The sequence below is a fragment of the Abrus precatorius genome, unplaced genomic scaffold, assembly GCF_003935025.1.
Source record: "Abrus precatorius isolate BTA unplaced genomic scaffold, Abrus_2018 Scaffold8, whole genome shotgun sequence".
Classification (NCBI taxonomy): domain Eukaryota; kingdom Viridiplantae; phylum Streptophyta; class Magnoliopsida; order Fabales; family Fabaceae; genus Abrus; species Abrus precatorius.
This window is the reverse complement of record NW_020874428.1, coordinates 25,968,289-26,081,448: the sequence shown is the minus strand read 5'-3', so window position 1 is coordinate 26,081,448 and position 113,160 is coordinate 25,968,289. Positions and strand designations below refer to the sequence as shown.

Below are 113,160 nucleotides of genomic sequence, written 5' to 3'. Positions count from 1 at the left end.
AACTATTAGACGTCGTTGATAGGCTATATATTAATACTCTGTGTCAAGGTTTTTTTTTCTTTTTTCAATACACATAATAAAAAGAGTTGAGATCATCACAAATTCATATTATTGGGTAATATATGACATATTTTGAGTAGTGTTTTATAATATTTAAAAAATACTCAAATAAATGTTTTACAATATTGACGAGCATTCGAAATTATTTAGTAGTATTTTAGATTTCCAACAGTAATATGATTGAATTAATTTTCTTGTTTGATAAAACTTGATTCACGGTGTGTATTAATATGACTATACGTCCTATAAATTTAGAAGAGACAAGCCACATATTTTGTTATTGAAACATTGATTTATATTGAAATAATGTAAAATAAAATTGGACTGGAATGTTAAATAGGTTTGGGAGGCCATATATAAAATGGGGTTAAAAGTTAATATAATAAAGAGTGTAGTTTAGGGAAGACAATTAAATAAGTAATTAAGATGTCTGTTGATAGCGGTGACATTTGCATAACACCTTTTTTTCATGTTTATTATTAAACAATTATTTGATGTTTTACTATAATTACTTTCATAATGAATTTGTTTGTATACTGTTTAATTCACTATGATAATCCAACTAGCATAACTATTCAAGTTAATAATTTTCTTAAAAATGTATTATAACGATAAGGTATGTTATAGGGATGTCCATAAATTTAAATAAAATCATGTGTAGTTGCTATAACTTATAAATGAATATGACTGTAATGTTCATATCTTATTATATTCATTTATTTTCCTCTTAAAATTTAAATATCCAATTTATCCTTTTCCCAATTATTCAAACATATGGGGACATTAAAGTCGTGTTATTCATATATATTAAATCATATTAAGAGATTGAGAACTTAAATTGCATAAAAATTTGTAGTTTTACCCAATTAATTTTTTTATTTAGATTTTGTCAATATATAAAAAGAGTTTACCCTGTCAATAAATTAAACTATATAAATTTTTTTAAAAAAATTAATGAATATAAAAATAATAACTTCAATAATATCTAATAACAGATCGAGTAAAAGTTCTTTTACATTACCAAATTGAATGTGATAAAAAAAAATTATAGTAGTAAATTGTTAAAAGAATGTGATTAGTTTGAAATTTGAAACAAGTATAACAAGGGTTGTGTTATCTTATCGCACAGAAAGTCAAACATGTGGAGTTGACTAGCTGAGGGCCTTTGTTCAAGTTGCTCAAGGCTCAAAACATTTTAATTAATATATAATCTTTAAAATTTTAAAATAAATTACTGATCTTAGCTGGAAAAAATATTTTGAACTTAATTTCATTTGTTAATTTTAAAAAATGAAGAAAAATATTTCATAAAGAAATTGTAAATTATCACAAGATAAAGAAAAAAGTGACAAAAGTGACAAAATTATTATTATTTTTCTTGCCACGTTAAACATATCACAAAACTTGTGTTGATCGTAGAAGTCCAAATCATGATGGCTATAAATTTGGATTACCATAATCAACGGAACTAATTACAAACTCTTTACCATCGAAACTGTGAATTAATTTCATGAATGAATCATTGAGTTCTTTATCGTTTGCTCTGCCGCCATACAACCTTTTCCATAAGCTTCACCTTTTTCACGACAAAATTTTAACCCTTAACAGTTTTTTTTTGTCTCGTGTGTTCTTAGTTTATTCTACATCTATCAAATTAAACTTAATCACCTAAAATTTATTGTATTAATTACTATGTTGCAAGTGTATAGCAAGCAATTAATTGTGTTAAACACTGATTAATATTTTAAATATGTGATTATTTTGGTGTCTCTATATTTGGTTGGGCATCAATACTAATGTAATTTGGATAAATTAATGTTCGCCATAAATTAATATTACTCGTGTAAGAAAGTATTAGAGAATTTTTTTCAGAAATTATTCTTATTTGACTTTGTCATTCACCCTATTCCTCTTCTCTTTTTCTGTCGCCATGTCAATAGGTGAATCCAAATCAAACTGAGAATCATTGCTTTTTTCATCATCGTTTGAATAATTATAAATCTATTTTCTGATAATTTGGGCTTTGATGTTTGTATTGCCAGTTAACAAAAGGAACATATAGTATTACGCGTAATGGGAAATTCTTGTACTTTTGCCGAGAAATATAACCCCCTATGGCTTCAATCTTTTAATCAATTAAATAAAACATTGATCAGGACACCAATTGAAATAATAAAGTTTAACCAATATGATAAATAATTTATTCATTAATTAAAACAGAAAGATATCTTTAAGGTAATGAATTTTTTCAATTAAAAATTATTTATTCTTAATAAAACTTAATTGCTTATTAATTAATAATATCTAGTTTCTACCTTTCTATTGTCCATAATTTTGAAAAATAAAGGCTTTATTTTTCCATGCAACCCATATAATGTAAGAGACTCCATTTTGCTCCATTGTGCATAAATAGGTTATGTTCGAAAAAATTACTTAACAAATTAGCTTAAAATTTACAAGTTAATTAGTTTAAAGCTTATATATGAATGTGTTTGGCATATATATGCAAACATTATTTTCTTACACTATTTTTTTTTTCATTTTCCCCCAATGGGACAAACAATTTCCTATTCAATTCATTCAAGTTGAAAAGATAGTGTATATATATATATATATATGCACCATTTGTATTAGTTGTCTACAATAGCGACTCTTCATTTGTCTACATACATAGATACAAACAAATAAAAAGTTGTAACCCAATACAAGTTTGAGTGAAGTGCAAGGCATATCTAAAGATACAATAAAGAGTACTTCAAATAATTTAATTGCTACATAGGTGAATTAAAATTGTGCAAGAAAATACATTATAATCAATAATTCATGAATGATTTCTTCTCAAATGCTTGACGAATACAAAAATACATTGAAATTTTTTTCAAGGAAAATTTATAATGCGGTGAAAGATTTAAAAAATTCTTCTAGATGATTGAGAAAAGTTGAAAACCAAATTATTATTAAAAGGAAGCATTTGTCAACGTTATAAGTTTGACGTAGAACTCACCATGAGTATTTATTTAACTAGTATTTATTAAAACAAGATAAAATTAACTTATTTAATAAATTATACTAAATATTAAAAATAATAAATTATTTTCATAAATTCTAACCATGTGTTGAAGAGAACTATTGAAGCAGCAACAACATCAACCTTGCAAAGTCCATCTACTTTGAAATTTGAATCGATTTCGTGGTTGAAAAAGTGACATACTTGTGTCTCTGTTGCTTGTAGAAATGGACTTGTTTTTCTTTCTTCCAAGTTCCAATCCCAAAAGCAACGCTTAAAAGGGTAATAGTTTTGACCAGAAGGAACAAAAAACGGTAATAGTTGGCACTATATCCAAATGCACAATTAATGTTACTTTAATTGCCAATTTGTTTATAAGAAGGGGAAAAAAAGGTGTAATTTACTTAATTAATAGAGAGAAGGCAAGAATTCAAGAGTAATGATTACAATACACTCAGAAGTTGAATATTACAAGATTGTGTGATCATGTTTAAGGGTCTAATTGTATACCTTTCATCACTGTGTTCCAAATAATAAATTAATTTTAACATGTAATCTTAAATACACAAAAAGGATTCATTTATAATAATTTGTTGTTAAAATTTATAATATTTAATATTATTAATATTAAATATAATATTTTCATAAAAAATATTAACCTCAATTTTAAATAATAATAATAATAATAAAATAACAAGATGGGCCAACTTGCCCCATTCCCCATGGAGTTTGTAAAGTGGCATCGGAGAAAGATTGTCTGCTATTGATGGAAGCAAGAAACCTAAAGGGTAGAGAAACAATCCGTGAAAATAGGTTTACTTTATCAGAATATTTAATTATTATGTATTCCACTTCCACCGTTTGAAACTTTGAATCATTTGTTTCACTCCCAATAAATGCTTCTTCAAGAAACACCCAACTATGCATGCATTCTTTTCCCACCCTATAAGAGAATCAGTAATGTTAATAATTTAATTTATTTGTAAAAGGATAAGATTCCTTCATGACACTTTGCATCAATGGAACAAAAATTCTATTGAAAAGAAAAGAATCAAAAGGTAATCATAACTTGGTGAACCATTTCTAATTTGAGTACATGACCCAACAATACTGTGAAGGAAAAGCAAACACTTTTGCATCTCATTATGTACTGTAGCGTTCGGTGCTGATTTTTGACATGAAAATATGATAAATTTTTTCAAGTACCCATTTCTTGTCCTATCATTTGTGCAAGTTGGAATTTGAATACTTTTCCTACACGTACGAGCACTGTTTTTTTTTACTATAAATTTGCGCTTAATTTAATACTATTAACTATAATTTCTGAATTAGATTCATATTTATAAGCTTTTCAACATATTTTCAAACACAGACAAAAATTAGATATATCTAACCTTAACACCCTTCAATTAAGTCCTGAATCAGGTTGATGAGAAAATAACGAAGTTAAGTCAAAATACTGCATAAATAAAAGATATTATCAATTGATTAAATGTTCTTCGATGTTTACAATAAATAAGATAAACTTCAAAGCAAAATGTTAAATTGAAGCCAAATATTAGTTTTCACTATCGCCACTCTCTAGCAGCATGCAAGGATATAGCCAAAAGTGTTATAAAAAATAAAATCAACAATCATGTAAGGAGAAAATAGGCCCCGCAGACATCTGTACAACATTAACACTCACACTCACACTCACACTGATTCTAACCTCTTTGCAAAGTTGGGGTATCATGTTATTAAATGGTTCCATTGAATATTTAAACCAAAAATAAAAAGAAAAAACTTCATTATCCAAATGGGCTCTCTCTGATCTGATTCTATTCTCAGATGCAGCAAAATTTTCTTAACGACACAAACTTGGAGATATATGGTATAAATAAGTTATTGGAAAGGGTACAACGGCAATTGTACATGCAGGTTAAGTGATGTGTTATCAAATCCTATCCTTGAGTTGTTTCCCCCATGTTGCTTTCAGAATGCCCAATCTTTTCAGCATCAGATGGACCAGAATTATCCTTCGCTGTTTCAATTTCCATGTTGACAGTGCCACTCTTTCTATTCCTTCTATCCTGAAAGTGATTAGATCAATCAGCTATCTAGGTAATTTTTAGTATATACAAGGCTTATAAGCACCAAAAAACATGCATGCAAACCAGAGTCTACATAACATAGTGCATCAGAAAGCAAAGTATGTAGAAACTGCATAATCCTAATGATAGATATATCATGATAAAAGCAAGAGATTAAGCTTTCTTTGCTAGAGCTATGCTGAGAACTGCAAACAGAGGAAACAGTAAATATGCAGTATGAAGAAAATCAAACATTCCCCCTCTGTGACGCGAGTTTTAAGCCATGTGTTACTGATTCTAGTTGGTGGTAGGTTAGCCAAAACATACATAACAGAAAACAATGATAAGAATGCACACAAGGTCCAAAGGTTGCAAAAATGTGATAAAAGACTCAAGACTTGAGTCATAACCTATATATCTGACTTGCATATGAGAATTGAGAAGACAATATAGTGAAAGAAGGAACCTCTCGAAATGGATATTCATCAGCTTCGAGCATCCTAACAACTTGACTCATTTTAGGCCTCTTGTCTGCATCCGGATCAATACACCTAAGTGCAACCAGAAGGGCACGCTTTAGAGCGCGTGCTGGTGGTTTAACTTCAAGCTTGGAGTCCACAACTTCCTCTGCCCTCCTTGACCCCACCATCATTTTGAGCCATTCAACTAGATTAACCTATCATGAGGATAAACAAAATCTCATTAGCTAATTGAAAGGTACTTAGAGATCACTTCCAGTGGAAAGCATGGTTAGAACTGGCAAGCTAGCAGAAGCAGAGTTCATAAGGATTAGGCACCTCATTAGCAGGACGTGCATAGTCTACTGGGTCCCTTCCAGTAACTGCTTCCAGCAAGAGGACACCAAAGCTGTAAATGTCACTCTTCTCATTTAACAAACCACTATTAGCATATTCTGGTGCCACATAACTGAAATCAACAACAGAAGTAAGTTTCCAAGTGTATAAGTCCTTCAAATAAAAATAAGAGATAATGAAATTTTCTGTATACCCAAATGTTCCCATTACTCTAGTGGTTATGTGACTTTCTCCTGAATCCAAAAGTTTGGCCAAACCAAAATCAGAAACTTTTGCATTGAATTCATCATCAATCAATATGTTGCTAGACTTTATATCCCGGTGAATAACTTTTGGTTCTATTGCTTCATGCAAATAAGCAAGCCTGCCATCAGTCACAGTAAAATAGCGAGTTTAATCACTGAGCTTAGGTCCCATGTTCAAATTTCCACACAAATAAATTTATAATAATCAAGAAGTAAATTATTAAAAGTTAAAACTAAAGAATGTCACATGCTCACTAGGCTATGTTTAGACAGATGGAAAGGAATGAAATAGAATAATTCCAGATTCACTGTTTGGATTATTTTAAAATAGGATGGAATGGAATAGAACATGATGGAATGCAATCCATTCCATCCAAAACTGCACCTTCTCCCCCATCTCACCACCCCCCAATTTGGGTTTGGGGGTATGGGATGAAACCAATTTTTATTTTATTCCACTATAAAATATCCAAACAATGATATGGTATTGGTAACTTTACTCTATTCAATTAATACCATCTCACCCCATTACATAATAGATATCAAAACCTAATCTAAGATTAGGGAGTTTAATCAGTGGTCCCAAGGGCAGAGCCAGAGAGAGCATATTGTTGTTTTGTCTATGAACCGAATGTGCTTAAATGTATTGCAAAATACATGCAATATAAAGTCTATAACATAATATTATCAAGAAACCTAAAAATAAATGGTTAATAACATTATAATATTTTTGCAGTGTACAAAATACTAATAGTAACAACATTAATTAAAGGAACATGAAATAGTTTTACAATCATAAAATTCAGAGATGGGGAATTTATGAGTGATTTGGCACCAGACTGTACAAATGATTACCATGGCCCATATTTTCAAGTTGCAAGCTGAACTTACGCTTTTGCAGTGCCAAGTATAACTTTCATGCGGGCCTCCCAGGTAAGTGTCCCATGTTGGTGCATGTCCCCATGTAACCACTGTTCTAAGTTACCATTGTTCACATATTCATACACAAGCAGCCTGAATATAAATTTGGAAGTTCGTTCATTATAAAAGATAAAGAGACATAACATATGAAAAAGCTTCTTTACAATTTTGGATTAGAGAGAACATGACTATCATGCTTGAATTATTATTGAGAATGGACTTCTTGTGAGAGCACAAATATAATATAAAGTGGATACTATTGTTGAAAAATAAATATTAAGAAATTACCTATGAACTCCTTCTACACAATACCCAAGCAAGCGCACCAGATGCTTATGTCTAACATGGCCTATAGCCTCCACTTCAACCCTGAATTCTTTCTCAGCTTGTCCCCTATAAACTCAATGTAGAACTCTCAATTACATAACAAGATTAAAAAGAAGTCATTGTTTACAAGTACTGCCAAAAAGTGCCAGAGAGAACAATTAAAGTGTACACCAATGATATGTAAATATCCTCACAAGTTGTTAAGAAGTTTCTTCACTGCAACCTCAGTTCCGTTGATCAGCCTGCCCCTGTAAACAATCCCATACCCACCCTCGCCAATAATGTTCTCAGTAGAGAAACGATGGGTTGCCAGTTCCAGATCTCTAAGAGTAAACCAGTGGCCCCACCCAAGATGAGAAAATTCGGGCAATCCAACTAAAGGAGATGCAGCCACCAGCCCTCCATGTGACAACGTAGATTGCTTCTTAACATTCCCAGAGCTTCCTTCTTCCGCTGACAATGAACTAAACCCTCTCTCATGATGATAAATTGAGCTACATTGACTGATACTATCAGGATCACCGGATTTGCTCTTTCCCAAATGAACTGATACATTCTCTGAACTCTTATCACTTGCCTTATCATGAACAACAGGAATAAACACATTTTCTGGTTCAACATGAGAACTCTGCACCCCAACCTTGTCAACATCGATATCTTTTGAGACATTTGGTATTTGGGATAGAGAGTACTTGTCCAGAGATCTTCTAGATTTTCTCCGAAACATCACCCATATTGATAATGCACAAAGAATCAACACTATAAATGCCCCAACACCTATCCCAATCAAAACCCATCGTTTCAAACCCAAAAATGACGTCTTCTTTGACAATTCCACATTCAAAGAACTGTTGGCTGACATAATCGGTTACACCAAGTTAATCAATTTCGTCTACCAAGTTCTTCAGCTGGTAGAACTAAGACATTCCCACCATAGTACAAGAATCAAGTTAAGTGCTTACTCCCCTTTACTCAAGGCTTTGAAACGCATATCTGAGCATTCAAATGCACAGCCAACATTTCAGTTCTCGCAACAATGCCATAAACAAAAAACAAAATCAGCAACTCAACCAATCACTAACTACAGCTCTATCTTAAGATAATTTCAGACTACAAAAATTTCCTCTAAGCTAGTGAAGATCATAGACTCTCAGGCTTAGTTGGCAATGACATACTATAAAGCACAATCCAATTATCACAAGAAGCAGCACATGGGATTTAGCTGATTCAAAACCAATACAATCAAAAAGGCATATTGAGAGAATTAATTAACAATTCATTGGGAAAGTAAAAAGGACACGTTGATCATCACAACAATTTATAATCAAAGGAAAAGGAAAGCATCACTTATGATCCAAGTAAACAAAAGAGAAAGTGAAATGTATATTATCCAAAAAGTGGTTGAGAAAGACAAAGCATTTACTTACCTTCGTGCTGATCCAAGGAAGCTAGAGTCCTGGATCTTCTACCTTGAGCACCCAAAGAAGCAAAATGTTTCACACTTCATTTTGAACCGACAAGAGACTCAAATGTGCATAGAGAGGCGCAAGAATAGCAGAGGCTGAGCAACACACATACCCTACAACAGAAATCCTGATGTTGCAAAAGATGTAGTGGCACACCAGTAGGTAACAAGTGGGCCACACTTAAAATAAATAAATAAAAACTCAAAGGGTAAAATATTAAAAAAAAAAAAAACAGAAATTGGAAGGGAATGCCAGACAAAAATGTTATTTTGATGGGAAAAATATAGAGGGAGAGAGAAAAACGGTAGATTTTTTAGAAGAGAAAAACTAAAGGTGGTGAAATGGTTGGGGCGGTATTGTGGCTGAGGTGCAGGGAAGGACCAGAATAAGCTAAAAAGAAGGGTTGGTTTGCAATGAAGGAAACCAGTTAGAGAGAGAGAGAGAGAGAAACAGTAAAGGGAAAGCAAATAAGAAATGAATAGGTATGGCGTTTATGGCTGGCCGGTGGCAAAAAAATAAACAAAAAAAAAAGTGTAATATGAATAAGGTAAAGTGAAGAGAGAGAAAGTGCATGTGTGTGGGTGTGTGTGTGTGTGGGAGAGAGAGAGAGTCAACCTCAATCCAACAAAGGGAGCTAAGCCCCAAATCTAGGCTTCCTCTGATGTCATGTCTGCTTACCAAACTGTCCTATTTGTGAGAAAAGGAAAAATCTTATGCAAATCTTCAAACTTGGCATCATCCTCTCTCCTTTCCTACCATGCTTCATGCTTCCCCTTCACATGCCATTTCAATCAATTCTCTCTAGGGTTTCGGACATCCCACAATTGAAGGGTTACACAAAATTTTATCAATATATTCATTTAATCTAGTAGTTGTTGTTAATATAGAAATTTATATTAACTAATAACTTTATAAAATGTATATTATCAATATATTAAATGTGAGTATGATATATTATTAATTAGTATATTTTTTAAAAGAAAAAGACTTTTTTTCATTTAAAACAACAGCATATATAGTTTATTATTACAAGTAATAGCTATATTTCCTTTTCAGATTAAATGTGTCCGAAAGTCAGAAGCTTTTAGTAGACATCATATTGGAAAATACATATATTAAGCGAATTAAATTTGCTGGATGGTATTTGTCCCTTCTTAACGGATAATGTGATGTCTAACTATGTCCCCAGGATACAAATTCCAGTGATTATGAGGGGTAGTTTTGTCAATATGTTTTGGCTAAGCCTGATCTACAGGCTTATTGCGATTCTTCTGAGTATCATTATGATTTTTATTTTATGTAAGTGTCATTATGGGTTTTGAGAGCCACAAAAAGCCTCCAATTGAGGAAGAAAAAAGATACTTCGATTTGAAGCATATATTTTTGTTAAATAATGATCTGGTCAAAACCTTCACAACTTTTCTTCACCTTTTTAAATAATTACTATTGGGTTTACTGTTTTTTATTATTTATTACTAGTCAATTTGAAAATTACTATTGGCTCAAACTGTTGTTCAGCAACTTTTCTAATCCATAATCGTGAGATCTTATATTAAAAAATATATGCAATATAATACTATCTGTCTGTCTGTCTGTCTATATGTATATGTGTGGCATGATATACTGTGTTGCATGATAATTAAAGAAAATAACAGAAAAACAAGGAAATACTAGTGTTAATAGAAATAAATTGATCTTATTTAATTTTTTTTATAATTTATTCATGTTGGTATGTTTATTTATATTGAGAATACATTTTTACAAATCAAAATTATTTATTAATTTTATATTTACTCCACATCCAAATTGATAGCCTTTGTTTTAATGTCAGCAGAGGTCGTAGAAGTTAAAACAACAGAGAATTATGGAATAAACGACATTTCAAAACCTGCAAAATGAGAAATCAAATACATATCAAGTCAAAATAAAACCACATCCTAAACATCACCTTTTATAATGATGTAAACTCCTTCTCCATAAATAAAAGAAAAAAAGAAGAAGAATTGCTTTTTTCATAACTTTTGTGATAACTTGTACTTTAGTCTCATTTCTTTTAGTTAATCTGTTACCATTTTTGGCAATTTTCATTTTAAAAATGCATATGAAAAGTCTCAGGATAGAAAATAGTGTATCCAGTGCACCTCAGAAAAAAATGGTTAAAATTTCATATTACTTTTTCAGTACTCTCCAAAATTCCCCGTGCCCCACCTTGAAGATACAAAAACTGGATAACTATAAAACAAGCCCATCACCGTCCCTTAACATCATTTTCATTCACATACTCTCTTTTGCTTTTCTTTTTTTTTCCTAATTTAGTAATATGAAATAGATCTTTGCAATTTAAAAATATAAATCTTAATAACCCACTATACTGCATTACGCCCTCAACCACATGTACTTATAAGAAACTGCTTAAATAGTAATATATAAATTTAAGTGACGGATAATGGTGTATATAATATAAATTGTTCATTTATGATCAAGTAGTCATGCTTTGGTTACCATGCCACACCATAGCTTCAAAATCCAAATAACAAAAATTAAAAAAAAAAATTGTTTAATCCCTTAGTAAAATTGCTAATTTTTCAAAATTTGTCAAATTATTGTTGGCTGGCGTGCTAGTTTAGCATCTAAAGGGCCATATTTAGCTCAGCACAATATATTATTTAATTCAAACACGCTTTGCTACTTTAATTTTAGTTCATAATTACTCTTTAAGCAATCAGTTACATGAAGTTTAATTCATGATTCATCACAAAATTCAATTTAAGAGAAAATTTACATGATGTATAATACTAACCAACTGCAGGCCTCTTGTATGTGCTCCCATGTTTTCACTATAAATTCACAACGCATTTACTTATCATAACATCCATATGTACAATGTAGGCATGCACAGAATCATTGGAGCTTTTACCAAGAAATGAGCAAAATGTGCACTTATATACATATATATACCCATGCATGCTGTAACATATCAATAGAGGTAAAAAGTTGAAATTTGCAATTGAATGAATGTAGGAAGCCAGCAAATAGATACTGCATCATGTGCCCTGTTATATTCACAAATCTTCACGTACTAAGGCCAAGCCATTAGAATTTGTTCAGCAATTGGAGCATGAGGAACTTAATCATTCAAAAAGTCCATTCATATTGGGCTTGCTCTTGATACCTACAACCAAAGATAGGGCATGTGATGTGATGCTTCAACATCAGTGCATGTAACTTCAGTTTACTACAACATATACTGAAATTTAAGACTTTGATTATTTTAAAAACAAAACGTTTTAGTACTAAGTTAAAAATAGTTGGACCTAGTTTAAGTTGATATAAGGAAAACGTGGTTTTATAACTTCTAACAAAGTTAATGGAAATACTGCTATGGACTCATCAATTTAAAAATGAAGTGATCAATGCAGCAAACTAGTCTTCATAATTCACAAAGATACATTACCTAGATGCAGACACTGGCAATAAAAGTTAGCATATGCCTCATTGTTTTTAGGCAGTAAGCTTGTCATATTCAGTTCTTCTCCAAATTCTTAAATAATTCAGTTTAGGCAGTGTATCATGTTGTAGAAAGTACATACAAAAATGCAGAATATATATAATTAATATTGTGAAGAAAGTGTTTGATACACTTTTGTATTTGTGGTGTAATAAATGCTTCCTTCCAATAAAAAATTATCACTTTAATATGTTTAAAATAGGACCTAATGTTAAAATTTTCCTAAAAAATTATTATATGATTAGATGAAGCTAGGCCTGCTGTATGAAATAGTTAACAAAGGCCTCCCAAATAACGGAAGGCAGATTGGAAAACAAGATGAAAATTGTTTTTCTTTCCAGGTTATAAGTATCTTATTAACTTTTCAATAGTTCTTAAAGGGATACAAATTGACAGCAGATACATACATAATTGAGATAAGTCTCTGTCTTATTGACTGGTGTTTCCATTTTGATAAAACTCCCATCTCAAGGTCTTATATGGGAATTCAAATCACAAAATTGTGTACACATCATGAATAATTTGAATTGGGGGGATCCCTCATAAGAAGGAAGGAATACACAGACAAAATTAAACTCTAGGTAGTTAGAGAATGTTTATCGTTTATTTTACTTAACCAGAGTCAGTGAGAATGAAATTATCTAATAAATTTGGTTATGCTAGATTCTAAACCTAAGCTTGGTGGCTTTGGCAAAATAAATAGCAGAATGCCTAAACATCAAGTATTAAAGAAACTTTCCAAAATGATATTTAACAATTTAAATACTTCAATTCAAATAGTACAATTATGAAGGTAGTACATAATAAAGGAACCTGATTCTTTGAACTTGTTGCACTAGTGACTAGCCCATGACCAGGGTTGATTGGACAAGATGCTTCATGGGCGTGGCTGATGAAAGTAATTGTTCTTGGTTGTTCTGGTATACTATCCATGACTGGAGGTGGCAATTCTCTAATTATCCACAAAAAATAAGCTGATGGAAAAGAAGAACCTATAAAATTTAACAAAAAAGGTCATTTCATTTCCAATTGCCATAATTAGTAATCAAAAGCTCAAATGAACAATTAGCACAACGAAGGAAGTCTATGAAACCTGAAGGAGTGCAGCTTATTATTCATTATTCTTAAGGTATATTAGTAAAGATGTAGTAAAATATCAAGAAGATAAAATAAGGAAACATAGCAATCACCTAAACTAGAATAGCGGGTTCAGTTTAGAGATTTTATGGGCTGGTAATCTACAGATAATTTATATGAATTTACAGCTATTTTCTTGTAGCTAGAAAACAAAATAAACTGAAGATTTGAAAAAAGGACACGAGAGAGTCCCTACTTTTCCTTTTTCTTGATAGTAGAATTTAGTAGAAGAGAAGGCTGTAAGAACAAGGGGAAAGACAATGAAAGGCAAAGTATGAAGCGGACTCAATAATGTTTCTATATAATTTAATAGAATGTTTCTATACTAATTCAGAAATGTTGTGAGATAGAATGATTACCAACAAAATAGTACAAGATCAAGAAAACAAAAGCTTTAACTCCGTATATGATCTTCAAATGCCATTGATAGAGAAGCTGTCAAAAGAGACAAGTTAAAACAGCACAGGTACAGAAACTTCTTATCAGTGAAACTAGAAAAAAAAAATAAAGATTAAGGCCAACTACTTACAGGAATCTCTGTGTCCAGCACTACAAATGCACTTGATGAAAAACATACAACAGAAATAATTGCTAAACTGACAACCTGCGCATATAACAAATTTATCATTACAACAGTCTATACAAAAAGAGCTACGCCTACATTTAACCTATGAATCATCGACAGCTCTTCTATTTGAAGTGTAGCAGGACACGTTTTCACATTGACCCTCACCAACACCTATTCAACGTGTTGGACACTCTTTATTAAGTGTATAATTAAAAAAATATTTTATTGTTGGCACGGACACTTGACTTGATACTTTCCTTATGAATGGATACACACTTATTTTAAAAAATATTTTTTTTCTCTTTTAGAAAAGTCAAATTGAAATACAATATAAAATATTAAAAAATAATGCCTCTCACTTTTTGGGTGAGGCTTATTATCATAGAAAAAATCTAAAACACAGTAAGTTGGTTTGAGAAGGTGAATATAACTTTCTTAAAGATATAATTTCATCTTCTTGTTTAGGGATATTTTGTAACGAGACCAAGTGCTTACATTGTAGAATAATGTCTCTTAATATTCTTTTCTAAGGCTCGCACTATCACAAGAAAAGCTTGAACATACAAGAACATACAAATGCTGATTAGCAAATTAGATCTTTTATTTGCTACTTATATTTCATTCATTTGAGTTTTTCTTATATATATATATATTGGACACTAACCATGTCAGAATCTATGCTTAATAGCATTTAAGCAATTATGATATTAATCGAAGGAGTGAAATATCAAATATAGATATAGAATAAGTGAAAATGAAATTAACAATCATGAGTTCTGCAGATAACCTTCCACATTTCTGATGAAGCTTTCTCAGATCTTATTTTCCTTAATCTGAAGAATAGAAGGAGACCTATGGAGGGAAAAGATTAATGGAGAAGAAGATTACTGACTCGGTGGATCATATGCTACAAGATAGTGGTAAGGGAGAGCAAGAACATTTGGTAGCTTACCATAGCAACCTAATGCTCCAGCCAATACAAGTACCATTACTGCAAGAAATGTTTCGTACACCTACAGAAGTAGCCATTACAGACAGGTAATGACTAGCAAACAAAGGCTTTGCAACACTACAGTTAATTTCACAGACAAAAGATGAACATATAATTCCTTTTCTTCATAAGCCCAGGGAATCAGCTTTGAAATTGATTTTTATGTATAAATTGAAAATAAAAAATAGAAGTAACAGGCAAAATACTGAAAATTAATCATATATTTGTCTTAAGTCATAATTAATAATATTAATACTATGTGTATGTGCAAAAAAAAGCTGTTGTATGCTTTTCTAGCAGATTGAGTTTTAGCACTACAGAAAATCAATAATGACCATCCAAATGGAATGAAATGAATGCTATGTATGAAGTTTTGAATATAAGTACTAACATTCATACCCTTGGTGATTTAACAAACACAAAATGTATTCATATCATCATATGTACATTGGAAGTGACAACCCAATACCAAGCTCTGAACTACCAAATAAAATATAACTGTTTTCCTATGTTTGCTTTTCTCTTCACCATAACTTATATGAGAATCAAGTGTCAATCATGCATGTAAAATCATAGCTGTCCTCAGAACTCAAGCCTATTCAACTGCTTCCATATATTGAAACAGTTCTGAAGTAAAGAATTTAAGCCCTAATACACCAATGCATTGTTGTGTAATGTCTAAACTCACTTTTTACTGATAAAAAGTAAAAATCAATGGAGACAAGCTCCTTAGAAGAATAGCAAAATGCAAAACATAAAGTTAGAGTTCTGCAGATGCAGAGAACCTCTAACCTAAACCAATTCCTTTCTTCTCAATGCCTGCATACCTACCTCTCTCTTTCTCCTTTTAATCATTTTCTTTAACAGAACACCTTCCCCACTCCTCTCTGCTATGGGGAGAATTCTGTTATTCCCATGGTGAATGTTCTTTCAACCACCATGCCATCCATGACATGTTAAGAATTCACAACATAGACAAACTCATGAAATAAAATTAGATATCTCCCACAAAAGAAACTAGATAATGCATGGAGAAGTTCCCATACCTTAGCAACAAGAGAAGGATTTATTGGATCTTCAATCCACATCAACATAGAGAATGACATCATGATAACAAAGATTAGAACCACAATCTGGAGGAAGAAAAGATTCAAAATCACATGACAGGAAGAATTTAATTTTTCATTTTTTTTTTGGGGGATGAAATGAATAAGTGAGTAGACATATTCATAACAAGGGAAATTCCTAGACGCATCCCCTCTACCACTATAACACATTTTTGTCGGCTACCATTGTGAAAGCCTGGGATTGAGCAGCATCTCTGGTAGTCTTTCATGGGAGTTGAACCATGTTCCCTTTTGATACCTTCCAACAAGGCCTGCTGGGACCTATTCTCAACAGTATCCTCCTCCTCCTCCTCATTTTCTTGATGGAAAAGGTCCACCCTACAAAATTATTTACCATAGAAGCATACACACTCTTTATGAATAATTACTGTTTCATTATTGAAGGAGTTTCATATGAGCATAAATTGTCTACAGCTTGAAAATCATCAATCAAATAATTTGTGCAGTACAATATTTTTGTTTAATTCATTGATATTTTGAAGAAAATCTTGGTGTTAAAAAGAATACATTAAAATGAATAAATATAACAACAACCAAACCTTATCCTATTAGGTGAGGTCAGCTACAATTAAAATGTATAAATCTAGAAGCAAAATTGTTATTGTCATCAACAATATAAAAGTTGGAATTATTGGTAAAACTATAGGAAAAATTGAAGCCTTAAGTAATCAAAACTTCTAAAATAAAGTTTACTGTGTCTGAATTAGGTTACTTATATCACAAATTTCAAATTAGTGGACCATATGGGAAAATACTAAAGAGTAGACACATCATAAAACTAATTCTAAAGCAAAGCAAAACTGATAACACATAGCTATAAATCTTTTCTTCTGATATCTTTTTGTTTTTTGAAGTTTCATGTGATTTAGCACATCCCACTAAATGCTCCAAAGTGACAATTCGTGACTGCCTAGGAATGAAGATACTGAATCTTCTTCTCCTTCCACATCATCCCTAACCCTGTCAAAAAGATCTTCTCCTTTCTGACATTTTCAAATTCTTAAAAATGAAAACAATCTAATCTCTAATCGTGAAGCATGTAAAGTTGGATTATAGTCTAGAATATAAATTTTTCCCAATAGTCTCAATCTTTTTCTTCCTTGCTTAAATTTCCAAGCCATCCCTAACCCATTTTTGACTGTACATATTTTCAAGCCATCTATCTATGAGAATACCTAAACAATACGGTGACATACCAGAATGATAGCAAGAGGAGAAATACTGCCAAAAACAGAACTTTGGAGGAGGCTGCAGCAATATTTCATCAGTAAGAATGAATGGTAGACAATCAAGTTTCAATAAAAACTTTGAAAACATAAATTTGGGCTGCACATAAATTCACCATTAAATAAAGCATACCCATAAGAATAAAACCGCAAGCACCAGACCAGCAAAGCCACCCATTACAAGTAGCTAAAACGGTAGTTGTAAAATAGATAAAGTACCCTGCAATTTGAGGTGGGGAAATAGTTATCTTTGGCTGTCAAACTTCTATACTTAATATCTCTTTTACAACACAAATATTGAATCCTGTGTCTCTAAGCTGTAGTAAGAGCTGTAGAATTGAAAATCGATAGGGGAGAAAAAATTATCTGTATATTTCTCACACTTTTTGTCAAATAATACAATGATCTATTTATAAAATAAAAAAACTTAAATTCTATTAATAGCCATAAACTACAATCAAAACCCATTATAACCATTTATCAAAAAACATAACTGCTAACTCTTGACTTTTTATTCTAACAAAAAACTGCTGAATTAAAACCAATTAAAAACCGACATTTAAGTTTATTCAACAAAACTCCCTCGTAAACTTAAATGCTTCTGCCATCCTTCATGCCAATCAATTTCTTGCAATTATCAAAAAGTACCGTCGATAGCGGTTTCATGAAAATATCTGCGACTTGATCTCGACTTGCCACGTGCACTAATTCCACATTTCCTTCCTTCACATGATCTCGAATGAAATGAAAGCGAATGTCAATGTGTTTGCTTCTCTCATGATTCACTGGATTCTTTGCCAACTCAATTGCTGATTTATTGTCAACTCGTATCACAGTCGCATCAATTTGTTGTTGCTCCAATTTGTCCAACAGATTTCTAAGCCATATTGCATGACATACACACCCAGATGCTGCCACATATTCAGCTTCACATGTTGAGAGCGTCACGATTGGTTGCTTCTTTGAAAGCCAAGTAAAAGCTGTGTTACTCATAAAGAACACATACCCTGATGTACTTTTCCGATCGTCTAAGTCTCCGCACCAATCACTATCAGAGTACCCAATTAACTTGTAATCTTCCGCTTTCGAATAGAATAACCCTAGTGATACCGTTCCTTGGATATACCTTAGAATTCGCTTCAACGCCTTCCAATGTGAATAAACTGGCTCCTCCATGAACCGACTTACAATGCCAACACTTAACGAAAGGTCTGGTCTGGTGCATGTGAGATAGCGAAGACTTCCCACCAAACTTCGATATTTGCTCGCATCAACTCTTTCTCCTCCATCGAATTTAGAGAGTTTTGCACCCGGTTCCATCGGTGTTGATACAGGATTGCAATGTGTCATCTTGTATTTTTTCAAAATCTCCTTTGCATATGTTTCCTGTGACACAAAAATTCCCGTCTCTTCTTGTCTTACCTCCAGACCAAGGAAAAACTTCATCAAGCCCAAATCTGTCATCTCGAATTCCCGTGCCATTGTGCTCTTAAACTCTTGTATCATTTTACCATTGTTCCCCATAAAAATGAGGTCATCAACATAAAGAGCAACAAATAACATATTACCTCCAATCTTCTTCACGTAAAGGGCATGTTCATAGGGACATTGTTCAAACCCGTTCTCTTTGAAGTATGTATCAATGCGAGAATTCCATGCCCGCGGTGCTTGCTTCAACCCGTAAAGTGCCTTCTTCAATTTCAGCACCTTCTTCTCTTCTCCTCTTTTCATGTACCCGGGTGGTTGTTCGATGTAGATTTCTTCTTCAAGCACTCCATTCAAGAATGCTGACTTGACATCCATTTGGAATATCGGCCAATTGAATTGAGCCGCTTGTGAAATGAGCAATCGGATTGTCTCCATTCTTGTAACAGGAGCAAATACTTCATCATAGTCAATTCCCTCCTTTTGCTTGTATCCCTTTGCAACAAGTCGCGCCTTGTACCGTTCTATCTCGCCTTGAGCATTCATTTTTCTCTTGAACACCCACTTCACACCAATGGGCTGACTTCCTTTCGGTAACTCCGTTAACTCCCATGTGTTGTTGCGGCCAATTGCTCTAATCTCCTCGTCCATGGCAGTTTGCCATTTCTTGTCTCGCACCGCCTCTTCAAAGCTTATATTCTCGGAATCTGCCAAAAGACATACAATGTGTACCTCATTTGTCGAATCATACAAATCTTGCAAACTTCGCATTCTGGGTTGTTGCGGTTCATCTTCATCACTGGTAGTTTCAGGATTTGTCAGTGTGATTGTTGGTATAGCGGTTGATGATTCTCCATCTTCATTGATAACCTCCATTGAGTTACTCCAATCCCACTCATTTGCTTCATTAACTTGTACATCACGACTCACCACAACCTGCTTGCTTATTGGGTCTAGTAGCTTGTATCCTTTTGTTTTGTTGTCATACCCAATAAAAACATACCTTTTGCTTTTATCTTCAAGCTTCGTTCTTTGCTGATTCGGCACGTGTGCATAGGCCACACTACCAAATACTTTGAGATGAGAAACCGTTGGTTTTTGTCCACTCCATGCCTCTTGTGGTGTTTGATCATCTAGCTTCGCATATGGACACCGATTTTGCACATAGATAGCGCATTGCACGGCTTCTGCCCAAAATTCTTTCGGCATCTTCTTGCTTTTAAGCATTGACCGAACCATATCAAGAACAGTCCGGTTCTTCCTCTCGGCCACACCGTTTTGTTGGGGAGAGTATGGTGCGGTTAGAAATCGCCTTATGCCTTGCACCTCACAATACTCCATGAAAGCTGTTGAAGTATACTCGCCACCTCTATCAGATCGTACCGATTTGATGTGTCTACCGATTGCTTTTTCCACCACCACTTTAAACTTTTTGAACACCTCGAATGCCTCGGATTTTTCTTTCAGAAAATAAACCCAAGTTTTTCGTGAGAAATCATCAATAAAAGAAATAAAATATCTCTTACCGCTAAAAGATTCAGGAGTGATTGGTCCACATATGTCGGTATGAATCAATTCGAGAGGTTCCTTAGCACGATATTCTGCCTTCTTTTGAAATAAAGTTCTCGCATGCTTGCTGAGCACACATTCTTCACAAAATTTGTTCTCATAGTCCATGTCCGGTAGCCCGTGCACCATGTTCTTCTTTGCCAACTTGTTTAGACCACCATGATGTAGGTGACCAAAACGGAGATGCCACAGCAAAGCCTTGTCTTCTACGTTGACTCGCAGACATTTTTCTCGAACGCTTGTCAAATTCAGCTTAAACATGCGATTTCTCCCCATTTCAACTCGAGCAACCAAATGCCCGTGTTTATCTTTCAAGTGTAATAGCCGGTATTTCATAAATACCGAATAACCTTTCTCCATGAGTTGTCCCATACTCAAAATGTTGCTCTTGAGATCTGGTACGTAATATACATCTTAGATTAACCCAACCAAGCCATCCTTTTGTAAATAACAAACCGTACCTTGGCCTTTGACTTCAACCTTCGACGCATCTCCAAATGACACATGTCCAGTTTCAACCTTTTGTATCTCTTTGAATAAGTGCTTGTGCCCGCACATATGATTGCTTGCGCCCGTGTCAAGGTACCACACCGTGTTGTTATTGGTGTTGACTTCGTTATGTGCCATCAAGAGAAAACCTTCTTTTGCTTCCACATCTTCCGTGACTAAATTCGTTGTCTCTTCCACCTTTTTCTCGACCCGACATTCTTTCGCAAAATGCCCCACCTTTCCACAATTATAACACTTATCGGAGTTGCAGTCCTTCGCATAGTGACCATATTTGCCACACTTGTAGCACTCGATGTTGGAATAATTGGATCGACCGCCTCTCCAACGACCACGTCCTCTTCCACGCCAATTTTGCTGGTTTGAATGTTCTTTCTCCTCATAATATTCTTCTTGACCGCGACCTCTACCACCGCGACCATTTCCTCGACTTCCACGACCACGTCCTCTACCTCGAATGTTTTGAGAATAGAGTGCCTTCTCGTCTTTGATTGACGCCTTGGTTTGAAGTGCTTGTTCAAGTATCTCCTCCTTCTTCTTCTTCTTACGTTGTTCGTGTGCCTCGAGAGAACCAGCGAGCTCGTCGATCGTGAGCATTGATAGGTCTTTTGACTCTTCTATAGCACATACGACATTCTCAAAATTGTCAGTTAACGACCTCAAAATCTTCTCCACAACTCGTGCATCAGTTAAAACTTCTCCGTTTCGGTTGAGTTGGTTCACCACAGTTTGAACACGCGTGATGTAGTCAGAGACCCCTTCTGACTCTTTCATCTTCATGCTTTCCAACTCACCACGAAGAGTTTGAAGGCGGACTTGTTTAACCCGGTCAGCTCCTTTGTACACATTCACCAAAATGTCCCACGCTTCTTTTGAAGTTGTTGCATTCGCAATCTTCTCAATGCCCGACTCGTCAACAGCTCGAAACAACAAGTACAAAGCTGCCTTATCTTTCGATCGCGTCTCTTTCAACGCCTTGTGTTGAGCTGCCGAATATCCCGTGGTAGTTTCCGGTTCTTTGAAACCTTCTTCTACCACCTCCCAACCATCTTGAGACCCAAGAAGAGCTTTCATTTGAATGCTCCAATTCTCATAGTTCACCTTCGTTAGTCGAGGCAGTGGCACATTATTGGTCACACTCGCCATAGGCTCTTGATACCAAATTGTAGAATTGAAAATCGATAGGGGAGAAAAAATTGTCTGTATATTTCTCACACTTTTTGTCAAATAATACAATGATCTATTTATAAAATAAAAAAACTTAAATTCTATTAATAGCCATAAACTACAATCAAAACCCATTATAACCATTTATCAAAAAACATAACTGCTAACTCTTGACTTTTTATTCTAACAAAAAACTGCTGAATTAAAACCAATTAAAAACCGACATTTAAGTTTATTCAACAAGAGCCACCCCGCTATTGGATATTACAGTTAGAGTCGATGGCTTCCAGTGGCTAAGTTGGTTTGAACAACTAAGTATCCAAATTGAAAGCAGAACAAGGAAATTATTACATATAACAACCTTTTTAATGAGATTATTTTTATTACCGGTAGAATGGATATCTTGACTTTTCATTCTAATAAATAAGAGGAAACTGTCGGCCTCAAACTTGGCCTCAGATGCAAATCATTCCCCTATAGTTGGTAACAAGATCAATGTCATTAAAAATGATATTGCATCTATGACAAGAGTTTGGTAGATGTAATACACATTTATAATTCTAACTTTAAAATGATCCAATTTTGTCAATAAAAATTGTCCAAATTAAGTTCAATGTTCAATTCTCAGCAAATTTGATACAGGGGAAATTGTTCATGGAATCAAGCAGTGAATCTCAACCATACCTAAGTTGGAAGTGCCAACCATGAGATGAAGTACCTGAAAAATAGCAGCCAATACTGTTAAAGGACCCATTTTACGGATGAAAGGAACTTTATTAGGAAACAAAAGATATATTATGAAAAAAGAGGAGATCAAGGCACAAAAAATAACAAATGAAATTCAAACAAAGACATGAAATTATAAACCTTTCCAATCCCTTTATATAAGAGTTGGGCTAACTCCCTTATAGCAGTCATAGTCCAAGCACAAGAAAGAAGCAACAAAAACCATGTAGTCCATAATCAAATGTAAGGCTAAGTCTAATTCTTGAAGCATTTTTCAAACATCAGGGACAATAAACAGAATTTGAAAAAATCTGATGAGATGCCACTAACTTTTTGGCGTGTCCAATCATTTTGCTGACTTCGCACATGAATCCTGAGGACCTGCCATGTGATTGTGCTAAAACATGTCAAACAGTTCATAAATTATTCTTGAATTCTATTTAACCTGGCTTGAGAGTGAAAGTACAACTGCATCAGTTAGGACATGAACCTTTATTCAAAATGAATACTTGAAGCAGAATTGAGCAAAGAATTTTACAATAAACTTATTTATACATATAAAGCCATAAACAAATACTTCAACAAGTGATAAAGGCAATGTCATAGAAAGGTGACACAAAAAGGAAGATCCAAACCTGAGCAAATGCAATGATTGCAAGAAGAGCATCGATGCAAGCCAGAGCCACATTGAGGATCATTAAGTCCACAGTGAAGCAATTCCGATGGTTGGTCATAGATCACAACGACCCTCTTCACCTCGCCTTGCCAAAAAGCAAAGGGTGAAGAAACTCAGAAAATTAGTATGAAAAATAACAACCGAGAGAGAAACAGAGAGAGAGACAGGTTTATTAGTTCGTAGAAGACTATGCAGTTCAGTTCAGTTGTGTGTCTCTCAACTGTTGGTCAGACAACACTTGGTTTTGTTATCTGAGAAACAGACTTGGACTGTTTGTTCGTGCCAACTTGCACTAACATAAATAACAATGTTAACAATTAACATTTTCGATTTTAAGTAATTACAAGTAATAAATATTTTTTAAATTGAGATTTATTGTTTTTAAATGCTTAAAATTAGTTTTAAGTATGGATGTTAATAAAATTGAATTATAATTAATATTAATATACATTTATAGTATAGGTTGTGTGATTGTTTATATAATTGGAGAAAAATTCTGCTCTGACAAATTAAACGTTATTATTATTATTATTATTTTCACAAAGCACTTTATAGATAAAACATTGAGATTAATCCTGTGTTAAGTTAAAATTGTAATTAAGTAAAACTCTTTTTAAATCAGCATATCAAATAATTTATTTCAATAAATGAGTTTCTTAATTTATAAAAAAAATAAATAAACAAATAGAATCAAAAGTCGCTAAACTGAGATCTTAAAAAGATTTTGTTTATTATTTTTTTCCTTAAAAAGATCAAAAGTTAACACATAAAATATATGTATTTAAAATAACTTATTAAAAAATTCATTTCTCTTTGAACTTTTTAAAAGAATTTTAAACAAATTATCATTTTTTCCTTTTTGATCTATTTCAGACAGGTGCTAAAGTTCTTATTTAAAATTTACTTGCAATAAGTTTGGGGTTTTAAATTGCATTTATTAGAGAAAGGGGCGTGTAATTAATCCTGGTAAACTTAAGAATGATCATCGTCTTGTTTTAAGTTTTAAAATAAAATTAATAGTTGGTGTATTCATAAATATGATTAGAATATAAAAATATAAATAATTAATTTAATAAATTAATTAATATTTTTATTAATAATAAAATATAAAAATACACACATTCAATTTTTTTTAAAAAAAGCAAGAATAAAAATTATTAATTAAAACATATACATAATAACTTTTTTAACATAAAGAATATTCTAACTTCTAATATTTTATGAGAATAATATATATATATATATATATATATATATATATGAATCTTCTTACATCATTGTAAGTCTAAGAACTCTTACGTCTAATCTGAATCTTTTATTTAATTTACATCTAATTACTAGTGAAGTAATAAATTATAATCCGTTAGATATAAATTAATGAAAGATTCAAATTTGGTTTGAAAATTTTTAGACTTACAAAAGATCATGTTCACACACATATATATTCTTATTTAAAATTAAAATGTAAATAAAATATAAAAATTAACTCGAGACCACAATTAAATTAACATTACTCTTGTCAGTTAATATTGATGATAATAAATCAATTATATTTTAAAAAAAATTAAATTTATAATAGATACAAAAAATTAATTTTTATTAGAAGTAAAATAATTAGATAAAATAAGAAAGTGAAGATTATTAATTATTAATTTAAAGTTAATTATTTTTATAAAATATTTACATTTAAATAAATAATAAATGAATTTTACATTTTTATTTTATATGGTTTTTTTTAAATGAGTTAAATTATTAAAAATTGTTTTTAAATTATTATTTTTAATTATAAAGATTAAAATTGGTATTAGAGTTAGATTGGATTAGAGTCGCGTCATTGAAAAAATATTTAGTATATGTTTGAACTCATAGTCATGAATTTACATTTATTTTAGTATTAGTAATTAAAATTTTTATGTCAATTTCACATTTACATTATTTTTAATATATTTTTAAACATGTATTGAAACATGATAATCTGTTAAATCACATCAATTTATCCTTTTTTTTCTTATTTTTGTTTTTGAAAAAGTAAATAAAATTATTTTGTGAAAATTTAACATGAATGTCCGAAGAGGTAAAAGATCCATATATTTTAAAATTAACAAATTTTTAGTAGACCAGTTACCAGAAAATTATTTTAGTATAACATATAATTTCAATTTTAAACCTTTAAAAATATAATTGTATTAGATGTTAATTGATTTTGAAATCATATCTAATTGTAACCTATCTCCATAGCCATGGTAATGTGATAATGGGGTGTTACACAAAAACAGACATAAAAACTAGGAATCTAAATGGAACTTTGATTAGAATATGAAAAGAAGCCATCAAAGTAGTGAGAGCCATAACTCCTCTGGACCCATTATCACTCAGAAGAGTGGACCACTTGGATCTTCCATTCCTTGTACTGTGTCATTTCATTAGTGCTGTGAATACAACAAAATCTACATGTAATCATTTTTTTATTAAAAAAAATTAGATGTTATAATTTTTAATAAAAATTATTTTTTTTAAAGTTTTTATCGTGTATTTTTAGATATACAATAAAAAAATCATTTCATTTTATACACACTTGTAAATGGAGTTTAAGAAGATATGCAAACCATCTAATTGTAAATTAGGAATGAGAAGGAAGTGTTTTTTATTTTATTTATTCTATAAAAATATTATATTTTTGGTATTTTTTGCATAAATATTTATAAATATAAAGTGTAGTTATATACCAACTAATAAACATGAATGATTTTAACTCTCTGTAACTTTTTGGTACCATTAATTCATAATGCTAAAGAGCATTGTTCTCTTTATATTTGTGATAACCTCATATCTATGGATTTGTATAATTGTATTCATAAATATAATTTATTAGGTTTTTTTTCTCTCGTCTAGATATAAATAATCTAGAAAGAGTGAGTGAGCCAAAAAAGTGCTAAGACCTGAATTTTTCTGTTAAAAAATAAAAATAGTTTCTAAATTTCATTAAATTTAAATTTATAAGATTTCTTTCTTATTTATTAATACGGCGTGTCAACATTTTTAAATCAAATCAAAATTAAAACTGATTGAAATTACACTAATTTTAAGTTAATATTAAAATTGATTATACTTATTTAAAAAATAAAGTCACGGAGTATAATAAAAATGAGATTAACTCTTATATACTCCTATTTAAAAATGAGAATTCAAATTTAGTATATAAAAGTATATTAAAATTTCATCTCTTAAGCTTCTTCTTTTCTAATGAAAGGGTCATGATTTATTTGTTTTCAAAATTAATTATATCAACTTTCTTTAAATTCTAACAAGAAAAGCATTTTGCAACAAAAGAAACCACAATCTGGCCACATTTTTACAAGGTAACAAATAATTACATCCAATTTTGATTTTGTACTTTGGAAAGGTAAATGTATTACTTTTTTTGTTACAAGCTAAATGTATTATTGTTTTAAAAAAGGAGAGAAAGCAAAAGAAAACTATACTTACACTATAACTATATTGTAGCACTTTAGATTCCTCCACATTTTGAGAGTTGCTTCATAGTATTAGCAATCTTTTCCTCTGTTATGTCACTAATGTATGCAACAAGAGGACTCTCATTTGGGACAATATCATCTCTTTGGTAGCTTCCTGGACCTCTAAATAATTCTTCTGAACCTTTAGACACCACTCCTTTCATGATTATGGTCTTGTGAGTTCCAGAAATCATTTCCTCATAATCAGTGTCCCCAGCTTCTCCAAGGATGACATACATGTTTGTAACATTCAATCTCCAACGTACAAAGAGATACCTAATACAACCAAATAATAAACATTCAATTACTTCATATTACAAAGTGATTGCAACTATGCAACATTGCATGCTCCAAGATGAGTATAATTAAGTATAACCCACTCATTGAAGGCACTATGAGCTTCCCAAGTGTGTATTCATATATACTACATATATGATATAACTTTTTACTTTATAGACTATTATAAAGTGTGAACTATTTTATTACCTGAGTGCCTGGGCTCTAGATGCAAGAAGTGGAATCACATGCATTCTAGATAACCTCCTGCAGTACATAGGATGACAACGTAATCCTCGCATCCTAAGCTTTTGCCTCAAGTCATCAACTTTCTTTGCCTGAAATAGATAAATAATGGGATTATTTCAGGGTGCATTTAGAAGAACTTATAGAGTTTATGCAAATATCTTATGAATCTTGTTAGCTATTTTCAGCTTATTTCAAAAGTTTTTTTTATGTAACTTATTAAAATAAATTGTTTCAATCAATAAGATTCATTGTCAAATTTATAGTATAAACTCCTTGTGAAATAATAATTTATTGAATAAAAATTTAATGAAGTTGTTATCCCACACCCTCAATCAATTTGTAACTGATTTACATACTGCCATTATGTAATTAGAATAATAAATTTCATGTACCTTACTAAGATCCTTTATTTTGTATGAAATGCAATGGGCATTGCTTGACTTCACATCTTCCTCAATGGGGCTAGAAACTTTTTTAGAAATTTCGTCACCCTCAGAACCATTCATAAGTTTCCAAATGGTTTTCTTCAAACCTTCACATCCCCAACGATAGTCAATATGCACCTCATAATCTGGATCAGGCAAAAGCTTTCCTTCTTCTGCATTAATACCAGGGTAGTAAACTTCACTCCCACTACTACAAATTAAAGCATCAAACTCATTTACTGGAACATTTCCTGAGGTAAGAAACTCTACTGTTTCTAGCATTGGCATAGCAGTTGATAGTGCAAATCCTGTAACTCTAGCAGTATGAGGCTCTAGTTGAACAGATTTAATTACCCTTTGCAGTATCTCTATCATTTTCTTCTCAGGAATTCCATTATTGTCATATAAATCAATTGCTATGACAATCAGCCTACGTCTTCTCCTCAATAAAGGATATTTGCTAGTTACATTGTCATGCAACACATTCTCACCGCCATCATTTGAACCAGAATCTTGCTTCCTAATCTTATTTACACCATCTTGATTTGGACTAGAATCTGACTTCTTTATCTTGCTTAGGACCCTTTTTACTTGGTCTTGTATCTCAAGACCACCACTTGCTGCAGCTAAATCACCATCAATTGAGAGTCTAAGGGACATGTCTTGCACATCCTTAAGTGAATCATTCAAAGACTCTTCAACAACATTATCATCCTCTGGAGTGTTAGTTTGCCATTGTGGATGCCTCATTCTACAAGCAGCCACTCTAGTCAAATAAGTACGACAGTGTTCAGGCCATGAAAAAAGGTGTATGTTCTTCCAACCATTTTTCCTACACTCATGCCATAGATTTTTCTCTGACAACAACTTCAGCAATGCATTGGCAATTGCTTGCTGATCATGAGGGTCCACAAGCAAACCATTGTTGAGGGCCTAACATGACAATGAGACATAGTAAGAGGCTACAAGGTAATGCATTGTTGATCTTGTTTGACTTCCAAAATAAATAAAATGTGGAAATACAATATTTAAATGGCCATATTCTATTGCATTTAAATGTAAATTTTATTTTAATTTCTAATGCCTTGATGCATTCTGACAAAATAATTCATGCCACAACATATAAGACATGAAGGAAATTTTCAATTACCCTATGAATGTCCACAGGCCCTCCATTTTTAGTAGCCACCATTGGAAGCCCATGTGCAGCTGCCTGCATGAGTTTAAACATATTTAATAAACATTAAGATGAAACTATTATCATCAAAGTGGGTAGTTATTTTTGACCTACCTCAATTAAAGTAAGACCAAATGGTTCCACTAAAGCTGGATTTATGAAAACTCCCTGAAAGAAATTTCAAAACTAGTTGGTTGGCAATCATCTTTAAAACATGAGAAGTTAGTTTGATGCATTAAAATTTTCAATATACCTTTGTTTTTGCAGCAAACCTATATATCTCTGGAACATCAGATTGCCTGTGATGTTTTGGGTATGCCACTTGCCCATATAGGTCATACTTATCGATCAATTTCAACACTGTTGTGAGCACACTAGCATTCCCAGTTGACATTTCATCTATGTCATCCCTGTTTCCCATTATAAGCGTCTGATTGACAACATATTATTAATCCTTTTACAAGTTCTCAATCATAGTGTCCATCAAGAGAACAATTGAATTATGTCAACTTACAAGATTAGCTAGTTTTCTTAAGGGAGGACATTCTCCAAAAGCTTTTAATAGAGTGGTTATGTTCTTTTTTGGATCTGGCCTTGACAAGGCCAAGATCATAGGCTTATGAGGATTTGTGAAGAAACGCATCACCTACACAAAGCCATTAGTTGCAGGTCAATAACAATGAATAAAATGTAACACCAAATATGCAGACATATTAGTTACTCACTTCTGACCATATTGGAGGTAAATCTTTTGGTGAAGACCCATCAGCACCATTAGTAATCTGTGAGAGCTCCCCATCAACTTCAGGGCCATCTTCTTGTACCACAACATTGCTAAAGTCCATACCAGGAGGGATAACCTACGTAAGTTTGAACAAATAGTACTTTATAAGACATTCAACAAAAATTGTGAATTAAGTGATGTTAAGGTACATAAGAAAACATCAAATATAGTAACTGATATACATATAACCATCCACTAAAAAAAATTGGTAATTAAAGTTGTTTTCTTTTCTTTAAGAAATAAAAATATTATGACATTCAACTTTGAGTGTAACACTAATTCTATTCTTACCGCCATTCTTGGCATGTATCTACCATGACAATTGACACCACGTCTTACACGAGCACGCAAAACTTTCTCAAGCTTGACATCAAACCCATCATAAAGTCCCCATTGCTCTTCAATTTCTTGTTTTGTACTAGTGATAACAAGTTCAGCAGCATCTAGGGAAAGTTCTTCTGCTTCAATTCTCCTCATGATCTTGTATGTTGAATTGATATCCTCTTTTGATTGACGCCCTTGCTTAAGAAGTTGTTCTAGCTTGTTTCTTCCAAGTGAATGACCTGTGAGTACCATCGGAACATTCAAAGCACCTGAAAGAAGTGCAGCACTATCTCCAGCATCAGCATAATGTCCGTGAATTACATAAGGCCAAACAGGTTGACCCCCACCAACTTGTTCTCCCAATACTTTTGACATATTGAGAATGTGAGCTAATGCTCCATCTACAAATTCTTGAACATATGGCCAAAGAAGTTCTTTTGGGAGATATTTATCACGTGGACCAAAGGGTATTCTTATGATGTATGCACCACTACTTTCTCCAATGTTATCATCATCATCTGGCTCTGCGGTTAGCATTTCTGTTGGCTCTCCATAGCTCCAATCAATTTCTTGAGATGAGATTTGGCGTGTGAAGAGATCTACTCTATACACTCCGGGCATATTTGCCAATGCACGAGCAAGTTCTACCACATATTTAATCTGAAAATAGTAAAATACATTGATTAAATCATTAAGCCCCAATCAAATGAGAAGGAAAGCAGCACAAATATAGCTTATTTATGTAAGAATGCCAAATACTTGTCCACCAGTATCAGAATCTCGACCAAGTTCCATGTTTTCTCCTCGAACCAAGCCATGCAAGCTGCAAAAGGGCAAATCCACATCAAACATTACATTGACATATGATTGTATAGTTTCACTACAGGAGTAATGACAAAATGAGACTATGGTTAAACAACAAAAATGGTTAAAATTTCTTAGAAAACTTGTGGGCTTTTATAGCACAAGCTTGACAATTTCTTTCATATTAATCCTCTCTCCTCAGTATACAATCGATATTCCACGAGACAAGGCTGCTTCTTAAAAAGATTGGCTAAACACATTTCTTAGCAGAGATGTCAATTCAAAATGATTTTCAGATGCTATGGTTATGATTGTGAACAATACAATATACCTCAAGAGGACAATGTAAAGCTTCTTCTCCTTTTTGTCATCAGACCATACTTCCAAGTTGGAAATCTGCCTAAGGAAATTTTTCTTTGCTGTCTCATCAATTTGTATCATCTCTCCAATACCATCCCCTTTTTCCCCTTCTGACAATTCCTCAGACATGTCCTCCGTTACATCTCTGCGTCCTTGTTCTCTCTCCCATCTTCTGTTTGCTAATCTCTGCAGTTCCTCCCCTTCCAACTACATAGAAACACAGTAGCATACTAGTGTTACATTCACCTTGGTACTAGAGATTCTATTCCGTTTGTAGGAAAAAAAAAAGATTAACGCTAATATTCAACAAAATCAAACAATTAAACAAACATTGCAAAGTATATAGAAACATATATATACCCTCAGACCTCAATCACAAAAGCAGAAATAATTTTCCTAGGCATGCATGCATGTAAGATGTATATGATCGATTTAAACATGTAAAAGAAAAACCTGCTTCTTCTTTCGGGCAAGATGCCAAATGCGCCAGCACATGTTCTCTAACCTTGAACTACGTTCCCTAGTGTTACGAGTGGCAACCACCTTGATCCATGTGCGGTGTAGATCAGATTCATCAACACTAGTCACCACCTCTTCCACAAAGTACTTGGTGGGATTAAAATGTCCACTTTCTCTCGGAGCCACCTTCTTTTGCTCATCAACAGTGGCAGCTCCAGTGGATAGTATAGCCTCAAGGTACCCATTAATCCATTCATTTCCAGCCATAAGGATACAAATAGGTTCTTTGGTTTGTATGTAACACTATCTTAGTTCATGAATTTTACGCGGGAAATCATGAACATTAATCTTGTCCACGTGCTTATGTAATATAGGGAAGTGAAAGAAAATTTAATGAAAAGATGTTTCTTTGCAGAAGTAGGTAACTGTATGAATTATGGTATTAAAGGTGCAAAGATCTAGGTTGTGTTGGAAGGAAGAGTTGAGTAATGAGACATGTTAAAAGGGTGGAAGATAGAAGGAGAAGAAGAGAGAGAGAGAGAGAACCACATGATAGGGAATGGTGAGCCGCATATTCTTCATTCTTTGTTCATATTTGTTTGTTGTGTACGTTGTCTCTTGTTGTTTAAATAATCAATCTACACTGTTTATTATAAATAAAGAAAAATTTACGTGGGTCTTATTGATTGAAAAATAACATTCACAAATTTTTTAAGTTGAATAAATTTTAAGGTTTAACTGTGAGGAAAGAATCAAGAACTGTTCACCATTTTCAATTTTTTTGCGCTTCCCAATGCAACCTTCTTGTTGCCATCCCTTGTGCTTCCCATAAACCTGCATCTTTCTTTGAATCTTTGCCTTCATTGTGCTTCTCAATTTTTAAAATGTTTCCTTTGAAATATAACTGATTTTATCTTCTTTTTTTTCAATTTTTGAAATTTTAAATCTTTGCCTTAAGTTACCATTGATCATGCAGGCTCATGTTAATTAATTAATTCACTTTGAAGAGCGATGACAGGTCACTTGCACCAATAGTTTTATCATCTATATATATGTTATCAAGTTATTTAGTAAAATTAACATCTTATGTGTTCACAAACTTACGTAACACATTAAAATACTTCACATTCAAAGTGGATTAAATTGAATTCATACTTCATTTAAAAACTTGTTACTGTTGTAAGGCATTCAATACCAAGTTTATGCCGAACCAAATGGTTAAAAAATAAGGGGTCGCCCACATGTGTTTGATGCGAAAGTTTGTGGCAAGTGAGCCATCATCTCACCAAGTGGTAGCCACCATCAACCAAACTTTATCTCTTATTACATATTTGGCTTCATTGTTTTTAAGCCCTTTAGACATAAGTGCCTTTCAGAAATAGAAATAGTCATTGGTTGCACCAAATTTTAGTTTCAAGTGATTTCATGGACACGTGCTCTCCTCAGCAATGAGATAAGGAACGTAGCCTTTTGAGTGAGAGTTGGCAAAAGCAGACAAACAATTGTTTGTGTCACTTTGTGACAATCATCTGTTTGTTTGGTATAGATTGATTATCTGAATCCGATCATATTAATAGAATTCAAAAGAGAAATGTTGCATTGTGTTATAATTTCTTCTTTGTTATATCTAATAAAATGTACGGTTTTGCTTAGGAGTTACTTCAAGCTAAGTAATTAATGAATAATTTTTTTTATTGAAAATAGTGACATAAATTCATTTATAATAGTTAAATGCTATAATTTTTATTTTTATTTTTTTAACCAGTATCTTGGACAAAATTTAACCACATGACATCTGTGAGATGTGAATTTTTTATTATTATTATTTAAACGCTCTATGGGCTAAATATTGAAAATATTAAAATAATTGATATTGCCCATTTTCTCTATTTTTTTATTTTTTTATTCATAGTGTCTGTATATATTTTCTTCTTTTCTTCCACAGTGTCTTTTGTCGTCTTCTTCTTCTTCTGTCTGATTTTTGTCAACTTTCAACGGTATTGGTATATTCTACAAAGTCAGCCCATATGGTACGCATAAAAACTATACAGCCCATAGCAGGGAGCCTTTATTCCCTAAGCCCATTACTCTGAATGAAGTCCACATTTATTGCTAAATGAAATACCCCTTGACAAAAAAAGAAAAAAGAAAAAAGAAATGCCCAAAGATGAAAATGCTTACTTTATTTGACCAAAATGAAAAGAAAAAGAAATTGCTTACATTACTAATTTTTAATGATTTTGAACAAAAAATAAATAAATCTCAAATTTAAGATTTTAATTTTGATATAATATGAGCATTTGAACTTGTTGGGTTAGAGTTCGAGGAACACATGTATGTTATTACTCGTAAGCACTACACTCTCACTCATAAGTTTCAAGTTTGAGGAATTATAGACCATATTAACAAAAGCTTTGCCAGACCCTTTTCCTACCACCATCCCTATTTGTTGAATAATCATGGAGATCACTTGACTCTTACACTATTCTTACATTTATTGAAAATTTGAAAAATAAGAAAAGAGAGGAGAAGGGAGAAAAATTGGCACAGTTAACTAAAAAAAGAACTTTTAATATAAAAATGTAAATTTATAAAAAAAAATTATAATAATAATGAAGTTGAAAATTGATTAGAATAAGATCTACAAAATTTACATCTCGATATATCGAGGAACTAATAAAAAAAAAGGTGGGTGATTTTGGTGAATTTGGAGAAGTAATTCATATTTGAAGCTGTTTTGTTGAGTTCATCCAATATTGTAAAGTAGCCTTAAATTATTTGGCTGCTTTATGAAACGGTCATTCCGTAAAAGGTTTCTATGATATTATTATATTTTATTTGCTAACAATGTTATATGTGACCGTTACGTAATTGAAATGAATAATAATATAAATATATATAAATGACATGTAAAAAATATGAATAATTGAAAATTGAGGTATGTAGTAGCAGAAAACGATGGTTTGCTAACGTTTAAGTGCAAGTGGATCATTTCATTGATCCCTTTGGGAGGGACCATAACAAAGTGAAATCAGGGAACCAATCAACTAATTAACGTCATTTTGTCTTTTCAACACACTACAATCACAAAAAATGCTCAAAATATGAGGAAATGGACATTTTTTTTATGCATGAGTAGCTTATAATTTTCATTTTTCCACCCAAGTGTGGTGAAATAAAGTAAGATAATGTATATAGATATTTCTAAAGAAAAAGACATCTTTAGATTACTTTTAGAGTTAGATATTTAATGGAAACGTTATTTCCTTTATTCTAATTCAGTCATTATCAAATAACAATAGTTATGTCAACTAGTGACTTAAAACTTAAAGGATAACTATTCAATAACAGTCTTAATGAAAAATGACATTTTTGTAATCTACTTTCCCTTTTTTCTATCTCATAAAATAGATTGAGGGATTCTTAATTAATTTCTCGCGTGAAATATTAAGTAGTGTTATATTAACACACATTCCAGGGTGTAATATTATAAATATTATTAACATTGCTTTTTAATAAAAAAAATTCAAATTTCATTTCAATTATATATTCGAAATTTTAATATTAATATACTAATATTTAATATTAATTGTTATTATATAAATTATCAAAACAAAATTTTAATTTTAATTAAATTACATCCTCAAAGAAATCTGCAATTGAATTTTGCTTTTTTATTTTTGTTATATTCAACTTTAAAGAGAAAATTTAATTAATTTTTATCAGAAAAAAAAAAAGAAATATTAAGTCCCTGTCATGATTCACGATGCACGCAACGATGCAGGAAATCAGCTGCTCCACTCAACTAAAAGTCTAATTAAACATTATCGGTGAAATTACTTACCCATTGATGTGAATCAATTGCAAATATCTTCGCATAAACGTTTTCTTATACAAATCTGTCTTATTTAACAATAATCATGAAAAACATGTATACCTATCATTTAACTCTAATAAATTATAATTTATATGTTAAGTTAAATAAAAGATACATAATAAATATAAAAATTATGAGTGTGAAAAGATTTGATGTGTGTATAATTTTTTACATAACTTAGACACACTTTTCTCTTTTAATCATAAACTTGAAAATTTGAGAATTACAAGGTTGGTGGAAATTGATTATGATTAAGAGAAATGAGAAATATTAGAAAAGTAGTATTTAGACAAGAAGCACATCCTTGTCTATGAAGCATTCCACCCAATCCCAATATATAAAGAATAACAACTCATCCATTCACTTTCACTCTACAGAGAGAGAGAGAGAGAGAGAGAGAGATCAGAGATGGAGAAGAAGAACAAGAAGAAGAGCAGCACCTGGTTGAAGAAGAAGTGGAGATTCTCTGCGTTTAGGTGGAAACGACTGGATTTTCAAACCACCATCGTCGATACTGTCGTTTTCAAGATACTCTGCGTCGCTGAGGCCGTGGTTCTTGTCTCCACCCTCTGCTTCTTTTACCTTTGCTGTGGCTGCAACTTCTGAATTCTTCTCCTCCTTCTTGTTTCATTTTGTTCATTCTTTTTTCATATTCATGGCCTGCTGCTTCTTATCAATTACAAATGGGCACACAAATTAGGCTTCTTAATTCTCTTCTGCTTCAATATATGTTATATATTTCATCTTTTGCTTGAGCACCAGCAATCATCTCCTTCTATGTTAAGCTCTGTTTTATATTTTCAATGATTTGGAATGAATAACTAGAAGAACATAAATGATTAATTCTAATGAACAAATATGTCGGTTTGATTAACGTGACAACTAAGCAGAGCTCTGTTGGTTCATTTCTTATTTTTTATTTTTTTAGGTCACATTTCTTATTACACAAATTTAAACAATGATATTTAAATTCAATATAATTATTTTTTGAGTTTTTTATATGCTCATTAACTATTATGAAGTGACATCAAACGGATGGAATCTCTTCGGGTCAAGTTCATACTTATAGTTTTAAAGAATAATACATGAAAATGATTAGATGAATATCTTATAAAATTAGTAATCTACTTTAAGCATACAGAAATCATGTAAGATGTCTTCGTCGAATAGTTTATTTTATTTAGCTAACATTAAATGTTTGGATGAAAGAGACCCAAAAAATATGGATAATAATATTTTGTTTTATTAGAGAAAAGATTTTCATTAATTTAAATTTTAAAATTTTCTTCTTTTCTGTCTTTTCAACCAAATAAGAGGAGTTGGAAGGTTAAATTATTATTTTTAAGAGAAGTTGGTGTAAGATCTAAAATTCATTATTTTTTAAAATATCAACAAATGATTTTTTTAATAAGTTAATATAAATTTACACCAACTTCTCTTAAAAATAAGTTAATATATACTTTTTTGACGAACCTATGCCAAATTTAAAAAGAGCATTTTAGAAAAATATGGTTGAAAGGTAGGTAATTTAAGAACAAAATTCAAGAAAAAGTTAACTTTTTGCAAAATAAATAAATAAATTTGCTATATCTAAAATATAAAAAGAGAGGAAAATAATGATTTTTTATTGTCTGATATAAGATATTTTCAACATATTTGAAAGGAGGGCAGTGTTGGATATTGATATTTGCAAGGGAGAATTCTATAAACATGAACGGTTAGATGTAATAATAATAAAAATAATGAAGGTGTTATTACAGAAAATGTAATTGTGTTGATAAAAAATCACAATGTTAAATTACAACCTGCTAGTATTTCTCTCAAGGTAGCTTTAATTAAGGGGTTATGCATAGCTATGCCATTATATATATATATATATATATATAATGCAATCATGTTAAGTTAAGAAAAAAATTAATAAACTGTTTTAAAAAGTGTGGAAAAACTTAATTATATCAATTATAAAACATTGATGTGATACTAAATTCCAATAAAAGCATAAAATAAAATAAAATTACATGTTAACGATGACTGAAGAATAAGAAAATATGATTAAAAAAGATAACAAGAAAGAAACTAAAATGTTAATGCATTCAAATAAACAAAAAGAAGTTATATTAACAGATAAAAAGAATAAGAAAGGAAACACACTAACTATCCAAGTGTCTATAGACTGGAGTAGAGGACCCTTCATTGCAAAACCAAAAACACCACAATGGCGTCACCAGCGGCGGCGAGGTCGCCGGTATCATCCGCCGCATCTCCAATGCAACGCCTCTCCACCTTCAAATCCCCTTCCTCGGCCACCGCCACCGCCACAACTTCTTCCGCCCTTGACTCCCTCGCCACCGATCCCATCTTCTCGGCCTTCCTCTCCCCATCCTTCTCCTCCACATCCTTCTCCTCCGCCGCTCTATCCTCCGGCTCCCCCGCCTCCACGGCGGAGAAACTTCACCACGCCATCCACCTCCTCGAAAACCAGCTCCGCTCGGAAGTTCTCTCCCGCCACCACGACCTCCTCTCCCAACTCTCTTCTCTCCACCACGCCGACCACGCCCTCTCCACCCTCCGATCCTCCCTCTCCTCCCTCCAATCCTCCCTCCGCCGCCTCCGATCCGAACTCTCCGATCCTCACCGCTCCATCGCCTCCAAAACCACCCAACTCTCCAATCTCCACCGGACCACCGAACTCCTCCAACACTCCATCCGCGCCCTCCGCATCTCCAAGAAGCTCCGCGACCTCATCGCCGCTTCCCCCGACTCCGACAAGCTCGATCTCGCCAAGGCCGCGCAGCTCCACTCCGAGATCCTCACTCTCTGCGAGGAATACGACCTTGCCGGCATCGATGCCGTCGACGAAGAGCTCAATTGGGTGAGGGAAACCGGAGATCGGTTGAGGAGCGAGGCGATGAAGGTTCTAGAACGAGGAATGGAAGGGTTGAATCAAGCTGAGGTTGGAACTGGGTTGCAGGTTTTCTACAACCTTGGGGAATTGAAGGTCACTGTGGAGCAAGTGGTGAACAAGTATAAGGGTTTGGGTGCTAAGAGTGTGAGTGTGGCTTTGGATATGAAGGCAATTTCTGGATCTGGTGGAAGTGGGTTCGGTCCTGGTGGAATTAGAGGTAGTGGAACGCCTCAGATTGGAGGAGGAGCTAAGGCTAGAGAAGCTTTGTGGCAGAGGTTGGGGAATTGCATGGATCAGTTGCATTCCATTGCTGTTGCTGTGTGGCATTTGCAGAGAGTTCTATCCAAGAAACGTGACCCCTTTACCCATGTTTTGTTGCTCGATGAGGTTATTCAGGTAACGGTGGTTTATCATTGTTTTGTGGTTGATTTGTAGTTAGTTTACACGAAAACAAAATTATGGCTGTTGCTTGGATTCCTACATTTAGTATATGCTCATTGCATCCTTCATATGAAAGTAGAAATTGTTTGTCAATACATGTGTTACGTTAGAAGTTTGAATTGAATCAATCATTGTTGATTTTGTTCTGAAGAAACTGGCTTGACAAGATCTATGAATATTTTTTGCACTGGTGTTAACAGATCTATAAAAGTTAGAGATCCCCAGAATTTAATTTTCATGTTTTATTCTCAGTAGAGAATTCACTGTGCAATTAAAATCATTTTCCAGCCTTCTTAAACTTTCCTTTTTTTAGTCTTTTTTAGCCCTGGGTGACTTGTGCATTAATGTGCTACTTATATATAACTGAAGCGAGAGTAAGGAGTTCAAGGTCAATTGTTTGTTGTTTCTCCTTGCTATTGAATTATTCAAATTGGTTTCCAGCTTTATGCAACATTATACTGTCAAAGACCTTCCTCAGAATATGCTGTATAGGATGCATGGTAGAGAAATTGTAAAAATCCATGACTGCCCGTTTTCTTTTGATGCATCAAATACCACCTAGATGCATTGCATTGAATTGGACTAGATCTGTTGAAAATCTACTCCTCTATATATATTCAAAGAGTAATAAAGTAATCAATATGTTAGACGTGCAAAGAAGTTGCATTGATCTTTTTTTATAAGGTTTTTTGTCCTAGGTTTTGATAATGATGTGATCTGATGCCATGTACAAAGAAACAGCTTCAATGGACTTCCTTGGGGGTTTAGTGTCTTCAGGATTTCTCATACTTAACAGTATTGAGTTCTTACTGAGGATCATAGTAGTATAGTACATATGCTGGCTGCTATTATTTGCACTTTCCTATTTTCTACTAGGATTTTTTTTCCTCTCATTTTTCTGATGTTGACTGCTGCTGCGTAGGAAGGTGATCCCATGCTAACAGATCGAGTGTGGGAGGCCATTACAAAGGCTTTTGCAAGCCAAATGAAGTCTGCTTTCACTGCATCAAGTTTTGTTAAAGAGATTTTTACAATGGGATATCCAAAGCTTTACACCATGATAGAGAATCTACTTGAAAGAATTTCACGTGACACAGATGTCAAAGGAGTGTTACCAGCTATTAATACATCTGGAAAAGAACAGATAATTTCAGCTGTCGAAATATTCCAGACTGCATTTTTGGCTCATTGCTTGAGTCGCCTTTCAGATCTAGTGAATTCTGTATTTTCAATGTCCAGTCGTGGAAGTGTTCCATCCAAGGAACAAATATCAAGAATTATATCACGCATTCAGGAAGAGATAGAAGCTGTTCAAATGGATGCACGCTTAACTCTTCTTGTTTTGCGTGAAATAGGCAAGGTTTTAATTCTTTTTGCAGAAAGGGCTGAATACCAGGTAAAAAGAAAGGATGTTGTTGTATTTAAGGTGTTGTATGCTGTTCATTAGATGTTTTAAGCCCTCCCTGCATTTATTAGCTTAGGAAGAAATTCAACACTATCTAGCTCATGGGTTTTCGTGAAGGCTATAAGTTAGCTGTTATAGAACTTTATATTTTTTTTATAGAAGAATATTTTATTACAAGGAAAGAATGGATTCATAGAAGAGAAAAATCTTCACTACAGTTAATCATGGCATTACAGATGCATTGTTCTGTCATTGACGGGCTCATATGGATATTGTGGTGTTGGTTTTCGCTGTATCACATTTTAGTGATCAGCGACCCTTCAATTATTTAACTTGCTTGCTCATTTTGCTCTTTTTTTCTTTCTCATTGTATTAAATTATTAATATTTTGGCTAGACTTATCAAATATTTTACTGATATACTACCTAAAGTGTTGTCACTTGTCATGATTTGGTGAGACATAATGATTGAAGACAGGTAAGGTAATAGGCCTGGTCATGTGTGTTGGCTGTAATGGTTTTCTATTGCTTCTTTGATGTGATATCTGAATTTAGTTGATCTAGTGAGTTTTCTGGGGCTGGGCCTAATTGCTTTTAGTCTTGTGATTAAATTTTTACATCTGAAGAAGTGTCAAGTTTCTACAGAAGATAGTGGTTGGTCTAGTGTTTTGTCCGCATTTTGGCTTTGAGGGACTATTTTTAAGAGATATGCTTCATGGTTCCAGACCATGCCTTGCTGCAATCCCTTTTATTCTTGGAAGGGAGAACCTTTATGTTTATTTTTTCAGTTGTGTGATATTAAAGTGCTTTTGCTGTATGTTTTCTCTCGAATCTGAAGTCTTATTTTTTTTTCTTCTTTGTGTATGAGTTTTGTAGTATTTACAAACCCAAAGCCCATTTTTTTTCCAAGACAACTTTTGTAGAAGCATAGTTTCTAATCTTTTAATTGGTCATTTTCATTGTAATGGCAGATATCTACTGGTCCTGAATCACGTCAAGTAAGTGGTCCTGCAACACCAGCACAACTCAAGAACTTTACATTGTGTCAGCATCTGCAAGATGTTCATACACGAGTATCCTCTATGCTTAAAGGAATGCCTAGTATTGCTGCAGAGGTGTTGTCTGCTTCATTAGGTGCAATATATGGTGTTGCTTGTGATTCAGTAACATCTTTATTCCAGGCAATGCTGGATCGTCTCGAGTCTTGCATTTTGCAAATACATGATCAGAACTTTGGTGTACTTGGCATGGATGCTGCTATGGACAACAATGCTTCACCTTACATGGAGGAACTCCAGAAGTGTATTCTTCACTTCCGCAGTGAGTTTCTATCTAGGTTATTGCCTTCCAGAAATACTACAGCTCCAGGGACAGAGAACATATGCACCAGGCTTGTCCAGAGTATGGCCTCACGTGTTCTAGTATTCTTCATCCGACACGCTTCTCTTGTCAGACCACTTTCAGAATCAGGCAAGTTGAGGATGGCCAGGGATATGGCTGAATTGGAGTTAGCTGTGGGCCAAAATTTGTTCCCTGTTGAGCAACTTGGTGCACCATATCGAGCACTCAGAGCATTTCGTCCACTTATTTTCTTGGAAACATCGCAGCTTGCATCATCTCCTCTTCTTCAAGATTTGCCACCAAATGTCATATTACATCATCTATATAGCCGTGGTCCTGAAGAATTGCAGTCACCCCTTCAAAGAAACAAACTAACACCGTTACAGTATTCATTGTGGTTAGATTCTCAAGGGGAGGATCAAATTTGGAAGGGCATCAAAGCAACACTTGATGATTATGCTGTAAATGTGAGGAGCAGAGGAGATAAGGAGTTTAGCCCTGTTTATCCTCTAATGCTTCAATTGGGTTCGTCATTGACTGAAAAGGTTCAGACCTCCTCAAGGTCTTGATCCAGTAAGTAATTTGTAGTCTAGCAAATAAACCACATCTGCGACTTCCCAGATTGCTTCTTGAAAGTTGTTGGAAAGGGTTTAGTTGCAAAAACATGAGGAAGAGGCCTGCTTGTTCTGCTAGCAAGCATGAGGTACAAAGGTTTTAAATGATTTAATAGTTTTTTTTCTCTCCCTTTTTCATTTCTATTCTTCCTCCTTCCTTCTTTCTTTCTTTACTGGAATTACTGTTGTTGGTTAATCTCGATTTTCCCGATTAATTGTTATATTCAATGTAGAGAAATATAGCTTTTTGATGGAAGATAGAAACAAGTGATGTTGTATACTCCGTACGATTAATGGACATCTAATCGATTATTTCACTGATCACGTCTTACCTACGCCTGCGAATATCTTTCATGTGTAGGGTAAACTATATTTTTCTCAGTAAGTTTGTCACAGCTTCATGCAATAGTTCACGTTATAATCTTTATTTTCTTTTGTTGAAATTATGTTATTGTCTTTAATCAAATTAGTTATCATCTTTTGTCTAAACTAGTAGATCCTATCAAAGTATTGATCGAAAATATAACCGCTATGCTGTCTAACAAAGACAAAGTGAAATTGATGTTAAGATTTTGTATTTGCAAAATTGCTGCCAATCATAAGGAATTTCTGTTATATCTCGTGTGTTTGTTGGACCTAAAAAATCGCGAAGCCTACCTGTGTCGGAATTTTGTACTATATTATTGTCTTCAATGTCTTGTATGAATATAAAGTAGTTCAATACTCTGCGACTACGAGGCATCAGCATTCCTTTTCTCATCCCCTTACTCCCACCTCCTCTCCCTTCTTTTTGATGGAAGTTGGAGACAAATTATGTAGCTTTCATTCTCCCTATGATTAATGGCCATTGAATTATCCATTACTTCATGTTTTATGTTTGCAAATATCATTCATGTAGTGTAAAAGATAATATCACGTGAGAACGCTTATCTTTTGTGATAAAGAAAAACATGGTATGACAGCAATTGGATCTAACTTAACAATTACGATCATATTTTGGATAAAGAAAAACAGGTGCATACGTGTAACAATACTCATAATTCCACGGAACTCGTGCTTCCTATAAACCAAATGGAATGAAGAGCAGGAAATTCGCCCCCTATGCTTTCAGTGTTCAAATCATCTGTGTAAGTTTGTTCATCTACTGTTAATATCAAGTGTAAACGAATTAAAGTCGAGCTGAATGTATACATGAATGAAAGGTATGCAAATATTAAGACACTCTATTCAAGAGTAAATCCATTCTTATTATAAAAGGAAACTAAAAAGTTACTTTGTTCACAGGGTTCATTAATAAGATTGAAAACGAGTCATTTTAAAAACTACAATAAATCCTTTGTCAACGGTCAACTTGGCTTTCCCTGTGCTACAAGCGAAGGACTTATATTCTCCTTGCCAAACATCTTCTCTGCTGTGTCATTACTCTTGTGAGCTTGCAGTCGAGGAACCCATTTTGCCCACCCCAAAACCACCATCCTTCAAGCAAGATAATTGAGGTGTCTAACTCTTCAATCCTGTACCCCTGAAGTCATATCATTGCTGACCTGAGCTTCGCTCCTAGAAGGACACATAGATTTAAGTCTATTCCATACAAATTCTGCATTTTCTCCTGTATTCCTCAGACTTGTGGTTGGTAAAACAGAAGGTAGATTGAATAGATGTGATACTTGAGGTGTAGCAGAATATAAAGATCCAAGTTGTCTGCTTATATAGTCACTGCTGTTACTATACATATGAGGAACCCATTTGCCCACAGCAAAGCTAGCATCCTTCAAGCCATATAATTGAGGTATCCAACTTTTCGATCCTACACATGAAGTCTTGTCCATGTCTTTGCTCACCTGAGCTTCACTACTAGAAAAAAGCATAGATTTAAGACTATTCCATTTCCAGACAAATTCTTCCTTTTGTCCAATGTTACTGAGACTCAAGCCAAATGAAACACAAGATGGATTTAACAAGTGTTTTGATTCCCATGGTGTACCGGTGTATAGATATCTAAGTTGCCTGCTTATGAGGTTGTTATCATGGATAGCCTGCTGAAGTTCTGCATCACTTGGCCACCATTGTTCCAGGCCATGGGCAGCAAGAAATTTCAGTTTTTCCTTGGTGACACCAGAAAACTTTGCAGTAATTTGCCCATTTGTAGGAACAACTTTCTCCTTGTCAACCATCTTTTCTCCTGTGCCATCGTTCTTGTAAGCATATAGATAAGGAACACATTTCACCACCCAATAACTAGCATCCTTCAAGCAAGATAATCCAGGTATCCAACCCTTCAAACCTACACCTGAATCACTGTTTCCAACATGATTGCTGATTTGAGCTTTGCCACTTGAAAGAGGCACAGATTTTAGTATATTCCAGACAAAATTTGTCGTTTCGCTAATGTTAATGTGACTCATGGCAACTGAAACAATATGTGGATAAAGTAAAAGTAGTACTTGGAAGGTGTGGCAGTGTTCAAAGATCTAAGTTGCCTGGTTATGAGTTTGCTAGCATGAATATCCTGCTGAAGTTCTGCATCACTTGACCACCATTGTTTCAGGCCATGTGCCTCAAGAAATCTCTGGTTTTCCTTGAAACCAACTAACAACTTTGCTGCATTCGACCCATTTATTGGACTCATATTCTCCTCGTCAGTAATCTTCTCTCCAGTTCCATCAGTATAACTATAAAAGCAACTGATATAGTCATTGCTGTTAACTGTTAGAGATCGTCCCTTGAAGGTGTATAGGAGAAGGAAGGGATCAGTTGTAGGGGAGCAGAACCCAAGAGCCCAAGAGACAGTTGGATAGTTTTCAACTAAAAACCGTTACAACTTAGGACATTATAAATAGAAGAAATAAAGATAATCAGGGATCTTCTTTTTTGGTAAAAAATAACCTTGGGAGTAGACTGAGAACTACTCGAATAATTCTCAGAACATTAGTGCATGTATTCTGTTGTTCCAGAAATTCAATAATATTGCATTCTTTCTGTACCTAGTTCTATCAATTGGTATCCAGAGCAACATCCAGGTGCCGTGGGAATTGAATAATGGCGAATACAAGAATGGATAGTAGGATCGACGCCTTGGAGAAAACAATAATATCGCAAAGAGAAGGGGATTTACAAATGCAAGCTCAGAAATTTGAGACATTGGAGAAACGTTTAGAAGCACAAGATTTGCGATTTCAAAGATTGGAAAAAATGTTGAATACGCTATTGCAGCGTTCAGAACCTAGACAAGAAGAGGAAGGAATGTCGCGCTGTTCAAGATCGGAAGGTGAGCAAGGAAATAGCGTTGGCAGGACAAGTGCAAATTGGCGCACAATTGACGTTCCTCTATTTGTGGGTGAGGACGTGTACGGGTGGATCCAAAAAATAGAAAGGTATTTTCGAATTCGAGAAGTGGGTGCAGCAGATCGCATGAATGTAGTGGTTTTGGCACTAGAAAATGACGCTCTTAGTTGGTTCCATTGGTGGGAAGGGTGTAACCCTAACCCCGGATGGGATCAATTTCGTAACGCAGTAATGGAGCGATTTCAACCTACCACAGCTCCGAATCCGTTCGCAGCCTTATTGCGACTGAAACAAGAGGGATCGATTGCAGAATTTGTAAGTCAATTTGAGAGATATGCAGGAGCAATGACGGGTATGGATGAAAATTATTTGATGGAAGTTTTCTTGAATGGCTTGCGTGGGGATATCAGTGCAGAGGTGAAGTTATATGAGCCGCAATCGTTATCAGCAATCATCAAGAAAGCCATGTTGGTGGAAGAGAAGAACTCAGCATTGGGAAGAACAGGGTTCTTAAGGGGGAGTAAGACTGCAAATTCCTATCGAAGCTTGGAATCAGGAGGGTCATTTGCAACAGCTCAAGGGTCCAGGATTCAGGGCAGAGGCAATGAAGGGGCTGTGAGCAGTAGTGGTAGTAATAAAGGGGGAGAAGGACGAGTTAGAACAGGGGGATTCAAACGATTAACTGATGCTGAAATGCAAGAAAAGTTGAAGAAAGGGGAATGTTTCAAATGTGATGAAAAATTCGGGCCTAATCACATTTGTAAAAATAAACAATTTCAAATGATGATATTGGAGGAGGATCGAGGACTCCAAGAAGATGCTCCCAATGAGGGTAACACTCTGGTTGATGAGCAAGATATTCAACTGTCCCTGCATAGCATAGTGGGGTTAACAACTAAGAGATCTCTGAAGATACGGGGCACAGTAAAAGAAAAACAGGTGGTAATTCTGATAGATTGTGGAGCTTCCCATAATTTTGTATCTACCCAATTAGTGCAGGAATTGAATTTAGTAGTCACTGAAACTTCTTCTTATTTCGTGGAAGTTGGAGATGGCCACAGAATTAAATGTCAAGGAGTATGTGAAGGATTGTTTCTCAAATTGGCGGATATGGAGATCAAACAGAAATTCTACGTGTTTGGTTTAGGAGGAGCGGATTTGGTGCTAGGGTTAGATTGGTTGGCCGGTTTAGGAGACATTAAAGCTAACTTTGAAGAACTTTCTATCAGGTTTAAGGTAGACGGTGAGGAAAAAATTTTGAAGGGAGATCCAACGTTATGCCGATCATCAGCATCTTCCAAGACTATGTTTCGATTATTGCAGCAAGAAGAAGGGTTTTTGGTGGATTGTTTTTCACTGGAACAAACAGTTCAGGATAGCAATGAGATTCCTATAGAAATGTTACAACTTTTACATCAATTTCCAACTATTTTTGAAACTCCAGTAGGTTTACCACCATCTAGAAGACAAGATCATGCTATTCATTTAAAGGAAGGATCTATGATTCCGAATATCAGACCTTATAAATATCCTCATTACCAAAAAACGGAGATTGAGAAGTTGGTAAATGAGATGTTGACAGCAGGGGTTATAAGGCCCAGTATTAGTCCTTATTCTAGTCCCATCATATTGGTACGGAAGAAGGATGGTAGTTGGAGATTTTGTGTGGATTATCGGGCCCTCAACAAGATAACTACTCCCAACAAATTTCCGATTCCTATTATTGAGGAATTATTAGATGAACTGGGCGGTGCTACTATTTTCACTAAGTTGGACTTAAAGTCGGGATATCATCAAATTCGAATGCGGGAAGAAGATATTGAAAAAACAGCTTTTAGGCCATTATGAATTCCTTGTGATGCCATTCGGATTAACTAATGCTCCTTCCACATTTCAAGCTTTGATGAATGAGGTATTGAAGCCTTTTTTACGCAGATTTGTGTTGGTATTTTTTGATGATATTCTCATCTACAGCCCAAGTTTGGAATGCCATATCGATCACACTAGGCAAGTGTTACGCATACTACAGGAGCATTCTTTGAAGGTTAATAAGGAGAAGTGTTCTTTTGGCCAAACCAGCTTAGAGTATTTAGGACATGTGATTTCTGGACAGGGAGTGGCAGCAGATCCTAAGAAAATTGCCGCTATGCAGGAATGGCCAGTTCCTAAAGATGTGAAGGGGTTACGTGGATTTTTGGGGCTTACGGGTTATTATAGACGATTTGTGCAGGGATATGGTAGACGTGTTAAACCCTTAACCCAGCTGCTTCAAAAGGGTGGTTTTTCTTGGAATGCAGAAGCTCAGACTGCCTTCGACGACCTGAAACAAGCTCTTACTTCTTTACCTATATTGGCTGTTCCAGATTTTACCAAAACTTTTGTGGTGGAGACTGATGCCTCTAGCTGTGGTTTAGGAGCTGTCTTACTTCAAGAGGGTCATCCTCTTGCTTATTGGAGCAAGGCTTTATCTGCACGAAGCAAACAAAAGTCAGTATATGAAAGAGAGTTAATGGCAGTAGTACAGGCTGTGCAGCGATGGAGACATTATTTGTTAGGAAGCCATTTCGTCATCCAATCGGATCAGCGGAGTTTAAAGTTTTTGACAGAGCAGCGACTTATGAGTGAAGAGCAATTTAAATGGGTTTCTAAGCTCATTGGTTATGATTTCGAAATCCAGTATAGGCCCGGCAAGGAAAACGCAGCAGCGGACGCCCTGTCTCGACAAACATATTTTGCTGCTGTGACTGTCTTACAATTTCAGGAGTTGGAGGATTGGGACGCAGAGATATTACAAGATGCAAAACTACAACAGCTTCAGCATGATTTGATAGTTGCTCCTAATTCGCACAAGGGGTATGAACTAAGAGGAGGAAGACTTTATTTCCAGGGCAGATTGGTGGTACCAAAAGGGTCAACAAAGATTCCACAACTTCTAGCTGATTTTCATGCGTCGGCAGTAAGTGGTCATTCGGGCTATTTTCGTACCTACAAAAGGTTGGCGGCAGTGGTTTATTGGGAAGGAATGCGCAAGGATATAAAGGATTTTGTGACAGCTTGTGATGTTTGTCAAAGGAATAAGTATGAGGCCTTATCTCCAGCAGGTTTACTTCAACCGTTACCTGTCCCTACACGGGTTTGGTCTGATATTTCAATGGATTTTATCGGCGGGTTACCAAAATCAAAAGGGAAAGACACTATTTTTGTGGTGGTTGATAGGCTTACTAAATTTTCTCATTTTTTTTCCCTTGGTCACCCTTATACAGCTCAGGATGTCGCTGTTGTCTTTATGACAGGAGTGGTGAAGCTGCATGGCTTTCCTAGCTCTATTGTGTCAGATAGGGACCAATTGTTCATGAGTAAGTTTTGGAAAGAGTTATTTAAAAGTGTTGGAACTCAGCTCCGATTTAGCACAGCTTACCATCCGCAATCGGATGGTCAAACGGAAGTGGTGAATAGGTGTATTGAAACTTACATGAGATGTATGACAGGCCATAAACCAAAACAATGGCCAGATTTTCTCAGTTGGGCAGAATATTGGTTTAACACAAATTACAATGCTTCCACTAGAATGACACCTTTTAAAGCTTTATATGGCCAAGATCCTCCTATCTTGTGGAAGGGTACCACTGTTCCTTCGAGAGTGGAAGAGGTTAATCAAATGACTCAAGACAGAGATGAATTATTGAGTGAGTTACGAGCTAATTTGTTGAAAGCCCAAGATTATATGCGTTCTCAAGCCAATAAGCACAGACGGTTCCTTGAATTTCAGATTGGTGATTTTGTTTATCTGAAAATTCAACCATATAAGATGAAATCTTTGGCTACCAAGGTGAATCAGAAATTGAGCCCTCGTTATTATGGCCCTTTTAAGGTTTTGGATCGAATTGGTGCTGTGGCGTATAGATTGGAATTACCGGATGGGAGTAAGGTTCATCCTGTGTTTCACATTTCTCTCCTTAAAAAAGCGGTCACACCTCCAGCACAAGCCCATCCTCTTCCTACTATGCTTCAAGCGGATTATGAATTGATAACTCAACCTGAAGATGTTTTGGATGTTCGTTGCTTGAAGTCAGACTTGTGGGAAGTTTTAATCAAATGGCAGGGGCTTCCTAAATTTGAAAATAGCTGGGAAAGTTGGCAAAGCATTAAGGAGAATTTTTCTGTTACCCACCTTGAGGACAAGGTGCAAGTCCTAGGGGGGAGTATTGTTAGAGATCGTCCCTTGAAGGTGTATAGGAGAAGGAAGGGATCAGTTGTAGGGGAGCAGAACCCAAGAGCCCAAGAGACAGTTGGATAGTTTTCAACTAAAAACCGTTACAACTTAGGACATTATAAATAGAAGAAATAAAGATAATCAGGGATCTTCTTTTTTGGTAAAAAATAACCTTGGGAGTAGACTGAGAACTACTCGAATAATTCTCAGAACATTAGTGCATGTATTCTGTTGTTCCAGAAATTCAATAATATTGCATTCTTTCTGTACCTAGTTCTATCATTAACATACAGATGAGGAACCCAATTTTCCACACCAAAGCCAGCATCCATCAAGCTTGATGTCCTTTCAAGGACATCCGATAAAAATGGATCCATCAAGCCTGAAAATCCATGTATAAATCTCATCAATTCTACACTGCAAGTCTTCTCTCCATCATTCTTAACTTGAGGTTCACTACCTGAAGAAAACATAAATTTAAGTCCATTCCAGACATATTCTGCCTTTGCTCCAATATTTCCAAGACTCATGGCTAACGAAACAGAAGGTGGATTAAATAAATGTGCCTCCACATTAATCCCTTCTTTTGCTAGTTCATTTCCCACTTGAAGACCAAATCCAGCTCCCAAGGAATGCCCTGCAAGACATATATTTCTGCTTCCATATATATCAGAAACTGATTTTAGTGTCTCCAGAATTACCTTAAACCTAACAGAGCCTTTCAAGCTTTCCCAAGCAGCAAAACGGAGGTCATCTACAATATCTCTTCGCCTTGTATGGCTTCTGAGTAATGTTCCTCTGAGTGCTAAAACAGCTTTAGGGGCACCACTTGGTCTAATTGGTAGAAAGTCAGCCAGTGCTGCAGATTGATCCCATTCAAATATTGCACCAAAAATGGACCCATCTCTTTCATCAATCAATACTTGTATGAGCTTGTACTTGAAGGGAATCCACCAACTTGGAGCAAGAGCATTTTCTTGTGTTCTGTTCTCCTGCCTATCAAGTTCAAGCAAGTAAACTGCCTGTACAAGACTTGCCATTGCAGTTCGTTTATAATTTGTATCCTTCCTGTACACAACAAAACAATTATTAGCAATGCGCATACATAGAAGAATGTAAAAGCCACCAAACTATTAATGTTTTTCCATTCGGCAAATGTAAACGGCTCTTTGCTAGAGTTAATACCAACATGGTACTCTCAAGTTCACATCACCTGTATTGTATACAATAAGAAATCCATGAATATAACCTCGGCATTATAAAGGTAAGGCAGTTTTTGATTGACAGAATAAGACAACCAAATGATCATTTATAAGGCTTCCTAAAACAAGATAAACATTATTGATCTTTGTTGTTCTGGAACCTGTCTCCAGCTTATTTCAATTGATAAAATCCAGTTCACAAATTTCGCTATCATTTTCCATTTCAAGTTGGTTCTTTCAGTCAGGAACAGTAAATTCAAAAGCCATGCAAACCCATTTGGTAAAGTTTGCAACTTTACACTCGTGTTCCAACCCTTTGTGCTAACATCCTCAAAATCGGTCAACAAAAAGAAAACTGAGACTTAAAAACAAGAAAATCACACATGCAACTAGTATTGCTGTGTCTCTCAACAGCAATAACAAACTTTTCACATCTATGGTCAAGCTCTAGCATCAGTAGAGTGTTGTCAAGGAACACCAAATCCAAGAGTAATAGACTGAATTCGTCTTAGAATTGGGATGAGTACTGACCAACTAGAACTGATAAGGTCCCTCCAATTAAGGGTAATCAAGTTGGGAGGGCCAGATGGTTGGCCATGAAGGTGAGTTTCACGTGGAACCACTTGGTTAGCCATCAGTCTAGGAATGAATCCAATGGGGTATGTGCAGGTTGAGTAAGAGATCAGCACTGAGCATACAATAAAAAAGAGAAGAGAACAAAAGAAGATCTGTTCTGCCAAGAGAACATTTAGTGTCTAATTCTGTTTAGGTAAAGCCCATGACCCACCTCCGTAATACGAATTTTTTATGACTCACATTTCTAATATATGCTTGTAGTCACTTTTCGTGTAGTGCTCGTTCGGAGGGTTTTCTTTTCGGTAAATCCTACTCTTTAAAAATAAGGATTAGTGATTTATTTGAAAAATATAAATATTTTTTAGTTTTAAAGATATTAAAAAAATTATACCACTTAATATAAAAAACAAGTATATAATATCTCTTAATTATAGGAGTATCATAACAAGCACTTTTCTTTTTATATAGGAAAAAAATTAAAAAATTACTAATATATATATATATATATATATATATATATATATATTTAAAATTATTAAAATATGATGTCTTGAAAGAATTATAAAAATATAATACATTTTTAAACTATTAATAGTAATTTTTAATAAAAAAATTTAAATTTTCTTCTTTTTTTTTATACTCTAAATGGTTTTTCCTTTCCAATTATACCAATTCGTTCATCAATCAGAAATTGTATTAATTTCTACGTACATTATTGGTAAAACAAGTTCTTTCCATTTTTTAATGATGAGTTGGAACTTGGAAGATTCCCTTGGAATACAAGTCATCTTATTAGTCTCCATTTTCCAATAAGTAAAGTAATTGCAGTATAGAACAAGAGTTGACATCATTTTATTTACCTTGGATGTGATTCGTTTGAACAAAAATTCCAATCACTGTGAATGGAAGCACACTGCTTTTTTTTCTTTTTTTTTAATGTTGTTTCAATGCTGGTATTGTTCGTAAACTATGGGAGCAAATCTTCTCAACCGTTGAAAAAACTAAACCCCATCCAGTGTTCATTCATTTTTTTATCTCACCTTTTAACACATTCATTAACATATTTTTTTATAATTAATTAACCATTTAAAAGGACAAATTGCTTATCTTATAAATTTTTTATTTTAAAAAGTATTTTACTTTCTAAAAATTAATTAACTATAAAAAGTATGTTGAAGAGTATATCATTAATATTTTTTTTATTTAATGAAATAGAGTGTTTGATACGTTGAAATGCAAAGTGAAAAAAAAAATTGCACATTATTTCCATTACATCAATTTTTATACTATTCTTTTAGTTAATACTAAATAAAAAAAAATTGACACTAACTCATTCTCTCTATTTTTATTTTTCTAAACTAAAAACTTGTAAAAAACATGAATTATGACTAAATTCCAATAAAGATTTAAAGGGAAACAAATTTGCATGTTTTTTTTTTTTTTTCCTTTAAGCACTAGTAGTTGGGAAGAAGAAAGTTTTGAATAAAAGCAGCCGCGGTAAAAGAAAAAGAATGTAAGAATGATAACATACGTAAGTTAGATTAGTTTAAAAAATTGTGTAAAACGATGTTATTCTGACATTCTAAATGTCATTTAATAATAAACATTAACAACAACATTATAACACAAACTATTAGTTATAGTAAAATGTTTCATGTTTGAAAAAGCATATGATTAACAAACTTATTTTAAAATTTCAAAGACTAAATTACTTAATACTAACAATCTTAAGAATTAATATGAAGCTTTACTGCTGTAGATAAGTTCAATTTTTAAACTCAAAATGGTACAATTTGTATAAAGAATTAAAAAATTGTATAGGGGTAGAAATAACGATTTTCTCACACAAACACACTGAGAGAGTTTGTTTTTTTTTAATAAAAATTTATTATTCATTAATGTTTTTGTTGTGCACATATTAGAAAAACCTTTGAAATAATACAGGGAAAAACAGGTTTGGCTTTATTAAGTTTGAAAGCGAGAGATTTTGCAATGTGAGAGTAAATCCATCCATTGTTACCGAGGCTTTCCTTGTGTTGCTTGTGAAGGAGTAGCAGTGTATAAAGATCTAAGCTGTCTGCTTATGAGTTTGCTATTATGTATAACCTGCTGAAGTTCTGCATCACTAGACCACCATTGTTCCAAGCCATGAGCCTCAAGAAATTTCTGTTTTTCCTTGGATACAACAAACAATTTTGCTGCAATTTGTCCATTTATAGGACCCTTATTCTCTTTCTCAACAACCATCTCTCTTGTGCCATCACCATCATTATAAGAGCAACATATATAGTCACCATTGTTAACATACAAATTAGGAACCCATTGTGTCACTCCAAAACTAGCACCCTTCAAACCAGAGCCAGATATCCAACTCTTCAATCCTACACCTGCAGTCTTGCCTCCATCATTGATGACTTGAGCTTCACTACTTGAAGGAAGCATAGATCTAAGTCTGTTCCAGACAAACTCAACCTTTTCTCCAATAACTTTGAGACTCATGGCTAGTGAAACAGAAGGTGGATTAAATAAATGTGCCTCCACAAAAATCCTTTCTTTTGCTAGTTCCTTTCCCACTTGAAGAGCAAAACCAGCCCCTAAGGAATGCCCTGCAAGACATACATTACTGCTTCCATATTTATCACAAATCAATTTTAGTACTTCCAAAGCTACCTTAAACCTCACAGAACCCTTCAAGCTTTCCCAAGCAACAAAACGGAGGTCATCTTCAATGTCTCTTCTCATTGTAAGGCTTTTGAGTAACGTTCCTCTTAGTGCTAAAACAGCTCTAGGAGCACCACTTGGTCTTATTGGTATTAAGTTAGCTAATGCTGCAGATCGATCCCATTCAAGAATTGCACCAAAAATGGATCCATCTCTTACATCAATCAATGTTTGTTTAAGCTTGTACTTGAAGGGAATCCACCAATTTGGAGCACGAGCATTTTCTTGTGTTCTCTTCTCCTGTCTGTCAAGTTCAAGCAAGTAAACTGCTTGTATAAAGCAGGCAATGACAGTGCGCTTGTAATTTGCATCCTTCCTGCATTAACAACATAATTATCAGCATGCACGTATGTTATGGAAGAATGTGAATGAAACTAAAACTGTGGATGCCTTCCATCATATTGGACTCATGAAGGATTAATTAAGAGGTCTTGCTAGTGGCAACAACAAAATTCAAAGTCTCATACAATAAAAGATCCATCTTGTTAAATCTTTATCCTAGCCGAATACCAATAGAAAATAATGTTAATGATAATGATGATACTAATTAATTTCCCAAAATTCTAAGAAATTGGGATCATGATGAAGATTACAACAGATAGATACACTGAATCAAGAATTACCAAAATTATAACTTGGAAATTAAAAAAGGCAATCCCTGATTGACTGCTCATTGTGGAGAACCATAAGGAAACTAAAATGATGACTTACATAGAAGGCAACTAAAACAGGATACATATCATTTAGAAAACCTGTTAATTCTATCATTTAGATCTCTGAATCCAAACAATCCATCTCTAACGTATTACATAGATGAAACCCAGTTCATAAATTTTGCTCTCATTTTCCATTTCATGATGGTTGCTTCAATCAGAAACCGTAAATTACACGAACTTTCCAAACAGATTCGGTAAAGTTTGCGACTTTACACTCCTGTGGTCCAACCCATTGTGTTAAGACCTTCAAAATCAATCAGCAAACAAATACTTCACGCAAGAAATAATCAGGCAGGTTCACACAACCAATGAAGAGTAGAAAACTTAAAACACTTTCAGATTTAAATTAAGGCATTAAGACAAAGGGTGATGAAATCCAAAATTGAACTGAGAATTGAAATGGGTACTTACCAACTGGAAATGATAAGGTCTCTCCAATTAAGGAGAGTGAAGTTGCGAGGGCCAGAGACATGAAAGGCATAAGGGTGAGCTTCACGAGGAACAACCTGGTTTGACATCAACGTTGTAAACAACACAAGCCTTTGCCTTGTCTTGTTGGTTTCTTAATATGATTGTTTGCACATGCATTGCATGGTGATTGGTGACAGTGCAGAAAAAAGAGAGCGTGTGGGGTGGCGTGTGTTGCTTAACGCCCACCTTTCATTTCAATGCATTTAACGCGTACCTTTGTTTCATTTCAATACAATATTTATAGCCTTCAAAAAATATATATAATATTTATGATTGGAACTAATTGAACGAATACGATGCTTCTGTTTCTTTATTTCAATGCATTTCATTGCAGTTGGAACTGATTCCTTTTGAAAGCAACCTTAGCATCGTATTCATACACGCACTATATATATATATATATATATTTGCTAACATGGACTCAGTTATTTAACTAAGTAACTTATAAGTTTTAATTTGTTTAAAATGTTTAAAAGTGTAATATGCTAACATATTTTTCATATAAACTAAATGAGTGTGCATTAGCATGCATGATTTTTTTGCTGAATTAGCATTCAAAATCATTAACATATATAATTTTATTTCTAAATATATGTTAACAAATTATAAATTTAATTTTCTTATAATATACCCAGATGGCTAGCATGTTAAAATATTCCTAAAAAATAAATGAGTATAAAATGTTTTCTCTATACCGTGGATCAAATATAAAATAAATCCTTTTGTTTTTTTCCCCCTTTTACATGTTTTTTTAAATAACTTTCTACGATTAATTGTGGCTCCGTTTGCCGCTTGGAATTAAGAAAAATCAATTTTTTAAGTAACAAATTATGCACTGTGTTTGAAAGTGCTCCATGAAATATTCATACCACATTTTGTTTTGAAAATCGATTCCTGACATATAAACGGTAATTCAATTAATATAAAAACTCTTCAAATTTAGAAGGAAGCTATCAACCCACTATTTAATATATTTTTACTAACATATTTTTTTATTATATAAAATTTATTAAAAACGATAAAAATATTAAAATATATATTAAATTAAAAAAAAACTTGCATAATTTTTAATTCATAATAAAAAAATTAGAATTCCCCTAAAATGTTTTGAGGAAAACCATGGTTTTATGACAGACGGTAAAGGTGGGTCCTACATAGTACATAGCACTAGAATCCTCCAAATATGTCCATAAATAATATTTGTGGCAGGAAGCTACCGCCTTTGGCCAATTAAATTATATCATATAAAATAGCGAAATGAAAATCCAAAGCTTAAACCAAAATCAATGGCTCCAAAACTCACTACTGCTATTGAGCTCTCATGAAGCATAAATCCATGGCCATCAATCTCACCACTGCTTCTCTTCACCCATCACCTTCTTTTCTCACCCTCAAACATAACAACCTCATCAAATTCTACCATCCTTCTTCTTTAAACAAAACATGTGCTCAATCACAAGGCACTGACACTGGAGTTACACAAGATGATGCTTCTACTGGTATGCCCACAATTCCTATCCACTCTCTCTCTCTCTCTCTCTCTCTCTCTCTTAATTGAATTCAAATATGGGCTTAGTGGGATAAGCATCAATTGCTGTATTAGTTGTTGAAAGTTAAATATATTTTTTATAACAAATATTTGTTGGAAAAAAACCATAAATTATAATCATCTGTGCTCGTGACTTTTTAGAGAAATTAGATGAAATATTAAAACATATTTAAGAAGTTAATATGCATGCATAAGTTAAAATATGAAAAAATTAATGAACTTTTTTTTATTATACAAACATCTGTCGAAAAGTTTATATAAAGTTATATCAGTTGTATTTTAATAATTCTTGCTTCTGTTGTTGCATGCACTAGGCTCATCTCTAACTAGAAGGACAAAAATGAATCAGTACTTTTATTAAATTCGAAATATTTGCAGGAAAGTTATGTGTATAATTTCAGTGAGAGAACAAAAGTAATATATAGTAGGAAGAAAAATAAAGGAGTTTGAGTATATCGAAGATAACTTCATTTCTTCACCATGTTCAAAGTTTGTTTTAATTCTTTTTTTATCATACCAGTGTAAATTTCTATGAAATACTTCTATATGTTACAATATGAGCTTCTTGTTCATCCCTGACTTGGCTTTTGAGGAATTGTATTGTTAGGATCTTTATCTTCTTCTCGTGCACAGCTGGATCTTTTGGAACAACTTACGTCTACAAGCTCACCTACTGGTATGTAAGTTAACATCTCTTAAATTCAATGATATGTGTTGCGGTGAAAATTTAATTGTCCTTGTTAAATACCCTTCTCTGGTTTGTTGTTAATTTGTTAGTTTAAATGGAAAATGCTGAAGATAAACACATGGCTGGAGAACGTATTCTGATATTATTGATAAAAAAATCTTAAAGGGAAAAGTTGAAAGCAAAATTAGTACCTTTGAAATCATAAGGTGCAAACTGCAAAGTGATTATGTTGCTGCCACATCATTAAAATATGAAGCAAGCTATAAAAGCGGCTTGACTTTGATGTTAACTAATCCTTGCCCGTTATTACCATGTAGTATATAATTTAGAACAGAAACAATAACGTTGCAATCACATAACAATGTTAATCATAGACCAAGGTAATGTGTTTAACAATAGTAGTAGAATGGTAGGAAAATTGTTAGCATGAATGTTCGAAAAGATGTAAAGTGAGATTGTGAGAATGTATTTGTCTCTAATTTAAATTAATGGTGAATACTCTTTTACTTTCTTCTTGTATGTACTCAGTTTAGGAGAGTAAAATCTATATTTTTGGTATCATAATATGCTTATTTCTCCCAATCATTCACTGTACAACTTTTGAAATTCTCCAATGCCTTTTATCTCTGTGTTAATGAATCAGTCTTTATATGCATGGTGTCTCAAATTATTTATGTGAAAGGAATAGAAATTTTATAGCCATCTCTTATTATAGCCACTTTCTTATATTTGGTTCTTCATCTTATTTCTTTAGTTTTTGGCAAAAGGATAACAAAGATGGGAACATTTCTTGTTTATAGGTTATGAAAGTGATGGAAGCTCTGGCAAACTCACAATCCGAGAGCAGCTTGCACAGTTAGTTGGAGAAAGGGATGATGATTTCAGCATACCATTAGGTAAAAACTTGAAGAAAGTGAGTGCAAAGTTCTTGACCATTTCACAAAAGAGAAATATCAAGAGACAAGCTTACCTAGAAGAAGTGTCTCAAAGGAATGATTCAGTATTCTTTGCAACCATAGGAGCATTTGTGATTCTTCCACCTGTTATAATACTAGGAATAGCTATATTAACCGGCTATGTACAGCTTTTTCCTTGAAAATTTGAAATATGATATATATATATATAACAATACTTAATAGAATTTCATGGCTTCTTGTTCTCCCTTTTGGTTATAAGTTCTTTTTATTTTGAAATGTTTATGAACACTGACAAACGATGTCCACAACTTAAGGTTTAAAATAAATTAGATTTGATAGTTAGGAGAACACAACAAAAAATTTCTCATGGAGGAAATTACAATCTTTCCAATGACTCTGCCTTCTCTGAAAAAAGAAACTAAGAAACATTTTATCTCATGGAAAGAAATTCACACTCATAGGTACTTTTAATACTTATATCCTTTTTAGAAGTGAGGGTCAAGAATGGCAAGGCATTGATTCATCTTTCTTGACAAAACTAGGCCTTCATGTCTGCATCCTTGTGTTGTGAATGAATTTCTGGACAAGTGGGAGTCAACACTTCGTTGGCCAAAATCACTCCTTGGCTTTGTATGTAGACCCATTTTTCTTGAAAAAGATAGAAGATCACAATCAAGGATATCTGAACAGTGAAAATTATGTTCCAAGTTCTTATGCTTTTTGATGTTTTTTCGTGATAGGCTTGTAAACCAATATATACATTCAGGACACCCAGTAATGACACTGCAGTTCCCATTATCCAGTGTGCAAAGAACCACAGACTTCTTGTTTTTGATCCTCTAAAGAACAAGAAAACAATTCCACACTAATCACATGCTTTGCAAACAGAAAATTGTTCTAGAAAATATGAACATAGAACATGAAAAACCTTTAAATAGATTTAAAAAACTAGAAAAGTGTGATTGAATTTTCTAAGCTTGGTATTTTAGCTAAGGCTAAATGGCCTAAGCCAATAAATAGCATAGTTACTCAATTTCTTAATAAAAGCCAATTCATTGGTTCACCTTTGTGGTCGAAAAATGCCGACTAGGACTTGCAGCCAGATAATACCATATAATGCTACCCCTAATCTTTGATGATTATTGTTGAAGGAGTTGTTGAAATTTTTTATGGACATGATTGCTCCTGCAGTGGCAACAAGTACTGCAAGCTTCTGTTGAACAGAAAGACAAAAGAATTGCATAAGCATAAAATTAAAAGGGAAAATGTTAACTTAAACTTTGAAGGTTGATTTTAAGTAGCTAATAGTAACAAAATTTTATTAAAAAAGTATTTATTATATTTATATTCAATGTAATAAATGTATTCTTTTTTAATAAAAAATAGTATTTTGGAATGCTTAAAATCCCTAAAAGCTCAACGGAAAAAAGCAAGGATCAATGCAAGAAAATTTTCGTAAGAACTAGTTATATTTTTAGTAGTGGAGCTATATTTGACTTCTACCAGTCTTGGTTAATGCCAACAGCATAATTGCGTAGTTCTTGTCACATGCTCTATTAAAAAATTAGATAAGGAGGAGAGCTTGGAAATAACAAAGAAGATTATTTCCTAAAGTCCTTTCTTGTCTTCAAAGCATTCATTATAGTCCTTTACAATAAACAAATAGGAAATAGCCCTCAGTTGTCCTTATTTAGTAACTAACAAGCTTTAGGACAGGGAAATTAACTGTAAAATTGGAATCTTGCTACTCGTATCTTCATTTCACAATCATTAAAGTTAATCAATGGGGCAAGTGACACTTTTAAACTAAATCGAAACCGTTAAAATAATGATTCTTTTTCCTATACAAATATTGGTTGTCAAGTAAAGAGAATAGAAACTAATAAAATATACCAAAAATTGTGATGTTTGATTAAAAATTATGATGTAACAGAGGTTCAGACACACTTTCCTGCAGAATTGCATGAACATAGAATATAATTCTGAGCCTTCTTCGATTCCCCTCTCTGTTGGAAAGTCTAATGACTAGTATACCAACAGGCATCAAGAACGCCATTGAACCCCACAAGAGAAACCCATGTAATGTGATTTCAAACTGAAGTCGTGGATTCATCTTCATACATAAAACAACCACGAAAAAAAGGTAGCTTCACAAACAACACTTAATATCTATGAAATAGAAGATCACAAGAATAACAATGTAGAGAAGGGATAGAATGAACAAAATGATGTTGCGAACTTGATTGATAAAAATTAAGAAGAAAACACTGCAGGAATGGAATACCTTGATGTTATTGCCTTTTTTGCTTGAATGACTGCTTTTAGCTTTCCTGTGCTCTTGGGATGCACTAACAAGGAGAAACATGATAAAAACAATACTTGCTTGAAAGAGGAAAGCAATGAGCTTTTGTTGAACTCCCATTTTTCCTTCTTTTGCTGAAAATATGATGTTGACCAACTCAATTTCCAATGCTAGTGAAGAAGACTTCAAGGCAGCAAAAGTAGGATATTCTGAAATTTTTACGAGTCTCTCTTCAAGCTGACCAAGGTAACTTACATGACTCTGTACTGTGTTTAAGGATTCAGAGAATTCTTACCTTTCTTCTCAGATAGCACAACTAAACAATTGAGAGCCCAATTCAGCAAAGAATGAGATCAACTTGAACCAAAAGAAACTCATCAATAAGCCGAAAATAGATAGAGGTTTAACCTTCAAAATTATATATTTTCGCCTAATGTAAGACTCTTTGAATATAATAAGCTAATAACAGTGGTTGTAGCATGAAAATGGATGGTTATGAAAGTGGGGTGTGGGGATATGTCATGGAAAATTTCAAACTTGTGGTCGTGGGGTTACCTTCACAGGCTTTTTGAGTTTATGGTGCAACATGTGGACTTCCAGAAAAAAAAAGAAGAAAAAAGCATGTCAGATTTCGAAGGAGGGTTAAGTGTATTCTGAACATACATTATTATAACAAGCTTGAACAGCACAGACTCCTTCACCAACCAAATACTAAAGGCCAAACAATTTTTTTTTAATCAAAAGTGAGTGAATAAAATCACATTCTACCAAGCTTTTCTCCTTTTTGTAGAAAACTTTATCATTTAGACATTACAATCTGGTTCATGTCAAATCACATTCCTTTCATGCAATTTCAAGGTTAATGTTTTTCCATAATCTTAAACGACCAACTCAAGAAAAACTACACGTTAACCCTTTTCTAGTTGAAGTTACCACTGATTACTCTTCTTCACATTATTTAAACTTCTTGGCCAAATCTTAATAGTGTCCTTCTAATTATTACCATACCTGCAAAAAGAAGTTTTTCACTATTATTTTCCCTATATTTTTATTTTATATTTGTATCTGCGTGACAATGGTAGGTCACAAAAATGATGATAGGGTATGGAAAATTCAGTAGGCAGTAATAACTCATAACCTATGGTATGTATGATTGAGATTTAAAATGATATCCCCACCTGCACTGAGAATAGAAAAAGTAGAGAATGAACAAGTGCCAATGCTGAACCATATATTATGCAACTTTTCTTTTATGAGTAGATTCAAGAGTGCCTTGCAGAAGCAGGTGGTCCTCCTTCATGAAATATCGAACTTCATCATAAATTGGAAACTACACGTGATGTTGTTCATTTGGTGAATGTTCTTAGAGCGAGAGGCAGCACATAGTTCATTGCTCTGTTTTCCATGTGACTCACAGTTGCTTATTTTTAGTTTATTAAATATTACTATCAAGATTTTCAAACTTCTTAAATAGCCGTTTGAGTAGAGAAAACCTCTTCTTTTCATTGTAGCGTCTAGTAACATGTAACAAATTAAAAACACTGTAATTCAATCAAACTTTAATTTCGGAAAAGATTAACATAATTGATTTTATATTCTTTATTTGTAACTCATTATGCGGTGTTGAAAACTTACCATGAATGATTTCAGAAATCATGTTCTCTAAATATATTAGTGGAAAAGATTCATTTCTGTTTAGGGTTTGAGTAGTAAAAGTTATACCGATTAATAAAAGTTACAAATTTATAAAAGGTATAGGCTTCTGTTTCAGTCTACAATTTTTATTACTTTTAAGATAAATTTTTCTTTGTCATACAATTTGACATAAATAATCAATACTGCTTTAAAAAAAATTAATTAAAATGTGATGATGCAAAAATAATAATAATAATAATTCACATTATCATCCGATCCAAACTTTTTTTACAAACAGTGCGAAGGTGAAACATAGTCCATAAAAATAACGATCAAATACTGAATGAGACTATCGCACAAGTGCCAACACTACCTTGCTTATCTTCCTTGCAAGGAATCAAGATTCTTAGCAGATAAAACTTTAATATTTTGTATGTTAATTCTCTAATTAAAATTAAAGTTTCACTCCAATATTCAGTAAAATAAAGATTAACATTAGAGATTAATGTCAGTCAGAGGTGAATCTTTAATTAAAGAATAACTCACCAAATCATACTTAGTACCAATGAACTGAACATATCAAATAAGGAATGACAAACCCTCAACCGAAACCAAAGTAATCGCTAAATTTAAAACCGACCTTGAACGAATACATCAGAATGATTAAAATCAAGAACTCCGCGAAAAGTTGAAGTAAAACACCAACTTTCAAAAACAAAAAATTCAGGGCTTGAAAGAATGCAAACTATGTCTATGGCTGCTGCAGGTAATGAAATCCGGTACTAAACTATGACTGAGATGAACTGAATCACATAAACAGGTTGGGCTTGGATGCCTTGTATGTTGTCTTCAGCTTCCTAGTTGGGGGCCTAACCTTCTTGAACATCAAGGGGAACTTGATTTTCGAGTCGTGAAACTGCTTGGTGCTCTCCCTTTTGCACAGCTTAGCGGGAACAGTTGCAGTCTTAATGATCTGAATGCATGGATGCCTCACCCTGTGACGAGAAGCCATTTCGTTGTACATTTGCTCAACAGCACCATTTAGAGTAGTATCTCGGTATTCCTTGTACATATTGTGGTAGCCAGTACGACTCTGATAACGCAGCCAAATTCCATAGTTCTTAATCTTGGTTGGGTTTTTCTCAAAAATCTTCAATCAGTACAAGAAAAAAAATTAAACATCCATGTACGTCGTCTGATAAGACTACAATTGGAACTTGGAATACAAATATTTGTTTATCACTTTCCCAAAGGGGCTTACATAAGACATTGATCCAGTGTCTTTCATCACCTCATTTAGCTTAATCAACATTTCCTACTGTCTAAATAAGTGGAACAATGTAATATGGATAAACATGTTAGCTATAATTCACAATAAATTGACTAACTGTTGGTAAAACTCAAGAAAATGGTTTATTACTGAGCACTAACAGCAGGTAAATTTCCATGTCCATTTAAGCGTAATTGAATGACTTTCCTTAGTCAAAACCACGCCTAATAGTTTCTCTGCATGACTGTATACCTTATATCTTCACTTCTTCCAATCTCTACATCACCTAATAAACCTACTTTCCCTCTCAGGATGATCCAAATGCAGAAGTTAAACCCAGTAATTCAATATTAACATACAAAACAAAAATCCTCTTTGCAAAAAATTCCATAATTTTTCAAAGTAGGAACCTAGCTTCATTGCAATACATGGATGAGGCTGAGATGAAGAGGAACAAACTAGGACAATTAAGAAGTGCAGACCTCATTGATGGCTAGCACTAGCCCATTGCTTTTCTTCACTTTCTTCAACTTTCTCAAGAAGTACCTAAAAAGTCAACATTGTCATGATATAACAATAATAAAGTGATGAATGGTCATTGATTACAAAAATAGAAAACATTACAATTTTTTTTTAATTGAACAAGTAGGCATAAGAATAAAAGTGTGGAGACATACCAGAACTTGGATTTAGCACGGACCTCATTGGTGGCCCAGAGTTTCATGCGGTACATCTTTGGGTGCTCATCGTTTTCCGTAGGAAGAGCCCTACCCACAACCTGGTACTGGTGAAACTGCTTCAACAACAATCACAACAACGTTAATATCCTCAAACTCACTTTCCAAACTAAATCAAACACAAAACTCGTTAACATTACCCTCAACGCAACCATTTCCACCGATTCCGATTCCTATTGCCACCGTCAATTACACTTTAAAATCTTAACTGACCCCTCCCATCCTCGGTTGGGCCCAATTCAAGCCTCAGGCCCAGATTCGCCAACAACTTTTTCATAAATCTGTTTGTGCTTAGAAATACTTATGTCCATCTAATCAATAAATAAATATTTAATTAAAATTAAAAATATATATAACTACAACTATATTTTTCATTAAAAAAATAAATTAATTACAAAAATATTCTGCTGTATATTTTTATGAGCTTTGATACCAGATACCTTTTTTTTAAGTAAACTCAAACTTAAAACTATATATTAAACTGAAATAAATATTTTCAATTAATTCACACGCTCGTTCGTATTTTATCGTGTGAAAATTGAAGTACTGTATCAGAATAATTTTTGAATTCTTCAACCTAAATGCTAAATCGCACAAGTTAATCACTCGGGTCGGATCCAACCGGGTAGCCCGAGATTGGTGGTCGGGTCAGCAGTCCAGAGTCAACGGCATCTTCGTTGCCGCAATCAACGCGCTTTGAAATTTGAATGGGCACCTGTGTTTGTATAAAACATATCCTAATAACTCAGATAAAACTTGCCAACGTTGCATGCAATATTTTGTAAACTGAAACTTCTTAACTTTCTAAATCATGCGGTAAAAGTATTTATATAATTATTTATAACTAAAAATAAGAGAAAGTTATGTCACTTAAGAAAAGATTAACATAAATATGTGAAATATGAAAGTAATTAAGCTAATCAACGTGTACTTAAACCAATACACACAGCAAATCGTGTTGTGATTGTTGGGCATTATATTTGGTTTTATTTTGGTTGTGTTTTAAGTTATTTTAGAATTATTATTATTATTTTCATTTAAATATGTATGCTTAGTTCTTCCTCTGCTTACCTGATGTATATTATTCCAATGTTCTCTTTATAAGTGTCATTGTTAAACTTTTTTATTGTTGACCCTTTGAGCTCAAAAAAAAAAAAAAAAATCAACCTTAGACCTCGGTCCTAGGTTTGAATATGGACCAAAAATCTGAATCAACTATGATATCTGTAGTTCGGAATTTAAAGAAGGAAAATGAATTTACAATTATATATAGGAAGATTATTTTCACAAAAAACCAAATATAAAATTTAAATATAGGATTTATAGTTTGTTTAAAGCATATTTAGTGGTGGAGTAGGTTCTTAAACTTATTTTATATAAGTCTTACAGTATTATATGTATTTGAAATTTTTTTTATTTTAGTAGTAAAATTAAAAAATGAGTTCTTGAATTACATTTGCGGGTTCTATTAAAATTATTATATTATTTGTTTAAATTTATTATATTATTGATTAGAAAGAAATATTTTAAAAAATTATTTTTACAAAAGGCCAAATATAAAACTTGAACATAGAGTTTATAGTTTGTTTAAAGCATCTTTAGTGGTGGAGTCCAAATAGATTCTTAAACTTACTTTATGTGAGTTCTATAATATCATATGTGTTTGAATTTATTTTTTTGTTTTAGTAGTAAAACTAAAGTTTGAATTCTTGAATTATAGTTTACAAGTTCCATTAAAATTATTATATTATCAGTTAGAAAAAATATTTTTTTTAAAAATAATATTATTCTTCTTAATTCCTCGTATAGCATTGTCACTCCACCATATAGTATTTTTGCTGGTAATCACTTGTGGTTCCTGTGGAGAACCAATTTTAGGTTCAATAACCACCAATAAATATGTTATTAAAATCATCATAATAATGATAATGAAAAATAATAAATAAATGTATTAGAGCATTTAAGAAGTAGGCAAACTTCATATTTTGACTCTGTTTGAACATAAAAATGAAATAAAGAAAAAATAAATAAAAAATATGTTATTTTGTGACTTTTTATATGAAAAAAATGATAATTTGACATGAGAATTTTTTAAAAATCACTAAAAAACTGTTAATGACAATTTTATACTTATTTTTTTTATAAATTGCTAATGAAGATTTTTTATTTTTAAACTTTTTTTATTATATTTTAAAAAATCATCTACGAGTTTTGACTTTTTACTATTCTATTTCTAACTTTTTGAATTCTCTATTTTTGTAAATTTTTAAAAAATCATATTTTAATATATACTATTTTTAAATATTATATAAAAAATAATATTATTTTATTAAGAAGAATATTAGTAATACTCTACCTGTGTGGGTTCTCAGTATTGGTTACTGTCAAATTACCCATGCCATCGGAAAAGGATAGCAAATGAATGTGATATGGGGGCACCTAACAGTACAGTTGACCTATTCTTTATTTCTTTGGCGGCAAACAGTTGTTTTGTTATTAAAATATTTTATTTTTTATCCAAATTTTCTTATAGTTTATTTAAATTTTTGGTCTTATTTTTCGTTTTTTTTCTTCTTTTATTGCATTATTTATTTTATCATCTCATTCATTTTTTTTTCTCTGCTCATTTAATCGGTGTCAATGATATTTTTATTTTTGTCAAAAAGTTTGTAGCGTACCTAACATAAAATGATATCCATTGAATAATACATGGATGCGACATCTGGGAAATAACCATGTGTCACTTTTTTTTTTCATTCCAAATAGGAGTATTTTAAAAGGAAAGAAAAGACACATTTCGAAGGAAAAAGAACAGTAAAAAATGTAGCAACAAACCAGAAACTGTTATTGCTCCCTTGATTTCTTGTGATATTGCATATATACGGAGCAATTTTTCTGTGAGAACATATGATCCAATAGAGGGCAGAGAGAATGCCGTATACAGTTGAAAGAACATATTATTATAATTAAATAAGATAATATACTCAAAAGTGAAGCGGTTAAATTGTGTACAAAACAAATGTTTGTGTTTGTCATGTCATGTCATGACCCAGTTTGTTGATTTCTTGAACTCTACTATAATCACCTATAAAAACATAACCTGATTTTTTTATTATTTCTTTATTTTGTGTGTGTATCACTTTCTCTCTATGGGAAAACCCAAAAATCTATACCTCCTTACTCGCTGTTTACAGTTATGAGACTATACAGTTTTGAGCTTTCAACCCAAGAAAATAATATTAAATATCAGCACATTTCATGGGTGCATACCCAAGTCTAGATTTCTTCGTATCATACAGTAAGTGAAAATTCTGCTGTTGATAGTTTCCAATTATTGAAAGGGCAGATCTAGGGGTCCCCAAAATAGCCAAACAAACAACATCAGGCTCAATTTGGATAAAGTAATTCTCCACTGGAAAATTCCACACTGCTCCATCAGCAAATAAGATCCCAAAATCAGGTAGCTCCATCTTTTCAATACCAGACACATTATAACATGGCTTTAGAGGAGGAAAGCCTTCAACGAGATCATAGCCTCTAATTTTCTTCACAAAAGCCTCCTTTATAATCTCATAAGCAGGGTCAGCAAAATATGTTAGAGTGGTACCAGAATCAATTATTGTACCACCACCACCTTCTGCTGTCAAATGCCAAGTATCCTCAGGAATCTTTAGCACCTCATCATCAACCATAACAGATTTTATCTGAACATAGTAAAATGTATCAACTGGATTCTCTTTCCCACCAACAAAAGAAGTGAAATTCAAGTTAGGGTGGCCAAGAAGCTCCTTGTCCTCACCAAAGATCAATTTGCTACTCACACTTGCGTTGCTATTTCTATCCACAAGACAATAGGAAAAGGAATGGCCATAAAGAGATTGCAATTGAGAAGCAAATGACAATGGACCTCTTCCCAATCCTAGCAAACCAGCAGCTCCATGAAAGAGACCTCTATTCCAATGACCACATCCAAACATTACATTCTCCACACGGTTGAGTTCTGACTTCCCAGAAGGTGTTGTAAGATTAACAGTGAAGGTTTCCAATGCAAAATCACCAGTAGTGTTGGAACTATCTCCATACCAATAAAAGTAGGGACAAGTTTGATTCGCATTCTTGCAAGGCTTAGGTGGATCCGGGGATGAAACCAATTGGCACCGAGGATCATGACAACTTATATTCTTAAAAGAACTAGAATCTTTAGGATCATAATAAGGCCCACTTTGCTCAAAACATGCCATACAAGGAACACATTGAATCCAATTAAGGTCACTACCAGTATCAAGTATCAGAGAAAAGTGCTTAGGAGGGGTTCCCACAAACACATCCATGAAGTACTCACCTGAGCCAAGACTCACCCCTGATTCCAAGGTTGCCACAAGCTGGCTGGAAACCCCACTTCCAAAATACTCCGGCGAAGCTGCCGGAGCAATCACCGGCTTAGATTTCTTCTCTTGTAGCCTTGAAACGGTGTTTTGATTCTTCTTTTCTATGACCCTTCTGTGAAGGGTCTGAATTCTGGTCAAATCCCTTACTGTGAAATCAATCACAGATTTTTTAGGTTCAGCATCTTTGCTCGCCGACCTGTGTTTCAAATGGAGTTTCACCGATTGCTTGTGTGGGTTTGCAGCTAGAAAAGCCTCACCCTCTTCACCTTCACCATCATCATCATCATCAATCTCTTCATTTGATGTCATGGTAGGTCCAGAATGCCCAAGTTGCTCAGAATTTGAGAGACTACAATCAGTGTCCCCAGAAGAAGAGACAGCATTGAAACTTGGATGATTAGGAAACTTTATTGCAGCCAGAGAAGATCCATTTTTGTTGAGATTGTGATTCCCAGATATGGCTTCCACAGCACAGGAACATATCACAAGGATAACCACAATGAGAGGAACTTTCAAAACCATAGTAATGATGATGCCTTTTTTTCTTCGACCCAATGAAAATCCTAAACCAAAACACCCCACAGAATTTTCAGGGAGAAAATCCGGTACACAAACTCAAAGAGTAATTCTTTATCAAAATTTCTGAGCTTAGCCAAGAGGGGGGGAAGAAAGAGTTCAGAAGTTCCTCTCTCAAGGCCAATCAGAAGCAAAATCTCAAGAACAAAGGGAAAAAAATGGATATGGAGATTGGCAAAGTAAATGGAAATTCTATTAAAAAATTTAAAATTTTGAGGCCAAAATCTATGTTTGGTTGAAGGAAAATTGTTTTTGAAGATGAGAGAAGGAAGAAAGAAAGCTTTAAGTCGTATGACTTTATTAGTAACAAGGAATGAAAGATAGACTTGGAAGCCTATGTCAAAGGATGAGCCCAAAAACGCGGTTTGATTCACAATGAAGTATTTCTCTTTATTAACCCTCTTTAAATGAATAATAAGAATAATAAAGTTTTGTAAAGAAAAATAATAATAATAAAGTCTTAATGAAGAGACTTAAAAAGTTGTTTTTAATTCCAAGCCTCAAACGTAAGATATAAAATAAATAAAATAACCTGGTCTTGTTCTCACAGGGGTTTTTCCTCTCTGCTTCCTGCTTCATTGCTGGCTTGTGATGATGCGAGTCTTACCTGGCTAGGCTGCAACTGTTAAAAAAAGTCAAAGAAAAGCATTAAGTTGGTCTGTTAGGACCAAAAAGACAAAATGTGGTGTGTAGTTTAGAGTGGTAAAAGTGTGTGGTCTCTGGTCAGAGTTTTTGAGCCAGTCTCTAATCAAAGGGAAGATAGAGAAAGACAAATCCACCTTTGTGACTTAAATAATGAAAAGCAATTGCTGTGTAAAATATTTTAAATGAGGGAAAGTGGAAGAGGATTATGCATATCAAAGTGATTCATCACACATGAGCATGATATCATTCATTTAAATTAGTATCTTAGGAATATTAGCTAATTATATTATTTAATGGTTAAATTTATCAAATAATTTATCATTGAGATTAATTAAAATTAACTATAAAAAAATTTAGAAAGTTATATAATTATTTATAAATATTATTTGAACTTTTAAAAATTCACATAATTTATGTGTTTTAATTTTAACTATTTGTGATAAAAGATATTTCATTGAATATGCTACTTATATACATAAACTCAAAATGCCCCTCAGGTTTGGTTTGAGGTTTAATTTGTCACATATTAGTTTGTATCTATGACAAATGTACTTCACCCTTTATGTTGATTGAGTCATTATAGATATACTATTTATTTTGTAATGATCCTACAAGTATAGAACATGCAGAATAAAATATTTTTATCTATTGGTGTTTGTATATAACATAAAGTGGTGGGAGCATGTGGGAAAAGGAACATGTGAATATGTGATATTTGGTATTGTGACATTCAACATGGGTTCCTTGAACAGTATGTGTGGGATTTTCAAACTAATACGGCAATACCCAGAAAATGTCAAGCACTAGGCAAATATTGTGGTGGAACATTGAGATCATGCAAAAATTAGCATATATAGTTGTTGAAATTATATATACATACACGCTTTGTGGTGAAAAATTATTATAAAATTATTACAATATGCACGAAGAATCATTGTTTTTTCTATTGTTCTTTTTATCAAATTTATTTTAAATTAAAAATAAAAAATAACATTAAAAGTATTGATTTTTCTTTCCAAAACCATGTTCCCTTCCACGCATCATATACTTAGACTAGGTGCTGCTGTAATAGTTCAGGCTATAATTACAATAATAACTTTGACTTATAAGCAAAAAGAAAACATTAATATTTATTATTTTTTATTAAGTTATATCATTTATTTTTGTTCTTAAGGTGCATATATCTTAACAAATATTTACTAACCATTTTCTTTATAATGATGAGAGCATGATGAGCGTGTGTGTGTATATATATATATATTTAAAATTTTATATATCATATTTAAACAGAAGAATCGAATCTATATTAAAAAATTAATGTTTTTATGTCGTACTTGTTTTCAAATTTTAAATATGATATTTGTAATTTTTACCAAATTTTAAAATACATGATTAAGTTAAAATTGAAACAAGAAATTTAAAAGGCATATTCAAATAATAGAATCGAATCTAGATTTAAAATGTAATGCTTTTATATCGTAATTGTTTCCAATTTTTAACTATAATATTTCTGATTTTTACCGAAATTTAAAATATATAATAGAGTTACAATTTAAATAAAAAATTTAAAAGGAATTTTATGTAATTTACAACATATAAAATAAATGTTCATTCTATTAGTGGTAAGGATAAAATTTGTTTACACCTTACACACAAATCCAGATCTCTAATACCTGGTGACATGTCTAACATGCAACCATGTTAGGTATGCTAGAAAGATAACGTTTTCACAGCATTAAATATGAGGGGTATTAGTAATATAAATTTTTAATATATTTTAATTATTAGTTAAAATTTATTATAAAAAAAAAATACAATGTTAACACTTTTTTCAAATATTTGTTAATTTTCATTGCAGTTTTATGGTAGGATTAAAACATATTCCGATTACAAAATCCAGCAACTATCTTCAAGCATCTGGATGAAAATTAGGACGAAAATATATTTAGATTTAGTTTAAATTTGTTAGATATTAGCTTCTGACTCATTATTTATAATATAAATTGAGAATTTATTAGAAATTTAAATTTATGCAAACTTTCAAGCAAACTAAGAAACTAAAATTTTTCTGTTTATATCAGAATAATTAACTTTGGTAAATTGACTACAATATGATATTAATGCTATATTTATGAATTTTAAGTTATAGAAAGATATTTATTTTAATACTATAAATAATGATTTTTACATTAAATTCACATTCACAGATTTTTTTACGGTGTTTCTAAATACGTAATTTGGGTTGTACTGTGTTCATGCAGAGTGCACATCTCTGTTTGTTTTTCTTGTACTCTTATCTTTTCGTATTTGAACGAGTCTACTATATATAGCTGGCATTTTGAAGTCCTTTTCTAGTTTTATCCTTACAGAGAAATTTTATCTGCATCAGCTTTCGTCTTTTTCCTGTAAGATGGGTAAATACGAAATTATGATCCTTATGAATACTAGTTTGATTCCATTGCTTTCAATAGTTTTCCAATTGATTTGTCCTACTTCAATCACAGTTTCAATTAACTCTCATGCACGGCACAAGAACACCTTGAACATCAACTTCAATTTTTCTTATTACTTAGACTATTGAGTCAAAGGTGCAGAGATAAATAACTATTTCAAGTAAAAAAACGCAAGATGAGGAGGATAAGAAGTAGTCAATAATTGATATGCACATGTATAGCTGTTTGTCTTAAATTTAAGGGATGGAGTTTTAATTTTTAATAATAATTTGTTTCTTTCAGTTAAATTTGTTGATTTACCATTTGACTATTTACATTTTACATAGAATGAAACCTATGAAGACCTAACCGGCCGTTACCTAGCCGTCGCATTTCATAGCGGCCGTCGATTTGAATGAAGAAAGGGAGGGAAGTGTTTGTTAGCAGTTACAGAAGACTTGAGCAAACACCAAACCTTGTTCAGAGAAGCATGCCACATTCTGATTCGTCAAACCGATACTCTTTCAACCCCACTCTGCACTGGAACCCTCAAGTTCATCAATACTTCCTCAATGCTTATGGCGCCGAACGCTTCTCTCGCATTTCCACCGCGTTAACGTTCTCACACCTCTCTAATCCAATCTCTTCTTTGCATTTTCGAACCCTATGTTTTGTGTAATTGTTTGAGTTTTGTGTCTCCGAATTCGCAGGCGACCTTCTCGTTACTCGTGCATTCGTGTGAACACGCTCAGGTCAACCAGCGATGCGGTTATCGAGAAGCTTCGATTGCTTGTGAAGGAGTCGTCGAACGGTGATAGCAATGAGGTGAATCCTTTGAAGGAACGTTTGGATGGTGATGCTGGTCCTTTGTCCAAGTGTCAGATTCCTGGACTTGATTATGTGTTGTTTGTTTGGGGTTCGGGACCGCACTGCATTGATTACGGTAATGCGATTCCGAAGGAGGTTATTGTTAGTAGGAAGTGTGCTGAGGCAGTTCTTCGGGGTGCTCAGGTAGTTGACAACGTCTTGGCAAAATTCTAGGTTATTTTAGGGAGGTTGAAGTTTATGGTGATGAATTCGTGGTGGTTGATTGGTTCCTAATGTTGGTTTTGAATTTAGGTGTATGTTCCTGGTGTAATGGCTTGCAGCGCTCATGTTGAGAAAGGAGATACAGTCGCTGTTTCGGTTGCTGTGGAGCAGCAGGGTGCTGATGGGGGATGGAGTATTGGCATGACACGTGGCACTGTTCTCCAAGGGTCGCAGTTAGGTAGCTAGTGTATTTGTGTCTGAATTCTTGCACTCTAGTACGAAATTGCTTAGCCTGAAAACTATAGGCGGATGTAAGTGTAACTGTGTAACCACTAAGGAGATGAAATTTTGTTTTCAAAGAGACATAGTAAACTTTATTTTAATTAACAATATAGAGTTTGAAATAGTAAGACATAAGTGGGTTCTTTTTAGAAATTATGTCATGGATGCGTTGTTTTTTGGGATGATTGTTTTCCACTGAAATAAACTTTTTGGAATATGGTTGATAGGATTTTGCATATTCTTTATTTTACAGATCCTTATTATGTTGAACGACATGGCCTTTATATTGGGCAAGGGACAGCAATGATGTCAAGGGCTGGAATGTTCCGAGTTTCTGAAGGAGTTGGTGTGGATATGAAGGATAGAGTATATGAACTTCATTCTTTTCACAGTAAATTTCATCTCTTATTCATATGCACTATTGTATTGTTGTTTCTGGCAATATTGATTGCTTTACTCTTCTTTTATCTCTTCAAGAATTGTAATTTGATTTGGTGTGGATATGAAGGACAGATTATATGAAATTCATTCTTTCCATAGTATATTTCATCTATGATTCATATGCAATATTGTGTTTGTTTTTGGAAATATTGATTATTGTAGTCTTTCCTTTATCACTTCACGATTCATAATTTATGTTTTTGTGTCTCATTTTTTAACGGTGCAGCAGTTTAATATACAATTAATGCCTCTTATCGTATATTCATTTTTGCTTTTATTTCTTATTAGTATATATATCATTATTTCAGTGAAATGTAGTAGTTTTATAAAATATGTGGCTTTGAATGCATGTGTGTAGGTGATGTATTATTTTTTTTTCTTTTTTGGTTTTCCAGATGTGCTTGAGGGGGAAATATTTCTTCAAAATCTGCCAAGCATCATTGCTGCTCATGCTCTAGGTACGTAAATTACCATCTCATTTCTGATTTTCTTCCCTTGGAGTGATTTGCATGCTCATGCTGTTCTCGGTTTTGTTTTTATTTTGAGAATTCTTTATCCTTTCACCTCTAGGCTTTTTTTTGTCTTAAATAAATTTTTTATATAGATTTATTTTTTATATTCAGATCCAAAAATGGGTGAGCGGATACTAGACATGTGTGCTGCACCTGGGGGGAAAACAACTGCAATTGCAATACTTATGAAGGATGAAGGAGAGATCATTGCAACAGATAGATCTCATAATAAGGTGGGAATTCTTAACTCTAGTAAAATGCTTGCTATTCCTATTTGCTTGTTTGAACTCAAGTATATTGCAGTGACTGGATGTTGTGGAATTATAGTTTTACTCGCATTAACTTGTTCTATTTTTTTGGACTTATTTTTCTAAAGTTTCATTGTTTGCCAGCTTTCTGTAACCTGTTTTTGAGATACAGAATATTGGTTTTGTTTCTTATGATTGTGATAAATTAATGGTATGAATCTTGTAGATTTGTAAGAAATTAATGGTTAACATATTAAATTTTGATGATTGTCTAGGTGCTGGATATTCAAAAATTGGCAGCTGAAATGGGCTTGAGTTGTATAAAGACATTTAAATTAGATGCTCTTAAATCTGTTTGTCGAAGAAATGATGTTGATGCATTTACTGACCCATGCCGTAGTAATGCCAAAAATGATGTGACAAATCAAGCTGTTGATTCACCAAATTTGCAAGTAGAAAGAATGTTACCCCTTGTGACAGAAGGATTAAAATCTGTGACTCTGGAGGAAAATGGTAGGTAAGTTCTTTGCCTTTATTTGCTACTTGCTGGGATGCTATTATTTTACACATGATTGAAAGCATAATCAGGTCCTCTATGCTTACATTATACTATCGAGTGCAGTAGTGACTGGAATTATACTTTGAATCACTTGCTTATGTTGAAATTATACACGCTCTTATTGTCTAACTTTCTGCTTTTCATTGATAGTCTTATTTGCTAAATGCAAACATTGGAGAAACTTATTGTTATATTTTTAAGATAAAAGAAAAAAGATTCAGCTGAAAAGAGAAAACTGTGATGCACATTTGTCTGAGTTGCAAGTTGTTTGTGTTTTACCCATGGTTAACTTACTTGCACTAATGTTATTGGTTTCTTGAAGGTTGACATATAGCCTCATTGTCATCAAAATATCATTTAGTGTTAGAAAATCATCTGAAAACTGAACAATGATGTTAGATATTGTGCTTGCTGAGACATAAGAAGTAGACTTAAAACATTTTGTGATTAGGTTTATTGTATTCTGTTGGCTGATTTCTTCTTTTCTATGGTTTGGCACTTCCTGTTTTATATTTGTCATAGACATGAGAAGTATTTCTCTGTCAACATTTTTACAAGTCATTTTTTAAATAATTTTAAGGTAACGGTGAAAAGACAAATGGAAAAGCTTATGTCAGCAAAGCTGACATCCGGAAGACCATGCGAAGAGCACGAAATGGACCTGGAAGAAATCAGCGTGTGGGTGGTAGGGTTGATAGTTCAAAAGGTTTTTCTCCTGACAGTTTTGATAGAGTTCTTCTTGATGCTCCCTGTTCTGCCCTTGGTTTAAGGCCTCGATTATTTGCTGGAGAGGTAGAAGTGGATCTGTTGATTGAAATTTATCCTGCATTTATTTGAATTTACACCTGCGCAACACACTCAAGACTAAATTTATATTTATTGGTGCAAATATAGAGAGGATATGGGGACTGGATTACCTTAAAGTGAAGCTGTGTCCTCATTTTCTATGCTGGACTTATATCACGATATCTACCACTAAATTCTGTTTTAATATGTGGATATCATAACGTTTACCTCAAATATAGGAATATGTAGAATTAATGGTTATTTCACTATGTAATTGGGAAAAAAAACTTCTATGGTAAAATTCACCCTAGTTGCCTGTAAAGTAGTATAATTTGTGAAGTTGGTCAATCAGCGTGAATTATAAGATTGGGCGGTATGGTGTAATCTTCATATGTGTCTGGGTTGCTAAGTTAGTTTTCATTGGTCTTTTTTAGCAAAAAATAAATCTAAACACAAATAAGAAATTTTATTTTAAAGGAAAGAGAAGTAAACATGCAATGCATTATTTTTTGGCAGGAAACAGTTGAATCTTTAAGAAACCATGCAAAATACCAGAGAAGGATGTTTGACCAGGCTGTTCAATTAGTTCGACCTGGAGGAGTAATTGTCTATTCCACGTAAGGATGCACATTTTGTGGATCACGTTTCTGTCTACATGCTTAACCTTATTGTCACAAGTTTATCATGAAGTTTGTTTTGTGCCCTTGCTGCTCTAACCATTATGTTATGTATGGATGCTCTTCTGAAGTTTTTTTTTTTTTTACCACATTTTATTTGTGACATGTTTCTGTAAAACTGATCTGTTGATGTTATTATCTTTCAATAGTTGTACGATTAATCCTGGTGAGAATGAAGCATTAGTTCGATATGCTTTGGATAAATACAAATATCTATCATTGGCCCCACAGGTTTGGTGCTGATTCTTTTGCCGTCTCAATTTTCTATTTTATTTTTCGCAATTGATAAGGCTTTTATAATTCTAAGGCCGGATTATTATCTTTTAAAAATGGATTTATATATGTAATTAACTAAAGGATGATTCTTCTTAAATGGTCTTATAAGATAGGAAAATATTTTAGTACAAACAAATTTTGATGAGTTTGTCTGTAATGAATTGCTATTTCACTTGTTGAGTCGTTCATATTTGCTAGTTGATTTATTTCAGCACCCCAGAGTTGGAGGACCGGGTCTAGTTGGTAGCTGCGAATTTCCTGATGGATATGTAGAGTAAGACCTTCATCCATTTGTCCGTGATTAAGCATCACTCTCTCTCTCTCTCTCTCACACACACACACACACACACACATCTGTCTCTGTTTAGTAGGGAAATACCTTGCATTTGTTTTTATCAGGAAAAAAAAAGTTTCTATGCCAAATTTTAATTTCACATCGTCATGTCTTATTTATTATACAGGGAGTGGTTACGACCTGGGGAAGAAGACCTTGTTCAGAGGTTTGATCCATCATCTCCCCTTGATACAATTGGATTTTTCATCGCCAAATTTCTTGTCGGGTCTAAAGATACCTGACAGCTATTCGAGAGATGGTTAGCTTGGATCTATGTTTACTTCATGATTGCCACTGAAGGAAGCCATTAGAGTTTTTTATGATTGGCTTCTAACGACAATCTGGGAGCTTCGCATATGTCCATTTGAAAAGTACATTAATGAATTACGAAAGCATGAGTATGTATGACTGTTTCATATTCATGTTATAATCTAGACGAACAGCGAATTTGTTTAATTTGAGGTAATTTACTTGTAACTTCGGGTTTTACCTTATGGAAGAGAGAAGTAGTTGTTTAAGATACTTTAGGTTAGGCTCGAGTCTGCTTCCAAAATATTATGGTTTTGGTGATCTTATGGAGCGGTGAAGTCACTGCAGTGAATGCGTCCCGTACGCATGTGATAGTTTAAACATTTTAGCGCACTTATTGTAGCCCCTAGTTGAAGCTCCTATTTGAAGCTCCTACATTATTAAGATATGAAGAATACAAATATAATTGCCCCATTCCCAAGCCTTATTATCATTGTTTTTGTGACAAATATATATATATATATCGCGAGTTTTTATAACTCACCTAAGTAGCCTGAAGCAACTTCCTGTCCTGTTTATACACAAAAAGAAAATAAACACGTGGCTTGATACCTGTCTCAATTTGTGAGTAGAGTTTGTACTTTGCGTGGAGAAATAGGTTAGGACCATCGACAATCAAAGTTGGCTAAGTTTTAAAAGACGTATTGATCATTAATTAATAAGGAATCTGATTTGCATTTCCAAGCATGATTGAACTATATACATATACCTAAATAGTAGTTGAAGCTTCTCTTTATTACGAAAAAATTAGAAGAAAAAATGCTGAACGAATTACGCAAGAATTAGAAAAAAAAAATGCTGACAATGGGGTCGTCTTCAAGACTCTAATAGGTTCACGGTTCGATTAACCAATCAAGATCGGCTTTTATAACAACAGTACATTATGGGAAATTTTTTTGTTACAAGTGAAAAAATGGAACAGGTAAATAAGAAAATAATAAAAGAAATAATAAAAATTCCTATATCTAACAAATCATTGTTTTAAATAAGAAAAGAATGTTGATAATGTAATCAATTTGTATTATTATTATTTTATTTACACTCATTGAACACATCTTTTTCTTTTTTTTTTCTTGGTCAATTTTCTTTTTTCTTTAACTTTGATTTATAAACTCTTAAGTAGTGTTAACACTCATTTAATACTCTTTATCTATCTCTACTTCTCCCTTATCAAATCACATCTTTCTTCATATCTATTGTTCTTTCTTTTTTATTCTTGTATTTCTCTAGAAATGACATTTCAAGAATGTCTACTAATTTTCTTTTTCTCTTCTCTCTTGGTCAGGTCAGATGACTTGACATTCATATGTTAAAAAAAATATATCTCATTATAAGCCTACATAGGAAAGGAGAAGATGGAATAAAAAGGAAATTGTAATGCATCGCAAAACAATCAATTTTACACATAATTTATGTTTTGCAACTAAATTAATTAAACTGATTTAAAAGAATAAATGATTTGTCACTTCAAATAAAATGTAAATGGGTGTAAAACATAAGTAATGTGAACTAAATATTAATCCTTTTAAATAGCAAGATAAACTTTAAAGATTTAAAACTTCAAAACAACTAATAAATTCACATAAAGGGCATGTATCCAACCATGTAATGATGTAATTGACTAATCATGTAATAATCAATATTATCAATTGCTCATAGCTGAACAGGATTGTAATGGATTTTATTGTCCGAAATGAGGCATCAAAGGCAAGGTCCATTGCATTAAGTTTTCTTGGTGGTGGATTTCCGGATTCACCGAAAAGCTGGCTATATATGTTACACTCTCATGCTGCTAAACACAATTGGTATGCTATGATTTCTTTTTTCCCATCCAATGAGTATGCTATGATTTCTTTCTAAGCACTAATCTTACTTCCTATTTATCATGAAAATAATAGAATGAAAGAGAGAACAATTAGGATATTTTAAATGCATAGTTAATTTCGACAAGCTGCAAATAATTTGGAAACCGACTCTTTAAACTAATTAATATGTCTTTTTCTTTCACTTATGTTTTAATATACAGAACTAAACAGCATTCAGAATAACAGTTACACAGCTAGTCCTGCTCATATGCCCTTTATTTTATTAACCATATTCATTCACGCTCAATTACTTTTGCAATTTGTTCCCCTCCCTTTTCATCATTCTAATAGCTAAGCTTTGATATATATGCATCTAAATATCATAATCTTCCCACAAATAACCGTAACTCGCCTCATTAGAGCCAATCCCATCACAAATTTGAGAGTAAAATTCTTCATTAGCATAACCAAAATCTACCATCCCAACAATGTCATCTGAAAAACAATTCATCCTCACATCATTTAGTGCATTAGTTGGTTCCATCATGTCCATTACACTCAGCCACTCAAAGTCATGGTGAGTGGAATGGCACTCATACTTCTCCAAACAATTTTGCTGCTGCTGCTGTTGCTCCCTATCCATCATGTCACGATTAGCGTTGTTTTCTTTTAAGGATTCTACTTTAGCATGATCATTGTCACCCTTACCCTCTTCTTCTTCTTCTAGCAATTCTCTTAGGAGAGCTCCATCAATTTCAAAGACCTCCAAATCCATTTCTACTAAGCTAATATCATTGTTGTCGTTAGAGGCCATAATAGAGCTAGATACGAAAACAAGTTTAAGGGAAATGGGAAATGAGGCAACCAAGTGGCAAACAAAATGAGAAGGGTTATCTTGCATATTTTGAAAGGATATATTATATGGTACACACACAGGCATAATATATATACAAACATAAGCGGTAAAAGGAGCCATGTCACGTCATGAAAATTACATTTACCTAATATTGCGGGATCAAATGCTAATACAATTTAAGAAGGGGATAATGAGAAAAGATAAGAAGGTTCTAAAAGGGTAAATGTGCTTATCTACTAGAATACGGCATTGATCAGTCACAGGAAGTGACAAGAGGCATATGTTGAAAGGTTTCGTGTTTCACGGCTTTCATTGCTATCGATGGAGAAGGCAAACCAAAGGATGCCTCTAATAATATTTGCCAAAATTTTCTAGAATGTAGGCACATAGAGAGTGTGTGGTTGTGGTCTTGCTAATTGTTATGCCATGGTGGGATTTTGATTGCACCATTTACTAAAACATTGTGTTACGTGTTGTTCTTTTGGCCACCTTAATTTGGTGCAACTTATGTTTGGTTGTCATTTTCGAGCAATCCCACTCGTGACCTATGCACGTTTTTTATATCTTTGCTCTTTCTATGGGTATTTGGTTTTGGAGAAATGCTTCCTCAAATGAAAACCAAACGCATATAAATTTTATTGAACTATATTCTGAGTTTCTTAATCAATATCTTATACATGGTATCAACAGAAGTATTACATCTTCAATAAATACCTGTGTTTCTTTAACATGCTAAGAGTGATTTAATTCCACATTTGAACGAATTCATCAAATAAGAAAGTTTTATTAAAAATCACATTAAGATACTTTAAAAAATATACTAAAAAAATATTAATGATAATTTTTAATTAAAATGATTAATTTTAATTCTTTAACTAATACTTTAAAGATGAATACTAATCTTTACCTTGTATAATAAAGAATGTTTACTTAAAACATGTGTTTTGAAAAATAAAACCCTCCTTCATATTTAGGTTTATTTTAATATAAATAAACTCCTTAAAAATAATAACGAACGGATTAAATGTATGTTCTTTCTTAATAATTTTATTTTCAATTTTTATATCTTTGAAAATAGTTATATTATCTATTTTAAAATTTTTTAAAATAAAAATAGTATTTGTCATAATTTTTAAAATTAGATCAAATTGATAGATTCGATTGTTTGAACTGAAAAAATTGAACATTTTTAAATGCTTTTTTTATTTTAAAATATTTCAAAAATGAATAAAGACTCGTCTACAAATTTTACATGTGGAGTGATATTATTTTAAGATGTTCTTTAAATAAATAAAGACTATATATAAACTTTGACACTAAAATAGGCATATATATAGATTTTTATTTCGTCTACTTGAATGTAAACATAGTACGAATATTCTAATATCATGTTTAATTCAATTCTACCCATTCCTATGTCCCTATGTTCAATTTGGATCTAATACATTCAGAATTTCCTATTTCCTTATACATTTTAGCGCCATTATATTGATTCATCTTCATACTTCATATAGTTACATGCCCTGATGCATAAAATTTTATCCTGGTTTCTCTAAATTTTGTTCCTTGTCAGAGTGCATACTGTAACACCCTGAATTTGGTAATAATAAATTGATTGTTAATATAAATATGTGTATTGCTAATTGTATGTTATATTGATTTATGTTGGCAACGTGGGAGTGTGTATAAATAAATATATGTGAGTGTTGACTTGGATTGACTGAAGTTGATTAGAAAAATAGGATGAGGGTGAACTGCAGGGCAGTCTCGCTGTACGGAGAGTATTCTCGTTGTAGCGAAAAGGTATTGGGAGAAGGGAGTGAAACAGTCGCGCTCTCACTGCAACGAGAGAACGACAGTGAGAGATGCATTTCTAGGTGCAGTCTCGTTGTACCGAGAGGATCTCGTTGTAGCGAGATTCTGCAGAAATTAGAGTGCAGATTCCTCTAAGATTTTGTCTGTAGCGAGAGGGAGAGTCGCTGCAACGAGAATATCTTGTTGTATCGAGATTGTCGCGATCAGAGGGATATTTGAAGGAGTTAGGGTTCAAAAAATTCATTTCTCATTCCTTCCTTTGAAATCTCTTCGATTCTCTTGACTCAAAACCCTATCCAACCGATTAAATTGTCTTTAAAACCATTTGTGAGTAAGATTGAAAGTTGAGGTGGTATTTGAGACGTTTAGAGGTATGTTTTATGAGCTAGGATTTTGGTATTGCATCTCTTCCTCTGTTTTCTTAGGTTCTCATGGAGATTTCTCATGTTTTAGGGGCAAAGCACTGTGTGGAGAACGTGTTTTGCTATTACAGCGTGTTGGGTCTTCATTTGAGGTAAGAGGAGTAAGTCCCAAACCCTAACTTCTCTTGGGTAGCCTGAATTGAAAAAACTTATTTTCATAACTATCTAAATATAACTTGTAGTAAAAACTCTAAATAAAACTATCTTTGAGAAATATTATGATTTTCTGAAACAAATATTCCTTGAAAGTGGTTAAGAGTGGTGATTTGATGTTTTTAGAATAGTGAGCATGTTGTTAATAATGGATTATGTAAAACTTTAAGATAGACGACTTTATTATCACTAAGAGAATGGGTATGCTAAATTATATGATTGGGCTGAGCCTGAAGATGTCCGATCTCTGGCATATTGTATTAATTTGTTTGATGTATAGATTTGTTTGGGGATTGTCTGTGTTGAATGAATGTTTGTTGATGATATACTTATTATGGATGTTGTTTGATAGTTGAGGTATATCAAATGAGTGAAACTATGTTATTAATACAAGTGTTTGACTGTTCTTTAATAAAGAAAAGGTTTTCTATGTGATGTGACATGATGGTGGAATTATGAGAAAAGTAATTGTAATACGGGAGTCAAAATAAATGAATGGATGTGATTGCAATACAGATATTGTGATACGACCAAATGGTGTTCTCATAATATATGTATTGTAATACACCAAGTTATGTGGTCAAGACTCATGTATTATGACACATTACCCTATAAAAAGGGTGTGAAAAAGAATGAGAAATGTTGACGGTAAGTTTAGATAGCTATAGAGATACACTAGGGGTATAGAGTCCGAAGAAGATTTGAGAAATCTTAGAGAAATGAGGTTGGTGAATGGTAAGTGTGAACGAGTGCATATTGATTTGATGGAAGTGAAAGCATTCATAGGCCACACACTCATTTCTTGACGAGACTCCTGACTATACATTTGCTAAAAAGAGCCCGGGGAGCACACGTGTATCTAAGCTGTGAAGCCCTCAAGGGATCTCAGGGACATTGAATATGAAAGTGAAATAAATGTGAAAGTGTGATGTATATAAAGTAGTACAGAAATTGTATGATTATAATATATGCATTGTAATATATTAGTTGATGTTGTTATGATATTTGTGTTGTAATACATCGACGGATGCGATTAGAACATATGTATTGTGACATATTGATTGACGTGGTATAATACATGCATTATTACGTGCAACTTAGTATAAAGACACATGTTATAACAATGGTAAATATGATTGACTGTTTGTCTGGTGTGTACTTCTTTGTGATGACGAATTGGATGATTCGAATGTCATTATTAATTCTATTCATGTTAAGTAATATTTTTAGTATATATATATATATATATACACACACACATATATGTGATTATCTTGCTTATGTCAAACAAGAGATTTAATGGGACGAAAGATACTCACTCTTACTAATATTTTTTTAGGTAACAAAAGTGAAGAGATAAAGATAATCCAAAAGTATTGAAAGGAAGACTGCTCTGTAGAAATTAGGACTATTTGAAAAATTGTATTATTTTATCCTAATTGTATTTTATGGTAATTAAATTTTGTAAATAATTTTCAATGTTATATTTTAAAATTTATGATACTTATGTCAATTTCGTTGTAACAAATAATTTGAAATCGTTTTTGGTGGAGATTTTAAATTTTTTTATGTATTCAAAATGAACTAAATAATTTGCTAGAAATAAAGTTAAGTTTATTTAATTACATCAAAGTTTTAAATTTATTCTCTTGGAAGTTTTAACTCCTTTTGGAATTTTATAAAACTTATATAAGAAGAAACTGTAAATTTTTATTTTTATTCTATTATGAAATTCATAAATAAAAATAAATTTACTTTTTTATTCACCATAAAAATTTATTTATTTGAATGGAGAAAGCAAGGCTGATACACAAACTATTAGAAAAATTGATAGAGTCCACACATAGTTTTCTTTTAACAAACATCTTTGAGCATTATATACCTCTCGTGATTTATTGTCCTTTTATGCTTTAAATCAATTGATTTGATATAAAAGATACCATGGATGGGAACAACGAGTTGATTATCAAATTGATAAAGTGTTTTTTAGCCTATTTCTGGAGCATAAACAACAGTAGTGGCTATATATCACACGAAAAGGAAAAATAAAAAATTGTTCCTGGTTTTGAGTCATTTAGTGTTTTGAATCGTGCAAACTACTTATTAATTAACAAAATCATGCCGTGAAAATTGGATATTATTCCACTCGGTGATTAATTACGACGCTCAACGTTAAAGAGAATTTTCCTGTGATTTGGAGAGTTTTGTGAGAAATATTTCACTAGCTTTGTGAGCTTCAAGATTTTCATTTTTTTTCTGTGCACATGCAAATAATTTTTTAAAAATAAATTTAGATATGAGAATAGAAATCACACTTCTTGTTCTTAAACGTACAGATGCAAATTTACCAAACTTATAAGTAGCAATTTGTTCAACTCCTTAGCAGAACTCCGTTGTCGTCCAGCGGTTAGGATATCTGGCTTTCACCCAGGAGACCCGGGTTCGATTCCCGGCAACGGAAATACTTTTAACTATTTTTGGGAAATTTATTTCTCTGCTGATGAGAATTCATCCAAAGGAACGTGGCTTTGCAATCCAATGGAAGTTTGAGTTTTATTGGATCATTTGTTATATATTTAGCTTCTATTCATCTTCCTTTGCATGAAAAATAGGATTCACCACAAAATCGTATTTGAGCCATGCAAAAATTTTAAGCCAAATTCCTTATCATTTTGTCAGAAAAAACTTCTGAAACGATAAATAATCACTACATCAAGAAAGTTTACTCAGGATTCTTGTTTATTGCCCATTAAATTGCATCAAATTTCAGTTTGGTGCGCATGAACGTATCCTAATGTGGTTTTTTTTTTTTTGTTATATGGAGCGATTGTTGAATATAACTTTTTTCCTAAAAAATGTTAAATAGCAAGAAACCACCCTATTGTCATATGGTTCGCAGGTTTTGAGGTTGCAACGTATTCGTCATAAAAAAGAAAGAAAAAAGAACAACTCGTATAAGGGAGGACTATCGTTCCAATTCTATTATTATAGATAGATAATACAAACACACCCTCTGTGCCATCAATTCCTCATTAGTAATTTAAATGAAGGGTGGCTTCGAGTACAAGGTGATAAAGCACCACACTAAACATGGGATCATGCAGTTCTTCTGCTTTCCAAAGTCTTCTCATATTCTTCAATGGATTTGAAAAGCTCAGAGAAGTTGCCTTTCCCAAAACCACCACATCCACCCTTTTGGTACACCTTCCCTTCCTCATCCTTATGCATGCATCCAATTCTCTGAATTATCTCTATAAATATGGTTGGCCTGCTCATTTAACACAATAAGAACTAATCAATGCAAACCACATTTAACTAATTGACCAACAAAAGCCTTAAACACTCAAACAAAACAGCACAAATAGCTATCTAATTGACAAACAGAACAGGATGACAAAGAAAGGACATAAAAACACAATCCATGTGTAAAACGACAAGGACTAACAGATATGTAAAGCAACAATTGAATAACTTGGGGCTTATTTGTTTTAAGATTACAAAATCAATTCTTTCACTTTTTTTTTTTAATAAAACACACTTTTCAATAAACATGTGTGATTTAAATTGATTTATGCTCGTATCACAACTTCAAACCAAAGGGACACTTAACTTGCATGAAAGCATCAAATCAACCGAATTTCTCCCTTTGTTAAAAGGCTATTTTTAGACTAAAGAAAAGAAACAAATAATACTAGATTCCATTGGTTGGATTGTTTGTAGCAATTGCATTATTTCATTCTTTTCTATTCTATTCTACTTCATCCCCATTGTGTCTCCTTTAACATCAGATCCAATCATACTTCAAAACCCAAAAACAGTTAATCAAATTGTTGCCAATTATTAACTAATGATTAAATAAAGTATTGGAATGGAAGATTTCATCTATCACCAGTATATAAATATGATTTTAAATAAAAAATAGATTTTTATAATAAAATATTTTATTTTAATAACTTAAAACAAGCTTAAAGTTAATATTAACAAAACGCATAAAAAGAAAAAGCAAAGAAAAGAAAAGACCTGTCTCCAACAGGCTTAGTGAAAATCTGAAGAAGTGTTCCTTGATCATCTTTATCAACCAAAATGCCAAGTTCCTCACATTCCTTAATCTGTTGATCAGTCAAAACATCAGCAGCACGATTCTTGAGATTGGCATAATAGGTAGGAGGTGGAGAAGGCATAAACTCAAAGCCACCCACACAACTTCGCTTTCTCATCTCTCTGAGAGTGTTGAAAATATCATCAGAAACCAGAGCAAGATGCTGAACCCCAGGACCCTCGTTGTGTTCCAAATAAGTCTCAATCTGACTCTTCCTCTTCGTCCCATAAACAGGTTCATTCAAAGGAAACAACACCATTTCCTCGTTGTTCGCCAGAACCAACGAGTTCAACCCGCTCTCACTCGTTCCCACATCCTCTGCAGTGAACTCAGCGAACTCGTGGAACCCTGTGAACCCTTTCAGGTAGTTCACCACCGGCACTAGCTCCGGCACGTTCCCGACGGCGTGGTCCAGTCGTCGGATACCGCAGTCCAGCGACGGGAACGATGAGAGTTCTTCCATGGGTTCGAATCCGGGAAGGAACCACAGTCCCGGGTTCGGGTCCGAAGTGTGAGAAGGGTTATTGTAGCTGATGTAGCGCAAAACGGCGTCGCCGTAGAGGCGCACCTCGGCTAATCCGACGCGGTTGTCGAGGACCACCGGAGGAGACGCCGGAAGGGCGCCGTGCGCGACGCTGGTGGCGAAGGCGATTTCGGCGTCGGCGACCTCGACGGCGACAGCGCGGACGGCGAAGCCGTGTTTGGCGGAGAAGGAGTGGCAGGCGGAGGCGTCGAAGGTGGGAATGGCGGCGGTGGAGGCGGAGATGGAGGGAGAGTAAGGCGCGGAGAAGAGGAAGGAGAGGTCGCCGGAGCGGAGAAGGTAAGAGGCATGAGTTAGGTTTCCGGTGGAGAGATCGGATTTTGCAACGATAGGCATGCCGAGGCCCCAAGAGAAGCGGCGCGCGGCGTTGGTGGCGTCGGTGCACCAGAACTCGACGTGATGAAACCGGTTCACCTTGAACCGGTCTGATTTAGGATTAGTTCGGACGAAGTTTTTGTAACCAACGAGCTTGAACCCGGTTTGGGTTTGGGTTTGGGTTTGAGTTTCGTTACCCATGGTATTCTGTAGTGGTGAATGCTTGGTGGTGATGGTGTTCTTGTTATGTAGCAGTGATGGGAGTTGGGAAGGGGTGACGCGTGGCGGGACGTGATTGGATGATGATACGCTGAGTGATGGAGTGGCAGCGTGCTGTTCCGGATTGCAACTGTATATGTACGTTGCGTTGGGCATGAAGATAAGCGAGTGAGTGGGTGGATGAGGACGAAGAAGTTTATTTAATTGTAGATAACTTTGAAAGACGAGCACGGGAAAAATGACCTGGATTCTCGTAGACGAACCAAATTATCCCCTTTTAATATTCAAACAATATATTCTAATTAATACAAATACGTTATTCCATTAATTTATACATGCATTTGGATCACCTTTAACTTTTTAAAACTAGTTTTATTAAATTAATTCTAAATTTTAAACCATAAGGGGTCGATTTGGTTTACCCAATTTGGCTCTGGTGAACCTGTACTTTGATGTTCTGTTTGTTTCATTCGATGGTGAATCTGCAAGTGTTGCATGTATCCAACGTAAAAGACAAATTCCTCCGTCAACCAAATCTGGTCGTGAAGTTGAATTGGACTCTCCGCCGCTGACACCGTGTCTCGCGTTTATCCTCACGCTTCCTCCACATTCATATTATTTCATACGTCGTTATTTTTATCTTTAGTTTTTCATTGCTTGAGTCAATCTTAAAAGGATTGGTGGGAGAAAAAACTTCATAGCAAACCTTCAAGTTACTTCCATGACAAGTAAATAAAATATGAATTGATTAATATTAACCTATTAAAGTAAACTAGTTAAAACATATCATGAGATCAAGATTAAAGACTTAAAGATAATCTTGTATTTTGTTAGAAGAGCAATATTGGACCCAACCTGTTAGGTGTTTAGATAGGAAGATGGGATTAACGAGATAGGATGTTTAAGTAACTTACCCGAAAGTGACAAGCGGTTATATGGTAGGCCAACGTTCAAACTTTGGGGCCATGTTTCATTTATAATTCATACGAGAGCTGCATGAAATGATAGGTTAGCTGTTTAATTAATCCATGACTGCAGATTTTTTTTAACATTTTTAAAAAAAAATCAATGACAAATAAATAGATCCTAGTAATTTTGTTTATTTATTTTTCATTAAATCTTTGTAAGATCATAATGGAAAGCTGAATTCAGGAAACGAAACCAAAAAATTTCCAAGACCACAAGACCGAAACTTTAAAACTGAACCGATTTAAAGAGTCCTGTATAGCATGGAGACCTGCAGTTTACTGTTAAGAAAGTGTTAGTAATAAACGAAAACACTTCTGAGAATTTGTCATGTCCAAGCATCATTACCTAACTTTTTATCAGTCCGTTCATTAACTGAAAACCGTACATCTTGGTTACTTATTCACTGTCTAACATCAAAGGGCTCCAACTGGAAACAAAAGGAGGTTTTTATTATCCGTACATCATATCTAAAATTAATATATATTAAAAAATGAGATTTTTGAAAACATTACGAAATTATAAAATTTAAAGCACCAAGTACAAATAGTGAGATTCAAAAAAGAAACAAGTAAAAATCATAAAATATTTTTTAAAATTATAAAAAATAAAAAATTATCAATGACATTTTTTTAAAAAAACTTTAAAAAAAATAATTGTTAATGACATTTTCTGCACCAACAGTTTTTCAGTGATGATTTTTGAAAATTTCTCATTTTTTAGTAATTTTTTCTATTTTTTCCCATATATTATAAAAAGTGCCACAAAACAACTGAAGCTATAAACAACTACTGAATGGTAATTACAGACGATCAGTGTAAAAAGGTCAGTATCGTACATAATTTGGTAGGCTTTTATAAATAAAATTGGGTATCCAGAACAATCAAAACATACTAACAAGAGGATCATCCTCATCTTGGGGGTTGTTGAGAGCCAAAATATGTTTCCTAAATGAAGCTGCAGCTTCTTCTCTTTCTTCTAATTGCCCCAGTTTGTCATATACCATGGCCATCAGATAGAAAGCCTCAGCCGCCAACTCATGAAACTGCAGAGCGCGCAAGATGTAAAACCTCATAAAGACCACAATCAACTCTAAGTACTATTGGTGCGGGAAAAATAGCACTATGTAAATAAAAGAAAGATGCTCGTCAAGTAAAGGAGCAGTAACCAATTAGTACTGAAGACTTGGAAATTATGGTGATTTTGACTGGGAGTATGAAATATTTTTTAATTGATCAGTTTCAATGTTCACTTAGGACAAGAAAATCAAGTCTTAAACTAAATGCAATCGAAACAGGTCTGGATGTTATCTTATTGAGGGTTGTTTAAGATGAGGTGGTACAGGAAAATAATGTTTTAAATAGGTCAACTTTACTCGGGAAAATTTTACTATCGAGCTTTCAACATAACACCATAAATCTTGCATGTCAGATGCCCAGAAAATCAATTAAAAAACATTTATCTCTACTGTAAAATCATTGTAACAGTCACTCCTACTAAAGCATGAATAACTTTAGGTTCCATTTACACATCAACAGACATGCATACGGTGCTTATTACCACATGTATTCAAGTGAAAATTTGACGAGAAACACACATGCTGCCTCTTGGCTTACAAATGAAGAAGGATCAACGGAAATTTACACACAGGATTAAAACACAGAAGATTGTTTACCTCCAAAAGTTGAAGTTCTTCAGATGCTTGTCTCAGCGAATCAATCACAATCTTATAATCCTCAAAGACTGAAATAGAAATTCAAATCAGCAAAGGAAGGTTTAGTTAAAGCCTTTGGGGAGAAAGAATAAGATTAAACCCCTCAGAAAAAATAAAACTTTCCTGCGGGGGGGAAAATAAGGGGAAACTTGGAGAAAATTATAATCACAAACACAACATTATTTAAAAAGCTTCTTATAAGAAAAAAGTCAGAGATTGGACCTTTTCAACATTTATCCAAACTGTCTGGCAACAATTTCAGCATTCAATACATTTGACAAACCATGTTATGGAGTTTTTGCATAATTTTCTCCCTCTTTGGTTATTATCATTTGCAGAATCAGAATTTCAGCTATTGGTATGAAAATGCTTGCAAAAACATGTGTTTACATATATGTAGACAACAACAAACTTGAACAGTCTTAACACCGTCCCTCTGCAGTGACATACCGTTGAAGTTTGAATCACACAGATAGCATTTTGCTTCAACAATATAGGCACGTGAGCGGAGTTCCAAACCACCATGACCAAGAATCATTGGGAAAGCTCCATGAATTAGGTTTAGAGCCCTTGTTGCGTGGCTTGATCCAAGAGAGAGCCATAGCTCAGCTAGAGTAAGAGTAGCTGAGGCTTTTAGAAGGTCCAAGTTAAATGATAGGCAAAATGAGAGGCTAGCTAAAGCATATGGAAGACCTAGAACCGCATTGCCTGATTTCTGATAGAAACAAATAAACGAAAGCTTTAAGAATAAACAAACAGTAGAGAACACACAATAATATGAAAGTTGATAGGCTGGAACAGTGTAGTATACTGTAAGTAATTACAATGAATTAATAGATTACGCATCAAAAAGAAAAGAAAAAAAAAATGATCATCAAAGAGTTAAATCAAAATAGAATAAAAATATTCACAGCCATAACTCATGACAAATATTTTCCTTGAATAAAAAGTGATGCTGATGAATGCTTATATGCAGGCATAGAAAAACATTATCCACACAAAACTGTGCCTTCTAAATCTCTTACAACCTTATTCTTCTTTTCATTTTCAAATTTTTCCAACTGATTTCCCTTTCATCTTGAAGAGGCTGGCCTAGACTGTACTATTTCTGATTAGTAATCAATTTTTATTTTCTCCATGATGAATTGGAGAGATGTCTTTTGACAATAAATTATAACTCATCAGCAATATGAAATTATATAACAAGTTATCCGAAAGAAAGCTAACAACAACAAAAATAGCTTGATCCAGACTTTTTATTGTTAAAACAAAAAAAAGTAGCTTAATCCAGACTTATTACTATTAAAACAAAAAAAAGGTAGCTTGATGATCCAAGCTACATGAACTACCAAGTGCGTCAGAAAATGTGATAACATACTTTGTGAATCTCAGCAAGTAAAAGGAGGACTGAAGCATTCTCAACTTGAAGATTGTATTTGTAGCACGTGCAGAATAAGGAGTGTGCCACAGAAGCTGCCTGGAAAAAACAAAATCATTATATGAAAACTAAACACAGTCTATATAGATTTAAAAAACAATAATTTTTTTATTGCTCTCCTATTAGCACTAGTTAACAATGATTGATTTCATCTTTTTTTTTCTTCTCATTATTAGGCTAAGCAGCTAAGATCTCCACAAACTCTACTTTGATACACAACAATCAAGGTTCAATAATATTGGAATACATGAATGCCACGTAAGTAAAGGACTATATTCAGTAAATAAGTTTTGCTCAGACCTTAGATTCAGATAATAGTCCCAGTTCAAGCCTCATAAAGCCTTATTGTCAAATAATATACTACAAAGACTATTTTAAAACATAAATATTTAAAAAGTATGATCCCTTGTTTCCTATGAAAAAACACTACTACATATGCATTACACAATTAAGAATCAAACTGTGAATAGCATGTGATTAACTTTTGGTATAAAGTTAATTTTTTTACATAGAAGAAGAAGGAACAAACCTCTCGAAATTGATTTGCAGCAAGTAATGTACGAGCATGGCGAAGGCTTGCTTCTGTCTTTAACTCCATATCTACACCCGTTACTTGTGATACCAAAACACCAAGTTCATCACACAGTTTCTGGGCTTGCTTTAATTGTCCACTATATGATGCTTAATTAAGTTATTATTCATGCTTAAATCTCAGCTACCAACAGATTTAAAGATTCTTAATACAACTAATGAACTAGGCCACTTACCGATGTAAAGCATGCTCATGAAGCAACTGCAACTTTAGCATTAAGATTTGTGATTTTGAGACAGATAAAAATTTCTCTTCTGCTATTTTAAGGGCAGAAAAGGTCTCTAGAAACACAAGAAAAATCACAAAACAATAAGGAGAAAAAAGATAAGAAAAGAAAATTGTATATATAATAGGAAACATTTTACCATCTATTTACATTGATAATGCAGGAAAAAAAAAGACCCTATGTATTAAAAAAGGCAAATTGCACAGAAAAAAATTACTATCAAGTTGAGTTTATCATATCATTACTCATAGACAGTTACTCTGGTGACTTACAAACTATCAGCAAATATACACAAACAAAATAAAACAAATGCAAATGTGAAAACAATACCATCCAATATATTTAAAAAAGGGTGGCGTTCTATTAAATAGTATGCAACCAATCTAACCTTTGTATCCTTTAAATACTGCTAAATGTTGAATGAGCTTTACATATGCTAATGCTGCATCTGATGAGCTGGGGTAACCAAGCACAAAGTTAATGCAAGACAAAAAAAATTAACAAAATGGTGGTGATACATTGCTTTTTATAATAAACAAAGGTGATGTGAATCAGCAACTTGGAATGTGATCTCTGTAATACATTCGGTTCAGAAGCTACCTTGATGCATCAAGAAAGCAAGTTGCATGCACCAGTGCATTTATGCGAGACAGGGGTGAGCTGATGACAATTGAAAAAACAAAATCAGATTGTTAAATATCACTTATCTCTCAGGTTTTACCATAATAGAACATCCATATATAGATGAAAATCCAGATACAGTTAGCCTCTCAATTTATAAACAGAAAAGAAAAAAAATTTGAAGCAAAGCAATGCTAGCTTGTTACAGCAAGATCCTTTTTTTTTCTTTTATCAATAGGTTAGCCTTAAAGTAATGAAACTTTAATCAACTATACCCTGTTTACTGGCAATTTCCTGAAGAAAGATAAATTAATAATACGTGCAAGTGCAACCTTAGTTCATACAAACATATCTCAACACAAATAGCAATTTTACCTTCCATATAACTCCCATGCAGTTGCACGAAGTAGATAAGATGAACCCAATACTTGCAACACAGATCCAGGAATTGATGTTGGTTGCGCAATAAATTGGGAAACATTAGAACTGTTACTGGATCCACTCTCTTGACACAAAATGAGTGAACCCATTGGCTTCTGCAAATTCCTAAGCCAAGCTGTGCTAAAGGCACCATCAATTGTCATTGAAGAACTTTCAGAGCTAAAATCACTAATCAGATGAGAACTCAACCTGAGTTCCTACCAACACACAAGAAGAAAATAGATTAATAATTTAATTCTCTTGCTCTGAAACTATCACCAACCAAAGAATAATCACAAAGATTTATATTACCTTGCAAACATTAACCGGGCATGTACTGAGCTTCATAGAAGTTTTTGGACCAAATGATAGCAATGGCCTCTGAACATGCTGCAATGAAGATACTACCATGATGTAAAATGGCATGGGAAAAATTCAAAGGACATGCTTTATGTATAGTTTCATAAAGAAAAATTACTAGCAGTATAAAGAGAATGTTTAATGTAATCAGAAAATCTCATTACCGTTAAATCAAATTTGGCCATTGCCAGATGATTGGAAGCCACCAACCGTTTTAACTTTAAACTTTCTGCTCTTTTTAAAGAACCTCTCAAGAGAACAAATAATTGTTGCTGAACAGAGAGTGAAATGCCTATACTTGTAAAAGGAGAGTATGATGATCCTAGTGTCCCAGCTGTACTTGAGATACCATTTTCAAACAGCAAGTTTGAGATAGCTGCTAAAGTATATGCAAGACAGGAATCATTACTTTGCTGCACAAATGAAAATTGTCAGTCTTTACTGCAAAACATACAACTAATATATCAGGAAGATAGATTTGGGTTTAAATGGCAACATGCGCTAATAACATTTAGTTTGCCATGTATCCCTACCCTAGTGGCATAGCACGTATACTTTAAGGCAACATTTGCTGTCAGCTTACGTTTTGCACTAATTGGTGAACAGAAGTTGGCAATTCTATTGAATTACAAAACTTATTTCAACATGATTACCTGCTGAGAAACACGAACTGCCTCTGTCAAAACCTAAACATAACAAACAAATATAAGTGTGGTAGCAAAAACTAATGCATAGTAGAAAAATTGGCTTAATCACTAGCTGAGAACAAAACAATACAAATACTAGAAGCCTTGAGAACTAGGAAAAGGTCAAAATGTGGAGCATGTATCAAAATCAAAATGCTCATAAAACTTACCTCTAAAGCCAACTTTGGATGCCCAAAGTGAAAATGCATCATTCCCAAACATAATAATCCAATTTCATATCTTCCAAAGCTATTACCACCAACTGGAGGAACAAAATCAAATCCTTCCATCCCTGCACTTTTGACCAACAAATAACAAATAAGTTCAGATGTTACACTTTAATTTTATTGACTATTAATCACTCAATACGTGAGGGTATTTGTGCACAAGAAATATAGTTACAACTTACAAGATCTATAATTCAGAGCAAAAGACAAAAACTATAGAATAGATGAAGAAGGAAAAACTTTACAACTGCACCTACAGAGATTCTAAGTTTTGACAATCATAACATAAAAAAATTTAGTATTGGAAGCATTAAAAAAATGGAGGAGCCCCAGCACCATGTGGAATACCACCAAGAAACAGAATTTATTTAATAGCAGGTTAATTGAAGTTTTTAGCAAAAATTCATTTTTTGGGTGATTTATTTGCTTTGATCCTTTAGCCCACTCGGTGCTCTTCCTCTGTGGCAGTTTACTGTAGATTGATTACTAGGCATCATAAATCATGTAGACATAGTGTCAACATAGAGTTGTGATCACACACATCTAGGGCAATATTTTAATAAACTGAAAATTCATCATAGGGTGTCCGATAACAAGAATTCATAATTGAATTTGCAATAAGTAAATTGACAACTTTAATTCCAAAGTGAAGCTGAAGAAAAACAGACATTATTATAGAAAAAAGAGTAGAATGCCGGTAAATGACAATGGCCTTTGGTATCATACAAGTATGCAACAGACAAAAGCAACAGGATGGTGTCAACTATTTTGTTGGGTGGCATTCAATTGTTGTTATTGAGATAGAAATTAATTTCCATTGATGATGTACAGGCACAAATCAGTGATTCTTTCCACTTGCTTTATATGTAGTTAGTCAACAAATGAATCCAAGCATTGACCAATGCTGTTAGAGAGATTGAATAAAAAAATAACAGTTGAATTACCTGTAATCAAAATAGCAATGAAGATTCTCCAAAGCAGTAATATAATCATCATGAGAAAGACCATTCAAGTAGCTCAAAAAGTGAACCTGGATGGAAGTGAAAGTCAAAATGACTGCAAACTTTAATAGGGAAAAATGAATGAATAGAATTAAAAAAATCCAATAACCTTACCCGATGCAGTTCAGGTGCCAACTTTTGTAGCTGCCGTAGAATAATTTCAAATCCATTGAAAGAGACAGCACTACCATTCCTGCAATATGAATAAAACTTGAAAATTTATATAACTGCAATGCACAAGTTCATTGTAAATAAAATAAAATAAAAAATCAGGGAAGTTCCAGGTTTGCAAGGTGCTTACTTTTCAATGGTATCAGCTTGCTCTTGTAAGTAACCTTGTACCTGCCAATTTGTGCGCAGAAATACTGCCCCACTGGAATCTACGTCTCGCAGCATGTTACTTGGAAGGTCTCCATAAGGACTAGCTACTCTAACTTTCTCACTCTGTTTGGATACTGAATCAGCAGGCACATCAATATCTGTGCATGTGAGTTCCAACATTGTCAGTGAAGTTATATCATTGTGTCACTGTTAAACAGTGTGTCCCAGAGCAAAGCCATAAACATACAAACTCATAAGCGAAGTTAGATACTTATACCATCAACTAAACTCAGAAGTGTGTTTGATGTATGAAGGTGGAAAGGAACACTTTCACTAGCTTCCTTTCTTGCTTCAATTTCTTCGGAAACCTTTTCATAGACAAAGTTCTCCAGGTCCATGTTCTCATATTCTGAATATGTCTCCAGATTACTACTAGAATCATCTAAACTATGTTCTTCATAAGGAGGACAATTTGAGAATTCTTCTTTACAATAGATCCCTATGTTTGTCAAGAGATGGCATAAACCCTGGTCATTCAAATTAAAAGTTATGATACAAGGATGATAATCTACGCAATGTGGGAATGAAAAATGATTTTTAGGGGACTTGTATGAAAAAAATAAAAAAATGAGGCACAGAAAGGGGAAATCAAGGATTTTTTAGAGACCAAAACCTTATTTATAAACCAATTTCATTCTAAAGAAGAAAAGTAAAAAATGTACACAAACTAAGCATATGAGGAAGAGAAAGCAAAAAATATTTTCACAAGGAACACAAAATTGTATATTAAAAACTTCTAATACAACTTGCCCATCATGAAAACAAAGGACATCAGCTATTGAGCTCCATGGATTTTAGTAATATCAATGTAAACTCATTGAAAGGCAAAGAATGTAGAGTTCAAAACTCTGTTAGAAGCACCTAGCTACATTATGGAGTCTCAAAAAAGAAAACAACTTCACATCCTTCCACTTTTATTAACATGGACAGTGATAAAATAATATTCCAGCAAACAAGGAACAAATTAAACCATCATAAAGAATGAGTTAAACATCATACCTCAAATGATAGCAAATTAAAAGCAAGTACACAACGCCGAAGAAATATCCCCAGGTTACTGTTCATGTCCAAAATAACCTGGTCATCTTCAACGGCTCCTGAATCAGGACCCCCAAGTATTCCTGAACCACATTGTAATATCATTAAAGATAAAAATTCAGTCCAATGAATAAGCAATATGCACCTGTGCAGTAACTCACAAGTAAAATAAAAAGATAGAAGCAGGAATCAAAATAGACAAAACATGTAAAACAAAATGAAGGGTCAAAGACTAGAATAGTAATATTAAAGTTGATAACTCACCTCTTATATCACTGAAAAAATTAAACAAATCATCAGGTGACGACAGAGATGATAATCTACTCATCAACTGATCAATAACCCAGGAGGCTTCCCAGTTTTGGCTCATCATCCTCAATTGATGGATGAGTTCATCCAACTTTGGCTCAACGATATCATCGCAGGACTGCATAATTAACAATGTTTTGAATTTCAATACAACAAATATATGACCGGTCTTAAGCAACAAAAACGAGTATAGCTCAACAACTAACACAAAAACTCTCCCAGAATGCGATAAATTCAAAACCAAATCACAGTAAAAAACTGAGAAAAATTTGAAATGATATTTGCATTATCCACGTTTAGGAAGAAGAAAACAGAAACAGCAGACCTTGGTGAGAGATAACAAGAACAAGCCAAGGCGATTGTGCTGAACAACGGAAGAGAAAGGGAAAGGAACAGATATGTGAGCTGGTGGAGCATAGATCTTGAGGAGAATGCACAGTGAAACTTTGTGCGGAGTGATTGCAAATGCACCTCCCTGTTTCAATATCCCACTCATCGATTATCTATGCCTACTTTCTGTATGACAAAATGCGTGCATCAAATACAACTTTCGTAGTGAGTAATTAGTTAAGGGAAGGAAAGATGAAACTCATCGTCGATCACTGCAACTGTAAGTCGAGGTTTGTTTAGGGTTCGAATTTTGCTTTCTGTAAATGAAAAACCGCGAACTGTGTTTTTAATTCAAAATTGATAAATATGTATTTATTAAATAAATAAATAAATAGGGTATGGTGCTATTATTATTTTTAATTTTAATATGTGGTTAGATGTTTTTTAAAATTTTTCAAAACAAGTGCTTATTGTTTCTAAAACTGTATTACACTCCTCGTTTCGTCAATTTTATCTTTACACATTAAATTTTAATCTTTATTTTTTGAGACAAAACTAACAAAATATGAGTTATTGGATTAAAAAAATGAATATGCTGCTTGATTTTTAATTTTGATCCGTAAAATAAAAAATATAATTATAAAGAGTATGTTTTGTTTAAATAAAAAGTTTTTTTTTTTTTTTTGTCATGATGGTCCATAACTTATAAAAGGCTAGATTGGGCCAACAAAATATCAGTTGCAATTAAATTGATCCAATTCATCGATATCTAAGCTCAAAACACTCGCTTTGTAGCAATGCCTATGAAATGGTACGATGATAACAGTATATATCAAGTTTAAGGTCTTAGATAGATGCTTAATTTTGTCCATCACAATGGAATTATCCATAAATATCTTGTTAAAATATTTTTTTCGCATACGTTTCAAATTTATCTTTTTAAAAAATAATATTTTTGTATTTTTCACTGAAAATTTAGAATTGGTTAATTAATATTCTAATTTAACAACTTTTTTGACTTAGCAAAAAAAAATATTCCTGCAAAAAAAAAGTTTTAAAAATCAAACAAAAATTTAATAATTTAGACTACATTTAAATGAACTTGAAATATAGATTTATTTTAATGCTATAAATTATAAAGAAGTTTTGAACACACACTTAATAATATTACGATGGTAGTCAGCTAATCTATCGACTGAACTGCAAGTCAGCGTACCAAATTACCAACCAGTCTTTCACATTAAATACTTCAATTTTCGAAAACAAATTTTCTTTCAATTAGTATTAATATTATATCATATTATTCTTAGGAACGCAAATCTGGAGAATATCAGCGAAAACAAAAACCCTTGGGTGTTGGGTAGAGTTTCCGACAAGTCTTGATCTACGCTCATGGCTTCTCCGGTAACTCGTCGATCATCACTCTCTCTTCATCTATCTTCGTGTTTTTCAAATACTGAACTGAATTGCAATGATAATGATTCAGCGAGCTGCAGAAACCACTGAGAACAGCTTGGAGAAGATCAAGCGCCAACTAGCTTCCGCTTCTGGTCGAAATTTGTTGCAGGGACCACTTCTCAAGAGATCTGAAACCGTATTTCATTCTTCTTTCTTTTTTTTCACCGATTTACCTCCAATTTCCACTTTTATTACACTTTTCCAATTTGACGTGTGAATTTCGTTTTGTGTTCACAGCTGAGAAAATGGAACGAGCGTTGGGTGATTTTGGATCCAACAACGGGGAGAATGGAATACAAGTAGGTGTTTATGTATTGGTAATGGTTTTTTTTTTGTGTGGGGGAAATTAGTTTCGTTACTAATTTTCTGTGTTGTTTTTTATTGCTTTAGGATAAGGAGAAATGAACCAGCTGTTAAAGGAACGATTATATTTGATGCAAATAGCACCATAACTGTATCTCCAGTGAATTTTCAGTAAGAATTGTGATTTTGAGTTAAGCATGTTTTGCCTTGTTTGTAGATATGATTAAAGAAATTCTGTTGGATGAGTTTTGCTTTTTATGGTCATTTGACATGGTGTGGCTTTATTTCTGTGTGTTCCAGTGGGCTTCCTAAGTATGACGGGTGCTGCTTTTGTATCCTTTTTTGTTATATTTATTGCTTTGAAAATGATAAATGGTATGAAAGCTTCCACACGAAAATTTCATCGAATGAACTATTGCTGTTGATGAAATATTCATGTTTCCATGTTAAATTCGATCAATGGCTTTGATTGGTTATGCATTCTTTCGTTAAAGTTAGTGCAATAAATTCGTACTCTATAGCAAAGCTGTTATTGCTTTTAGTACTAATGGATTGTCAATTGCTCACAAATGGATGAAAATTGCTCTGCTTGTTACCTTAACTGTCTCTTTTAGATATTGGGACACCACAGAAAAAGGATTACTTCCTCTGTGCCGAGACTCCAGGTGCAGCTAGAGCATGGGTGTCAACTTTACAGTAAGTTCTATAATCTCACACTTTCTTCTCCCTTTTTCCTCTTTCTCTGGGCCAATTTCTTGCTATCTTATCCTTCTCATTTAATGTTTTTGTTAAATATATTTTATGCATGTTAAAATGCTTTTGTATTTAGAAAGAATAAATTTATAAGATGTATAAAGCGGTTACCTTGCAAATGTAATAATGCCTTCTTGAACCTAAAGTACTAATACATCTGTTTAGAGTTTTACTGTTTTTTGAAAGTCACACTTCTTTTTCGTGTTTTAAATTATTGGAGATCCTTGACTGTGGTATCTTCTCTTCGTGATTTTTAACTCTTTTGAACAGTGTTTTATTTTCATGGGAAAAGGCCTTCGCTTGGAAAAAGGGACCTGTAGAATACTAATTTAATACTTAGTTCAGCTTATTATGTTTGTGTTTCTTGTATTATTAGTGGATTGCATGACTCTTAGTCCAATAAAAAGAAGTTGAGGAATACTCAAAAGAACTTTAAACGAAATTATTAAAAGAGACCTTTCGATTAACTAGATTCTGAAATTTGATTTTTTATTGAACTCAATGGTGTCGTATAATCTATATAGCAACCTCACCTAATGGGATAAGACTTGATTGTTGTTGTTGTATTATTATTTTGTTTGGTACTCTTGATTTCTACTACAGTTAATTGATTTGAATGATTACTGGACCATTGCTATTCTGATTTGAATGTCTAATTGTCCGTAATTATTTCCTTGTCTGATTTATTTTATCATCTGACATTAGTGCCACTCAGTTGGTCCTAAAAGCCCATAAAGAAGCTGTGAATTCCTTAAGTGGGAATGGTTCTACAAAATTAGGAACTGTTGCAACAGTTGTTGCTGCAGCCAACTCAACAGCCTTGGAATGTTCAAAAGAAATTGAAGCAGCAATGCAGATTTCCTTGCGAAATGCTCTGGGAATGATGAATAATAAGACTAGTGATGGTCCTATGGATGATTTAACAATCATGAAGGTACAGTCTAGCTCTGGTTTATTCTATCTTTCTTTATGCTCCAGGTTTTCAGCATTTGTGATAAGTTTTTTTCTATAGTCCTTAAGTTTTTTTCTCTTTGTTTTTCTATAGTCTTGATATACCTTGATTTTATTCTGCTTGTTGTGTGGCTTGGGTTACACTTTCTAAAAATCTTTTTGAATTAGGCCAATTGCTTCCTGCATCCTGGAATCAACCCTTAGCCTCTTAGGTTCATCATTGATTGGGGGCTTAAGAGAGGGAAGAAGGATATGGGTTAATTATTGTTAATAATAATAAACAAAATGTTAATGACGAAAAGTGGGCAGGTAGGGTTGTACATGGTAGCAGCTACGGTCTTTGCACTCACACTTAAGCATCAATAGTAGGCTATAATGAAAATTGGAGTCTTAGAAAAATACAATAAACGGAATCATGTTAAGTTTGCTAGATTACCGTTAGTTTGCTATATTTATCATTATTTTGCTAAAAGTACTAATACATTTCTGTAGAATGATTTAAAAACTGTTATGTGTGGGAACTAGATTAAATATGAGTGTCACAAACAGGAATCAAAACTTCAATTATCGTTTTTAAAATAAGCAAAAGCTAAAAAAAAGTTTCTGTACTATTTTGATTTCTGAGAAGCTAAAATAAAAAGTTATCATATAAGTGTTTTTTTTTTTTTTCAAACTTAGCCAAACACCCCCTTAATTAGATAATTACTAGCTAGAAGATTCTTAGAAATAAATCTTAAGAATTTTGTGATGTTATGAATTTAATTATCATACTTTTAAAATATAATGCGTCAAATAATGGTTGAATGCTATGGTTGAAATTGAATTATGATAAGGACGATTCTATGAGGATGGTGGATATAAGTAGGGAAAGGTTGTTCTTTAATCTGACAGAATATTTGTATGTGGGTATTTTTTGTCTTCTTGGGCCTTTGTTGTTCTTTATTTCTTTGGATTTGGTTCTAAGGATGCTACTCTACTCTACAGGAAACACTTAGAGTAAAGGATGAGGAGCTACAGAATTTGGCACGAGACCTCCGAGCACGTGATTCAACTATCAAAGATATAGCAGATAAACTATCTGAGACTGCTGAAGCTGCTGAGGCAGCAGCATCTGCTGCTTATACTATGGATGACCAACGGAGAATTGCTTGTGCAGAAATTGAGCGTTTAAAGATAGATTCTGACAAGCAGCAAGAGTTGTTTGCACAGAAGGTATGCAATTATACTGGTTGATTTGAAAATATTTTTTGGTTGATGGAAATTCGAGCGATTCTTGGTAAACTGTTTTTGACAATGAACCCTTAGCTATTATTATGGGTACTACTTGCAATGAAATGTTCTTAAATTGTTTTAGCTAAAAGTGGCTGAAGAAAAGATACTTGGCTTAAGTAAAGAAAGAGAGCAGTTAACCAGGCAGAGAGATGCTGCTATTCAGGAAGCAAATATGTGGCGTACTGAACTGGCAAAAGCTAGAGAGCATGATGTGATCTTAGAAGCGGCTGTGGTAAGAGCAGAAGAGAAGGTTAGGGTTGCGGAAGCAAATGCTGAAACTAGGACAAGGGAGGCTTTACAGAGAGAATCTGCGGCAATAAAAGAGAAGCAAGAGCTTCTCGCATATGTGAACGTACTAAAAGCCCAACTTCAAAGGTCTATTTCTTTAGCCCTTGCATTTTATTTTGTTAATTAGATTTGGTGACTACTTTACATTTCTTTTCCCGCCTAAACATAAAGATAAAAATATTGCATATCAATACTGAGTGAAACAGGGAAAAGGAAGGAAACTTTCAATGGTTTATTTGTCTTGAGTTCTTTGAGGTTAACTACGAACGACAGCTATGAAATGTGGAGCTGTCATAAAAACAAAATTGACATACTAGATAGTTTTTTTGTTAACAGGCAACACATTGATACAACTCAGGTTTTTGAGAAGACAGAGTCATGCTCAGATACAAAGCATGTTGACCCCACAGAAGAGAATGTGGATAAAGCATGCCTAAGTGTTTCTAGAGCTATCCCTGTCCCTGCAGAGAATGTAGTCCACATGGCTACTGATCAGGTGAACATTCAGCCGGTTGGGGACAATGAATGGAGTGATATTCAGGCAACAGAGGCAAGGATAGCTGATGTAAGGGAAGTAGCACCCGAAACTGATGGAAGCAGCTTGGATATTCCTGTGGTTAGCCAACCAGGTACCAATCATCATCATGAACAAGGAGCAAACTCTTTCCATCAGCCCTGATGTTATCCACAAGTATACAACGCAGACAAAATTTCAACTTAAGGCAATGTAATTATACCATTTTGTTGGATGAGCGTGTAAGCCTTAATTGTTCACAAGTTATCAGTTGCCTAATCAAGCTGTGTTATGACCTGCCCTGAAAGTGAGTACCTTTTTTCTGATGTAAATGTAATACAACGAGCTCATCGTGAATTTTCTTTTTTCCTTTGGTCAGAATAATTTTCTGTGATATGTAACATTTTATCAACTAATGGGGCCCTTAATTTTTGGTCCCACTTAAAAACTCAACTGAAGGCCCATGTGATCATAGACATTCATGAGGTGACTGGTTATAAAAAGCCCGCAAATGTTTTACAAATCTTTTTGAAGCGAGCCCGTAACTTTCTTTAGAAATTGTTGCAAACCTTTCTCCTCTTCTCCTCAAGCAATGCTCAGTCTATATATTATATTTTAGAGCATGTTTGTTGACCAAAAAAAAAAAAAAAAAGAGCATGTCTGTATCATAGGTAAATTTGGCACATTTTAGTGAAAAGCTTATTATTGAAATTAATTTGAGCATTCGTTTTTTATCACATTAAATAGAAAGAACACTATTTTTCTTTTACTCAACCTCCGATTGCATTGAGATAACTAGAAAGCAACGACAGACGATATCAAGTGTCTACTGCATTGTTATGAAATCACAGCTCCAGTATTTTCGTGAATGCACACATTTACAGGTGACGGCAATACTGACAATCACTGCTCCACTAATACGGTGAAAGATTATCTGCATGTAAAACGACAAAAACTACAAGAGAAACCAAAATAAATATATTTCTTGTCTGTAAAATAAAAAAATAAACATATTGGTTTCTGTTATTTTTTTCTTACGAAACTACAAAATAACTCTTAATCTACAGAACATGATTGGCTACATAAATCAGTGAACATCATTGGACTGGAGAAAATAAAAAATGAACGGAGGGATTGAGGGAGTAGGTAGAATCCTGTAATGGTAATTTCAAGAATAGTAAGAAAGTATGCAACGAATAATGTCAAAACTGTAACCCTTCATACAAAGTATTTTGTCAAACTTTCTCACTTGAACCCAATAAAAGAGTAGGGTGAGAGATATGCATGTTGCAACTGTTATGGTAGTATAAGCATAAAAAATGCTCTTAAAATCTATTAAATTCTTTACAATCATAATAAACCTTAGATGGATCAACGGCAAACTGAACCACAGATCTGAGATCATCCCAGTTCTCATTTTCAAATGCATCATCCATATTCTGATTCCAAAAACTTGAGTGAGACAATGATGTTGGAGCCTGAGCTACAACATTGCCTAACTGACCAAGAAAAAAGTGGTTCTTCTCTTCAAAAACAGGTCTGGTTTCACTTTGATGAATGAGTGTTGAGTCTGTGAAAGTCAAGTACGGCTTGCTGTTGTCAGATTCTAAGCTGCATGTTTTGGAACTTGAAGAGTTAGTGGGGTTTGGCCTTGTCAGTGGTGTTGAGTCTTTCAAATTTGGTGTGTATTTTTTGTAAGATGGGACTCGTTTGAATATTCGGCATAGTGTCCACACTTCCTGCAAACCCCATAAAAGACATAGAAACAAAGACATAAAGAAAAGGTAATAGAATGTCTAAGTCAACTCTGTTGACTTGGTCGCATTAACTGAATGCCAAAACGATGCAAGATGAAATAAATGCAATTTATTTAAGATTGAGTGAGAACCACAAAACCCTCGAGGCATTTACAAGTTGCGATTTATTGTTACATAAACCATTGGATAAATTTCCATGATGCTCACATCTTTAAGTAAAGAGTGTTGATAAGCAAGGCAAGGAAGTGAATTGAATTGAATTAATACAATGTTTTGTATAGTTTTTCTTTTCCTTTTTGCAATCAATGTTTGGTGTAGTTGAGTGGGAAACCAATATAAATTAATTCACTATGTTGTCACAATTAAGGCTTTTACACAATCATTAAATATATTGATGTATAGACACATCATTGAAAAACTAAAATTTTATTAAAAAAAAAAAGTCTTATGATAATATTTTTTTATATTAGTTTAATAACATATGATTAAATAATAGTGCTTTACTATCTTCGTTATTTCCTCCTTTCTTTACTTTTAAATCCTCTTTAGTTCAATCAAAGTAGCCTGACGGAACAATGACCTAAGAAACATGTCATCGAACACAAATTAGATTTATAATGAATATTTAAAACCAACCAATATATGTATGTTATAAAAGTTTATGTATTATGTCAATTTACTGTATTTATTCAACTACTACCAATGATAGTTTAGGAATTTTAACTTATTATTTTATTAAAAAAAAAACTCCCGGCACATAAATAACAATTTTTTTTTGTTAATCGGAAAATATTATAAACTTAATTTCTTATAATTAAGGACATGCAAAACCCGTATTCTGCCACATATGTTGAGCCAAATTTTTTAGGTCTTTCTTGTATGTACATGTCATTTATCGGGAAAATTTTTGAGACCCAGAGTCAAATTTTTATTTGTATATATTTTAATTTTGTAGTAATAAAATGATTAAGTGAAGGAGATGTTACCTTAAGTTTGCTATAAGTTCAGGTCCACAAATCTTAAGCCTTAATTAATTCATCCTATCAGACGAGCTGAAGTGGTTATTTAGTAAATAAATTGGATTGTCTATCTTGATGTATAATTCTTCATGGGGTCTAATAAGCGTGCTTCTGACTTTTGAATAAACAAACGTACAGTTCTTTTATTTGTGGTCATTTTGAATATGAACAAGCTTCTAATCCAGAATCTCAGAAACTGTTGTAATCATTTGACTATGTTTTGTGTTTATGTATATACCGTTCTAGATGGTCTTTTTATGATTTTTTGAAAGTGGTTCTAGATGGTTTACTTTCACATTTTATACATCTTTTTCAGACAACATAAAAAGAAATTTAAGACACTATCTCATAAGATTAATATAGTAAATGGAAAAATAACGAAACAAGGACTAACATATGTAATTGACTTACAGCTTCTTGAACATCATTGGCATCATTAGCTTGTGGATTATTATTGCTAGTTTTTCCATTGGGTGGAAGGCGAAACTCATGCATCATCCAATCAGTTTTGGTGCCTTTCCCAGCACTTCCGCGGTAATAGACCAATGATTTCTTGAGGCCAATGCATTCATGTGGTTCTTTAACACAGTATATAGGCTTGTCAATCCCTGTGGCTTTCCAAAATCCAGATCCTGTAACCCTATTAGGCCTTATGCTGTTCCTGTATTTTCTCCCTCTTATGCAAAAGAAATACCATTCCTTCTCCCCCACAGAACTCACTTCTTCATTTACATTACCAGCATATAGAAAATAAAAGGGCATGAGAACAGAAACCATGAATAAAATATTATATTATACAGAAAAATATATATAAAAAATCAAAATGGGGTTTGTGGGGTTCCACCTAGCTAGCTAGTTAACTAGCCTAGAATTGAAACACCAATTACATACATGAATATCGCGCATACCAAATCTTTGTCTTCCTTTTCAATATATTTTATTGAATAACACACTATGGGGAAGCTCTTGATCTTCATGTAAAAACTTTGCAAAATGTTAAATATTAACTAAAACCATCTAATATTAGTCCTTTGTTATCGATATAATAATTAAAATTTAGTAAGGATTCAGATACTTTCTCCGACACAGTATATATATGCTTTCAACAAACACTCTATTATTCCTTGATTATTGTATTATATACATGATGAATCGTAGCAAGCTCAAGAAAAGTAAATATGTTTATGTAACATATATAAATTAAGAGGAAGCAGATCTTACTTGGAAGATCCCATGGATCATATTTGTAGATGTCAATCTGTTTGATGAGTTCAATTTTTAGAGGCTTTTTGTCAACCTTTCGCCTCAGATAAAACCCAACAAGCTCTTCATCAGTTGGATGGAATCTAAACCCAGGAAGCACAACTTCATCTTCTTTTTTGTCCTCATCAGAGTTTTGTAACTTGGCCACATCCATTATTTGTCTCTAACACTCGAGTATCTCAAACTTGGGAAGCTTCTTATAATGTGTAAATTATATTCCTCTTTCCTTATATTTATATTATTTTTTCTGTCTTTTTTTTTTCTTGTTTCATTGTGTAAATTGAATATTGGCTGCTGGAGTCAAGTCAAACATTTCCATTATGAGATGTATATATATCTTAAAAATCAAAGAGCTCCAAATTAAAGCTTACAAGTTTTTGACCTGATAAATACATATAGATTTTTTTAGGGTCCTCATGAGGCCACCAAAGGACAAAGGTTAATTAATCAAGGAAGGTGAATTACCAATGAGAAGAATTTTGAATCCATGTTAGCTTTCAGTGCAACAACTGAGGAAAGTCTACCAGAGTGGGCACAAACTTTGACTATTATATACACATATGGATGGAACGGAACAGATATTTGCAATTAATAAAGGAAAAGTCAAAAGAGATTTCAAAGAACATAATTTTTTAAGAGAATTTTCGAAAGCTAACTTTAACAAAAAGATTATTCATGCCTGGAACTATGATCCACCAAAATCACTGTCCAGTTCTAAATATCTTTCAAACTAAAAGCGTGCCTTTTAAACATGATTTCTACTTTTTTAAAATACATATTGTCATAATATCATCAAATTCAATCCACAACTCAGCAATTTGCAAAGGATGATGGTTTTATTTTCATATTTTTCATGAACCAATAAATTCTAATTTGAATTGTTTTTGCTTTTCCTTATGTTACCAACAAGCATGAATTTTCTTCGTCCCTCTTCGTTTCAAACGTTTGCTTTGATCCTCAATAATGCATACGTGACAATACATGAGGTCACTCAAAACGTTTATTTGAAGTAACTCCTGGCTGATGTCACTTGCAATGGCAAGTTTCTCTCTCTCTCTCTCTCTCTCTCTCTCTCTCTCTCTCTCTCTCTCTCTCTCTCTCTCTCTCTCTCTATATATATATATATATATATATATATATATATATATAATTGATCTAAACAACCAAGAACAGTGTTAAGATATATATATATATATATATAATTGATCTAAACAACCAAGAACAGTGTTAAGATAATAAAACGTATGTTAATAGATAATTTTTTATTTTTATTTTACTTTTTAAAAAATATTTTTAAAAATAGAAAACAAACAAACTTACTTTTTGCTCCTTTTTTTTTTAACTTTCTATTTTGGCAATAGAGATCTACATCATACATTAATTAAGTTTGTTTTTACTTTTTTTTTAAAGGAATTTTTAATATTTAAAAAATTATAATAATTAAATAAGTGTTTTCTTAAGATAAAATCACAAAAGTTTATTTTTTACCTTTTTCTTACAAGCCAGAAAGAGTAATTTTGAAAAAAAGAACTCTTAAAAAAAGTATATCATAATAACAGCATCATTCTTTTCAAATTTTATCAAACACATCTGAATATGTAATAAAATTTTTAGCAAAAGAAATGAAGAAAAAGAAAGAGGGAGGAGTTAATTCTTTTTAATACATAATAAGTGTTTTCTTGTGGTTGTGAGGGAAGTTAATTTATATGAGAATGAAAGAAACAAATATCAATAACTATATGAATTAGTGATTTTTTTTTTATTTACTATCTAAGTATTGTTAAATTAAAATAATTTTTTAAATAATTAAAATATTGTATAGGTATTTTTAAAATTTTAAAAATTAATTGTTGTAATTAATAATAATAAATATTTCGATCATAATATTAACTATTTATGACACTTCAATACTTTTTTGAATTTTTATCGTAATTTATTTACAAAAGTGAAATTAATTAATTTAATAGATATTATATATTTACTTATCAAATATTTTGCGTGCAATGAAATTAGAAGGCATGACTTTGTGTTAGTGTCCTAGAAAGTACAGCGTGTACGAACAAACTACCCAAATGGAGAAAAAAGGAAGGCAACACGTGAAAGAGACAAAAACGATTAGTCGTACACAGATTTCCAGTGCTGACATTTCATTGCTTAATCATTTTATTTTTTTTATTAAAAATATATTTATTATATTAAATTAATAAATATAAAAATATTTTTTATTAATTTTATTATTATTAATTATTTAAAAGTATTTTTTACAGTATTTATAAATTTTTAAAAATATTATATATTGTTTGAAATTAACAGTTATGCTTTTTTTTTATTTTATAAATTAAAAAATATTTACATTTTTTAATCAATCATTAATTTTATTATTTATTTATATAAAATCAATGGTCATAAAACATAAAATGTCATTTCAGTTTATAAGACAGCGTAAAGCTTAATTTATTTAAATTTAAAATTTGAGAATGATACTTTTTATTTTTTTACAATATTTGAGGGTATTTGTTTATTTTTTAATTACATTTGTATTTTAAAAATGGATATTCGATATTATTATAAATTATAAAAAATATTAATTAAAAATATTTATTAAAATTAAAAATCGATATGCGGGCTTTCTCCCACTTGAAAATTTACGCGCCTACGAATTTTAGTACAGATGGTAAATAATTAAGTTTTTTTAAAGTATACTAATTAGGATTTAATTTTAATTGAAAGTATTTTTCAAAAGTAAAGGAATAAAAACTCATTTTGGTGAAATGTCTGTGTTTGTTGGAGAATTAGTTGTTTAAACTTGTCATCATTTGGTTGATGTGATATAAATTAACCCTTTATTTATTACTAATGTACGAATATTTTAATATTTAAATAGCTAATCACTAATTAATCTTAAAGAAAGTAAGTGTGCATGATTGTCTTATTAGTATCAACATAGCAAATTAAACAATATCAGATTGATAGGTAACTTTTAAATATATTTAATTTATTAAAAATTTTATACGTATAATTATTAATATTATAATAAGATAAAAATTTTCTCCTAAGTATGTGATTTAAATATTTAATTATTAATTTGATCATCTATGCATGAGATGAGACAGACTCGTTATGAAGAATTGACAGAAACTTCTTAGGCTTTGGACCAAAACAAAGTATAATAGTGAGTCCCCTTAGCTTTATCATCTTATCTACAACATTTAATTTTAGCTTTAAACGATTAATTGAGATTGGTGTATCTAACCATAGACCTTTTCATCAAAATACATGCAAGAGCTCATCAATGTATTTCTACGTCTATTTTCTTTTTCGTCCTTCACAGGGTTTAGGAAAATGTATTTTTTAATTATTTATATATTTTAATATATTATAAATATAATAATTATTATTAATCATAAAGGCTACATTTTATTTTATTTTATTCCATAGTTAATTAACTGACAAAACTTGGCCTAAATTAGGTAATTACGTGAATCATGTTATAATCACAGTTGATCCTTACCTTAACGCACGAAAGATTTGACATTTTTTTTTAGGTTTTGGCAATCACAGCATCTGCTACACTAATTGCGAACGAACATCACAGAAATATTCAACTTATTCCTCCTAAATCAGTGCTAATTAATTTGCTAATGGATATGCATATCATGCGTACTTGCCTACCTATATATGACTTTTTCTCATACATTTTATTCCATTTTTTGCTTTTACTTCTCTGATGAAACATTTAATTACATTAATCTATTCATTTTAGATCTTTTTAAGGAATTGATGCTAAATCTCACGCAAATTATATTGACAATATATCTAATACAAGTCATTCGTTTGACTATAGTAGAATGATAAAATCGAATTAAGTGAAGTGTGAGTTGGTGTTTTCCATTCTTCTGCGGAAAGGTTTTTCAAAATTTCTATGGAAGCAAAACCTGTCTACATGTAGTTTGGGCTTATACTAATGCATCACCTCATCATTAAGCAACAGGTTAACTTTATTATTGAATTTTGATAAAATGGTTAGGCCCAGTGACAATGATAGGAATGAAAAGCCCAAATCACAAGCCTTCAAATTAACAATCTATGTTGTCGTTTCCGCAAGTTCATTGAAGATAAATTGCCAAAAGATATACTTGAAAGCCACTTTTGGACTATGCTTTTATTTTCTTTTTCTCTTCTTTGATACAATAGCAATACCTAATGCAACTTGTTGAAGAGTCCCTTGTGACAAAATTTAAGAACATTGAAAGAATACTTAAAAATCTATGCTACATTTTATCTTTTATCAGTATAGTAATAGATCATGCTTCTTCAATAATGTATTTTCATGCATGCAGGGAGAGACACTAATTTGTTCTGCCAATCAAGTAGCCTCAAATGATTTGGCAGATATTTAGGTTCTGATGAAAAGTATGCATTTCGAATAATGAGAATTCTGAGCCATAATCCCTGCAATTGTATCACTTCCCTTTGAAGCAAGTACATAGAAATAACATCAATTGTATATTATAATTAATAACATATATAGGCTATGATGTATAAATAACAAATCAAAAGTTGATGATTCTTACAGAATCTTGAGTTAACAAGTGAATAAGATCTTCTAAAACCAGAATCTGCTGCGTTTACCAGGATTTGGTGCTTCCTACCTAACAATTGAAGACCTTTTTCATCTGTAAAGCCATTGGAACCGGTGGTGTTCATGATAACGTTTTTTCTTGGTCTAAATTAATGTCTTGATATCCAACTCAAGAAATAATAAAAATACAACCCA

General features: G+C 33.1%; 16 protein-coding genes and 1 non-coding gene across 29 annotated transcripts; 6 read left to right on the top strand and 11 right to left on the bottom strand.

The window, feature by feature from the left end:
• Positions 1–4,623: 4,623 nt before the first annotated feature.
• LOC113845934 (probable receptor-like protein kinase At2g42960) lies at positions 4,624–9,765 on the bottom strand. 2 transcript variants are annotated; one of them, XM_027473661.1, is made up of 9 exons: positions 9,529–9,765; positions 8,875–9,026; positions 7,642–8,440; positions 7,409–7,513; positions 7,091–7,213; positions 6,148–6,318; positions 5,937–6,066; positions 5,606–5,815; positions 4,624–5,139 (listed from the first exon to the last, which is right to left on the bottom strand). In XM_027473661.1, the coding sequence occupies exons 3-9, from the start codon at positions 8,307–8,309 to the stop codon at positions 5,011–5,013; spliced, it is 1,536 nt and encodes a 511-aa protein (XP_027329462.1). In that variant the 5' UTR covers positions 8,310–8,440; positions 8,875–9,026; positions 9,529–9,765; the 3' UTR covers positions 4,624–5,010. The 2 variants fall into 2 exon arrangements, with proteins under 2 accessions (XP_027329462.1, XP_027329461.1); XM_027473660.1 differs by having other exon boundaries at positions 8,875–9,672.
• Positions 9,766–13,440: 3,675 nt separating this feature from the next.
• LOC113874551 lies at positions 13,441–23,713 on the bottom strand. Its single transcript, XM_027512771.1, has 12 exons — positions 23,500–23,713; positions 23,195–23,245; positions 22,823–22,856; positions 17,604–17,690; positions 17,441–17,492; positions 16,352–16,562; positions 16,164–16,250; positions 15,079–15,139; positions 14,914–14,978; positions 14,088–14,162; positions 13,918–13,993; positions 13,441–13,514 (listed from the first exon to the last, which is right to left on the bottom strand). The coding sequence occupies exons 1-12, from the start codon at positions 23,596–23,598 to the stop codon at positions 13,441–13,443; spliced, it is 972 nt and encodes a 323-aa protein (XP_027368572.1). The 5' UTR covers positions 23,599–23,713.
• Positions 23,714–26,844: 3,131 nt separating this feature from the next.
• On the bottom strand, positions 26,845–32,761 carry LOC113846990 (probable sucrose-phosphate synthase 2). Of its 6 annotated transcripts, none has more exons than XM_027475798.1 (13): positions 31,908–32,505; positions 31,426–31,661; positions 31,050–31,113; positions 30,258–30,950; positions 29,908–30,042; positions 29,697–29,828; positions 29,436–29,612; positions 29,297–29,350; positions 29,156–29,218; positions 28,540–28,938; positions 27,973–28,491; positions 27,542–27,669; positions 26,862–27,331 (listed from the first exon to the last, which is right to left on the bottom strand). In XM_027475798.1, the coding sequence occupies exons 1-13, from the start codon at positions 32,178–32,180 to the stop codon at positions 27,049–27,051; spliced, it is 3,156 nt and encodes a 1,051-aa protein (XP_027331599.1). In that variant the 5' UTR covers positions 32,181–32,505; the 3' UTR covers positions 26,862–27,048. The 6 variants fall into 6 exon arrangements, 4 of the variants coding, with proteins under 4 accessions (XP_027331600.1, XP_027331599.1, XP_027331601.1 ...); XR_003501742.1 differs by having other exon boundaries at positions 26,864–27,331; positions 27,973–28,178; positions 28,360–28,938; positions 31,908–32,514; XR_003501743.1 differs by having other exon boundaries at positions 26,865–27,331; positions 27,973–28,216; positions 28,360–28,938; positions 31,908–32,540.
• A 3,403-nt stretch (positions 32,762–36,164) lies between these two features.
• On the top strand, positions 36,165–37,376 carry LOC113874916. Its single transcript, XM_027513200.1, has one exon. It carries the CDS (start codon positions 36,199–36,201, stop codon positions 36,394–36,396), a length of 198 nt encoding a protein of 65 aa, XP_027369001.1. The 5' UTR covers positions 36,165–36,198; the 3' UTR covers positions 36,397–37,376.
• A 409-nt stretch (positions 37,377–37,785) lies between these two features.
• Positions 37,786–43,839, top strand: LOC113874912 (conserved oligomeric Golgi complex subunit 5). Of its 2 annotated transcripts, XR_003506112.1 has the most exons (4): positions 37,786–39,091; positions 40,059–40,532; positions 41,512–42,584; positions 42,729–43,839. XR_003506112.1 is itself a non-coding variant. In XM_027513195.1 (3 exons), the coding sequence occupies exons 1-3, from the start codon at positions 38,006–38,008 to the stop codon at positions 42,448–42,450; spliced, it is 2,499 nt and encodes an 832-aa protein (XP_027368996.1). In that variant the 5' UTR covers positions 37,882–38,005; the 3' UTR covers positions 42,451–43,839. The 2 variants fall into 2 exon arrangements, 1 of the variants encoding a protein (XP_027368996.1); XM_027513195.1 differs by having other exon boundaries at positions 37,882–39,091; positions 41,512–43,839.
• LOC113874915 lies at positions 42,903–46,469 on the bottom strand. Its single transcript, XM_027513199.1, has one exon. The coding sequence runs from the start codon at positions 44,898–44,900 to the stop codon at positions 44,004–44,006; it is 897 nt and encodes a 298-aa protein (XP_027369000.1). The 5' UTR covers positions 44,901–46,469; the 3' UTR covers positions 42,903–44,003.
• On the bottom strand, positions 44,930–51,830 carry LOC113874913 (GDSL esterase/lipase At4g10955-like; the record flags this gene model as incomplete). The annotated part of the gene is made up of 3 exons (XM_027513196.1): positions 51,727–51,830; positions 50,264–51,061; positions 44,930–45,194 (listed from the first exon to the last, which is right to left on the bottom strand). Coding segments are annotated over exons 1-3 (1,167 nt in total), but the record flags the coding sequence as incomplete, so codon positions are not given.
• Positions 51,831–53,720: 1,890 nt separating this feature from the next.
• Positions 53,721–55,808, bottom strand: LOC113874914 (GDSL esterase/lipase At4g10955-like). The gene is made up of 2 exons (XM_027513197.1): positions 55,620–55,808; positions 53,721–54,808 (listed from the first exon to the last, which is right to left on the bottom strand). The coding sequence occupies exons 1-2, from the start codon at positions 55,724–55,726 to the stop codon at positions 53,788–53,790; spliced, it is 1,128 nt and encodes a 375-aa protein (XP_027368998.1). The 5' UTR covers positions 55,727–55,808; the 3' UTR covers positions 53,721–53,787.
• Positions 55,809–56,953: 1,145 nt separating this feature from the next.
• Positions 56,954–59,073, top strand: LOC113847548. The gene is made up of 3 exons (XM_027476730.1): positions 56,954–57,178; positions 57,836–57,904; positions 58,717–59,073. The coding sequence occupies exons 1-3, from the start codon at positions 57,001–57,003 to the stop codon at positions 59,010–59,012; spliced, it is 543 nt and encodes a 180-aa protein (XP_027332531.1). The 5' UTR covers positions 56,954–57,000; the 3' UTR covers positions 59,013–59,073.
• Positions 59,074–59,184: 111 nt separating this feature from the next.
• On the bottom strand, positions 59,185–61,255 carry LOC113848297 (cytochrome b561 domain-containing protein At2g30890-like). Its single transcript, XM_027477753.1, has 4 exons — positions 61,118–61,255; positions 60,803–60,946; positions 59,898–60,046; positions 59,185–59,672 (listed from the first exon to the last, which is right to left on the bottom strand). Exons 1-4 carry the CDS (start codon positions 61,253–61,255, stop codon positions 59,372–59,374), a joined length of 732 nt encoding a protein of 243 aa, XP_027333554.1. The 3' UTR covers positions 59,185–59,371.
• Positions 61,256–63,572: 2,317 nt separating this feature from the next.
• Positions 63,573–69,687, bottom strand: LOC113874550 (aspartyl protease family protein 2-like). The gene is made up of 7 exons (XM_027512770.1): positions 68,031–69,687; positions 67,951–67,961; positions 65,400–65,492; positions 64,918–64,950; positions 64,718–64,833; positions 64,523–64,586; positions 63,573–63,920 (listed from the first exon to the last, which is right to left on the bottom strand). The coding sequence occupies exons 1-7, from the start codon at positions 69,685–69,687 to the stop codon at positions 63,579–63,581; spliced, it is 2,316 nt and encodes a 771-aa protein (XP_027368571.1). The 3' UTR covers positions 63,573–63,578.
• A 3,498-nt stretch (positions 69,688–73,185) lies between these two features.
• On the top strand, positions 73,186–78,661 carry LOC113845925 (putative methyltransferase NSUN6). The gene is made up of 12 exons (XM_027473634.1): positions 73,186–73,436; positions 73,529–73,829; positions 73,938–74,085; positions 74,383–74,520; positions 74,966–75,028; positions 75,194–75,315; positions 75,606–75,843; positions 76,470–76,681; positions 77,192–77,292; positions 77,502–77,583; positions 77,841–77,902; positions 78,090–78,661. Exons 1-12 carry the CDS (start codon positions 73,234–73,236, stop codon positions 78,202–78,204), a joined length of 1,785 nt encoding a protein of 594 aa, XP_027329435.1. The 5' UTR covers positions 73,186–73,233; the 3' UTR covers positions 78,205–78,661.
• A 7,050-nt stretch (positions 78,662–85,711) lies between these two features.
• TRNAE-UUC lies at positions 85,712–85,783 on the top strand. The gene has a single exon. It is a non-coding gene; the product is annotated as a tRNA-Glu (tRNA).
• Positions 85,784–86,158: 375 nt separating this feature from the next.
• LOC113874106 (4-hydroxyphenylpyruvate dioxygenase) lies at positions 86,159–88,740 on the bottom strand. Its single transcript, XM_027512323.1, has 2 exons — positions 87,343–88,740; positions 86,159–86,590 (listed from the first exon to the last, which is right to left on the bottom strand). The coding sequence occupies exons 1-2, from the start codon at positions 88,650–88,652 to the stop codon at positions 86,419–86,421; spliced, it is 1,482 nt and encodes a 493-aa protein (XP_027368124.1). The 5' UTR covers positions 88,653–88,740; the 3' UTR covers positions 86,159–86,418.
• An 841-nt stretch (positions 88,741–89,581) lies between these two features.
• LOC113874103 (anaphase-promoting complex subunit 5) lies at positions 89,582–99,153 on the bottom strand. Of its 4 annotated transcripts, XM_027512318.1 has the most exons (22): positions 98,801–99,126; positions 98,431–98,593; positions 98,128–98,249; positions 97,346–97,595; positions 97,049–97,226; positions 96,862–96,940; positions 96,691–96,776; positions 95,690–95,816; positions 95,487–95,519; positions 94,998–95,246; positions 94,786–94,863; positions 94,429–94,691; positions 94,033–94,092; positions 93,821–93,888; positions 93,382–93,487; positions 93,144–93,285; positions 92,555–92,653; positions 91,627–91,891; positions 91,138–91,205; positions 90,357–90,507; positions 89,811–89,892; positions 89,582–89,743 (listed from the first exon to the last, which is right to left on the bottom strand). In XM_027512318.1, exons 1-21 carry the CDS (start codon positions 98,969–98,971, stop codon positions 89,879–89,881), a joined length of 2,772 nt encoding a protein of 923 aa, XP_027368119.1. In that variant the 5' UTR covers positions 98,972–99,126; the 3' UTR covers positions 89,582–89,743; positions 89,811–89,878. The 4 variants fall into 4 exon arrangements, with proteins under 4 accessions (XP_027368119.1, XP_027368120.1, XP_027368121.1 ...); XM_027512319.1 differs by lacking the exons at positions 89,582–89,743; positions 89,811–89,892 and having other exon boundaries at positions 90,246–90,507; positions 98,801–99,153; XM_027512320.1 differs by lacking the exons at positions 89,582–89,743; positions 89,811–89,892 and having other exon boundaries at positions 90,318–90,507; positions 97,049–97,202; positions 97,340–97,595; positions 98,801–98,971.
• An 821-nt stretch (positions 99,154–99,974) lies between these two features.
• LOC113874107 (switch-associated protein 70) lies at positions 99,975–104,895 on the top strand. Of its 3 annotated transcripts, XM_027512325.1 has the most exons (11): positions 99,975–100,011; positions 100,116–100,209; positions 100,292–100,399; positions 100,501–100,562; positions 100,654–100,737; positions 100,867–100,898; positions 101,181–101,262; positions 102,025–102,253; positions 103,255–103,482; positions 103,625–103,917; positions 104,167–104,895. In XM_027512325.1, exons 2-11 carry the CDS (start codon positions 100,198–100,200, stop codon positions 104,507–104,509), a joined length of 1,473 nt encoding a protein of 490 aa, XP_027368126.1. In that variant the 5' UTR covers positions 99,975–100,011; positions 100,116–100,197; the 3' UTR covers positions 104,510–104,895. The 3 variants fall into 3 exon arrangements, with proteins under 3 accessions (XP_027368126.1, XP_027368125.1, XP_027368128.1); XM_027512324.1 differs by having other exon boundaries at positions 99,978–100,209; XM_027512327.1 differs by having other exon boundaries at positions 99,978–100,399; positions 104,167–104,862.
• Positions 104,896–105,489: 594 nt separating this feature from the next.
• On the bottom strand, positions 105,490–108,591 carry LOC113874110 (transcription factor JUNGBRUNNEN 1). Its single transcript, XM_027512331.1, has 3 exons — positions 108,342–108,591; positions 107,532–107,842; positions 105,490–106,083 (listed from the first exon to the last, which is right to left on the bottom strand). The coding sequence occupies exons 1-3, from the start codon at positions 108,535–108,537 to the stop codon at positions 105,670–105,672; spliced, it is 921 nt and encodes a 306-aa protein (XP_027368132.1). The 5' UTR covers positions 108,538–108,591; the 3' UTR covers positions 105,490–105,669.
• Between the last annotated feature and the right edge of the window lie 4,569 nt (positions 108,592–113,160).

What these genes read in the sequence shown, in the direction of transcription:
- LOC113874106 (XM_027512323.1), bottom strand. Translation starts at nt 88,652, where the DNA reads ATGCCCAACGCAACGTACATATACAGTTGCAATCCGGAACAGCACGCT. An exon ending in ACTAAGCCTGTTGGAGACAG is followed by an intron (nt 86,591 to 87,342) that starts GTCTTTTCTTTT and finishes TTAAATGAGCAG; the next exon opens with GCCAACCATATTTATAGAGA.
- LOC113874110 (XM_027512331.1), bottom strand. Translation starts at nt 108,537, where the DNA reads ATGGATGTGGCCAAGTTACAAAACTCTGATGAGGACAAAAAAGAAGAT. An exon ending in TGATCCATGGGATCTTCCAA is followed by an intron (nt 107,843 to 108,341) that starts GTAAGATCTGCT and finishes ATGTAAATGAAG; the next exon opens with AAGTGAGTTCTGTGGGGGAG. An exon ending in CCAATGATGTTCAAGAAGCT is followed by an intron (nt 106,084 to 107,531) that starts GTAAGTCAATTA and finishes TGGGGTTTGCAG; the next exon opens with GAAGTGTGGACACTATGCCG.
- LOC113845934 (XM_027473661.1), bottom strand. Translation starts at nt 8,309, where the DNA reads ATGTCAGCCAACAGTTCTTTGAATGTGGAATTGTCAAAGAAGACGTCA. An exon ending in TGTGTAGAAGGAGTTCATAG is followed by an intron (nt 7,214 to 7,408) that starts GTAATTTCTTAA and finishes ATTTATATTCAG; the next exon opens with GCTGCTTGTGTATGAATATG. An exon ending in ATGCACGTCCTGCTAATGAG is followed by an intron (nt 5,816 to 5,936) that starts GTGCCTAATCCT and finishes TCCTCATGATAG; the next exon opens with GTTAATCTAGTTGAATGGCT.
- LOC113874550 (XM_027512770.1), bottom strand. Translation starts at nt 69,687, where the DNA reads ATGGTTTTGAAAGTTCCTCTCATTGTGGTTATCCTTGTGATATGTTCC. An exon ending in TGGAAATGGTTGCGTTGAGG is followed by an intron (nt 64,834 to 64,917) that starts GTAATGTTAACG and finishes TTGTTGAAGCAG; the next exon opens with TTTCACCAGTACCAGGTTGT. An exon ending in CGTGCTAAATCCAAGTTCTG is followed by an intron (nt 64,587 to 64,717) that starts GTATGTCTCCAC and finishes TTGACTTTTTAG; the next exon opens with GTACTTCTTGAGAAAGTTGA.
- LOC113874915 (XM_027513199.1), bottom strand. Translation starts at nt 44,900, where the DNA reads ATGAGTCACATTAACATTAGCGAAACGACAAATTTTGTCTGGAATATA.
- LOC113846990 (XM_027475797.1), bottom strand. Translation starts at nt 32,180, where the DNA reads ATGGCTGGAAATGAATGGATTAATGGGTACCTTGAGGCTATACTATCC. An exon ending in TTGGTCTTACTTTAATTGAG is followed by an intron (nt 29,219 to 29,296) that starts GTAGGTCAAAAA and finishes AAACTCATGCAG; the next exon opens with GCAGCTGCACATGGGCTTCC. An exon ending in GGCCTGTGGACATTCATAGG is followed by an intron (nt 28,939 to 29,155) that starts GTAATTGAAAAT and finishes TTGTCATGTTAG; the next exon opens with GCCCTCAACAATGGTTTGCT.
- LOC113874914 (XM_027513197.1), bottom strand. Translation starts at nt 55,726, where the DNA reads ATGTCAAACCAGGTTGTTCCTCGTGAAGCTCACCCTTATGCCTTTCAT. An exon ending in GACCTTATCATTTCCAGTTG is followed by an intron (nt 54,809 to 55,619) that starts GTAAGTACCCAT and finishes TTGTTAATGCAG; the next exon opens with GAAGGATGCAAATTACAAGC.
- LOC113845925 (XM_027473634.1), top strand. Translation starts at nt 73,234, where the DNA reads ATGAAGAAAGGGAGGGAAGTGTTTGTTAGCAGTTACAGAAGACTTGAG. An exon ending in CAGTTCTTCGGGGTGCTCAG is followed by an intron (nt 73,830 to 73,937) that starts GTAGTTGACAAC and finishes TTTTGAATTTAG; the next exon opens with GTGTATGTTCCTGGTGTAAT. An exon ending in CAGATAGATCTCATAATAAG is followed by an intron (nt 75,316 to 75,605) that starts GTGGGAATTCTT and finishes ATGATTGTCTAG; the next exon opens with GTGCTGGATATTCAAAAATT.
- LOC113874107 (XM_027512327.1), top strand. Translation starts at nt 100,277, where the DNA reads ATGATAATGATTCAGCGAGCTGCAGAAACCACTGAGAACAGCTTGGAG. An exon ending in GTATCTCCAGTGAATTTTCA is followed by an intron (nt 100,738 to 100,866) that starts GTAAGAATTGTG and finishes TGTGTGTTCCAG; the next exon opens with TGGGCTTCCTAAGTATGACG. An exon ending in CTAAAAGCCCAACTTCAAAG is followed by an intron (nt 103,918 to 104,166) that starts GTCTATTTCTTT and finishes TTTTGTTAACAG; the next exon opens with GCAACACATTGATACAACTC.
- LOC113847548 (XM_027476730.1), top strand. Translation starts at nt 57,001, where the DNA reads ATGAAGCATAAATCCATGGCCATCAATCTCACCACTGCTTCTCTTCAC. An exon ending in ACAAGATGATGCTTCTACTG is followed by an intron (nt 57,179 to 57,835) that starts GTATGCCCACAA and finishes TTGTATTGTTAG; the next exon opens with GATCTTTATCTTCTTCTCGT. An exon ending in GTCTACAAGCTCACCTACTG is followed by an intron (nt 57,905 to 58,716) that starts GTATGTAAGTTA and finishes TCTTGTTTATAG; the next exon opens with GTTATGAAAGTGATGGAAGC.
- LOC113874551 (XM_027512771.1), bottom strand. Translation starts at nt 23,598, where the DNA reads ATGACCAACCATCGGAATTGCTTCACTGTGGACTTAATGATCCTCAAT. An exon ending in TTGCGGTTTTATTCTTATGG is followed by an intron (nt 17,493 to 17,603) that starts GTATGCTTTATT and finishes ATATTGCTGCAG; the next exon opens with CCTCCTCCAAAGTTCTGTTT. An exon ending in GATCTTGTACTATTTTGTTG is followed by an intron (nt 13,515 to 13,917) that starts GTAATCATTCTA and finishes GCACTCCTTCAG; the next exon opens with GTTTCATAGACTTCCTTCGT.
- LOC113874912 (XM_027513195.1), top strand. Translation starts at nt 38,006, where the DNA reads ATGGCGTCACCAGCGGCGGCGAGGTCGCCGGTATCATCCGCCGCATCT. An exon ending in TGCTCGATGAGGTTATTCAG is followed by an intron (nt 39,092 to 40,058) that starts GTAACGGTGGTT and finishes GCTGCTGCGTAG; the next exon opens with GAAGGTGATCCCATGCTAAC. An exon ending in CAGAAAGGGCTGAATACCAG is followed by an intron (nt 40,533 to 41,511) that starts GTAAAAAGAAAG and finishes TTGTAATGGCAG; the next exon opens with ATATCTACTGGTCCTGAATC.
- LOC113874103 (XM_027512318.1), bottom strand. Translation starts at nt 98,971, where the DNA reads ATGAGTGGGATATTGAAACAGGGAGGTGCATTTGCAATCACTCCGCAC. An exon ending in CAAGCTGATACCATTGAAAA is followed by an intron (nt 96,941 to 97,048) that starts GTAAGCACCTTG and finishes TTCATATTGCAG; the next exon opens with GAATGGTAGTGCTGTCTCTT. An exon ending in AAGAACTTCAACTTTTGGAG is followed by an intron (nt 90,508 to 91,137) that starts GTAAACAATCTT and finishes CGCGCTCTGCAG; the next exon opens with TTTCATGAGTTGGCGGCTGA.
- LOC113874916 (XM_027513200.1), top strand. Translation starts at nt 36,199, where the DNA reads ATGGAGAAGAAGAACAAGAAGAAGAGCAGCACCTGGTTGAAGAAGAAG.
- LOC113848297 (XM_027477753.1), bottom strand. Translation starts at nt 61,255, where the DNA reads ATGGGAGTTCAACAAAAGCTCATTGCTTTCCTCTTTCAAGCAAGTATT. An exon ending in AAAAAGGCAATAACATCAAG is followed by an intron (nt 60,947 to 61,117) that starts GTATTCCATTCC and finishes TTATGTATGAAG; the next exon opens with ATGAATCCACGACTTCAGTT. An exon ending in GGCATTTTTCGACCACAAAG is followed by an intron (nt 59,673 to 59,897) that starts GTGAACCAATGA and finishes CTTGTTCTTTAG; the next exon opens with AGGATCAAAAACAAGAAGTC.